This window comes from Heptranchias perlo, chromosome 30 (assembly GCF_035084215.1).
Source record: "Heptranchias perlo isolate sHepPer1 chromosome 30, sHepPer1.hap1, whole genome shotgun sequence".
Classification (NCBI taxonomy): domain Eukaryota; kingdom Metazoa; phylum Chordata; class Chondrichthyes; order Hexanchiformes; family Hexanchidae; genus Heptranchias; species Heptranchias perlo.
In genome coordinates this window covers 24,330,837-24,445,693 of record NC_090354.1, presented here as the reverse complement: position 1 = coordinate 24,445,693, position 114,857 = coordinate 24,330,837, and the positions used below count along the sequence as shown (strand labels likewise).

General features: G+C 41.5%; 3 protein-coding genes across 3 annotated transcripts; all 3 read right to left on the bottom strand.

The window, feature by feature from the left end:
- Nucleotides 1-34,215: 34,215 nt before the first annotated feature.
- Nucleotides 34,216-50,880, bottom strand: rdm1 (RAD52 motif containing 1). Its single transcript, XM_067969062.1, has 7 exons — nt 50,701-50,880; nt 50,387-50,566; nt 48,572-48,703; nt 45,243-45,405; nt 40,395-40,493; nt 37,322-37,407; nt 34,216-35,026 (listed from the first exon to the last, which is right to left on the bottom strand). The coding sequence occupies exons 1-7, from the start codon at nt 50,821-50,823 to the stop codon at nt 34,925-34,927; spliced, it is 885 nt and encodes a 294-aa protein (XP_067825163.1). The 5' UTR covers nt 50,824-50,880; the 3' UTR covers nt 34,216-34,924.
- Nucleotides 50,881-57,462: 6,582 nt separating this feature from the next.
- gh1 (growth hormone 1) lies at nt 57,463-61,359 on the bottom strand. Its single transcript, XM_067969245.1, has 5 exons — nt 61,350-61,359; nt 60,541-60,704; nt 60,297-60,413; nt 59,649-59,789; nt 57,463-57,706 (listed from the first exon to the last, which is right to left on the bottom strand). The coding sequence occupies exons 1-5, from the start codon at nt 61,357-61,359 to the stop codon at nt 57,506-57,508; spliced, it is 633 nt and encodes a 210-aa protein (XP_067825346.1). The 3' UTR covers nt 57,463-57,505.
- Nucleotides 61,360-80,993: 19,634 nt separating this feature from the next.
- LOC137300168 (B-cell antigen receptor complex-associated protein beta chain-like) lies at nt 80,994-110,592 on the bottom strand. Its single transcript, XM_067969244.1, has 5 exons — nt 110,401-110,592; nt 99,037-99,351; nt 88,699-88,817; nt 86,630-86,683; nt 80,994-82,526 (listed from the first exon to the last, which is right to left on the bottom strand). The coding sequence occupies exons 1-5, from the start codon at nt 110,468-110,470 to the stop codon at nt 82,431-82,433; spliced, it is 654 nt and encodes a 217-aa protein (XP_067825345.1). The 5' UTR covers nt 110,471-110,592; the 3' UTR covers nt 80,994-82,430.
- Between the last annotated feature and the right edge of the window lie 4,265 nt (nt 110,593-114,857).

The window sequence follows — 114,857 nt, the reverse complement described above, 5'->3', positions numbered from 1 at the left end:
TCAATGCCAATACTCTGACCGCTGCCACTTTTACAGGGGTCTATTGCTGGGTGGCCAAAGCTCCTGGCTGTTTCAGGCGGTAGGCCCCATTAAATATGAAAATCGGGGTCCTATGACATACATAAGATCCTGATTGCCATTTCCAGATAGAACTGGTCGAAGCGTGCACCGAGAAGGCTCTTTTCGAATCGGAGTTAGTGCGTACTATTGAGGTAGAATAAGGGGTGTTTTATTCTGCATCTAAACTGTAGTATGCATGACCTGGATACCAACAGTGCGCCAATGCGGACAACACTGCTAGCTCTCATTTTAATGAGCACAAAAATTCACCCAAATAAATTTTACAAAAATATATTCTGTAAATTATAATAACCATTTTAGGAAAATTGTGATTGTTTCAATAGACCCAATGATTCATAATGAAGACTCAATGGCCCCCTGCCTGAGTCAAAGGCAAATAAACAAAACGATTTTCTAGAACTGTGTTGGACTATTATTCTCCTAGAATCACAATGACTCCATAACAATTTTAATACTGCACTAGATTATTGGATATTTCCAAACTAATACTAGAACTCACAGAGTCTCCAGGAAAGGTAGCGCTTGAAATGTATACCCTGCAATTTTCGTGATGACATTTCCAGAAAGATTCCTATGTTGAAATAACAACAAACTGTTCAATAACACTGCCCCTGAAAGTCCAAAAGTGCCCCTTAACAGTCGGTGTAGAATCATTATATAATTCTGTGACGAAGTTCCTGTGAGTTATTACTTTCATTCAAAGCTACGGCCATAGCAAGAGTATGTACACCAACCTTTGATCCAACTTTCAAAAGTTCTAGATTGAGGAGCTATTTTTTCCCATTGGAATGGACCAGCAAGCAAAAGCCTGATAATGGTAACTACATATTTATGACATCATACACAATGGTATTGCAAATTGTGTCATACATTGCATCTTGTGGAGCTACCTGCACCAATACAATGAATAATGGCTGCCTCAACGATTTATAGGTCAGTTCCTGTATTAAGGACTTTTGTCTCACATTTCTGGTGTGAGGTACAGGAAGGAGAGGATACATGCTAAAAGTAACAATCAGTCACTGGAAAAAAACCAATAAAAACTGTGAAGCTGATTACCACAGAAGATAGCTGAATGAGTGTATGGAGTAAGGGCTAATGTTGGGTAAGAATGCAGCTCATTCACCACTGAGATCTTGGTATAAATCCAGCACAGACTGGATGAAAGCCTCTTCTCTCTCCTATAAATTTGAATAGTTCAGTTCCAAATTATAAACCAAATTTTCAGCAGACTACTTCCTAATATAAATCTGCCCAAATTCTGCAGTATTGGCACAATATCCCTTCAAGAGCTTGAATGGATAGCAGGTGTAGGATATGGGATTATTCTACAACTGCAGTGAAGAATGGAATCATGTTCTGAGGTTGGAATTGAAGCATATTGGCATCCAATCTCTGGCATAGGAATTCTTGAAGCTGAATATTGAGGAGAAAATGTTTAATTCCTTTAGAAAATGTACACATTTATTTTACAAAGGCAGTTGGTTTCTGTATCTCAAATATTATTCACACAATTAGCAAAATAGCAAGTTTGAAATAAGCAATTGTAAACGATTTGTTTAAAAGAGCCAACTGCTGTACTTACAATTTTTTTACTAAGATGAGCCCTTCAAATGAATTCTTCTGCAGTGTGTCAAGTTGATTTCCATGCAGGTCTCTAAAACAGTTTGTTCAATAATTAGAAGATCAATTTATCTGTTAAAAATCTAATTATTCATTTTCTGAGAAGGATGATTTTTAAAAAACTATACAGGGTGGTAATTCCTGTGGTTGCTATGTGCAGCAAGTTAGAACTGCATTCATGAAGATCTCCTCTATTCTGCATTTTTAGCAAAATCATAAACATGATTTCTCTAAAAATACTAAACTGAGGAGATTTTCAAGATCATACTTATGGCATTGCTACACATAGTGACAATTCTGTTCGATTATGAATAAATTTAGGCGCTCAAATGACGTTTGATGAAAACACTCAAGCTAAACTGAGGCTCTATCTAAGGCAAGTTAAAACATCTGCATGGATCTTTTAAAAGGCCACTCAACAAACAATAGTGTGTCATTTTCCGACTGTATGCTTCCAGGCAGCCTCACCTACCTAGAGCACATATCAAGAATTAAGGCGTGCGATGCACATAATTTCCATTTCATTATTTTAAAATCGTTGGGAAATCACATGTCGTATGTGCTTGAGCTTCTGATATACGCTCCCTGCAGTTAGGGCTCCCCGGGAGAGCTTCAAGTCAGGAAATTACTTGCTAAATATTTTCATTACAAACAATATCCTTGCATTACATAAGTGACTTTAGTATTGTACAATATCTAGAAATGGCTTCAGATCTGGTTATCATCCACCTTGCAACAGTCATACATTCCAATGAGAATTTTTAAAAAATTCTTTGTTGATTTTCTCCTTCTGAAGGCTGTGAATCTTTGCTAGCATATGGTTCAATGGATGCTGAGTATCCTCTGGTACCTCACTCAAGTGGCCATTAATATGTGAGCCTTGACGGTGGTTGATGGCAGGCTATTCACCATGAGTGCATAACAGACATCCTTCATCCCATTTTAATCTGTTGTCCACACATGCACTATCACTACAATTTCCCCATCCTAACCTAGATGTTCATATGCCACAAAGCATTCTGATTGCTCAGATTTGTCACTTACTAAAAAAACACTAACCGCAGAACTGTTTTCCCACCATCTCTATTTTTGTCTTTGCTACAACTCGGCCAATGAACAACCTGCAACCACTAGAAAAGCAACCATTAAAATCGTTCAAAATTTTAATAATTAAAAGACTTGCATAAAATATATCTATAACATATTAAAATCTTACGTCTGTGTGCATTACCATTATAAATTCCTGTATCCATATTTATAATGCAAACTGCCTATGTAAACTTGTCTTGCCAGTGGTAATGCTGTTAACCCCTCGGTGTTGCATTTCCCGCTCTGTATTGCAGAGAAACTTCTCCAAATATCTCTGCTTCTGAGCTTCCCAAATTGCCTTAGGCTTTGCTATTTAACTATAAATAATATCAAATCAAAGAATTATATAAAAGGATAGAATGTATGACTTTAAAATGGGGACTGAATTATGCCTGCACACCCTGGCTGAATTATACTGCACCCTGTGAATCTGCTTCACCTTAAGGCCACACTTAGTCTTCACTCCCTGTGTACAATGCCACAGGAGATCGACAAGTCACATATTAAATCTGTTGGTGGCACATTAAACCTGTTCACATATAGTTGAAAAAAAAACAGGCGTCGTTCATTTCTAATTGGCTCAAATAAACAACTTAAACATACCGATTTGCTAAATTATAGATCAGCAAAGATTCCACCAAAATTCATAAAAACCAATCCCTTCAGATGTGTCAATTTTAATCAATTTATAAGATAATAAACTGACAGTGTCAAAAAAACTTAGCATAAAATCAGCAAGTTCTTTTAAAAATCCATTCAAAGGACATATTGCTTCCTCACCCATTCCATTACATACTGCCAACAATTAAATTTATAACATAATAAACATTTTTTAAAAATCAGAAAAATTAACTAAGCTTGCCCATAAAATTAGCCATTGTGCATTAGAAATGCCTTGAAGAAGGTTCATGGAACAAACATGCCTCTCTCTGGGTCCAGATGCTTGAGTTTAGCTTCATTCCCAACATTTTTACACTTTGCAATGGGGAAAAAACACCAGATTTTTTAAATGATTGACAGCAAGACTGACCATTCAATGAGTATGCTATGACTTTCTATTGGTGAGCCTACACTCAAACCATGTTTAAATTTAGCATAAATTTGTAGCTTTTGACCCAAAATATGACCTAGAATCAGAGATCGGCGGAAGTATCCCTCATAACATAATGCTCAGAGTCTGGCTCACAAATATAGCAGCACATGCCGTGACATCTTGGTAAAGAATCAAATACAGCATAATTATAATACAGTGTATTAAACTACAAAAAATACAACACATTCAGCACAATAAATTGTAAAAATAACATAATACAAACAATGCATTAAATAATAATTCAAACTAAATTATGTTAACTATATACAGTACATTGTCTCACCTATAAATGTTCGTCCTCACAACACCAGCTCTCCAGTTTCTCGCAGATTCGCGCCCACTACTCATTCCAGCGCCAGGCTCTGTCCACTTGTCTCTTCCAGCACTAGGTCCTAGGTTTCATTCTCCTCAGACCCCAGCTCTGATCTTTTTGTTCCCTTCTAGGTTCTAAGCCCCACCTCCCATGCACTGCAAGCTTGAATCTCTCATTTCCTCCCCGCCCTCAGTTACTTTCATGCATGATATTGGAACTCCCAGATGGTTTACCCCACCTTGCCCCACTATTCACCTTCAACCTAATAAATGTTGGCTGCAATCGTGCCAGTTTAAGCAGAACTGCTGTGTTCCCAAAGCAGCTAACTATCTGTCTAGGTAGTATGTTTAAATATCCCTTCCTCAGCTGCAGTAATTGAGGTTAAGCAATAATCCAACAAACTGCAGAGCACAAGCCCGTGAGAAGATGCCACTGCTCCAGTTGGTTGCAAATGGGCAACATCTTTGCCCACACATTTTTTCCTCCAATTCCTTCATCAATTCACAGTATCTGTTACGCACAAATGCTGTAATTACTTTATATAACTTAGTACTACATTGTTCAAAAGAGGATGCATGGATATGAATACAATAAAAGACTTACAAGGTTTCTGTCCATCTGTAGGGTAACCAATTACTTTCTTGGACAGTAGTGATACCATTTTCACCCAATTCCCTTAGGGAAAAAAAATCATAAAAATGTTAAACTGTCACTGAAACATTTATCAGAACCGCGGTTCAATACATACTAATGTAACTACTGATTCTGGATGTTATGCTTGCTCCAAGAATGTCTGTGTAATGGCCACTCTTTGCCAATAAGTTTACCAAAATTTTGTCCAGTGTTATTTGTAATTTAGCATATCCTCAGAAAAGAAAATCAATGTTTTGCATGGGGAAAAATAAAATAGCAGTGACAAATATGACACATAATAAGCATTATAGACAGGCAACACAATGCTTACACAGTTTAAACTGGTTCCATTATTATGAAATTATTGCATGGTTAAATAACAAGAAAGAAAACTTTGCCAGTTGAATTTTAGAATCAGTGATGATTTTAATTAGAACTTATCTGCAGGGAGTAAAGCGTTGCTGATATGCAAAACTTCCTATTAAAGGAGGATAGTATGGAGGAGAATATTCAGCAGCATACTGAACCTTGAAATTCTTGCTATTTTGGGATATTTTTATTAAATAAAGGCACATGAAACAGAGATTTAAATAGTATTTTCATCCTTTGTTCTTAGTGTAGCAGTGCAACCACGTGGTCACAATTTTAAATAAAGCCTTCGGCTCTGATGATCTTTTAAATTCTAATGTATTCTCCTGAGAATGACCCAGGCTTATGCTTTCACTTCAGTTTCTCCTAGTTGAAGTGTAACAACAATCACCTTTCTTGGGAATAGATAGTATTTGTTTGTTTTCATCCTATCCACTCTTACATTTTAACTACCAGTCTATTGCCCTTACATCTGTGCTTTCTAAAGTTGTAGAAGTTGTTGTTAACTTTCAAATTAATTGAAGGTTCTGCCTTACTCCAATGATCATCAGTAATTTTCAAAACGGCCCTTCCACTGTTGATCTGTCCTGTAGTACACACCTCGGGAACTCAGTTCTTGAATACATTGGTGATACATTTGTCATGAGCTTGACATTGCAAAATCACAACCGGGACAAGATCTGGTACTGTGTACTTCTAAACAACTTATGAAATAACAATCTTCCACCAAAATTATATTCATGGTTAACTAGTTTGCTCTTTTCTTATCAACTTCTGTATTCCTTATGATGCTCTGTTCTTTCACTCACTCTCTTCATGCTCCGCATCAGTGTCCACCTCACGCATCATCCATTCCTTTTCATTCTTCTGATGATGGTTTCATTCTACATCCAACTTCCTTTAGGTTGTAACTTCTTCAATATACACAGCCTGCATTCCTCTTACAATGGAATAATTGAATAACTAAACCTTATATTGCTCTGAACCCTTCAATGGGACAATAAAAGAATTGTACCTATCTGCAAGACATAGTGGAAAGGGTTTTCTGCTTCTGTACTCGCCAGGGTGTGATTTTCTGACCATTAAGGTCAATGGACAGAAAACTGAGCTGGCGGGCGGAAAAGTGGAAAGCCAAGACCAGTTTCTACAAATCTCTCACAAGTTCAACAAACAGCTATCAGCTCTTACCTTTGATGATTCCACTGTCAGACCTTCTTCATCTAGACCTTCTTGGCCTCATTATCTCCTCTGATCTCAAATATTTAAATGATCTCAAATGAACCCACTGCTGAAGTGCTTCCAAAAGCTGTTTCCTTTTTAATTCCTAGCATTTCCTTTCCTCTCCAAAATCTTTAGGTCGCTATAAAGCCCACGTCCATCCAAAACTTAAATACTGCTCTCATTTCTAGAGAGGCTAGACCTCTTAGGATCGCGCTGCTCACCTCCTTAGCATGAGGAAGGGGTTAGAAAAGGTACCCTAAGCAATGCCTGCTTCACTAAATCATGGTTAGTTTACCGCAGCTGACAGGATTCCTTGATAAGCGGTCAAAACAATAAGAGAATCAAACACTTAAATATAGCAGCTTGGAACGTGAGAACGCTCCAGGACACTGAGTCAACAAGCAGACCTGAAAGGAGAAGTGTGCTGATCGGTAGGGAATTAAGGCGGTATAATATCGACATCGCTGCTCTCAGTGAAATCCGTTTAGCTGAAAAAGGTCAACTGAAAGAGGTTGGTGCAGGAGACACCTTCTTCTGGATAGGGCGCTCCAAAGAGGAAAGTAGAGAAGCTGGGGTTTGCTTTGCTGTGAAATCCAACATGATATCTAAGCTTGAAGGCATTCCTAAAGGAGTCAGTGACTGCCTGATGACTATGAGACTTTCACTGTCTTACAAGACATACGCCACCACTAACAGGACTTATGCACCAACCACGATAAACTCCGATGAAAGCAAAAATGAATTCTACGAAGATCTAGAGCATGTCATCTCACAGGTTCCTAGAAAGCACAAGCTCATTATCATAGGTGACCTTAAGGCTCACATAGAAGCTGATTACCAGTCTGGGGAGACAAGACATAGGGAAATGCAACAGTAATGGAACACTGCTCCTTAGTGTGTATACAGAACATAATCGGACCATCACCAACACACTTCAGGCTTCCAAACAAATACAAAACCACATGGATGCACGCTTGTTCAAAACAATGGCACCTGATTGACTACATACTGATCTGTCAGAAGGATGTCAAAGACATTAAGATCACACAAGTCATGAGGGGAGCCAAGAGTTGGACAGACCACAGATTTAACTGAGCTAAACTTGATCTCCAGATAGCTCCGTTTTGAAGACCGCAAGGTGAAAACCCCTAACCAGATTAAATGTCGCCAAATTTAAAGCAGTAGAAGTGGAAGATGAGCTCCATAAAGCTGTGGAAGATCATTTCAGTACTGTCCACACAGCTTCTAGCAACATCAAAATGGAATGGAAAAACTTCACGGATGCTTTATACTCTGTAACCAGCAAGACCCTAGGGCCAAAAACCAGAAAACACCGACTGGTTTGATGAGAACACGGAGATCACTGAATTCCTCTGTGAAAAACATACCCGTCATCAACATTAAAGAAAGCTGCAGTGTGGATTCAGAAAAGACAGAGTTACTACTGGTATGGTCTTTACTGCCAGACAACTTCAAGAAAAGTTTTGGGAACAAAAGTTGGACCTTTACTGTGTCTTTGTTGATCTTGCAAAGGCCTTTGATTCAGTCAGCAGAGAGGACCTCTGGAAACTACTGGCCAAAGTTGGCTGTTCTGAAAAGTTTATCTGGATGATTCGCCAGTTCCATAATGGTTAGAGTCATGGAAGATGGTGAGGTTTCTAACCCCTTCCCTGTCTCCAATTGAATCAAACAGGGTTGTTGTGTTCTAGCTCCCACCTTGTTTACTACCTTGTTTGCTTCTATGCCTTCAGGAACTTGGATAAAAAAGTGTATATTTGCTTCAGGATGCATGGAAAACTATACAATCTCCACCACCTGCAGTTCAAAACTAAGACCTCTGAAGAACTTTATCGGGTACTCTTATTTCCTGGTGACTGTGTCCTTGTTGTCGACATAGAAGAGGACTTCCAAGTCATCATGGACCATGTCTCAGATGTTGTAAGAAATTTGGCCTCAATATCAGTGTAAAGAATATAGGAGTTATATACCAACCTGCCCTTGGAAAGCCTTATATGCGCCACCCAATATTACCTTCAAAGGGCACGTGCTGTCTGCAATAGACAGGTTCACCTACTGAGGAAACACTCCTAGAAGATGAAGTGAACAAGATTGTTTAAAGCCAGTAGTGCTTTTGGAAGGCTCCATGTAAGGTTGTGGGATAAGAGGAGTATTAAACTGGCAACAAAACTTAAGGTCTGCAAGGCAATTGTTATAACATCCTTACTGTATGTGTGCAATAGCAGGACTACTTACAGTTGCCACATCAGAAAACTCAATCACTTCCATCTATGTTGCCTCAGAAAGATCATAAAAATTCGACAGTGGCACTGAGGTCCTCAAAAGAGCAAATATGCCAGGCATTGAGGTATGATAGCAAAGGTGTAGCTAAGGTGGGCTAGTCACAGTCTAAATGCCTGTTACTAGACTACCCAAGGAGGTATTCTACGGTGAGCTGAAACTTGGTAAATGCTCTCATGGTCAGTTCAAAACATATAAGGATTGCCTAAAGATCAATCTAGAAAATTGTGCCATCTCAACTGACACATGGGAGCATGATATTTGTGACAGTAAAAGGTGGCAAAAGACGATTCAAGGTAGCACAACAAAGCTTGAAACAAGTTGTATCTAGGTAGCCAAAGAAAAGAGAGCCCAAAGGAAATCAAAGAAAGATCAGCCCCTTAAGTCCATCTGACATTCAACGTTCTGTGTGTGGGAAAACATTCCTCTTGAAAATTGGATTTTACAGTCATGAGAACCCACAACCTGTATTAATTGTAGATGAATCACAGGCTATCATCATCAACAAATTGATGGTCGAACTATCATCATCACCTTCCCACCTCCAGCTGCCAACCTCTCTGTTGCAACCTTTCTCGTCTATAATAATACTATTATTGTGATTGTTTCTCTGAACTTTCCTCTCTCATTCCTCCTAAGATCCAAATATCCTATATGTTGTTCATGCTCCCTGTATCCTCACTATGCCCAAATATTGACTCATCACACTGTCTCTTACTTTAAATAATTCTTTTCCAAGACCTCAACACTGTGGAGCTCTTTATCTCCCTTAGTCTTCCTATCTTTCTACAATCTACAGGCTTTAATGCCAAAGCTAGTGGTACCTAACCAACCTTTCTAAATTGTTCTCATCTTCTCACGCTATTTCAACCTCAATGCTATCCTGCAATATGAGCATCGGCCTTTCACCTAGTTTTCTTAAAAAGCTATGTTAATAAAAAATTAGCATAGCAAAAAGATGAAACAACAAATTGGAGAAAACATGTTAAGTAACAACAAAAAGTTTTTCAAATACATATACACTGTATAAAACTAAAGCATTGGTCCACTTAAAAATTATAGTTTAGAAATGTGGATAAGGACAAAGCATATTTCAGGGAGGAGCAGTCACGCTTGACTAAATTACTAGAGTTTTCATATACTATAATTTTTTTAAAATTCTGACAAGACTGCAAAGCAGAAATTAATTGTTATAATAAAGAGTCATGAAATACAGGAAAGTGTTGAATGGAAAATTGGCTCAGAAGCAAGAAATAAAGAGTAGCCATAAATGGAAACTATTCAACCCCACAATCACCATTGAAACCCTATTTCCATTTTTTGATGTCTCTGAGATGTTTGGGGTCTCTTTGGGATGCTTTTCTATGTTATGGGTGTTATATACAATGCATGTTGTTGAATTAATGACTTGGATGAGGGCATTGAAAGCATGAACAAAAATGTGCATTGATTCTAAAACCGAAGGCACAGACAATAGTGAAAAGCAAGCAACCAGATTCAGAAGAATTTGGTGCTTTTAGGAAACTAAGCGAATAGCAGACAACAACAACAACTTGCATTTATATAGCGCCTTTAATGTAGTAAAACATCTCAAAGCGCTTCATTGGAACGTTAGCAAACAAAATTTGACATCGAGCCACATAAGGGGATATTAGGACAGGTGACCAAAAGCTTGGTCAAAGAGGTAGGATTTAAGGAGCGTCTTAAGGGAGGAGAGAGAGCTAGAGAGGCAGAGATGTTTAGGGAGGGAATTCTAGAGCTTACGGCATAGGCAGCTGAAGGCGCAGCCACCAATGATGAAGCAGAATTGGAGGAGCGCAGAGATCTTGGAGGGTTGTAGGGCTGGAGGAGGTTAGAGGGATAAGGGGCGAGGCCATGGAGGGATTTGAAAACAAGGATGAAAATTTTAAAATTGAGGCTTTGCTGGACCGGGAGCCAATGTAGGTCAGTGAGCATGGGGTGATGGGTGAACCGGACTTGGTGTGAGTTAGGATACGGACGAGCAGAGTTTTGGATGAGATCAAGTTAATTAAAAACAATTAATATTGAAACAAGAAATCAAAATATGGAGTGAAGTTTTGAATGGAACACATTGCAGTGTACTGATCAAGAAGGGGCTTGCAGATTGCTGCAGAAACATTTTGAAACTACAGAATGCTTGGGGCAAAAAAGGCAATCAAGGGCTAAAAGCAGAAAACGTTGATTATACGTAGCAGGTCTATCAACATCTGAATAGAGAAAAAATGTCCAATGTTTTGGGCGCAGATCCTTTTTCAGAAATTAAGTACTGGGGCTACATTAGCAGAGAGACAGAATACAAATCAATTGAGGTGACATTTATATGATAGAACCATAGAAAAGCTACAGCACAGAAGGGGGCCATTCAGCCCATGGTGTCCACACCGGCTCGGAGAACATCCAGGTACCCATTCTAATCCTACCTTCCAGCACCCGGTCCGTAGCCCTGCAGCTTACAGCACTTTAGGTGCAGGTCCAGGTACTTTTTAAAAGAGTTGAGGGTCCCTGCCTCTACCACCAATTCGGGCAGTGAATTCCATACACCCACCACCCTCTGGGTAAAAAAGTTCTTCCTCATGTCCCCTCTAATCCTTCCACTAATCGGCTTAAATCTATGTCCTCTAGTTCTTGAACTCTCCGCTAGGGGAAACAGGTACTTCCTGCCTACTCTATCTGGGCCCCTCATAATTTTGTACACCTCAATCAAGTCTCCCCTCAGCCTCCTCTGCTCCAAGGAAAACAACCCCAGCCTATCCAATCTCTCCTCGTAGCTGCAATTTTCAAACCCTGGCAATATTCTTGTAAATCTTCTCTGCACTCTCTCCAGAGCAATTACGCCCTTCCTGTAATGTGGTGACCAGAACTGCACACAATACTCCAGCTATGGCCTTACCACATGATGTAAGGCATTGGTAGAACCCATTTCAATAGTGCTGGTCACAATACTACAGGAAGGATATCATTGCCCTTGACAGAGTACAGAATAGAATAACAAAGACGTTATCGCGACTATGGGGTCTATCTCCAAACATGCCTTTGTCACCTTCAGATTCAATTACTCCAATGCTCTCCTGGCCGGCATCCTATCCTCCACCCTCCATGTGCTTTAGCTCATTGAAACCTCAGATGCCCATATCCTGTCCAGCACCGTTTAGCACAACAAGTCCCACTCATCTGTCATACCTGTCCTCATTGACCTGCATTGGTTTCTGGTCCCCCAATGCCTCAAATTTAAGTTTCTTATCTTTGTGTTTAAGTATCTCCATGGTCGTGCCCCTCACTGCTTCTGTAACCTCCTCCAGCTCTGCAAAGCCCCTGAACTCTCCATTCCTCTGACTCTAGCCTCTAATGCATCCCCCCTTTCCTTTACCCACCATTGGTAGCTATGCCTTCAGTCAGCTAGGTCCCAATTTCTGATATTCCCTCCAGCTGTCCATTTCCTTAAATTCCAGATCTGACCAAGCTTTTGGTCAGCCCTCGTAATCTCTCCTTTGTCTTAGTATCCATTCTTTCCTCACAATGCTGTGACATACCTAGGATGTTTTACTATGTTAAAGATGCTTTATATAATTATATGCAAGTTATTGCTGTTGTTACCTTAGAAGAAAACCAAAAGAATTTGACTGAGGTGATATTTAGAAGTTTTCAAAGTTCTAGAAGTGATTGATAAAATAATTGAGACAACCTGTGCATACCAATGATAAGGTCAAAAACCAGGGGATGGAATTTATAAGAGGTAATTCAGACACAACTATTTCACATAACACATATTAGATATATGAAATAAGTTGGCAGGGAGCCAAGTAGCATAAATGTGTTTCTGGAGTAAATATGAGTAATTTGTTGAGAATGCAGGACGGTAGATCATAGTATAATAGTAGGTACAGCACAGAAGGAGCCATTCGGCCCATCGTGCCTGTGCCGGCTTTTTGAAAGAGTGATCCAATTAGTCCCACTCCCCTGCTCTTTCCCCATAGCCAGGTAAATTTTTTCCCTTCAAGTATTTATCCAATTCTCTTTTGAAAGTTACTACTGAATCTGGTTCAGGCGATGCACTCCAGATCATTACAACTCGCTGCGTAAAAAAATGTTTCATCACGTTGCCTCTGATTCTTTTGCCGATCACCTTAAATCTGTGTCCTCTGGTTACTGACCCTTCTGCCGCTGGAAACAGTTTCTCCTTATTTACTCTGTCAAAACTGTTCATGATTTTGAACACCTCTACCAAATCTCCCCTTAACCTTCTCTGTTCTAAGGAGAACAATCCCAGCTTCTCCAATCGCACCACATAACTGAAGACCCTCATCCTTGGTACCATTCTAATAAATCTCTTCTGCACCCTCTCTAAGGCCTTGACATCCTTCCTAAAGTGTGGTGCCCAGAATTGAACACAATACTCCAGCTGGGGCCTAATCAATGTTTTATAAAGGTTTACCATAACTTCCTTGCTTTTGTACTCTATGGGCCTGATTTTAGCAGGCCTGCGGGTTTCCGGCGGGTTGGGTTTCGGGTGCGTGGCCTCCACGCCCGGTGAAATTAGTGGGTTGCCCGCGCGATCGTAGCAGGCAAACCACTAATTGGAGCCACTTACCTGCTCCTCCGGGGTCCGCGCTGCTGGTCTGCGCGTCGGGCGGGATACGCATGCGCAGTACGATCTGTCAGCTGGAGGCTCTCTAGTTAAAGGGGCAGTCCTCCACTGACAGATGCTGCAACCAATGGAACAAATTACAGCATGGAGCAGCCCAGGGGGAAGGCTGCTCACAGTTTAATGATGCCTCACCCCAGGTATCATCAGATGGGGTGAGGAGGAGGGGGAGGACAGAGATCTTTAACCCGGCGGGCGGGAGGAAGCGGCCTGCCTCTGCCACCAAGAAGGCCTGGCTCGAGGTGGCAGAGGGGGTCACCTGCGCCACCAACATATCGCCCACCTGCATACAGTGCAGGAGGCGCTCCAATGACCGCAGTAGGTCAGCCACAGTGAGAACACGTAGTCTTTCCCCTACACTCCGTCTGCCACAACACTGCCCCCACCCCACATCTCCTTCGGCACCGCCAACACCACTCTGTCACATCACCCCTCATACCCACTCAAACCCCATCATCATCTTACCTGCACCTACTCACCTCGCGAGTACTCACCCCGCCACTAACACGCAACCCGATCCTCATATAATCTCATGGCTCTATCCCATACACACCCTCTTGTGCATCTCCCTCACGGCCAGCCTCACTCAACCTGCCACCACCTGTGCTGCAGCCACAGGGCATGCATCACATATGTGCAGTAGGCAGCGTAAGGCAAACGTGTCGTGAGCATGAAGGGGATGCACAAGAGTGTTTGAGGGTTTGTCATGGGTGTTACCTATATTGAATTTCAGAACAACTCACATCACACATTATATTGGCACCACCACTGCCATGTCTCCGCGAATCCTGTCTGTTTTGTGCAATAATGCCCGCTCCTGGGTATCACTATGAGGACCCACCACTGATGCCACCCATTGTGTTACTGCAGAGTAGGTGCAGGTGTATTTGCAGGGCTCTTCCGCGCAGATGACTGAGACACATCACCACTGCCCTCCACAACTTCTCCTCCGCATCCTTCCAGGGTGCGGAGGAGAAGTTGTGGAGGGCAGTGGTGACTTTGGCAGCGACAGTTAAGCAGATGGTGCTGGGACCAGCCAGGAGCAGCTCGGCATGAAAGAGGCTACAGATGTCCACGACTATATGTCGAGTGAATCTGCAGCTCCGTGTGCACTGCTGCTCAGAGAGGTCCGGGGAGCTGCGCCTCGGTCTGTAGACCCTGTGGCGAGGGTAGTGCCCTCTGCGACGCGTCTCTCTCTGCGGTAGCCCTCCCTCCTGCTGTACAGGTGGATGTGTCACAGCACTCTGTTGTGGAGCTCCACGTGTCAGAGGTGGACGGCGTGGATGGTGAGGCTGGCGATGTTGTGCGCCCTCCGAGGAAGTCATGATTGCAGCTACGGCGGCCCCCATCTGCAATATGTACATCTGAGGGGGTCCGCAAGGTAGGCACATGTCTCCGGACCCCGGGGTGAGTGTGCAGGTTGGTGACTTTGACCGTCAGGAGGGGGGTCCCAAGTGACAGAGCGGCCTCCTGCAATGGGTGAGGGTCTCCCCCCACCCCACCTGTCAAATGGACCTTTGCAGCTGCCACAGGCTGACGGCTGCAACACGTCCAGTTCAACTAGGACTGTTTCCCCCAGTGTGTGAAACAGTCCCATGTTTCTCCAAAATCACACACAGTCCCTTAATCAGGTCAGTTAATGACCTGAACAAGCAAAATAAATGCACTCAAGTGGCATCCCGCTAGCTTTAATTGCCTGCGGGATTCCCACCAGCGGGGGCTGCGCTCGCACCCCCGCACGTCATCGGGGAACCCGGAAGTGGTCGGGATCGTGGCGCGATCCGGTCCCGCACCTGGATTTCGGGATTTTCGGGGCCCCCCCGCCGAGAACGCACCCGGTAGCGGGTGCTAAAATCGGGCCCTATGCCTCTATTAATAAAGCCTAGGATCCCACATGCTTTTTTAACAGCCTTCTCAACTTGTCCTGCCACCTTCAAAGATTTGTGTATGAGCACCCCCAGGACTCTCTGTTCCTGCACCCCCTTTAAAATTGTACCATTTAATTTATATTGCCTCTCCTCATTCTCCCCACCAAGATGTACCACGTCACTCTTTTTTGCATTAAATTTAATCTGCTGTGTGTCTGCCCATTTCACCAGTCTGTCTATGCGCTCCTGAAATCTGTTACTATCCTCCACATTGTATACTACATTTCCAAGTTTCGTGTCATCTGCAAACTTTGAAATTATACCCTCTATACCCAAGTCCAGGTCATTAATATATACCAAAAAGAGCAGTGGTCCTAATACTCAACTCTGAGGAACACCACTGTATTCTTCCCTCCAGTCTGAAGCCGTTCGCCACTACTCTCTGTTTTCTGTCCTCTAGCCAATTTTGTATCCACGCTGCCACTGTCCCTTTAATCCCATGGTCTTTAATTTTGCTAACAAATCTATTATGTGGTATTTGAAAGTCCATATACACATCTCATCAACCCTCTCCATTACTTCATCACAGAGACATCTAAACCCAAAGTCAATCTGTTTAACACATATATATATATATATATATAGAATATTAGCATCAGCAGAAACAAAGCCCAACTGCCAGAATGAACATGGTTCAGTCCTGGATATGATTAACAGCAGCAATAACAGCAGAATACAACCCCTGCAGTCATGCGTGAACTCGCTGGTGTCTCAGCAGTTGAGACGAACGTGTGAATCCCTTCTCACACACACAGCAGGTGGGACTGAGATCAGCCAAAAAGGGCATCTTTGTTGGACCAAGTTTCCTTTTCCTAAAATGTTCTATGTACAGAGTTCATTATGGAGTAGCTTTTTGATGCGCTCATAACTGACAACAGCATTCATCAGGGAAGGGTGCGAAGGGAGACCCAAACTTTACAAACAAACAAACTTGTAGATCGATGAGAACAAAATCCCTGAAGTTGAAATTCACCAACAGCGGGATTTGCAATCAATGAAACGTCAGAGCTTTGTGACATTTCAAAAATGACAATGGAACAAGCACAATTCAGTTCATTAAAAATATCTTCTATAAGAAACAATGTTGGAGGGTGACCTAGTGGTGCATTCTAATGGTGTACAAACTGGTAGATTGGTAGGATGAGGTTTTATATTACCAGTTCTTCAAACAGCAAAGTCTCAGTCTCAACCAAGATGTGTTGAAAAAAGTTAAATGCAAGTTATTTTATTTAAATAGGAAGGGAAAATCATTTGATTAGACTACCATAGTGCTTTTATAAATCTCATGGTTGGTCCAGACTGTCACTGGTCCAGGCCCAGGAACAAGTAATGTGCCCATTCTTCTGGCTGGGAAATCCTGCTTTTTATTAAGTGTTTGGAGAAAGGGGGAAAAACTGTGTAATTGAAATACATTCATTTACAAATGCACAAGAGAGGAATCCAAGAAGGTCTCTAATAAATTTTTTTTTGCTTCTGGTGAGAGGATTAGTAAGTGGTACAAGGGGTCTTTAAGAAGAGAAGACAAAAATGATGCCAAAATTATTTTGAAAGTTCATTATGTGCGTAAACCTTCTGTTTACATCAAATAAATTTGGTCCCTTTCATATCTGACATGGAGTTGAGCCAAACTGTTTTTAGTTATATTGAATGCCTATATTTTTGCTATTTGTTTCTTCTTTAAGGCTACTGAATGGGCTGAAGTGGTAGTGCTAACTGTGGGTATTTTCCATAATCGCTCAGCAATTTTTTGATTGAAGTTTCGTTGTCGTAATATATATATATATATATATATATATATATATATATAAATATATAAATAAATAAAGAGAAAGAAAAAGCATAACCCTTATAACATGGCATTCATTAGACACAAATTGGTTGCATTGCTGATCCCCATTTCTAAGATACAATACTAAATTGATCTATCTCTGGAGAAGGAAAGACTGGGCGAATCCTGTCAAGTTTCAATCCCAGGACCTTTTAGCTCCAAGCCCAGCATTCAGCTATCTAAGCTATGCAACACTGATTTGTGATTAAGTCAAAATAAATAATGTTGTTTCACTAACCAAACAGGAGAAGAGTTTTAGAAAAGTACTGTGAAAAGTTACTTCTTACTTGACAAATAAGTTTTTTTTTTAAACACTTATCTAGATTAATTTCCCCTTATATAAAAAATTCTACCAGGAAGAAATCATGGAATCATACAGCACAGAAGAAAGCCATTCAGCCCATCGTGTCTGTCCAGGCTCTTTGAAGGAATTACCCAATTAGTCCCACCTCACCTGCTCTTTTCGCATAGCCCTGCAAATTTCTCCTTTTCAAGTATATATCCAATTCCCTTTTGAAAGTTACTTTGAATCTGCGTCCACCACGTTTTCAGGTAGTGCATTCCAGATCATAACAACTTGCTGCTTAAAAAAATTCTCCTCATTTGCCCCCTGGATTTTCTGTCAATTTTCTTAAATCTGTGTCATCTGGTTACCAACTCTTTTGCCAGTGGAAACAGTTTCTCCCTACCCACTCTATCAAAACCTCGTATCATTTTGAATAAATCTATCAAATCTCCCCTTAAGCTTCACTGCCCTAAGGTGAAAAATCCCAGCTTTTCAAGTGTCTCCACATAACTGAAGTTCCTTATCCCTGGTACCATTCTAGTAAATCTCCTTTGCACTCTCTCCAAGGCCTTGACATCTCCTTCCTAAAGTGTGGTGCCCAGACTTGGACACAATACTCTATCTGAATATATAATGAAATACCTTTAGTATGGAGAAGGAGCTAGTCAGTGAGATAGAGAAAAGCACAATGCAAAGGATTATATTCAGTAGACCCATTAGTACAGAATAAGATTTTTAACAAGCTGAAAATCATGTGAAGAGAGCAAAGATAACTATGAGTTTGCTATAGACCATCAGTTCAAAATAAAAAAAGACAGGTGACTGCATTAAGAGATATAGGAAATATGTGCAAACAGGTCTTACTAATGGAGAACTTCAACCAAACTAATATAAAGCAGGAATGCCCAAGCAAGCTAAAATCAGAGCTCATAAATGTAATTCATCACTGCTTTTTGCCACAATGCATTAGGGATGCCATGATCACTAACTTAAATTGCATTGCCAATGGCAAAATGGCCCAGATAGCATATTGGAAACTGAAGTCGCAGTATCCCTCGATGACAGCAACCATAACATGATTCAATTTTAAAACAAAACAAAATACTGCGGATGCTGGAAATCTGAAATAAAAACAGAAAATGCTGGAAATATTCAGAAGGTCAGGCAGCAACTGAAGAGAGAGAAACAGAGTTGACATTTCAGATCGATGATCTTTCATCAGAACTGGAAGAAGTTAGAAATTTAACAGTTTATTAGCAAGTACAGAGCTAAAGAAAGTGGGGGGGGGGGGGGTGGGGGGGGGGAAGAGGAAAGAACAAAAGGGAACGATCTGTGATAGGGTGGAGGGTAGGACTCGTTAAATGACAAAAGGGATGATGGTGCAAGGCAAAAGGGGATGGTAATAGGACAAGTAAAGAAACAAAAGATGGGTCTAGAGGAGCTGTAAATGGCAACAACAGAACCATTACCAGCACTCACTGTCCGATAAAATGGGAGCAGTGGTTATGATCTGAAGCTATTGAAATCAATGTTGAGTCTGGAAGGTTGTAAAGTGCCTAATCGAAAGATGAGATGCTGTTCCTCGAGCTTCCGTTGAGCTTCATTAGAACAGTGTAGAAGGCCAAGGATGGAGAGGTCAAAGTGGGAGTGGGATGGAGAATTAAAATGTCAAGCAACCGGAAGGTCAGGGTCACGCTTGTGGACTGAACGGAGGTGTTCAGCAAAGCGATCACCCAATCTGTGTTTGGTCTCCCCAATGTAGAGGAGACCTCATCGTGAGCAGCGAATACAGTATACTAAATTGAAATAAGTACCAGTAAATCACTGTTTCACCTGGAAGAAGTGTTTGGGGCTCTGGACGGTGGGGAGGAGGTGAAAGGGCACGTGTAGCATCTCCTGCACTTGCACGGGAAGGTGCTGTGGGAAGGGGAGCAGGTGTTGGGGGTGATGGAAGAGTGGACCAGGGTGTCGTGAAGGGAATGGTCTCTTCAGAATGCTGAAAGGGGAGGAGAAAGGAAGATGTCTTTGGTGATGGCATCTAGTTGGAAGTGGCGGAAATGGCAAAGGATGATCCGTTGAACGCGGAGGCTGGTGAACGTAAGAACATAAGAAATAGAAGCAGCAGTAGGCCATACGGCCCCTTGAGCCTGCTCCGCCATTCAATAAGATCATGGCTGATCCTCGACCTCCACTCCACTTAACTGTCCAATCCCCATATCCCATGATTCCCTTAGAGTCCAAAAATTTATGGATCGCGGTCTTGAATATACTCAATGACTGAGCACCCACAGCCCTCTGGGGTAGAGAATTCCAAAGATTCACCACCCTTTGAGTGAAGGAATTCCTCATCTCAGTACTAAATATCCGACCACTTATCTTGAGACTATATCCCCTAGTTCTAGACTCTACAGCCAGGGGAAACAGCCTCTCCACATCTACCCTGTCAAACCCTCTAAGAATTTTATATGTTTCAATTAGATCACCTCTCATTCTTCTAACCTCCAGAGAATACAGGCCTATTCTACTCAATCTCTCCACAATCCTCTCATCCCAGGAATCAATCTAGTGAACCTTCGTTGCTACTCCTCTAAGGCAAGCATATCCTTCCTTAGGTAAGGAGAACAAAACTGTACACAGTACTCCAGGTGTGGTCTCTCCAAAGCCCTGTACAATTGTAGCAAGACTTCCTTACTCTTATACTCCAACTCCCTTGCAATAAAGGTCAACACACCATTTTCCTTCCTAATTGCTTGCTATACCTGCGTGTAACTTTCTGTGTTTCGTGGACAAGGACACCCAAATCTCTCTGAACACCAACATTTAATAGTTTCTCACGATTTAAAAAATATTCTGTTTTTTTATTCTTCCTACCAAAGTGAATAACCTCACATTTCCCCACATTATACTCCATCTGCCACCTACTTGACCACTCACTTAACCTGTCTATATCCCTTTGCAGACTCTTTGCGTCCTCACAGCTTATTTTCCCACTTAGCTTTGTATCGTCAGCAAACTTGGATACATTACACTCGGTCCCTTCATCTAAGTCATTAATATAGATTGTAAATAGCTGAGGCCCAAGCAGTGATCCTTGCAGCACCCCACTAGTTACAGCCTGCCAACCTGAAAATGACCCGTTTATTTCTACTCTCTGTTTTCTGTCCTTTAACCAATCCTCTATCCATGCTAATATATTATCCCTACCCCATGAGCCCTTATCTTGTGTAATAACCTTTTGTGTGGCAATTTATCGAATGCCTTTTGAAAATCCAAATATACTACATCCACTGGTTCCCCTTTATCTACCCTGCTAGTTACATCCTCAAAAAAATAGATTTGTCAAACATGATTTCCCTTTCATAAAACCATGTTGACTCTGCCTAATCATATTATGATTTTCTAAATGCCCTGTTACCACTTCCTTAATAATGGATTCCAGTATTTTCCTGACTACTGATGTCAGGCTAACGAGCCTGCAGTTCCCTGTTTTCTCTCTCCCTCCTTTCTTGAATAGCGGTGTTACATTTGCTACCTTCCAATCCACTGGGACCATTCTAGAATCTAGGAAATTTTGGAAGATCACAACCAATGCATCCACTATCTCTGCATCCACCTCTTTTAGAACCCTAGGATGTAGCCCATCAGGTCCAGGGGATTTGTCGGCTTTTAGTCCCATTAATTTCTCCAGTAATTTTTCTTTACTAATATTAATTACTTTAAGTTCCTCATTCTCATTAGACCCTTGGTTCCCCACTTTTTGTGTCTTCTACTGTGAAGACAGATACAAAATATTTGCTTAACGTCTCTGCCATTTCCTTATTCCCCATTAGAATTTCTCCTGTCTCAGCTTCTAAGGGACCCACTTTTGCTTTCGCTACTCTCTTCCTTTTTACATACTTGTAGAAGCTCTTATAATCTGTTTTTATATTTCTTGTTAGTTTACTCTCCTATTCTATTTTCTCCCTCTTTATCAATGTTTTGGTCATCCTTTGCCGGTTTCTAAAACTCTCCCAAACCTCAGGCTTACAACTCATCTTGGCAACATTATAAGCCTCTTCTTTTAATCTAATGCTATCCTTAACTTCTTTAGTTAGCCACGGATGGATCACTTTTCCCCTGAAGTTTTTATTTGTGGGGTGGAAGGTGAGGATAAGGAGGATCCTATCGTGGTTCTGGGACAGAGGGGAAGGGGTGAGGGTAGAAGTGCGGAAAATGGGACGGACACGGTTAACTGCAGAGGAGGGGAATTCTCGGTTGAGGAAAAAGGAACACATATCGGAAGCACTAGTGTGGAAAGTGGCATTGTCAGAATAGTTGCGATGGAGACGGAGAAACTGGGAGAAGGGAATAGAGTCCTTACAGGAAGCAGGGTGGGAGAAAGTGTAATCAAGGTAGCTGTTGGAGTCAGTGGGTATATAATAAATATTGATTGACAGTCTATCCCCAGAAATAGTGATAGAGAAGTTGAGGAAGGGGAGGGAAGAGCCAGAGATGGACCATGTGAAGGCGAGGGAGGGGTGGAAATTGGAAGCAAAGTTAATGAAATTTTCCAGTTCGGGGGAAATGGCACCGATACAGTCGTCAATGTACCGGAAAAAGAGGTGAGGGAGGGGACCTCAGTAGGAATGGAACAAAGAATTTTTCACATATCCCACGAAAAGGCAGGTGTAGCTAGGACCCATACAGGTTCCCATAGCAACAACTTTTACTCGGAGGAAGTGAGTAGAGTCAAAGAAAAAATTGTTTAATGTAAGAACAAGTTCAGCCAGGTTGAGGAGGATAGTGGTGGATGGGGACTATTTGGGCCTCCATTCAAGAAGCAGAAGGCCCGCAGGTCGCCGTGCTGGGGGATAGAGGTGATGGGGGATTGGACATCCACGGTGAAAAGGGGACGGTTAAGGCCAGGAAACTGGAAACCGTTAATGTGGCAGAGGGCGTCAGAAGAATCGCAGATGTAGGTCGGAAGAGACTGGACAAGGGAAGAACAAATGGACTCGAGATAGGAAGAAATGACTTCCCTGGGGCAAGAACAGTCCAAGATGATGGGTCTACCAGGGCAGTCCTATTTGTGGATCTTGGGAAGGAGGTAGAATCGGGCTGTGTGGTGATGGGGGACTATGAGGTTGGAGGCGGTCAGGGGAAGGTCTCCTGAGGAGATGAGATTGGTGACGGTCTGGGAAACGATGGGTTGATGTTCAGCAGTTGGGTCGTGGTCCAGGGGGAAGTAGGAGAAGATGTCGTTGAGTTGGTGTTCAGCCTCCGCAAGGTAGAGGTCTGTTCGCCCAACAATAACGCCGCCCTTGTCAGCAAGTTTAATGCCAGTGTCAGGATTGGACCTGAGAGAACCACAATTGGGTCCTCCTTGTCCTCACCTTTCACCCCAGCAGCCTCCATATTCAATGGATCATCCTCTGCGTGTGCCACCACCAAATATATGTTTAACCCCCGCCCCACCCCTTCATTATTCCAAAGGGGCTGTTCTCTCTGTTCTCTCCGTAAAACCCTGGTTCACACTTCCATCACTCCCAATACCTGCTCCCCTTCCCACGGCACCTTCTCGTGCAAATGCAGATGCTAAACCTGCCCTTTCACCTCCTCCCTCCCCACCGTCCGGGGTCCCAAACACTTCTTCCAGGTGAAACAGTGAATTAGTTGTACTTCTTTCAATTCAGTATACTGTACTGGCTGCTCCCAATGCTGCCTCCTCTACACTGGGAAGACCGAACGCAGATTGGGCAATCACTTTGCTGAACACGACCATTCAGTCCGCAAGCCACCCGATCCAGATGGGAAACATCTTAGGTTGCTGAGGGAATCAAGGGTAGAGATAGGAGAAGCTCTGATCACAATCTTTCAACCCACCTTAGATATGGGAGTGGTGCCAGAGGACTGGACGATTGCAAATGTTACATCCCTGTTCAAAAAAGGGGAGGGGGATAAACGTGGTAACTACAAGCCAATCAGTCTAACGTCAGTGGTGGGAAAACTACTGGAGACCATTGTCAAGAACAAAATTAATTCTCACCTGGAGAAGCATGGGTTAATAAGGGACAGCCAGCAGAGGCAGAGAGTAGTGGTGAACAGATGTTTTTCTGAACCCTTGCCATGGGAAGGGAAGCGGGTGTTAGGGTGATAGAAGTGTGAACCAGGGTTTAGTGGAGGGAACAGTCCCATCGGTATGATAAAAGGGATGGGGAGGTGAACGTATATTTGGTGGTGGCATTGCGCTGGAGGTGGGGGAAATGGTAGAGGATTCAAATGGCAGGAAGTATGCAGTGGAGTCCCCCAGGGATCGGTATTAGGACCACTGCCTTTCTTGTTACATTTAAATGACCTAGACTTGGGTATGGGAGAATATTTCAAAGTTTGCAAATGATACAAAACTTAGCAACATAGTAAATAGTGAGGAGGACAGTAGCAGGCTTCAGGAGGACAGAGACTGGTGAAATGGGCAGACACATGGCAGATGCAATTTAATGTGGATAAGTATCAAGTGATGCATTTTGGGAGGAACAACATGGAGAGGCAGTACAATGTAAATAGTACTATTTTCAGGGGGGGGGGGTGCAAGAGGGACCTGGGGGTGGATAGTCACAAATCTTTGAAGGTGGCAGGGCAAGTTGATACAGCGATTAAGAAAGCATATGGGATACTTGGCTTTGTAAATAGGGGCATTGAATACAAAAACAAGGAAGTCATGCCAGACCTTTACAAATCAGTGGTTAGGCCTCAGCTGGATTACTGTGTACACTTCTGGGCACCACATGTTAGGAAGGATGTCAAGCCATGGATAGGTACAGAGGAGGTTTACCAGGATGATACCAGGGATGAGAGACTTCAGTTATGTGGAGAGATTGGAAAAGCTGGGATTGTTCTCTTTAGAGCAGAGAAGGTTAAGGGGAGACATGATAGAGGTTTTCACAATAATGAGGGGTTTTGATAGAGCAAATACGGAGAAACTGTTTCCTCTGGCAAGTGGGTCGGTAACCAGAGGTCAGAGATTTAAAATAATTAGGAAAAGAACTAGAGGGGAAATGAGGAAGAATTTTTTCACACAGAGGGTTGTTAAGATCTGGAACGCACTACCTGAAAGGGTGGTGGAATCAGATTCCATGGGAACTTTCAAAGGGCAATTGGACATGTACTTGAAGAGGACTAATTTTCAGGGCTATGGGGAAAAAGGTGGGGTGTGGGACTAAATTGGACAGCTCTTTCAAAGAGCCAGCACAGGCATGACAGGCTGAATGGCCTCCTTCTGTGCTGGAAGATTCTATGATTCTAAGCGTTGCCTTCATCTTCCGGTCGCTTGCCATTTTAATTCTCTGTCCGAGTCCCACTCCCACCTCTCAGTCCTCGGCCTCCTACACTGTTCCAATGAAGCTCGAGGAACAGCACCTCATCTTTCAATTAGGCACTTTACAACCTTCCAGACTCAACATTGATTTCAACAACTTCAGATCATAACCAGTGCTCCCATTTTTTACAGACAGCAGGTGCTGGTAATGGTTCTGCTGTTGCCATTTAAAGCTCCTCTAGATCCATCTTTTGTTTCTTTACTTGTCCCATTACCATCGCCTTTTGTCTTGCACCATCATCCATTTTTTCATTACAAACTAAATTGATTCCTGGAATGAGAGGGTTGTCCTACAAGGAAAGTTTCAGTAAAATGGCCCACACTCTCTGGAGTTTAGAAGAAAAAGAGGTGATCTCATTGAAACATATAAGATTCTAAGAAGGCTTGACAGGGTAGATGCTGAGAGGAAGTTTCCCTAGCTGAAGAGTCTAGAACTAGGGAACACAGTCTCAGGATAAAGAGTCGGACATTTAGGACTGAGATGAGGAGGAATTTCTTCACTCAGAGGGTGGTGAATCTTTGGAATTCTCTATCCCAGAGGGCTATGGATGCTCAGTAGTTGAGTATATTCAAGACTGGGATCGATAGACTTTTGGACTCGAAGGGAATGAAGGGATATGGGGATCGGACAGGAAAGTGGAGTTGAGGTAGAGGATCAGCCATGGTCTTGGTAAATGGCGGGGCAGACTCGAGGGGCTGTGTGGCCTACTCCTGCTGCTATTTCTTATGTTTCTTAGGTCATATAATGAGTCCTGCCCGCCATCATATCACATACTTTCCCTTTTTTCTCTCCTCCACCCCCCCCCCCCCACCATTTCCCTGGCACTGTGCTTGCTCATAAACTGTCAAATCTCTAACTTATTCCAGTTCTGATGTTAACACTGTTTCTCTCTCCACAGATGCTGCCTGACCTGCTGAGTATTTCCAGAATTTTCTGTTTTTATTACATGACTGAATTTGCCATGATCAAAGGAAAGGACTTGTATTTGTATTGATCAGGGATAAACTAAGATGTAAACCAATGCTCTTGTGCATAACTTTAAAAGGGCCAACTTCAAGGATTGAGGAAAGAGCTTAAACAAATCAACTAGGGGCAGTATTCAGTAAAATCTCAGTTGAGGACAAATGGTATACCTTTAATGGCATACTACTGAACATATACAGTAAACAAACATCAAGATCTAGCAAGTGTAGACTAAACAAAATTAACCTAAATGGATTAATAGGATAATACAAAGTGAAATAAGTAAGACAAAACAAAATATGTAGAAAGAAGGAACTTGCATTTGTATAGCACCTTTCACAACCTCAAGACATCCCAAAGTGTTTTACAGCCAATTAATTTTTGAAGTATATTTACTGTTGTAAGGTAGGGAACTGCAACAGCCAATATGCACACAGCAAAGCCTCACAAACAGCAGTGAGATAAATGACAAAATAATCTGTTTTACAAATGTTGGTTGATGGATAAATATTGGCCAGGACACCTGGAGAACTCCCTGCTCTTCTTCAAGTAGTTCCTTGAGACCTTTTACATTCACCTGAGAGCGCAGACAGTTTAACGTCTCATCTGCAAGATGGCATCTCCAACAGTGCAGCACTCCCTCAGTATTGCACTGAAATGTCAGCCTATATTATGTGCTCAAGTCTCTGGAATGGGGCTTGAACCTTCCTACTTGGAGGCACTAAGACAAGGTTGACACCCATGTAGGTGCACAGATAAAGAAAACTACGATAAAGAATATAGAAAACTGCAAAAAAAATGTAAAAGAAAATGATCAAATGAACAAAAGGGAACTAGAAATTACCATAACAGTAGAACTCAAACACAACAGTAACAAATTCTTCCAATACAACTGTTAAATGATCATCAAAGGAGAGTCGAGATCAGTTAAGGACGCGAATGGGGTTGAAAGTAGGGAAATAGTTAAAATAATAAATAATTCCTTCCTGGAAATATTCAACAGAAGGAGCACTATACCATCATAGGAATTTCTTCAACTATACTTTATGACTTTGACATCACTGGCAAGGATGGCAGGTTCAAAGCTAGTAAATCTCCAGGACAGAAGTTATGTGCCGTAGGATGTTAAGTGAGATTAGAAGGAAAAGCTGCACAGTGTTGATAATCATCATAAGGAGTAGAAATAAGTCAAAATGATAATGAATTTCACTTTTGAAAATAGATTAAGTACAATGTATTATACAATGGGGACGTATTTCTTTTATGAATGGTGTTGAATTGGCTAAGGGAAAGAGTAAATAAGATCTGATAATCGACTCAACATTTAGCATGTCTAATAATTACAGAACTGCAATCGGCAAAGCAAATAGAATGTTGAGCTATATAGTCACATCAACAACAACAACTTGCATTTATATAGCACCCTTAATGTAGTAAAACATCCCAAGGCGCTTCACAGGAGCGTTATCACACAAAATTTGACACCGAACCACATAAGGAGATGTTAATACAGGCTTAGTCAAAGAAGTAAGTTTTTAAGCAGCATCTTAAAGGAGGAGAGAAAGGTAGAGAGGCTTAGGGAGAGAATTCCAAAGCAGCAGAGTATAAGTCTGAGGTCTTCATGCTGAAGCTGAATAAAGTTCTAGTCAGGCCTCAATTTAAGCATTTAATTCTGGTTTATAAGGCACAAGGAAAACATCAAAGCCCTAGAAATTGTGCAAAGAGTTGGCAGACTAGTGTCAGAGCACTGAGCTGAGGAAATTATTGAAAAATTCAGATGCTTCTGTCTTGAAGAAAGCTAAATGAGAGAGAGCCTTAGAGAAATATACAAGATACTAAGTGTAACAGAAAATATTAATCTAGAGCATTATTTCAATTTGTTGCAGAACAAGGAGACTTTGGTACAAAGCGAAAAGAAAAACAAGACTTGTATTTATATATCATCTTTCACAACCTCAGGACGTCTCCAAGCGCTTTACAGCCAATGAAGTACTTTTGAACTGATGTAATGTTGGAAACGCAGCAGCCAATTTGCACACAGCAAGGTCCCACAAACAGCAATATGATAATGACTAGATAATCTGTTTTAGCGATGTTGGTTGAGGCATAAATGTTGGTCAGGACACCGGGGAGAACTCCCCTGCTCTTCTTCGAAATAGTGCCATGGGATCTTTTATGTCCACCTAAAAGGGCAGATAGGGTCTAGGTTAAACATCTCATCCAAAAGACGGCACATCAGACAGTGCCACACGCCCTCAGTACTCTACTGAAGCGTCAGTCTGGGTTATGTGCTCAAGTCACTGGAGTGGGACTTTAATCTACAACCATCTGACTCAGAGGCAAGAGTACTACCACCGAACCACAGCTGAAACTGTTAGAAGTCTAGGGTTGATGTCAGGAACTGTTCATATAAAGAGTGATCAATGCCTGGAATGGATTTCTCAAGATACTGTGATAGGAGGGTGTGGCTGGATGGGCCAAATGGCATGTTCTCATCTGTACTTATCTTTTTGAACAAAAGGAGTAGAAAGAAACGAAGACTTGGTGGTGGGAGGGTAAATGTGCTGAGGTTATTTTCAAGCCAGCATTTTTTTCTTTAGCTCAGGTGGAAATTAAATGAGTTTGAAAATCTCCAACAATTTTGGTCAAAATTCTTTTTGCATTTTTTCAACTACATTTCTTTATGTACTTTTATTATTTAGGTCTATATCGTTACCAAATTTCACTCCAGTGGTCAATCCACTTTTGTTATTGGTTAGCTCAAACTTGTGATTTTGCCACTAAGTTAACAGGCGACTTTTTTAAATCTAAGAAATACTCATTCCTAGCACATACCAATTACGTAAACAATAATTCTCATGAATACTGTTGCAGCATACAGTTTTCTTGTTCTGATACTTACAGAGTGTTGAATATGTATGATGACCCTCTGATGAATGGCACATTATCCAGCTGGTGCCATTTCCCAGCCCCGATGCAGGACAGCAGCCAGGACGTACACGTGCACAAAATGGGGCAGGAGGCATTTTGGGACTCACTGTTCACCATACTGGTCTGCATTAGACCAAAATAAAAATGCCCAAAAAGCAGCAGCACCACCAAGACATGGGCTACTTCCATATTTTATACCCTAATCGGTGAACCCACACCTGGGCTACCGGGCCACTTGGTGCCCGATACCCAGAAATTTGATGTCCAGAATGTAGAAGGAAGAACTTACAGCAGGATGCTTGGAATCTGATCTTAAATAACGTGCTGGGTCTGTCACCCAGTAAAGAAATCCTAAATCTTAGAGCCAAATGGGGATTTCTCTTTGTCCAGACAAAGCCACCTGTTAACTGAGGCTTGAAACGTTGGACCCAATGAGAATGCAAGCTGAAACTACAGAGCCACAAAAGGGAGGCCTTGAAGCCTAGGAAAGCGGAGGGCCTGAGTCTCGGTGAGCGAGCCCAGGCCTCCCGGTCCGTGTCTAGGAAGCTCGGCCCCTCCTTGACACCCGTGTTGATCACTCACACCGAGGCCTGGCAGGAGGATTTCAACCCCGTTGGCCCCGATGCCGCTGTTACAATGGATGCCCCGTCCCCCCCAAGGGCGCTGCTCCGATTAATTTCTATCTGGTCCATTAGTTACCAGATGGCGGTTGCTAAGCAGATCGTTCCTTCCCATTGTGACGCCTTGGCGTTGCACGTGCGTCGCGCTACGATCAATACACGTGGCCAATAATCAACGGGCCGATTCTTCCCCCCCGGTGAGGCTGAGGTGCCAAACCCCACCGTGCAGAAGAGGACAGCGGACTGGTCACAAACCAAGGATCACTGAACCTATCATGGCGTGGTCCTGGCCCGGTCATCAGGGCAAGGGCGGGGAACCTTCGTCCCCGTGCTTAACACTGCCCCTGGGAAGGGGTTCCCGCTCCCGTCTTTGGCAGCGATATGTGTCCTGCACAGCCAGAGATGCTAAACCTGCCACTCAAATGGCCGGGTTGTAACATCGTACCGGGTTGTAACATCTTATACAAGCCTATCTTTTCAAACAGAAGAGTGGAGAGCCGTAAGCTATCATGAAGTTGGACATTCAGACAAATATAGAAACTGTAGGTACATGAAGGTTTGATAAATTGTTGTGAATTACAGACTAACAAAATAAAAAAAGACTATATAGTGCAAAGAGATCCCCTTTTTGTTTACTTAACATATCAGCTCAATCCACTATTTTCTTACTTTTTGGGGAATATACTTACGTAGTGTTCTTTTCCACTTTGTTCTGTTTTGATTTCTTATACATTGAAGTTTACCTGGCAGGGCATTTTCACAGCTCAGGAGGCCAAGAATCATGCCCTACATAACATCCAATTACCTGTCTACTTGTCCATTCCTAAGCAGATGTTCATCGTCTCAGATATGGCTGAAACAAGCGCTGAGAAAGCACCAAGTTTCTCGGATATTACCTTGGAGGCCCCGGTGCAGGCAATGGACAGGAGGAGGGACATCCTCTTCCACCCACCCGGAGGCAGGAAACCCTCCAGACTTCAACTACACCGGCAGTGGGAAGAGGTCGCAGAGTTTGTAATTGCCAGGAGCCTAGCACCCAGAATACAGCCGCAATGCCGGAAGAAGCTCAATGACCTAACTAGAGTTGCCAAGGTAAGAATACTGCTCTCTTACTCTTTGTTCACACCTCCACCCTCCACCACTTACAGTCTCACTAATGACAACACTCCCTCCTCCACTTCCCTTCATTCTCATACAATCACTGCATCACACTTCACTACACCTCCTTTCACACTCACCACTATTACAGTGCTCACTTACCCACAACTCACATTTCACATACTGACTACCAGCTATTCCACCATGTCAGGCACATTATCTAAATACCTCACAAGACTCACTAGCACACTCCCTTCTTGCAGGGCAATGTCGCACACAACTCAAGACAGCAAACCCGCCTGCACACCCTCTCCCGCCTCGAAGAAAGCGTGCTGGCTATCATGGGCAGGGGGAAGAGTCAAGGCCGTGGCAACTGACAATGCTGGAGAAAATGTTGTGCAAGGTTTCTTAATATCTAATCGTCTTTGCCCCTTCTAACGTCTGTCTCACACTACACACTCTACATGACAAGCTGCAGATGCTTTCATCACCCACTTCTCTCTCTGCTCTCTCTTTACACGAAAAGCTAACTCTTGTCCCTCTTTTTCATTTCAGGTGCTGAAAATGTGAAAGCCCCTATACTAGTGGAGGAAGAGCAGGCCAGCCTTCCTGAAGATCCACCATTACTCGATCGCTGCCTCACAGGCACCGGCTCACATACCAACACCATGCAAACTTTAAGTGCTAGGATAGAGGAGGTGTCTACACGTGGTGAATAACTAAGCACAAGTGCGCAGGAGCTAGCACAGGGGGATGGAACATCACAGGTGCCAACTCGCTGAAGAGCGAGGTCACATACCAGTTCTGATGCAGAGGATTAGAACCAGAATGAGGAAATTTTTTTTCACCCAGAGGGTGGTGGAGGTCTGGAACTCACTGCCTGAGGGGCCGGTAAAGGCAGAAACCCTCAACTCATTTAAAAAAAATACCTGGATGTGCACCTGAAGAGCCGTGACCTGCAGGGCTATGGACCAAATGCGGGAAAGTGGGATTAGGCTGGGTGCCTCATTTCTCAGCCGGCGTGGACACAATGGGCCGAATGGTCTCCTGTGCTGTAAACTTTCTAGGATTCTATTCTAGGATTCAGATGCTAACTTAGAGGGCTCAGGCTCATGGGCATATACCAGGAAATGCTATGTGCACTGGGCAGGTTGCCAGCAAGCTTGTGCACAATGTCGCAGAGCATGGAGAAGTCCAGCTCCAACTTGTCTGAAGGCATCCCGCAGAGCGTGGAGACCATACTATCCAACATGGACTGAGTGGTCAGCTCCATTAACACGACGGTGGCACTCACCATCACAGAGCCTCAGCTGTCAGCTTCCATGGCAGCACAGACTGCTGCCATGAAAGCTCAGACAGCTGCCAGCTTGGCTCTGGGAATCAATGTTGACATGGGTCTCCAAAGCGTCACAGCAGTTCTGCACTCTATTCTTGCGGAGCTGTGGGTGTGGTGAGGCGATGTCCCAGAAGAGTCGCCTTTGCTCCATGGGAGTGGCATCTGCTGTCTTCTCTCAGGATGACAGCATGCCTGCTCCCCTGCCACCCACACCACCGATGCCCGTTAGTGCCACATAACCAGACTGCTCCGGCCCACACAGAAGCTCAGCAGCATTCCACCTCCCACCCTGTAGCCACCAGGGAAACGCCACATAGAAATACTAGGACAGGGAAAGGAGCGCAAGAAAGCCACTGAGGCCTATTCTTAATTATTTCTGTTAACCATGAGAGAGACATAATTGAGTTGATTGATAAATTTGTTTTTTGTTCTAGACTTAGTGTTCATCATTATCTATGTAGTGAAGTGAGGGTAAGACCCATAAGTCTGGTCTGAAGGCAATTGGATGGTGGTAGTAAAGATAGCAGTAAGAATTGTGGGACTGTTGTCTTGGGGATGGGAGGGCTGATTTAAGTGAAGCACTCCTCGCTGAGCTGGTCTCAGAGCTCTAGGAGCTAGGGGCAATGGTAGTTGCTCCATCTCCTCCCCATCCGCCTGCACTTGTTACTGCTCAGGTGGTGTTCAAGGCTCATCTCGCATGATGGTGAAGTTGTGGAGTATGCAGCAGATGACCACAAATTGGGATACGAGCTCAGGAGTGTACTGCAAAGCTCCTCCGGAACAGTCCAGGCAATAGAAGCGTTGTTTGAGTACGCCAATTGTTTGCTCGTTGATGTTTGTTGTGGCAGCATAATGCTCATTGTAGGCCTGCTCTGCAACTTTGTCAGGAACCCTTGCACAAGTCATGAGCCACATCCGGAGCCCTTGTCACTCAATAGCCGGGCTGTAACTTGCCAGCTTGGCTGAAATAAAGGCAGCACAGAGGACTGGCGAAGGATAGCGGCACACACCTGCATGCTGCACTGCCTGTGGTCACAAACCAACTGTACATTGACGGAGTAAAATTGCAATACATTGATAAAGATACCAGGCTGCTGAAAGGGAGCACACAAGGCAACGTGTTTACAGTCTATAGCGCCTTGGACTCTGAGGAAGCCTGCCATACAGGTGAAGCCCAAGGTTCTCTCGTTCTTCCCATAGAGAAGATGTAGGAAGACTAGCCATGACTGTAGCCAACAACAGTACAATACCAGCAAAATCTTATTTTTAGCAAAGTGAATTTTCCAGAAAGTGATAAAACACACCAAAAATACCCAAATGTTAAATAGCAGCCCGAAATGAGAAACCAGCAACTAACCTGTAAGTACTGCATGATCCCTGTGCACATTCAGCACTGAGTGTAAAACGCTTGGGCATTCCAATATTGAAAACTGTCCTGCAAGAAGCGCAGGACACCAATTCCAATAATATTCCTCCCTTTACATACTCCCGACATGCGCTCCTGCCACCTTCACCAATATGGCAGGCAGCACAATTCTGGCTAGAAACGTGCGCGCACTTCTTGCCTGCCATATTGGCACCTTAGGCCACTTAGAACCTGAAAAACAGGTGCTGCACAGCTGAATTTCTGGGCCCAAGTCTTTCTTGAGGTTTTATTGTACTTTTACAGTCCAAATGAAATATCCTGCCTGCATCTACATAATCCATTTCTGGTTCATGTCTCAGAGTATAAGTTCAGCAACTCTCTTTTCATAACTCACAGCTCAAAGATCCCAGAATCATCCTTATCACTCTTCTATGCACTCTTTCCAATACAATATCTTATTGAAGGTATACTACCCAAAACTGCAGTTTTCCAAATGTTTTAACTTTATAGATCATTATGCCACAGTACATACTGTGCCACAGTACATACTGTGGATATAAATGCTATATATACACATCTGTATTGAACGGAGAAACTTTAAAATCATACCTGCACCAAGCACAGAGTTAACATATTAAACCACTTCTATTGTAGAATTGCCTGATCCAAATCCCTCAATACAATCCAAACATAAAAAATTCCTGCAAAGTTAATGTACTCCAATTTGAAATCTAAGTAGAGTGCCAGATTGCTAGCCACATTATACTTTCATGGTTTCTACATTTTTTCAAAATGAAAGCCAAAGATTTGTAAATGGCCAATTTTAGCTAGGCTTCCTAGAATTCTGAGACATATTTCTTAGCAACAAGAACATTTATCAGAAATTATATTTAAGCAATAGGTCCAAATTAAGACATTAACCAATCCAGTACAGTACAAAAGTCAGCAACTGAAGCATTAAAGCTTTTGAAAATAAATTTGCAGTGCACTCAGTATTTTCGGAGTCTTAATTCTTCAAGGTTTTGGGATGCTCTATGAATATGGCAAACATGAGAGAGTAGTTAATGAATTGTAAATAAAACACATTGAAAATGTAATTGAAGTGAGACCCACAAACTAAGGATATTAGCAACTTGTTTATTTAGGCTTGGATAATTGACAGCTGTAGAAAAATTCAGAACAATGTTAACTCAAAGTTTGATGCCTTTTAAAAAGTCATATAAAACTAAGTTTCAATGCCTTGTTACAGTAAAACACCAACTAGAATAAGCTTCATTATTTCATCATAAAACTGTTTGCAAAGTTGCTGACAAAGTTACTTTCTGGGAATTTCACAAGAAGCTAATTTCCTATAACAGTTTGCTCTAAAAACTCAGTTTTGGAGCTATGAAACTGCTTATCAGGAAAGTCCGAGCTCCAGCAGAGCAGATGCTTGCTGCAGTGTGAAGTTAGTCAATATTTCTGTGGGGCCACGCTAAATTTTATTTCTAAATCTCCAGGAGATACAAAATGACACCTATACACAATCACCACTTGCAAACACACTGCTGTGGCAAAAGCCTTTAAAAACAGTAGCATATTCCAGCAACCCTATATCAGTTACCTGGCCATTTATTGCTGTATGCTTTGTAGAATGAATGTATTTAGTGCTACAATTCCAAAGGTAAGTTGCCAGATCAAGTAAAGAGAATCAGTGTTTCAAGTTTTCAAAAGCAATTTTCTATTTCAGATCACTTTCTATTTACACATCAACATTAACATGACACTGATTCCAGAGTGTCACTAGAATGCACATCTCCAATGCCCGAGTACATGGGGCATTTTGTTTCTTCACGTTTCAATTCCTTCTATAGTCTCTGTATTAAAACAGAGATCAGAAAGAATTTCTTCCTCTCCCTCATGTTCAAACTGACTCCATGACATGTCATTTATCTGTGATAAAAAAACAATTCCAAAGTTTTATCCAAGGTTACTACTAAGCACAAGAATTAGTTGTAAACAGAGAAATTATGCACAAGAATTCAATTGTAATGGTTCGATCAGAATGAAGAGACTCAATGATTATAAAGCAAAAAAAAAGAAGGAAGTATTTAATCCATCAAGCTAGTCCTCTCACCCCACAGGCCATATACAATCAATCATAGGCCCTAGACAGCCTACTTAATCTCCAGAAGAAAATTCTTTGCTGCCTCCCAAAGGCAAATCATGCAAAACTTCAGAATACCTATTAAACCCTTTGCCCTACATCTTAAATCATCTTTTCCAAGACAATTCCAAGGTCCCAGCAATTCAGGAACCATCATGTTTGACATAGGATTCTATCATCTCTTATCTTCACAAATCCTTATCTTTAAATGTAAAATTTCAAAACTGAGATTGGGAGGGTTCAGAGGAGTAATTAGGATGATTTTGTGACTTAAGTCTCTTAATAGCAGAGCCATACAAAAGTTGTTTTCATTGGAGAAAAGGAGAATATGATCCAGGAGTTTAACATGCTGAGAGGAATAGCTAATCTAAATGCAAGCAGATCGGATAAAATGTTCACATTAAACAATGATGGGACAAAGTGTACAAAGGCTGAAAAGAACTGCTCAGTAAACTGATATTTACCCCCCCAACAAAATAAAAGCATAATGTTGATAGTGTTTAAACACTTTATAACCCTTGGACAAGACTGAAGGTTAGATGAATTTTGTCCCTTCCCTCCCCCTGACCTCATGGTGTAACACCTAAGATAGATTTCCAGTTTATCATTAACAGCTTGCATTTATATGGTACGTTTAATGAACCCTCCCAAATATATTGTTGAAGAACGCTCAAAACTGCACATAATTCAACAGCAGCCACTGACACCGGGCATCCACTTAAGTAGGACGACCCCCCAGGAACATTTTTCCCTCAAAACATTGCTATGGAACCCAGACCGCTGGTTTGGCAGAATAGTCTATAGAAATATCCTCATTTAGGTGGGGCACACAGACACGGAGAGTATTTTTGACCAGTTTTCTCATGTTCGTTGCAGGTCTGGCGGCAGTTATGGGCAGGAAGCCATGCACCAACAAATCAGCTGTTGCAGCGCAAGTTCTCAGGAATGTGTCCCGTTGAAAGTCACAGCTCTCTGTGACCCAATTCATATACCAATTTGAATAGCTGATCAGCCAGCTCACAGCTCCCCCACATCCATCCACAAACCTGCAAGGGAAGCATTTTGGGCTGTCTGAAGGACCAATCTATCACAGATCATTTAACAGAAGTCCATGTACTGAACTAATAGACTTCTGTTAGGTAAAATGATCGATTAGTTGGACAAAATTTGTTTCACCCTACCCCTCCCACGATGTTTACATACATATGATTAGTATAGTCTAATTGTAGTCAAGTGGCCTCAAGATACACTTAGAATATATTTACATTGGTCAATAATTGAATGCATCCAGTAAATCACATCCAAATCATTTTTCCACCTTCTTTGATATCGCTTCAAAGTGTATACATTTCATATTTCCTGGTCCAATGTGCAAGGTGGTACATTTATATCTATATTAAAATCCATCTGCCACTCATGAGCCCATCTGTTTACCCGGGTCTACATCACCTTTATGGCATTAATTCAATTTTTAAAAAAACTAAGGGGGAAAAAAAGATAGGAACCAAGCAAATCTACACATGGTACCTCTTATTTTCATTTCAAATTTCTCAATCAAGATTGTTATTAGGTACTGTGAACATTTCATGCATAGTTTTTTTACGTATTCAATTATACTTTTATATACTAAACAAGTCTGTTTTAAATAGGGATCATGTATTGAATTGCTTACCCATGAATGGATTGTAGCTGGTAAAGTATACGGTGATGGGAGAATTCATTTACAAGAAACATTTATTCAGGCATATATATCCATCATACATTCTAAAACATTTGTAGAATAAGAGCACAATACAATATGCATTAAGGCTATAATCCAAATCATTGTCCGAGACATCAAACTTGGAAATTTAGTGGTTTTACAGTCATTAAACGCTGTATATTTTATTTTTTTTTGTGAATGAGTTTTCCCATTGGAGTTTAATGTTCAATTCCCTCCATCCCAACCCAGCTTTTATGGGGAAATTTGGTTCTTTGAATTTGCATCATATGACAGAGAGATACACTTTATTGCACTAGATACATTTGGATAAAAGGAACATCTTTTCCAACTCCCATATTGATCTGCCCAGTGGTTGTACCTGCAGTTGTGTTTGAAGTTCCTCCTCTGTGAAATAGTCAGTTTCATCCTGTTCTAAGCTCCATTGCACTGACACCTTCCCATTCCCTACAAGAAACAAAGGGGGAGAGGGAAATCAGTCCTCACCCCTACAGCTGCTCGCAAATTATAAACAGCATCTCAAACATAGGATTCATCGAACTTTTAAATTTGAATTGTCAATAAAGTGCATCCTGTCTGATATGGATATACAAAGAGCAAGAACCTTCCAAGATGAACTTAAGAAAATAAAGGACAGATAAAAACTAGTCCATTGAGCCTATCCCATACAGACATGGGTGTGTGAAGGTTGCACGATCACCCTCATTTCTCCTCACCAAAGTCATGCAATCGGCAAAAAGGAAAAAAATCAGGCCAATTTAGGAAAAGTATGGGAAATTCCTCTCACCGCCCAAAGGCAATCAAACATGCTCTAGGAGACCACAGTGATTGGTGTCACTAGCCCACAAATTCCCACCTTCCTTCTACAGCTTGAGATGCTCTTCACTTATAGGAACTTGTCAAGTTCGCTTTTAAACGCTTGCAGCGAATCTGCACTAACCACACATGGTGGTGACTTGAGAGATCGACGCCACTCTGCAAAAAGTACTTCCTAGCGTCTAACTTAACTATGCTTTCATAACTTGTATTGATATGCCCTAGTCCTCCTCCGCTTATCTAGATCAAATAATTTATCCATGGGGACCGAATCTAATCTCATTATTTTAAAGACGCCAATCTTACCCCCTCAAAATCTACACTTTTCCAAAGTAAAAAGCCCCAGTATTTGTTGCAAACTCATTAGAAAGAAAGAGCTTGCATTTAAATAGCACCTTTCATGTCCTCAAGAAACCTTGGTGTTTCTTTTGAAGTATAGTCATTTAGGAAAACAGCAACAATAGCAATGCTTTTCAATTGTATGTGAATTACATCAAAGACATTCAACATGTATTTGGCATTACATGAAATCGGAGGAATTGTAGCCTTCATGCCATCTACATAAGTCACTGCACTCCAGAAGTAATTAATTGTGTGAAGCACTTTAAGACATTTCAACGACACAAGATGCTGTAAAAATGCAAGTATTTCTTCCTTTCTATTCTATTTATTCGGAGACCCTTCAGTGATCAGAGGTTACACTTCAAGCTGCTCAGATACACTCAAGAAACCTTAAGTTCATACAGTGAATGAGAATTGTGATTGTAGGAACATTTCCAGTTCTAACAACAGTATATTAAAAATGGTCTTACAAGTTGTGCAGAAAACTTAAAACTGGGTACTAAGGGGAAAAAAAGGGGGATCTTTGATAAATAAATGAGTTAATCATCTACAAAATCAGGACTGATGCACCACACTGATTCTATGGAAGCAACAATTCTGTAGATAAAAGTCCCAGTGCTCAGAGATAGGTGCTAACCATAATGTTCTCATTTGAAACTACTAGATTTTTTTTTAAAAAGTCCTTCAACACAGATCTTTCCTGGATGCTAGGTTCTGATGAAAAAGAGGGGTTCCCGGGCAAGTTACAATCTTGATTTTTTTTCCTAGTTCACAAGAAATCAACTAATTGCATTGTGTATTACTTCTCTGAAAGGCTTGTTCAAGCTCTTGCATGAGAGCTACTGGTCTGCACGTGCAGCTCAGACACCTGGACAGACCACAAGGGGAGAACCTTGTGTTGTCAACATTTGCCTGCCCTCTAAAAGCATAACAACTTTCAGTAGCATTTCAATGGCTGCAAGAAAAAAGCACCCTTAATGTGAATTACTGCACATCATGCAAAGGTTTAGAATGACACCAAACTCATTGTTCTGGAAAAAAACACATTTGTAGAAATAGGACCTGCTTCTTTCCTATCCCCAGGGCATCAAGGTAATACATTTTCCAGTACATTATGTTCTGAGCCAATGTCTTGAAAGTTTGTGCAGGAGACTCAAAAAAGAGTATATCCTGAACATGTCCATAATATAGGTATTGTAATCAATAACCTGTTGAAAGGAGAATGCATTGAGTGCCTTGGTCTTGGAGATCCAGATCACTAACCCCATCATGTTAGGTAGCAAATTAACCTTTTTTTTTTAAACACAAAGGCGATTCTGCAATGGTATTTCCAGTATACATAACCAGTTGCTTTGAAAAAGCTTTCAGTCGTCCCTGATGCCAGCATGTAAGCTTTGCCTTGAATACCAGGTCAGAAACGGCCTTCATGAATTGAGTCATTTTTAGCACTGGAGCTAGAGACGAGCAATTTCTACTAATTTGCGGAGGAAGAGGATGGAGGCAAAAAGGAGTAACTGGAAAGACTGATCCAAATGAGACTGCTGAAAATTTGCTTTACTGATGTTAGAGCCTGTGCAAATCTGGTTCCCAAGCATGTGAATTGCAACAGTTCCCCAATGGCTCAGCCGGTTGAGACAGAAAGGTGCTAGGCTAGATGCAGGGTCTTTACTGATCTCACCAAGGATGCTACGTGACCTCAGTGTCTTGGATTAAGGAAGGGAAAATCCTGATCAGTATCCAGCAAGCCTTGGCAGAAATGCATGTATGGGCGTTGGGTTCAATTGTGGTGTCCTCTGGAGTTGAAAAGACTGCTAGGACTCGCTTTCTAGGCTCACAAGTGAAGAATGGACACTTAGGTACTGTCTGGTACCACCCCCCGTGAAACTATACTCTTAACAGGAGGTCGGGTGAAGAAAAAGAGGGGAAAAATAAAAAGCCCTACGGTTACATTTCTGTACTCAAAGTGCACCTCCTTCTATCAATCCTAAAGCTTTAAGTAATGCCCCACAGCAAGCTCAGTGATGAAGTCATCCATGCTGATACTGTATAGAAAGCTGCCCTCGAGTAGCCATGTCTGATTCTTGCCCTTACAGAATTGCTGTTTCAAAGTCATCCTCTCCTCAGAGTTGCTAGAATTTTCACCATTCAGCATTTCTCCTGTTCTGAGGGGTACCAGTCAGTAGGCTTCATTGACATTTTGAATAAAATCTGTTCTGTAGTGGGATACTAATGTTTCTCCTAAAAAGCTAAAAATTTGGGATGGATTACAACTTTACCCAGGACAACAAGGAGGATCTTCTGGAACGCATCCGATAAAGCTTTCTGTGTTGCAGACTTTTGAGCTCTTCCGAGTTTCAAGGCATAATTCAGTGGATCTACAACAGAATAAGAGATTTTCATTGGTTGATCAGATTTTATCAAAAGTAATATTTTGTTGCAAACACATTAGAAAGAAAGAGCTTGCATTTAAATAGCACCTTTCATGTCCTCAAGAAACCTTGGTGTTTCTTTTGAAGTATAGTCATTTAGGAAAACAGCAACAACTTGCATTCAGTAAGATCCCATAGACAGCAAATGAGACAAGTAACTTATTAATCTGTTTATATAGTGTTGGTTGAGGAAGAACTCCCTACTCTTCTTCGAATAGTACCTGATGTAAGGCTACAGATGAATGATAGAAACAGAGATCGAAATCATATATACTGCAAAGTGTTTCAGAAAACATTCCTGAACAATGCCACAGAGATGTAATTAGTTTGTTCTAAAGTCAGATGCTTTAGAGAACATCAATAAGTCTATGGCATTCTGCTATATTTTTCTTTAAGTGGTATTACTAATTTGGGTGATGCAGTATCTTTTACGCCCATTTGACCAGGCCAACGGAGCAGCAGGTGAAAGTCTCATCCGAAAAATGGCACCTCTGACAGTACTGCACTTAAGTGACAGCTAGATTATGCGCTCAGGCTCTCAATAGGGCTTGTCCCCATGATCTTCTGACTCAGACGTGAGATTACTACTGCTGAGCCAAATGACAGGATTAGTCTGGCACTGCTTACTTGAACTGCAGTCTTGGTCAGTTGCACCTTAAATTTAGAAAAATCAGACAAAGCACCAGACCGATCAAGAATCTATAGATGCACAAGTGATAGTGACAGAGAGCTTCATATTGTGTATAATATTATCCAATTTAGTTATCTGATTGAAGAGCCTTCCAATATGATTAAGCTTTCTGTTGTTCCCTCATTGATCCTTGGGATGTAGTAAGTTGGATCCATTATACCCAAATCCTGCATCACCCAAATTAGTAATACCACTTAAAGAAAAATATAGCAGAGTGCCATATTATTGATGTCCTCTAAAGCATCTGACTTCAGAACAAACTAGTTACATTTCTGTGGCATTGTTCAGGAATGTTTTCTGAAACACTTTGCAGTATATATGATTTCGATCTCTGTTTCTATTATTCATCTGTAGCCTTACATCAGTGATGCATTTGCTCAAAGCTTGGGGCAGGGTACAGTCAACATCTGATACACAGCAAGAACAATGGAATGGGAAATGAATCGGGTTACTGTAATGGTGATTCCTTTGTCACAGATAGCCCAAATCATGCTGTGCACCATATACAAGATCCACTCAATATAGCTTATGCTTCATCTTTTGCTCTGTACTTCTAGTGCTCGTTGATTGGTGTCTATAGTGTAATTTCTGAAGTCATTTTTCTGACTGCATGACTAAACCAATCACCTTGTACCCAAAACAAAATTAACTGATACAGCCATCTTGAGACTTTCCTGCATCCTGGCCACAGCTGAAATTAAACAGGTAGATAAAACATACCTGTTTCGTTACTGTATTTATGAATGAAGATGGTTAAATTAATAAATTGGATTTTTAAATGAACATCCCCACCCATCCAGCTACTGCTGTTCCCCTTAGCACCAGACCTGGAATCATTCCATACGACCCATTTTTACACCCTGCCTGTTCCAGGGTCAACTCTACACTACTGTTTCCCTTTCCTTGCATTTGATCATTTCAATCTTCTCTATTGTGCCCTTCATTCATTCATTCACTCGCTCGCTTTGCTTTTCTACTTAACCTTTCTTTTTCTATTTCCTGCTTTACCATTCTTATTTTACTCCTCCCAACTGTCTGTTTTATGCCACTATATTTCTCAGAGGTTTGCCAGTCATGTCGCCTGGGCATCATTCATCCCTCTGACGATGTTGACATCCAGGGTCTTGGCTAGATATGGTGCCAACACGCAACAGGCTCATCATGTTATTGACTTCAGAGATACTTTCAATTAAAGACCTCCTGCTTATTGCGAGATTATGTTATTGAGGGCCGCCAGACTGGGAGAGCAAGAACTCCATTATTGAGGGGATTGGAGCATTAGGGCAGGTATGGAAGCAGGGAGAGAAGGAAGAAAAAGGAAAGTGCAATGTAAGGCTAAATCTGGGGACTGCGTCAATGCCGAACTTTGGGGGTCAGCAATTGAGCTGCGTGTACGATTCAAGGCACAAAGTTAATCAGGAAGTGGACACCATTAAGATTGGGATCACTTAGTTTAATTGACAATAACAACTAATGGAATTGTTACCAGGAACAATGGCAGGGGGGATTTCAATCACTTGACTAAACAGCTTGCTACAAATGAACCATAATTTTTTTTTGAATATAAAGTCTTGACCAGAACCCATGACAGGTGGATGTACTTCAGCTGGCCTCTAGTATACAGAATTTAGATTTAAAGACCATTTTTATATTTCCCTACAGTTAAAAAAAACTTGCTATTCTAAATTTCCAGTAGAGTTTTAAATTGGAAAAACTTAATTATACATTATCACCTGTAAATATGGTAACTCTTAAGCTACCATATTTCAAACAGTGTAAAGGAATGACTGCTTGGTGATTGTCAGTCTAACATAGGCACCATTTCCATTTCACTGCCCAAGACCCCAATCTTTTTCTATTCCCCACCTACACTTTCATATCCATTTATCTCCCATTCGCCAACTTGTTAGAACCTTAAAGCCAATGCCAGGATTGAGTGCCACAGATGGACCAGGAATGGAGCAACTGTACAGAAAGCAGCATGGGAATCAGACAGACTGAGAATTCTGGGAGATTTTGCACCAGGATGAGAGTGTGAGGACAGAAAAATGGTAGATTTCCCAAATCACAGGTGCATGGACAGGTAAAGGCAGTAATATAAAGCTTACCACTTCAACGAGGCTATTTTTTTGTCCATTTATTTTCCAAAGTTAGTGACTCAGACTCGGGCAACTTGTTACTACCTTACCAAAAGCAGCCCCTCTATGAATAAGCTCAGCAGGCAACTGGACTATTGAGGCAATGCAGCTAAGCTCAATCATTGCTCACCAGATGCCCCATACATGCACTTCCAACAATAGGGTGGGGCATCACTATCTAATGATCAGGATTACAACCCCTTGTTCATATCATCCACCTCCCTCCAGCCTGGAAGTGCTGAGGCCAATTGTAACATGCCAAGCATGGTACAGGCCAAGATTACTCAACTCAGATTGAGCCTTTATATTAGAATCTTACAGCACAGAAGGCGGCCATTCGGCCTATCATGCCTGTGCTAGCTGCTTGAAAAAGCTTTCCAATTAGTCCCATTCACTTGCTCTTTCCCCACAGCCCTACAATTTTTTCTTTTACAAGTATATATTCAATTCACTTTTGAAAGTTATCGAATCTGCTTCCTCCACTCTTTCAGGCAGTGCATTCCAGATCATAACACGCTGCGTAAAAACACTTCTCCTCATTTCCCCCTTGGTTGTTTTGCTAATGATCTAAAATCTGTCATAGAATCATAGAAAGGTTACAGCACGGAAGGCGGCCATTCGGCCCATCGAGTCAGCGCCGGCTCTATGTACGAGCAATCCAGCTAGGCCCACTGTCCCGCCCTATCCCCGTAGTATGGCACATTTTTTTGTTTCAAGTATTTAGCTAAGTACTCTGCTTATTGACCCTGCTGCCAGTGGAAACAGTTTCTCACTATCAAAACCTTCATAATTTTGATCACCTCTTAAATCTCCCTGTAACCTTCTCTGCTCTAAAGTGAACCCCAGCTTCCTCAGTCTCTTCTCATAACTGAAGTCCCTTATCCCTGATACCATTCTAGTAAATCTCCTCTGCATCCTCTCCAAGGAAGGCCTTCATATCCTTCCTATAGTGTGGTGCCCAGAATTAGCATGGTCTTCATTTTTCTAATTACTTTAATGTTTTTTTTATTGTCTGATGTAAATACCTCAGCCATCTAACAATCTCCTGTTTTTCCTTTAAACAGATTACAGGTCATTCCACAGATACTTCCTCTTATGTTTTTCCCCTCCCCTTTGTTCTGATTCTATTAAAATCCTTGTTCCTTTCTAGTTTCTGTATTCAGTGGTGAACAAGGATTGTGCGCCTAAAACATTGACTTGTCGGTTCTCTCAACAGATACTGGCTGACCTGTGTTTTGCCACATTTCCTACTTGTGCTTCAAATTGAGCCCATATTGGTTATATACTTTATGTTCACACTGTATTGGCTACATTAGGTGCCTATGTGTTATAAATGATTTGTACCCGATGATTAGTTGCAAACAGTTTTTATTTTTTCTGAGTAAGTCAATTCTACTCAAAAATATATACAATGAAGTGGCAACTAAATCATAACTTAATAATTGTATCAATTCAGGTGCCAGGTGCCAGGCAGCACTCTTGACTTCGAGTCAGGAGGTTATGAGTTCAGACCTTACTCCAGAGCACAAATTAAGGCAGACACTCCAGTAGAGTACTTAGGCAGTGCTGCATTGCTGAAGTTGCCGTCCTTCGGGTGAGATACCAAGGCAAGACTCTGCCTGCCTGTTCAGGTGGATGTTAAAGATTCATGGTACTATAGAAGGGCACAAAGTTTTCTTGCTGCCCTGGCCAATACTGCTCCCTCAAACAACACCACCAAAAAACAGATTCATTGCAGTTTATAGGATCTTGGCTGCAGCATGTGCCTACATTAAAAGTAATTCAGCTAAAGCATTTTGAGAGATATTATAAAGCACTATAAAACAAATCTTTCTTTCTAATTCAAAGTTCTAATTTATTACTTACCTGTTGCATCTTGGTCAAATTCCTCAGAAACCCCAATACCTCTGCAACACATGACGCTCTTTATGAATTTTACTTCCATAATGCAAAGATATTTTATATTCTCTCTCTCTGGCTGTACCATTTCCTGTGTATTTTCTTCACCTCCATCCGAAATATTCTGGAGCTGTATATTAAAAACAGAAGCTGCAATTAAAACAGCGAATTGAGAACTATAACACATTTACACTATGGAAAATGATTATACATATTTAGATGCTGGTTATACTTCTCAGATGTTGGAATGCTAAAAAAACAATGGATCAACATATCTTCTTCTATAATCAAGTCTCAACTAATCTTATGGTAGACTTACCACTCAGCTCTCAGCACATACTACAATTTGCACAAGAATTGTTGCTGGACAACATTTATAACTACAAACAGCATCAGATGCTTATCTTATACTCATGTACTAACATGGAGTGAATGCACATGCTGTACACAACATTTTGGGACTAAGAGCAATCTCCATATCACAACTATGATGGCTTACACTACTATCTACGGCATCTTTACTGGTAAAATTATAAACAAGTCGTAGCTCTTGCAAGTGTCCTTTACTGTGAAATTAGCAAGTGTGGAACAACCTGTCCCAAAGGCACTAACTGGGGCCATTTTCTTTCATCGATATTCCAAAGTTTGTACTTCATGTCATGCTAATGGCCAAGGAAAAATAGCCAGGTTGGTCTCTAGCTGCCGACTGCCCCCGTGAGGGGTGGAAGGGTGAAAGTCCCTTTTTCTATCCCTCACTAAAAAAACCTTAATTCAGACCTTGTTTACTTCCACTGCTTGCAGCTGCATCAGTACAAGTAGTTCCTCATTCTGCAACATCAGCTGCTGTGGACAGTTTGTGTCTAATCTGGTGACAGATTACCATTCATGCGATCAGTACCTACATTATAAGCAAACTAAGGAACAGCAAGATGACAGCTTAAAGCATCTTACATATATAAGAGAGATGCCCAAATGCTTTACACCGATGAATAATGAGTTGGCACTGAAAAGGAGGAAGGGAGGGAGTTAGGATAGGGTGAAAGCATAGTCAAAGAGGAGGGTCTTTAAGAGGCTTATTAAGGCACGGATGAGTGTAGAAACGCATACGTACCAGAGCAGGGAGTTCCAGAGGGCAGTACATAATGACTGAAGGAGCAGCTGTCAGTGGTGGCAGGAGTAGGGAAGTAATCTGGTGTCGGAGCAGCAGAAGGGACACACAGAAATATGGCTGGAGGAGATTGCGAAAATAAGGAGGCAAGGCCTTGGGGAGATTTAAAATGAAGGTGAGATTTTGAAGTTGATGCTGCGGGCCACAGAAAGCCAGTGGAGCCTAGCAAAGACCGGATAATGGGTGTAGAGCACAGTCTGGGTGAGGACACAAGCTACAGCATTCTGGATTGGCTGGCTTATAGATAATGGAGACAGGATAATAGCAAGAGAAATCTAGCCTTGAGGAGATAAAGGTGTGGACTGGGGTTTCAGTAGCAGAGCGGGAAATGTAGAAGCGGAGGGAAGCGCTTCAAACGTGAGAAAAAGCAATGCTAATGACTGATGAGGGAGGGGGTGGGGGAGAAGAGAAATGGAGCTCAGTATGCCAAGGTTCCACACCTCTGGGCTCAACTTGAGGTAGCAACCGGTGAGGTGAATGAAAGAGAGGCCAGAGGCATGTAGATGGTTGTGGTAGCTTTGATCTTTATCTACTTTAAGCTGGAGGAAATGACAACTCATCCAGATCTTACTGTTGAATAGGCAGGTGAATACTGTGGCAACAGCCATGAGGTCATTGGAGAAAGGGGTGGGCGTTAAATATTGTCAGCATACATGTAGAAAATGACTTCGTTTTTCAGCAAAAAACAAATGAAGCAGAGGGGCCCCAAGACAGAGCTCCTATGGCACATCACACATGACCAAGCCAGCATGGGATGAAATGCCATTCAAGGTAATGTAATGCCAATGATGCAATAGGTAAGAATGGAAGCAGGAGCGAGCAATTCCACAGAGCTGGACTGTGGAGGAGATTTTTGAGAAAAGGAGAGTGGTCAGTACTATCAAGTATAGTAGAGAGGTCATGAAGGATAAAAAGAAACAGTGAGCCACAATTAATCACACAGGATGTTATTGGTGACTTTGATCAGCATGGCATTGCTGCTCTGGGTAGGACAGAAGCCTGACTGGAGGGTGTTGAACAATGGAAGTGCAATTGGGAGGCAACAGTGCATTCCAGGACTTTAGAAAGAAAGGATAGGTTGTAGAACGAGTAATAGTTGGACAGGGTAGAGGGGTTGAGGAGAGCAGTTAGATCCGAAATTACAGAAGAGATATTGGGTGTTAAGATGGGAGGGGCTGGAAGGAGGATGAGGAAAAGGCAACCAAGCAGTTGCCCTCAATTTTAGACACAAAGACATGCAGGAGCTTCTCAGAGTTGTTGTCTAAATTGAGGATGGAGGATGCTGTATGACAGATGACCCAAGGAGACAGTTTGTTGTGGGAGAGAGAAATTTACAGTTGTTTTGTTCTCCAGGGTGACTTCACATTGTAGGAGGACTTGGTCATGAAAAGGGGGCAACAGTAGAGCATAAATTATATTTGGAAATTTATAGCCAAGTTGGACAATCACCAGGTATGCTCGAGCTCGAAGCCTTTGGATTTGTCAGGGAGATTGTTGTTTTATAAGGGGAAGCAATGGGTATGGGAAACTGTCCAGAAACTGGTGGGAACAAGAGTGCGAAGCAGGAGGTTATGAAGATCAAAAAAAAGTGCCAAGTCATCCCCAGTAGTGGGCCTGGGATTGATGAGGTTGAAGTGTGAGTAAATCAGGAGGTAGCTTTTTCCAGGTGCAAGATGAAAATGGAAGGTTTTGAAGCATACATAAGAGGGGGGGAGAGAGAGAGAGAGAGAGAGAGAGAGAGACCAGGTAGTGATCAGAGAGACTCCTGCTCAGAGATCTCTAGGAAAGTGTGACGCTAAGATCAACGGGGTATGTGGGCGACAGTAATTGATGTGGACGGTAGATGGAGGAGGTGAGGAGAGCAATGGTGATTTGTAAAGTATTGCAGTAGAAGTTTACTACATATCAAAAGAGGACCGCCCAGTTAGTTTCAGTATTCATATTCTATCCCAGCTATCCACTTACAAACTCATCTAACAGATGGGATTTTTCCCACCTTGTGATTTCCCAGTGAGTAAAGATCTGCAGTGGACTTTTTCCTACTTACATATTAAATTATGAATTGTTCTAAGTGCAAACTGGCATGTTACACTGCATTGTTCAGAATTCCTATTTTTTTTTTGCTTACTGCAATTATGTGACTGGACCATCCATTGAAACCAAGGTAGTAATTAGCCAATTCCTGGCATTTGATGCTGTTTAGAGCAATTTGATGCTCTTGGAATACTTTCACAGACCGTTGCGTTGTGCACATTCGAACCTATACAAAAATTAAACAAACTGTAAATTACAATTCATCCTTATAAGTATATAAATAATTTGCCAAGCATTACATTTGGATAAGATTCTGGAAAATAATCTGAAATATTAAGTGAGCTAGAGACTTCAGAAGGGAAAACAGGGTCTAAAGTTGTCCCACACTATAGAGCCATGAGTGCAGCTGTTCAGAATATACATATAATCTGTATTACAGAAGTAGATGACATGGGAAACTTGGCTGGACATGCAAAACAGCACCACCTAATGTCTCAAAAGCAAAATACTGTAGATACTGAAGATACAAAATAAACAAAGAAAATGCTGGAGAAGCTCAGCAAGTCAGGCAGCATCTGTGGAGAAAGAAACAAGTGTTAATGTTTCAGATCATTGGATTCAGTTCCACAGAAGACTAACGAGAGAACACAACAGATAAACACATTGTTGGCCTTTATTTCATCAGCTGATCAGTTGTCATGTATATATTGGCTGACAACATGTAATAATTTGCAGTTCAGAGTGTAATATTATTATATGACTATCCCAATAAAATTAGTAAGAACATTAAATCAGAACATATTGGAATTTTACAATGTTTTTGTCTATCCAAATATTTCTGAATATAAAAAGCCATTACAAAAATTACTGGACTAGTGAATTGCCATTAATGTATTTATTGTCTTGAGGTTTAAGATATGAATTGAGGAAAATGTCTTGCTTGGATCAGTAATATAATGGCAATCCTCAGTATTAGCTTGCATTGTCCCAGCATCTGGATGCCTTTTACAGGTATATGGAATGCTTGATGGCATTGGGAAGAAGAACTTGTCCTACCACAAAATGTCTTCCCCTCTCCCTGCTGGAAGGAAAGAATGGACAGCCACTGCTAGGGGATCTTTCTCTTAAAAAGCAGCATTGTTTCTCATCGCTCTTCCACCAAGAGAAAGATTTAGGGAATGTTATTGGTAGGAAGGGCTCTCCCTACTTCCCTTTTAATATGTAACTGATTTATTATCTATAGACAAAGCATAAAAATTTAAAGCACTTTTACATTTAAGTTGGTATCACCAGGAAAGCAGTGCTCAAAGGCCTGCAATGACTGTACATGAGTCTTCCTGCCACAGTGGCAAATCAAACCTTGTTGGAGGCAGCTTTTAAACACAGCCCCATCAAAATAATTATGCAGGATGCTGAGATTGCTACATAGGAAGTGCTTAGCAGAAATATTAAAAGTAATACCAAATAGATATACATTTTCATACATGTATCTTTCAAAATTGTTGAATTCATGCAAGTAAGGATGGCAGTGATGAACTGGCCAAACTCTTTTACAAAACTGCAAAATGATTTGTACATTTATAGATTTGAGCTTTAATTCCAGGTGAATTTCAGACCTGCCACTGAAAACTGGGGTTGTAAATAGATAATGCAGAATGGTAGTTACTTTTATGTTTTTTAGTTTAATAAGTGAAATGACGGCTACAAAATAGTGGAATCAGGCTAAATGTAAGCTTGTGGGTCCTACAAAAAGCCATTGGGAGTATGGAGGTATCCTGCTTTATTCTGGAGAATGAAGTGGAAAGTGGAACCTGGAACCTTAGGGTGGTTGAATCTTGAGACCTGTGGTGTTCAAAGTTAATGAGGACGTGATCCCGATAAAATCCCAGTCATTTCAATTACTGCTCACCTTTAAAGGAATCTCTTGAAACAAACACTGGTTATTTGTACCATTCTGGGCCCTGCTGGCATTCACCGCTGAATAAAATTTGACAATGGCATAATAACCTGGCTTGGCTACAGCAGCGTTCCTGCACACCCGCACAAAGTAGAGGAGTCCAAACTCAGAAAAAACTTTGAAAATGCAGTCCTATGAACACAGAAAAGTTCACTTGTAATTCTTGAGAAGAGTGTTCTTCCCCCCCTCCCTCCCCCGGCTCTTCGCTCTCCCTCCCGCAGTGGCTCCCACTCCACTCCACTCAACTCAACCCCCCGGGTACTCACATAAATTTCTGCTTCAGATTCTCTGGGAAGAATGTTACAGACAAAAAGGGTTTTGCTATTTCCGGTGGGGACTTTAAAATCCACAACTTCAGCCTGAAGCGGACTCGTGCCGTTGGCGGCCATGAACTCCCGGGCTCGCGCCGCCTTAACGGCCAACACAGAGCGCCTGTCACTCAGTCCTGTTGCCATGGTGAACGCTGATCCCGGATTGGGCAAAGGCTAAGCTCCGCCCTCTCATGGTTCCGCCTCCTGATAGGCTAATCACCCTGTGACAGCAGTGATGAAACTTCATTCATACATTCAGTTCACTTTTTTTTATTCGTTCATGGGACGTGGGCTTCGCTGGCGAGGCCGGCATTTATTGCCCACCTCTAATTGCCCTTGAGAAGGTGGTGGTGAGCCGCCTTCTTGAACCGCTGCAGTCCGTGTGGTGAAGGTTCTCCCGCAGTGCTGTTAGGAAGGGAGGTCCAGGATTTTGACCCAGCGACGATGAAGGAACGGCGATATATTTCCAAGTCGGGATGGTGTGTGACTTGGAGGGGGACGTGCAGGTGGTGTTGTTCCCATGTGCCTGCTGCTCTTGTCCTTCCAGGCGGTAGAGGTCGCGGGTGTGGGAGGTGCTGTCTGCGAGCGAGCGCCGCGTTTAGTGTGAGTGTTTCATCCTGTGTTTAATGCAGCGCCAAAGGGATTTTATAACTAACACTTTATAATATTTAGCAAATTTATAATTATCAGTTATATAATTTTAGCATTGTCCCTTTAGATACTCCTAAAGATATTCAAGCTACTAGTCGTGTCCTCCTGCCACTGCTCGCAGTCAGTCGAAGATTTTATGAGAATAATGATGTTGCTTCAAGCTATGTTATCAGGGACAGTGATTTATCAGCTTTGGGGGCGGCTGTAGGGTCTGAGAGCACTGGGAAGGTAGTCCAGGATCTAACAGTACTGGATTATTCACTCTCCCTTCCCCCAAAAGGCTGTGGATGCTGGGTCAATTAAAATGTTACGGGTATCAAGAGATATGGAGTTGAGGTACAGATCTAAGTGAATGGCGAAACAGGCTCGGGAGGCTGAATGGCCTACTCCTGTTAGGGTCTCAGAGCAGAGCTGGATTAAGGGCCCCAAGAACTTTTGGGGCCCTTCCACATCACCCGCTCAACACCTCCCTGATTCATTAAAACACAAAGATGTCGTAAAAGTCGTAAATAAATGGACCAATGGAATGTTTACGTACTGCATTAAGAATAAAACAAATCATATCACAATATATTAGGCTTAGATGAAACCAATCCAGCAGTTGAGTACGAATTTTCTGAGTTATGGTGAGTTCTACTGGGAGTCCCGTATTTTCTGGGCATGGGCCCCATAGGTCTGTGCATTGATCAGCCACTGCCTCAGACTCCAGCAGTACTTTGAGGGGCTGGAGTTTAGGTGCACGGCAAATCTGGGGATTTGTGAACACGGGAGGGGAGATCTTGAGATCCACAGGGACTGGGGAGAGGGTCCAATAACATTGGGGTGATGGTCTGACAGTGTTAAGGTGACTGGGATTTGGCAATGTTGGGGGGCAGAGTCTGGCAACCTTGAGGAGAGGGGAGTTGAGGAGAATGGGCTCTAATTGCCATTGGCCCCTTTTGAGGCACCAAGCACACCCCTATCCAACCCTCCTGTTCCTTCCCTTCCCCATCTGTGGCTCCTTCAGCCATCTGGTACCCTACCATTGCTTTCCCCCATTGTTAACTGGTTCCTGCATGAAAATTCCTGTCGTAAAGCACATTGCCCTATTAGTTCATTTTGCCAACTTAAATAATTTTTCATAAATACAAATTACCATGGAATACAGAGATTATCTCAAAAAACTCAAAGATTTAGCCAGTTTTTATACAAAAATATGCTCTTTCCGCTCCAAAAACGGTTGAGTGTTTTTATTTTTTATTGAGTTTGTGCCAAACAAACAGGTGATTGTAAAAAAACAAAATACTGCAGATGCTGGAAATCTGAAACTGAAACTGAAACAGAAAATGCTGGAAATACACAGCAAGTCCGGCAGCATCTGTGGAGCGGACAGACAAGATGCTGCCTGACCTGCTGAACATTTCCAGCATTTTCAGTTTTGTTTCAAAGAGAGGAGGAGCTTGTTGTGATTGACATCGACAGCAACCAATCAAGTGGCCCAATAATTGAAAATAATCTTCCAGCTAGATTGGAAAAATCGACTTAGATAAGACTCAACATTTCCACTGAGAAAAATAACTTAGTTTGCACTAAATTGTTATAAATTCCAAATATCAGCCTTGGCTCTCTGATAGCACTCGTACCTCTGAATCAGAGATTGTTAGCTCAAACCCCACTTCAGAGACTTGAGCACATGATCTACACTGACACTTCAGTCGAGTATTCAGGGAGTGTTGCACTATTGACTATTGTAGGTGCCATCTTTCAGATGATATGTTAAAGTGAGACCCTCTCAGATGGATGAAAAGATCTTATGGCACGATTTGAACAGCAGGTGAGTTGTCCTGGCCAATATATATCCCTCAATCAACTGCAATAAAACAGATTATCTGGTCATTAATCTCATTGCTGTTTGTGGGACCTTGCTGTGTGCAGATTGGCTGCAGTGTTTTCCTACAAGCCAACAATGACTACACTTCAAAAGTATTTAATTAGCTGTTAAGCGCTTTGGGATGTCCTGAGGTTATGAAAGGCGCTATATAAATGCAAATTCTTTCTTTCCGTCAATAAAAATATCCAGTTAAAGCCTAGGATCTTGAGACAGGCCTTGAAGTAAAAACTTTAATGAAGACATTAAAAGATACAAAAGATATTTCAGTGGGTAAATTTAGTGACATTATTGTGAAATATGTAATTTTTTTTCATGTTTAAAACCTTATTTTGGACATGGAAATTTCAGTTATTGAAAAGAAATGGCAGGTGAAAATCTTTTCAGAAAGCAATTTAAGTGATTCTTTCGGTTCACGATCTACTTTCTTTTATTAATAGTAGGTTCTCCTGACTGATCATTCAGGATTGGTTGGTTTCATAAGCTCTTAGTACTTTCTCATTGCCATTTTTCTAGCTACTTTCCTCACTTTTCATTTATATGCTCTCTACCTCTTCATTTCTGATTTGCTGCTGCTTTATGTTGAGCCTATCAACAAAGTGTGACACTGAAAGTGTGATGTGAAAATGTGATGACATTACTGGAGGTGTGACAAACTGGAAGTGATTCAGCTGTGTGAACAATATGTATGATATCACAGTGCCATAAAATGCCTGATGCATTCAGTATACTGAATCATTGACTCTTACAACACAGAAGGAGGCCATTCGGCCCATTGTGCCTGTGCCAGCTCTTTGAAAGAGCTTTCTAATGAGTCGCACTCCCCTACTCTTTCTCCATAGCCCTGTAATTTTCACCCCTTCAAGCATTTATCTGATTCCCTTTTGGAAGTTACTATTGAATCTGCTTCCACCAACCTTTCAGGCAGTGCATTAGAGATCATAATAACTCACGGCATGAAACAAATTCTCCTCGTCTTACCTCTGGCTCTTTTGCCAATTACCTTAAATCTGTGTCCTCTGTTTACTAACCCTTCTGCCAGTAGAAACAGTATCTCCTTATTTACTCTATCAAAACCCTTCATGATTTTGAACACCTCTATTAAATCTCCCCTTAACCTTCTCTGCTCAAGTATCTATTGGTTGAATTGAGAAATAGGAAAGGATCTAAGACTATAGTGGGAGTTGTGTATAGGACCCTTGACAGCAGCTCTGAAGTGCTAGATTGTATAAATGCAGAGATTAGACAAGCGTATAACAAAGGCATAGTGGTATTAATGGGGGACTTTAACCTTCACATAGATTGGGAAAAGCAGACTAACAACTGTCAGAAAGGTAGTGAATTTCTTGAGTGTGTCCGGGATAGTTTTCTACAGCAGTAGAGGCAACAAGGGGGCAAGCCATACCAGATTTAGTAATGAATAATGAACCAGATTTAGTTAACGTCTTAACTGTGCGTGAGCATCTATCCAATAGTGATCATAACATGATCGAGTTCAAGGTAATGTTTGAAAGGGAAAAAAGTGAATCAGCTGCTAAGATTCTAGACTTGGGTAAGGCCGACTTCAATGGGATGAGACAGAGACTGTCCACAGTAAACTGGGCAAATCTGTTAATTGATAAAATGACTGATGATCAGTGGGAAATGTTTAAAGAAACATTTAACGTGATACAGAACCGGTTTATACCCCTGAGGGGCAAGAGCTCTACTTGCCAAAAAAACCAGCCATGGACAACTAAAGAGTTAAGGGACAGTATAAGACATAAGGAAAGGGCATACAAAAAGGCAAAAAATGGCACTGATCCTGGCGAATGTGAAAGATACAAAGATCAACAAAGGGTCACAAAACAGATAGTAAGAGCTTCAAAAAGAGAGTATGAAAAGAAACTTACAAGAGATATCAAAACCAGTACGAAGAACTTTTACAGTTATATTAGGAAAAAGAGGGTGGTCAGGAGCTGTGTTGGCCCCTTAAAAACTGAAAGTGGGGATATTGTCATTGACAATGGGGAAATGGCGGACATGTTGAATAATTACTTTGTGTCAGTATTTACAGTAGAAAAAGAGGATAGCATGCCGGAAATCCCAAGAAAACTAATATTGAATCGGGGATAGGGACGCATAAAATTAACATAAGTAAAACAACAGTAATGAAGAAAGTAATAGCACTATTACCAGGACCAGATGGTTTCCATCCCAGGGTTTTAAAGGAAGTAGGTAAGCACATTGCAGATGCCCTAACTATAATCTTTCAAAGTTCTCTAGATTCAGGAACTGTCCCTCTAGATTGGAAAATTGCATGAAAGGAGAGAGAGGGAAACCAGGGAATTATAGACCATTAAGCCTAACATCTGTTGTGGGGAAAATGCTGGAGTCTATAATTAAGGATAGGGTGACTGAACACCTCGAAAATTTTCAGTTAATCAGAGAGAGCCAGCATGGATTTGTGAAAGGTAGGTCGCGCCTGACAAACCTGATTGAATTTTTTGAAGAGGTGACTAAAGTAGCGGACAGGGGAATGTCAATGGATGTTATTTATATGGACTTCCAGAAGGCATTTGATAAAGTCCCACATAAGAGACTGTTAGCTAAGATAGAAGCCCATGGAATCGAGGGAAAAGTACGGACTTGGTTCAGAAGTTGGCTGAGCGAAAGGCGACAGAGAGTAGGGATAATGGGTAAGTATTCACATTGGCAGGATGTGACGAGTGGAGTCCCGCAGGGATCTGTCTTGGGGCCTCAATTGTTCACAATATTTATTAACGACTTAGATGAAGGCATAGAAAGTCTTATAACTAAGTTTGCCGATGACACAAAGATTGATGGTATTGTAAGCAGTGTAGATGAAAACATAAAATTACAAAGGGATATTGATAGATTAGGTGAATGGGCAAAACTGTGGCAAATGGAATTCAATGTAGGCAAATGTAAGGTCATCCACTTTGGACCAAAAAAAGATAGAACAGGGTACTTTCTAAATGGTAAAAAGTTAAAAACAGTGGATGTCCAAAAGGACTTAGGGGTTCAGGTACATAGATCATTGAAGTGTCATGAACAGGCGCAGAAAATAATCAATAAGGCTAATGGAATGCTGGCCTTTATATCTAGAGGACTAGAGTACAAGGGAGCAGAAGATATGCTGCAGCTATACAAAACCCTGGTTAGACCACACTTGGAGTACTGTGAGCAGTTCTGGGCACCGCACCTTTGGAAGGACATATTGGCCTTGGAGGGACTGCAGCGTAGGTTTACTAGAATGATACCCAGACTTCAAAGGTTAAGTTACGAGGAGAGATTACATGAATTGGGGTTGTATTCTCTCGAGTTTAGAAGGTTAAGGGGTAATCTGCTCGAAGTTTATAAGATATTAAGGGGACAGATAGGGTGGATAGAGAGAAACTATTTCCGCTGGTTGGGGATTCTAGGGGGCACAGTCTAAAAATTAGAGCCAGACCTTTCAGGAATGAGATTAAAAACACTTCTACACACAAAGGGTGGTAGAAGTTTGGGACTCTCTTCCACTCACCTGACAAAGGAGGAAAGCTCCGAAAGCTTGTGATTTAAAATAAAACTGTTGGACTATAACCTGGTGTTGTGCAAGTCCTTACATTTGTCCACCCCAGTCCATCACCGACATCTCCACATCAGGTTTAAGAGAGGATTTGGTGAACTAGAATATTCCATTTGAAAATAGAAAATGTAATGAATGATGGTCTTCTGAGGTTGGGGGGTCAGAGAAAATTGTTTGGGCAATGTAGAAGGAGCTTTATTCTGCTTCTAGCCATGCTATAACTGACCTGCAAGTTCTTGAAGCTGATACTGAGTGCCCAAAATGGAAAGTGTTCCATTCTTGAGCATGTTCATCCTTCACATTGATGAGAGGAAAATTCTCAAAAAAGTGAAAAAAAACAGAGGCTTAATGGCAATTCAATGAAATACTTTATTGAAAAATGCAAGATTATAAATATTTGCTGTGATTTACCGATGACTTTCGTATGTCAATCACAATTGCAGAAAAATATACACCTACAGAAAAATATTTTCCTCAACTATTTTCTACAACTAAGCACTGTTAAATTTCAGAGATCTAGCAGTGTTATAACTTATATAACCATTTAGACATATAGAATTTCTTATTGGCGTTGGATTTTTTTGAAAAGAATCAATTTTAAGACAGATTCTGTGTAACATTTTGAGTGTCTTTATCGAGTTTTCCTCACTCCTTTTGTCTATATCCTTACACTACACAGTACAGTTACTCTCTGCAAAACGTTTGCAATTCATAACTTTCAGGTAGGTTTCAACTTTGTGCATATCCTTCTTAAAACAAGCCAGGAGACCATAGTTTTTCATCAAAGCTTCATCACTTAAGTTTCCATCGAACCTGTCATAGGAAAATTTCAGCCAGGCAAAACCTTGCGAAGAACCCCCATCTTCCAGAGCCTGGGAAGTGATAGAACAATTAAAGTTTAATAAAAGTTCCACATAGGGAGCATTTTTCAGAGACTCATTGAACATATGTAATAGATTCTGTGTAGATTTCCACGTTAAATATGTTCTGGCTGTGCTATTGTAACATGTCGTAAAACAAAAGCTGGCTGGTTACATCATGCAGTGCAATATTACTTCAATTCATGTTATGCCATATCATTCAAATCAAATCATAGGATTCAATCATGAAGACATCCATGTTTTCTGCCATGTTACCCATTTCTAGTAAATAATACTAAAAAATGGACCAAAACCACCATATGAACTCCACTTGCATATATTATGACAATAGCACAAGGAGTGTTGGTCAAGAATATTATGAATCCTGGAGGTTCAGATGAAAGCTTAAGTTTTGCAATTCTGGTTTATGATATTAACTGATTTTTTAACATGTAATAACCTCTAGCCTACCTGTTAAGTTATACGTGTAAAAAGCTAATGTATTAATGAATAAGAAAATGGCTCGATGGAACATATAAATTCATTTATTTGTCCTTGAGTCTGGGTATCCTTGGAAACTAGCCCTAGGATTAAGCCATGTTTGTATAAAAACATAAGAAATATTAGAAAGGGAAAAAAACTATTCAGCTCATTGTGTTCATTCCTTGCACAGCTTTGATTGTGGATTCTATCCATCTCATTTAATTTTCTAAGGAAAGGTACTTCAAAATGTCATCTCTTGTATTCTATTTTGCTTTATTTTCTCTTCTTCAGTCTTTCCCTATTTTAACTTTAAATTAGATTATTTCTAACTAATATTTTATACTTTTTGTTACCTTATTTCTTACTTTTTATGTTTAAATGCTATACTTATCTTTTTTTCCACGTCTCTAGTGACCCATATGGTCAAATTTTGTTCTCTGGTTGCAAACTGAATTCAAAGGCTAGTTCGCCAGCCATTGAGGCTTGTGGCATTGCAGTTGAACATTACATCATTAAAGCAACCCATCAAATGCATGGTAGTTTTTCAGACAGAGTCGGCATCACCAAAATGCACCCTTGTTGATAATATCTGAATGGTTAAAATCCATCTGCCATTCCTTATTCCAAGTAATTGATCTAGAACCCTTTGAATGCTGTTAACTTCTTTTATATTCGTCATCTGACCAAAGAAAGAAAGTAAGAACTTATATTTATACAGTTCTTTATCCCATCCTCAGGACATGGCAAAAACACTTCACCTACAATGAATTAATTTGGAAGTGCAGTCAGTGTTGTTATGTGGGTACAGTTTAGAGTCATCAGCAATGTTTATATTAGTAAAAGTGACCTCCTCCATAACATTTATGAATAGTGCAAACAGCAGAAAACTCAAAAGAGAATATTCCAGAACTCCACTCGTCACTGCCCCAGTCAAACTGCCTTCCTGTTTATTATTGCATTTTACATTCTGTTGTTGGATCAGTTTTCAGTCTAATGAGCTATTTTGAATAATTTAATGAGATTTAATCTTTTTATAAGCCTCATTTGTGGAACTGCATCAAATAATTTCTTAAAATCTACATAAAGTACATACATTTGGTTATCCTGTTCAACTAATTTAGTTACACCCCGAAATGCCAGTAGATTAGCGAGGCAGTACCTGTTCCTTTTTAAATTCATATTGACATCAGTGATAGCATCTCGTAAAATACTCTGGAGCATTTCCCCCACTGTCGATATTACGTTGACTCTTTCACCAAATGAACTGACTTTACAAAAAATAAATTATGCAGTTTAGCAGTTCCAAAACTGTTACTGTGAAACTTACATCAAACGAACGTAAGGAAAATGAACGCTGTAAACAAGGTCTGTACAGCACGTGTTAAAATTTCGTAATACTGCACATTACCTGTTGCGAAACTTTAACACATGTTATTACTATAGTGGCACTCGTGGTATTGTGTGCGCCTACCTTCATCAGAGCATAGATGCCTTCTTCCAGGTCCCGCAATTTGTCATAGACTCTGTCAGAGGTTCTGAAAGCCCTACTGTCCTGAATGGGATTGAGCCACGACTGAATGAGAAGCAGCGAGTACAGTAGCAGCTCCTTATCCTATGAAAGGAGAGAACAACACGAATATAATGACTTCCAGTTAAAGTACCGATGTCTGTTTTCACTTTGAAATGTACTATAACTTGAACGTGCAAGAATCCAGTGAACAATCTAAATATTCATTCCAGTTTACTCCATCACCACCTGGATCCTTGGCTGTTTGTGGGGTGGTTAAATAATGGCTTTAACTGTACGCACTGATAGTTAGAATCACTATTTGCGGGTTCAAGTTGGATTTAGTCCCCAGTTTCTGTTGAATCATAAATATAGCTGAGGTCAGGTTTCACTACTAACTTGTGTTCGTTTTGGCCTGGAGTTAATGCGAAAGCTAATCCGACGAGAAGAGACAAAGCTTTGATTATTGAGATATTTAGTTAGATAATGTGTTTAGTATCGGGGACGTTTACTGTAGATCTTTATATTAGTGACAGAAACCATTAGCTAAATGTGTAGTGTTAAAAGTGAAGCTGGATTTAGGTTTGGATATTTTTGTGTGCTGTTTATTACCGATCGTTGCTGGGCATCCTCCTTGCCAGTAGGTGCTGGGATGGTTTCAGACTGGCAGAAAGCAGAGGGTGAACTCTTGTGAGAATGGCGCTGCTCTTCGGGGATATATTTTCGTTCCTGTTGGAGTATTTTTTTAAACAAACACACACAAATTAGACGCATGTTACTGCTGGGTTCTATAACAAACCAATTGCTCAAGCTTATTTTGTTTCCTAATAACTTGCGTTTAGGGTTCGCTACGTACGAAATCCTTGCAGGTTTCTGCGGCGACGAGGTGCAGGTGCTGTGCCCTGTGCACAGCCTTGGCGAAAAGAGCAGACAGAGGCAGCAAAGGGTACGCTTCCAGATCTCTGGGACACTGCATGGAAACCAACACCAGAGCCAAAACAACGGAACACAGTGACAAACCTAGCGGGGTGAAAAACAGTAAACTGAAAATAAATTTGAATAAACATTGGGGAGAGAGGTCAAAAAAGTTAGGCAAAGTTAAACAAATGGGAAGAGGCGAGGCAAGGCAAATTGCACATTACACTTTAAAAGGATTGCCCCGGTGAGTCGGGCTAGTTTACATCAACAAAAATCAAAAAGGAAGAGTTTTGTATCTGACTCTCGGGAGGGAGTCATAACAATTCCAACTCACTGCGAACTTCAGAAGAGTTTAGAGCTGTTCTATTTTGGCACAGAGCGAGTTATTGAACAAAGACAACGCCAGTCCTGTAAACCTAAAATAATGGACAGTTTGGGAATAACTTCCAGCACATTTTTAGATTAAAGGGAACGCACATCATTGATGAATGCCGTGATGCCTGCTAGTTCGAATGAAGATGATAAGGAACGAAGACAACTCTTGGCGGAATTTTCGGAAAACTAAACAATAGAATTTAGACTGACTGGAATGGCAACAAACAATTAACACACTAAGTGGAGCTTGGCAAGGACAATAGGAAAGAAAGACATAGAGGATTAGCGAAATTCAACCAAAACTTTCAAATAAAAAGGTTTAACTACCAATAAAGCAGACATCCCAACAAAACATAAACCAGGAGATATTACCTGAAGCCATCCTGTTATTGTCACTGTAAATGAAGCACAAGGTGCACGAAACTATAGGAAAACGAACTAGTTCGCAGGATTGTAACATTGCCTTCGACCCAACGATTATATATATGTTAGAAATTCATGCATAAATTTAAGCCTTCTTGTTAATGGTGTAATATTAATTACATTTAAAGGGGGGGAACAAAATGTTTTGAATTTAGTGTTGTTGAACACTTTTTTTATTATGGAAAATTGAATCATTCGTCTCCCAAACAAGTTCTTGGAAACGCGACCCCAAATTTGTTTGTGTGATCAGGACATTGTCCTCTCCCACCCACTAAATAATCGGATAACATTGCGCTTTGGCTCTTGTAACCTGAACCGGTGACAGGAAAAAAAACACGAAACGGCATGTTTTTATTAAGTGTTTTGATAAACAGTATGACCAGTGTTTCAACTGTGTTTCATCTTGACCTGGTAAAAAAAAACCTCACACTCAGATCGGTAAACACGTTGGGTGCATACATTTCACAGGGTGAGGAATGAATAGATTATAGAGGCATCGCCACTGAGCTGAGCTGGGGTTGTGTTTATGTAGTTTCAGCAACATGTTGCCACTTTGACATTTCTAAACAGCATTAATCGCCTACACATGTACTTAACAGTCAGAAATCGGTGCACAAGAGGCGCCCTTTTTACCTCTCGGTCACCTCCACCTCCTCTCCATGAAGATTTTAAAATGCAAACACTTAGTGGAGTTTTTGCACAAATAATATTGCTCTATCTCTTACAGCCATTGGATGATGCACGCTCTGTGTCAAATCTACCAATGGGCCAGAAATCACTCCTGGAGTAAGGGAGGAGCTCAACAGCGCCCTCAGGTTTTAGTGGTGAATTGAAGGAGACAGTTCCCGCGTTTGCACATGCGCAGTGAAACACAAAAATCGTGAACTTGCTCCTAGTGGTTGGCCAGCGATATGACAGCTTCGAATTAAAGGTAATTTCCACCATCCGCCCGACGAAGGAGGAAGCCTCCGAAAGCTTGTGGAATTTAATTTAAAATAAATTTGTTGGACTATAACTTGGTGTTGTAAAAATTGTTTACAATTGTCAACCCCAGTCCATCACCGGCATCTCCACATCATCGAATTAAAGGGACATCGCACGCTTCAATCAGAGGAATCATTGAAAAAGCGTCAACTGGCTTATCTGCCCAGCTGGAAAGTAACTAATTACGCCACCAAAGAGGCATGCTTAAAAATACCAACTCAAAACTAAGTTTTAAAAGAGCGGTTAGTCTTAATGACTTCCAAAGAATTAAAAATTAACTTTTAAAAATGTGGAGTCTCATATTACTCCTTATTTTAATAGTTTTTGGTCTTAAAAAAATATAAAAATTTTACATTTTTTTCATAAAATGCCAAAGAAATAATTGAATTAAATTAAAGAGACAGAAGGGAAAAGTTTACTAGTGAGTAAAAGAAAAATGCCAACTCTTTTATAATATAAAATGCACAAATAATGAATTAAGTGGTTGTTATTGTCACATCATTTAGGAGGCGGGATGCAGAGGGAGATCAAAATCTATCATTTCCTAATAAAGTCATGTTTCTGGCTGCATTACAATTAGTAGTTTAAATGTCAAAGATTAACATGACCTTTACATTGTGCAGATGTAATGCACGGATGGACATTGAGTAACATTTTCTCTGGTTAACTCATTAGTTTGGGAGAATGATGGGTGTGCATGAGGGATGACCACCCGACTGGCAGAATGGGAAGAAATCAGAAAAAAAAGGGGGGGAAACGAGAGCAAGAACAAGGGGTGATGATTAAATAAATAATAAATATTAAGGAGTACAGAGAAATAGAATTGATCCAAATGGAGATTTAAACATGGGAGATTGATAAACAGGGAAATAGATTTTAAAAGTGAATTGATTCAGGGGAGGAAGGAAGAAGGAATAAACTTCAATTTATATGGTGTTATATGACATCCTCAAGTTGTCCCAACGCACTTCATATCCAATGAATTACTTTAACTGTAGTCACTGTTATCATGTAGGTGAATGTGACAATCAGTTTGCATACAACAAGGTCCCACAAAACAGCAGATGAGAAAGGCAAAGACCAACATGGGAAGATATACTGAGGCAGAGAAAATGATGAATCAGAACTGACAAAGGTAAGCTGGAATAGACAGACAAATAAGGAAGGAGAGAAATACAATAGTAAAATGCAGAGATTAAGGGATGGAGTTGGACCGATGCTAGAGACTTTATTATTGAAAATCTATTATGAAAGGCCAAGACCCATAGTGAAGGAAACCAGCAAGGTTGAAAAGGGTAAAAGCGATAAGAGACAATTCAAGAAGTTGTGACAGGCACCAACTTGGGTAAAACAAAACTGAAGTTCACAGTATTTGCCCATCTGCCTGATTCCCATTGCTTTGCTTGCCCCTCTTGCCTGCCCAATTCCTAATATTGTGCCTGCCTTTCCCAGTTATCTCCCTGATTCCTGATATGATGACAACAAACCTGTACCAATTTGCAGGGCTATGGGGAAAAGGCAGGTGAGTGTGACTAATTGGATAGCTCTTTCAAAGAGCTGGCTCAGGCACGATGGGCTGAATGGTCTCCTTCTGTGCTGTATCGTTCTATGATTCTATGAATTGCTTTTGCCTCAGTCTGGACTGACTCATTGCTGTGACTTGCCAACCAGCAGCCCAGCTGTCTTTTGCAGCCGGTTAAATAAGCTGATTCAAACTTGCCAAGCTTTTGGGGAGCTGTTGTGTCCGATGAGCATATTTCCTGGAGCATGAAAAATTTGAATTGGCTCCAAAGGACAAGCAGACTGCAGCCAGCATGTTATGGCAATAAGTTAACAAGACACTCCAAATATTAATGCTTTATTAACAAATATTAATATTAGTTGCTCCACCTAAGTTGGCGTTTATGTAAGTGATGCCAAATTTGGGATTTAAAAGCCTGTAAATTGTAGGAGGAAAGATAAGAAGCTCAACAGTTCTGTGAATCTGGTATAGAGCAAGATAGAATAGCAGTCAGACACCAAAGGGTTGATAAATGATTTAAAAATAAATTTTTGCTTGGTCAAATGGCTTTCAAGATACTTCACAAGGTTTGGAACCACAGCTTATGTTCAAAGATGCAATTGTAACACACACCCTGAAATCACACTATAGGATGCAAATACTTAAGATCTGATTTTAAGTCCTGGAGGGAGTGCATGGCATTCCTGCATGGGAGGCCCAGCAGCTTTTAATTGCGGCTAGGGTGAAGGAAAGCATGGGGCAACAGAGTCCCGGACATTCCTTATGGGGCCAAGAGATCCACACCTGCTCCTCCAGGCCCCACTAAGGAAATTTTTTAAAACTTACTTCAGCAGGCCTCACTGGCTTCCAGACAGGTTCTTCTGGTGTGGGTTGGATGCAGATGGCACCCCATTCAGGAGCGGGTTGAAATGTCTTTGGGGTCCCATGTATTTTCCCTCTCCTTTAGGTCACCTGCAGCATTCCTCAGCCAAAATGACTTGGCAACTCATCTGTACCCAAGACTCAGCTGACTTTGCTCTGGATTTGCTGATAGGTGTTTGAAAACATCATAGGGTAATCTGCATATCACTTTACCAATGCTTTCTCCGAGTATTGCTTCGCCTCCACTCACCAGTGGTACTCAGGAACCCATTGTTGGTGCATTATTTCTCAGGTGAACTTACATAGAATTTAAGGCACAGAAACAGGTGATTCGGCCCACACGGTCAATGCCAGTCTTTATGCTCCACACGAGCCTCCTCCCATCCTACTTCATTTAACGCTATCAGCATATCCTTCCAATTCTTTCTCCCTCATGTACTTATCTAACTTCCCCTTAAATGCATCCAAGCTATTCGCCTCAACTACTCTATGTGGTAGCAAGTTCCACATTCTAACCACTCGCTGGATAAAGACTTTTGGTATAAAACAACTAAAGCTTCCAATGTACATTCTTTGGTATTTGTGCCTGTGCATGTTTGCGCAGGGCCTCATGTCTATGTTTAGTAGTTCCGTGGATCTACCACCAAAACTCAACTGAACTATTTCAGGTTATTCAATTTTCACAAACATATGGTGAGCTTTTGTGTAAATGTGTGGGTGGGTATGTTTGAGAGAGTAGGGTCGATTATAGCTTCAGGCGGACAGCGGGCAGGCGGTGGGTGGAGCGTGCTCGCCAGTGTGAGGGCCGAGTCATTTTGAGGCCCAAGCCGCATTTTTTGTTCATTTTTATTCATTCACGGGATGTGAGCATTGCTGGCAAGGCCAGCATTTATTGCCCATCCCTAATTGCCCTTGAGAAGGTGGTGGTGATCCACCTTCTTGAACCGCTGCAGTCTGTGTGATTAAGGTTCTCCCACAGTGCTGTTAGGTAGGGATTTCCAGGATTTTGACCCAGCGACGATGAAGGAACAGCGATATATTTCCAAGTCGGGATGGTGTGTGACTTGGAGGGGAACTTGCAGGTGGTGTTGTTTCCATGTGCCTGCTGCCTTTGTCCTTCTAGGTGGTAGAGGACGCAAGTTTTGGAGGTGCTGTCGAAAAAGCCTTGGCGAGTTGCTGCAGTGCATCCTGTAGATGGTACACACTGCAGCCACAGTGCGTCGGTGGGGAAGGGAGTGAATGTTTAGGGTGGTGGATGGGGTGCCAATCAAGCGGGCTGCTTTGTCCTGGATGGTGTCAAGCTTCTTGAGTGTTGTTGGAGCTGCATTCATCCGGGCAAGTGGAGAGTATTCCATCACATTCCTGACTTGTGTCTTGTAGATGGTGGAAAGGCTTTGGGAAGTCAGGAGGTGAGTCACTCGCCGCAGAATATCCAGCCTCTGACGTGCTCTTGTAACCACAGTATTTATGTGGCTGGTGCAGTTAAGTTTCTAGTCAATTGTGACCCCCAGGATGTTGATGGTGGGGATTCGGCGATGATAATGCCGTTGAATATCAAAGGGAGGTGGTTAGACTCTCTCTTGAAGGAGATGGTCATTGCCTAGCAATTGTCAGGCACGAATGTTAATCGCCACTTATCAGCCCAAGCCTGGATGTTGTCCAGGTCTTGCTGCATGCGGGCACGGAGTGCTTCATTATCTGAGGGTTTACATGCTGCCGGCAACTACGGGTGACCCGCTGCACCTCACCGGTTATGGGGTTGTGGGACATCGGCCAGCTCCCATGCTGAGCCGGCTGACAGTTAAAGCCTTGTTTGTGGGGGGGTACAGGCAATGCATGGAGTGCTCTTTAAAGTGTAAGCAGCAGGCTGCAGTTTTTTTGTAGGCCCAGGAGGAGCACTTTGAGCTCACCATCTGGTACAAATGGACAGAGCATGCACTGCCCATTTGCACCTCAACTTTGCAATTGGGGTTCTATATACATCATAGGACCCCAATCTGCATATTAGAGGTGGTCTCCCGCATGAAACAGACGAGCGCTCCGGAAGCCCATCTCAGGACCCTATTCAAGATGACAACAGCCAGAGCGCCAGCGTAAACAGGGATGTAACAACGGCATCCCCTTGTGAGCTAGGTCAGATATTCATGCTTTTTGCACGTGTATTTCTTCAACCTCTGCAAAAGTGAACCAAGGGAACACTTGTTGAGATGAGATTTGATATGAATCATTAAGCTGCTTTATTTTCCGTAAGGGGAACATAAAGAACAACAGTTATGATTAGATTCACTTATTTCCATCAAAGCAACTTTTCTTTGCAATTACTCTGGGCTAATTCCTGATTTTTATAGCTGAAATTTGCTTTTTTCCAGGCAAATGCTTTCCAGGCAAATACTTTTAACTTTGATTGTTCCCTTTCCTTTTGCATTTTAATTATGTAATAGGTGCTGTTTCCTGGATGTTCTCCCACCCTTACTTCACTTACTTTCCCCAGAAGTAGATTTCCTAGAACTGGATCCAGCACTGCCTCCTTCCTGGTTGATCTAGAAAGCAGTCCTGGACACGTTCTGTAGTAAAACTACTTCATTTCCCCCCCCTATTTCCTGACCAATTCTAAAGCGGAAAAAAATGTTTATTACTGTTTATATAGAGCCAAAATCATAACATTAAATTGCCCATGCATTGTTTGGCTCAATCTGCCAGCTGGATTAATATCATAACTATTGGGACCCTAAAATATATCTTCTGTGCATGTGAAATAGTGAAATTTCACTGTGTGTGAAAAATGCATTCACTGATTTCTGTTGAGGTTTATTGTGGTTTGTTATTGACTCATGGCTTAGAAAAACGGCTAACAGTATTATAAGATGAGGGTATTATTGCAGACATGAGGTCATATGTAGTCTGATGAACAGTTTATCAATTATAGCTGGAATATGGCCATTAATTTTTGTTACATCATTCACTTGAAATTTATTTTCTAAATGGGCTACATTCTGCTGCTAAAATTACAGACTGAAATCTATTGGACACTGAAACCAGTTAGCAAGTGATTGTGAAAAATGCTCTTTCGTACTTTTTTAACCAACTCCATTTAACGTTTCAGTCTGAATTGACAACAGCTTTAAATATGTGTTACTGCGTGGACAGCTGGTATGTGTGGGTGAATCTGCATAATTGTTGCCGAGAGAACTGTGTGAAGGTGCCTTTCTACATGCGAATGAAACACAACAGGGACAGGAAGGAGCTGTACCACTGGGACGGGCTCCACCTGAACCAGAATGGGACCAGAGTCCGAGCAAAACAATGAATAGGGTTGTGGAAAAGACTTTAAACTAGTAAGACGAGGAGAGGGATCTGGTGAAAATAACATAAGCCTGAAGATAAAAACAATAGGAGATGAGAGTAAAGGTCAGACCATGATAATGAATAACGGCAACATAAAAGGTCAGCGAACAGATCCAGTTCTAGAACATAAATATAAAATGACTGTTAAAAATAAAGTGAGTGGAATAATTAATAAAAACAAATTAAATTGCCTGTACAGCAATGTGCACAGCATCCGAAACAAAATGGAGGAACTGGAGGCAATAATTCGTAGCAAGGAGCCAAATGTAGTAAGGATAACTGAAACATGGCTACATAAAGAACAGGCAATTAAGTATTGCAGGATATAATGTATTTAGAAAGAATAGGGAAAGAAGAATGGTGGAGTAAGGACCCTTCTAGGGACATAACTAACATTAAGATAGAAACAAATCCATATGGATTGAGATATAGGATAAGAAGGGATCGATCACACTAATAGGGGTATTCTAAAGATCACCTAATAGTGGAAGGGACATGGAGGAAGAAATATGTAAGCAGATCTATGAAATAAGTAAAAGAAATAGAGTAATAATCATGGGAGATTTCAACTACCCCCAAATAAACTGGCAAGAGATAGGGAAAGCAGAAAAAGGAATGGAGTTTTTACAGTGTGTTCAGGACCCCTTTCTTACCCAGTATGTAAGAAGCCCAATAAGAGAGGAATCACTGCTGGATCTAGTAATGGGAAATGAACCAGAGCCAATAATACAAGTAGGCAATAGCGATCATAACATAATAAGATTTAAAATAATGAGTGAGAAAGACGTAAGTAAGACAAAGACCAAAGTAGTAGATTGAAAAAATCTAATTTTGAGGGGATGAGAATGGAACTAGGGAAAGGTAAACTGGAAAGAAATATTGACAGACAAAGAGATAGAACAGCAGTGGGAAATATTTAAAACGGTGATCAATAGTGTTCAGGAGAAATATGTTTCGCTAAAAAAACAAGAACAAACTAGCCAATAATGAAACATCATGGATGAATAAAGAGTTAAGGGTAAAATTGAAACTAAAGAAAAAGGCATACACTAAGTACATAGACAATAAAGGAGAGGATGATTAAGGGAATACAAAGAGGTTAAGAAAGAAGTAAAATAAAACAATTAGGAAAGCAAAGAGAAACTACGAAATTAAATTATCAAGGAATATAAAAAGTAATAGTAAAGTATCTACAGAAAGAAAAATCAGGATAGGGATAGGACCACTAAGGGATGCATAAGATAAACTCACAGGGAACTATAGATCAGTTAGCTTCATGTTGGTGGTAGGAATGATAATGGAATCTTTATTCAAAGATGTAATAGAAAAATATCTAGAAACCGAAAATATAATAGAATCATAGAAGTTTACAACATGGAAACAGGCCCTTTGGCCCAACATGTCCATGTTGCCCAGTTTATACCACTAAGCTAGTCCCAATTGCCTGCACTTGGCCCATATCCCTCTATACCCATCTTACCCATGTAACTGTCCAAATACTTTTTAAAAGACAAAATTGTACCCGCCTCTACTACTGCCTCTGGCAGCTCGTTCCAGACACTCACCACCCTTTGAGTGAAAAAATTGCCCCTCTGGACCCTTTTGTATCTCTCCCCTCTCACCTTAAATCTATGCCCCCTCGTTATAGACTCCCCTACCTTTGGGAAAAGATTTTGACTATCTACCTTATCTATGCCCCTCATTATTTTATAGACTTCTATAAGATCACCCCTAAACCTCCTACTCTCCAGGGAAAAAAGTCTCAGTCGATCCAACCTCTCCCTATAAGTCAAACCATCAAGTCCCGGTAGCATCCTAGTAAATCTTTTCTGCACTCTTTCTAGTTTAATAATATCCTTTCTATAATAGGGTGACCAGAACTGTACACAGTATTCCAAGTGTGGCCTTACTAATGTCTTGTACAACTTCAACAAGACATCCCAACTCCTGTATTCAATGTTCTGACCAATGAAACCAAGCATGCCGAATGCCTTCTTCACCACCCTATCCACCTGTGACTCCACTTTCAAGGAGCTATGAACCTGTACTCCTAGATCTCTTTGTTCTATAACTCTCCCCAACGCCCTACCATTAACGGAGTAGGTCCTGGCCCGATTCAATCTACCAAAATGCATCACCTCACATTTATCTAAATTAAACTCCATCTGCCATTCATCGGCCCACTGGCCCAATTTATCAAGATCCCGTTGCAATCCTAGATAACCTTCTTCACTGTCCACAATGCCACCAATCTTGGTGTCATCTGCAAACTTACTAACCATGCCTCCTAAATTCTCATCCAAATCATCAATATAAATAACAAATAACAGCGGACCCAGCTCCGATCCCTGAGGCACACTGCTGGTCACAGGCCTACAGTTTGAAAAACAACCCTCTACGACCACCCTCTTCTGTCATCAATCCAATTTTGTATCCAATTGGCTACCTCACCTTGGATCCTGTGAGATTTACCTTATGTAACAACCTACCATCTATCTTCTTGGTTACCCCTTCAAAAAACTCAATCAAATTCGTGAGACATGATTTTCCTCTCACAAAACCATGCTGACTGTTCCTGATCAGTCTCTGCCTCTCCTAATAAAGAGTAGTCGGCATGGATTTCAAAAGGGAAGGTCATGCTTGACCAACCTTATCGAATTCTTTGCAGAAGTAACTGAAAGTATAGGCAAGGGTAATGCAGTAGATGTAATATATTTGGATTTTCAAAAGGCCTTCGATAAGGTACAGCATGGTAGACTCATGACTAAGGTCAGAGAATGTGAAGTCAGGGGACAAGCAGCAGAATGGATAGCAAGCTGGCTAGAAAACAGGTAATGGAGAGAAGGGGTTAAGGGTAGTTATTCAGACTGGAGAAAGGTGGGAAGTGGCATTCCACAAGGATCGGTGCTGGGACCAATGTTGTTCACCGTTTACATAAACGATTTGGACTTGGGAATCAGAAGTACAATTTCAAAATTTGCGGCTGACACCAAATTGGGGTGTAGAGTTAATACCGTGGAAGACTACAACAAAATATAAGATGACATTAATAAATTTGCAGAATAGGTGTATAATTGGCAAATGAATTTCAATATAGATGTGTGAGGTGGTGCATTTTGGTAGGAAGAATGAGGAGGCCACACACTCCTTGTAAAATAAGAGTCTAAATGGGGTAGAGGAGCAAAGGGATCTCAGGGTACAAATAAACAAATCACTAAAAATAGTGATGCAGGAAGAAAAAAACAAGCACTGTGGTTCATTTCTAGAGGGATAGAATTGGAAAGCAGAGAAGTTATGTTAAACTTATATAGAACCTTGATTAGACCACACTTGGAGTAAAGTGAACAGATCTGGTCTCCATATTATAAAAAGAATATAGAGGCATTGAAGAAGGTGCAAAAAAGATTTACTAGGATGATACCAGAACTGAGAGGTTATACCTATCAGGAAAGATTGAATAGGCTGGGGCTCTTTTCGCTAGAAAAGAGTGATCTGATAGAGGCCTTTAAGATTATGTAAGGGTTTGATAGGGTAGTCGTAGAGAAGATGTTTCCACTTGTGGGGCAGACCAAAACTAGGGGCCAAAAATATAAGATAGTCACTAATAAATCCAATAGGGAATTCAGGAGAAACTTCTTTACCCAGAGCATGGTTAAAATATGGAACTCGCTACCACAAGGTGTAGTTGAAGCAACTAGCATATATGCATTTAAGGGGAAGCTAGATAAACACAAGGAGGAGAAAGGAATAGAAAGTTATGCTGACAGGGTTAGAGGAAGAGGGATGGGAGGAGATTTGCGTGGAGCATAAACATTGGACCGACTAGCCTGTTTCTGTGCTGTACATTCTATGTAATTCTATGTAATATACAGCCCGATGAGTTCAAATGAACATTAAACATATCCAGAAACAGTACACATGAGTGCAGAACTGGGATATTCAACATAAGAATTGAGGGCTGAATATGTGATAATTTGATGGAACATTTGAACTTTGATAATTTCATTTGGCCAATGAGGCATCTTTTAGGTATTCCCCAAATCCTCGCCCAAGCCTATTATAAAAGGAACCAGTAAAGAAAGAAAAGAAATAGCTCCATTTAGTGAAATACTTAAGGTACGGAAATCTCTCATGCTCGTTGTACACATTGAGATTGCTACATTAAAGTGAAATAGATCTTTTTCCATTAAAGTGTAATATAACCACAATAACAACTTGCATTTATGTTACACCTTTAATATATAAAAACGTTTCAAAGGCACTTCACAAAGGCAAACAAAAATGAATGCTGGGCCAAAGATGGAGATATTGAGAGGAATGAGCAAATGCTTGGTCATAGGTGGGTTTTAAGGAAGGACTTAAAAGTAGAGGGAGGTGGAGAGGTTTTGGGCGGGAATTCCACAACATGGGGCCTAGATGGCTGAAGGCACCACCAACAATGATGGGGTGAAGTGAGGGGGAATGCAGAAGAATCCAGAGTGGGGGGTTGGGGTTTTAGGGCTGGGGGAGGTTACAAGGATAGAGTGGGGTGGGGCCATGAAGGGATTTGAGCACAAGGATGAGAATTTTAAATTCTCATTTAAAGACACTGGGGAGTAATTTTAACCCCCAACAATGGGTGGGAGATGGTTGGTTGGGGGGGGGGGGGGGGGTGGGGGGAGTTAAATTGCGAAAAATGTGAAACCCACCTCCAAATCGCCGTGAACACGCCTACTTCCGGTTTTACCGTGGCTGGATGGGAGGCAGTGATTATAATATTTAAATGAGACTGTGTTCCTCAGATTTTGGCAGTCATTTAAATTTAATGCTGACCGGCCCTGGTTTCCTAGGGCTCGGGAAACCCGGCAGCTGAAGGGAGGTGGGAGCTGCCAGCTCCAGCAGGTAAGTGCTTTTTCAGCACTCCTTGTGGGCCAGAAGGAGCAGGGCTGCTTCCCCCCAGCACCCCCAAGCAAACCTACCGTGATCTTCCAAGCTCCCCACGATCTGCCAAACCCCCCCCCCCACAATGCGATGTCTCCCCCAGCGACATCTCCCACGCGATCTCTCCCCCCAGTGTTATCTCCCCCGCGTGATGTCTCCTCCCCCCCACAGCGATGTCTCCCCCACCCCCGCGATCTCTCCCTCCCTCCTCGTTGCCGCGCTCCAGGACACCCGATCTTCTTGCTTGCCGGGGACCGCCCCAGCTGCAGCCTTCTACCGCTGGCGTTCCTGCCTGGCAGCCGGCCTGCCTTCAATCTGGCCAATGGCTGGGCAGGAAATGGAGTAAAAAAATTCTAATGAGGTCCTGCCATTAAATTCGGCAGGACCTTCGCCTTCCCAGTATTTACGGGTTTCCCAGCCGCTGACACACGCTCCCGCCTTCCTGTAATATCGGCGCCCAGGAGTCAATGTATGTCAGCAAGGACTGGGAAGATAGCTGAGCGGGACTTGGTGCAGGATAGGATGTGAGCTGCACAGGTTTGGATGAGCTGAAGTTTATCGAGGATGAAAAATGGGGGGCCAGCCAAGAGATCATTAAAGTAGTTGAGTCTGGATGTGACAAAGGCATGAATGAGGGTTTCAGCATGGAGGTGGAAGTAGGTGGTCTTCATGATGGCAATGATGTGGGTCAGAAGCTTAGCTTGGTGTCGAAAAGGACCGCTGAGATTGCAAGCAATCTAATTCAGCTTGAGACAGTTTCTGGGGAGGGGGATGGCATCAGTGATGAGGGTGAGAGTTTGTGGTGGGGGCTGAAGGTGATGGCTTCAGTCTTCCCGATATTTAACTGGAGGAAACTTCAGGTCATCCAAGACTGCATATCAGATAAGCAGTCTGACAACACAGAGGCAGTGGATGGGTTGAGAGAATTGGTGAAGAGGTAGAGCTGGGGGTTATCTGTGTACATGTGGAAGCTGACTCCATGTTGGTGGATGATATCACCAAGAGGCAGCATGTGGATGAGGAACAGGAGGAGGCCAAGGACAGATCACTGGAGGACCCTTGAGTTAAAGGTGCGGGCTGAGAAGAGAAGCCATTGTTGCTGATGCTCTGGCTTTGATTGGTTCGGTAAGAGTGGAACCAAGCGAAGACTGTTCCACTGAGTTGGACAACAGAGGAAAGATGTTAAAGGAGGATGTTGTGGTTGGCCTTGTCAAAGTCTGCAGAGAGGTCGAGGATGATGAGGAGCGATAATGCACCACGGTCACAGTCACAGAAAATGTATTTTGTGACTTTTGTCAGAGTCGTTTCAGTGCTGTTGCATCTATTTTTTATTTGTCTTGGATCTTATACAAGTTTCAGTAAATAGTACTGTATGTTTGTCCCCTAAAATATCAAAAAAGATGCATTTTGGCCCCTATGTTTTGAAGAAAAAGAAAATACATTTATAAAGCGCCTTATCACATCTCTAAAAAATGTCTCAAAGTATTTCACACACAATGAATTACTCTGAAGTACAGTAATTGTTATGTACTACACCACCATTGTAGATTGGTTTTGCAATTTACAGCTCAGAAAATCAAATTAATTTTCCTTTTTTTTATTTGTCATTTAATCCCAAACAGAATTCAAAAACAGCACTCACGATTATTTTCATCACAATTCTGACCATTGCATATAACTTTATAAAGAAACACCCCAAACACAGCAAGATTTACAAATATCATTACAGCAAACAGAACTATTCAAATAAAGGCACATATTAACAGCAAACAACTGTGGAGCTTTAAACACAAAAGATATTCAGAAGAAACTGTAAAGTGAATTATTGGCTTGTATACAATCTTGTCTATACAATTCCTTGATGTTAAAATACAGCACTAATTATTGCAAAACACAGATGAGCCTTGCTAGTGAAAACTTTGGTAATGAGAACTACCTGATATAAAGGGCTTCATCAGATGTTCCCGAACTATTTCCTATACAAGGCAACAGAGATCAAACCTTGTTAATACAATGAAACCCTCAACTAGGAGAAAGAACTTTTAGCTTTTTTCACACCATGATTTGTCCATGTGACCTCAACCCCTTTAAGTATATTTCCTTCCAGACAACGTCAAGTATACTGTGCATTGTTTTATAGGATGGGGGAAGTGGCCAAAGTAGAGCTGTAAGGTTGCAGGTAAATTGACTTTGGAATGTTGCATTTGATTCTATTTTGTGGTTATGTTCATTTCTGCCTCGAAACAAAGAAAGAACTTGTATTTATATAGCACCTTTCACGACTTCACGTCATTTTAAAGCACTTCTCAGGCAATGAAATACTTTTCAAGTGAAGTCACTGTTGTTTTGTAGGCAAATGGAGGAGCCAAATTGTGCATAGCAAGGTCCCACAAACAGCAATGAGATAAATGACCAGTTAATCCGTTTTGGTGGTGGTGTCGATGGCTGAGGTATAAATGTTGGCCAGCACAACTCCCCTGCTCTTTAAACAGTTCCATGGGATCTTTTATGTTCACTTGAATAGGCAGACAGGACCTCAGTTTAACATCTTCATTAGAAAGAGAACATCTCTTTCAGTATTGCACTGAAGTGTCAGCCTAGATTTATGTGGTCAACTCTGGGAATGGGGCTTGAACCCATAACCTTCTGAATCAGAGGCAAGAGTGCTACTACTGAGCCAGCCTTGACAGGTAGTGATTTTTCTAGGTCACTGCCATCTCATCTTCTACTTATTTTAACTGTTGCTTCCATTTACCCAAAGGAGGCCAGCAGCAAATGGAAAATCTAAATCTAGTGGCACTCCTGCCATCAGAAGGAGGAAAGCACACCAAAGACTTCTGCTAAAGATGAACGAACAAAGCAGCTGCCAATAAGCCAACTTACAAAGCAAAGGTACTTCAGTGGTCTAGGTCATGTGCTCAGCATACAAGACTTGAGAATACCATACCAAACACTGAAATAGAAAAAGGAACCATGGGCAACCAAGAATACCCTAGGAAAGCACTGTATAGAAGGACTTCCTAGAAGCTGCAATCACCTGGGAAGAGGTTGAGCAGTCAAAAGCAGGGTGGAATGGAAGTATTGGTCTATAGGCCTAGGGCATTATAGGAGCCACTGACAGACACTATAGAAATAGTTTCATATCAGCTCTTTGATATTTGCGAGCTGTTGTCACAAGCAGGGGAAATGTGACAACAGCTCGCAAGTATCAAATTCCATTCTAATGAAGGGCCGACACTCAAAACATTAACTTGTCTGTTCTCTCCACAGATACTGCCTGGCAATGTTTCCAGCATTTTCTGTTTTTGTTTCAGATTTGGCCACCAATTTTATTGGGCAAGTATATAAATTGGTATAATAGAAACATTTTAAAACTTGAAAGTGTGACTACATCTGGATTTTTAGAAATGTCAGTAATTGTTTTAGCAACTAGCTTCACCCCATACCAAAAGAATCAGTGGTGTGGAAAAGATCCAAAAGTCACATGCTTTTTTCAATACCTAAACAGGTCATTATGCTATAATAAAGGCTTAAATCTGTTAAAACATTGGTTAAATTAAGATACGTTTATAGTAACTTATCATTTCATGTTAGCATGTTTCTAGGATTGTTAGTGTACCCTAGATGGCCACCCTAGATAATAAGAACCTGATAGTAAGAGTTTGGAATGGACCTGATAAGTTCTCACTAACAAGGTCCATCTGTGTGTTCAATCTATGCAATTGTTCTACCAAGCAAATATCACTTCAGCTACTTTAGAAATGCAATTGGAGATACCTACTGCTATTTTAATAGTGTATTTTTAAGATGTTCTGTGTTATAGAACTGAGATACAGCACGTGAAAAGTTCCCTAGTTTGGGAGACACGGTTAAGAGATTACCAACAGAATACAGGTCCATCTGGCCTTTTACAAAGCACTAATCTACCCATGGGAGGGCAAATTGTCAAGAGACAACTTAATCCAAATTTTTATCCAAACTATAAGTACCACCAGACAATCGCTATAACACCCATCTTGGGAGTCAGACACAACGTGCATTATAGAGAGAGAACTTCTTTAACAAGATTAACAAATGGGTGAAGATGAAAAATCTATTAGAAAATGGAGTGGACTTGAGTAATTTACTATTACAAATCGGGTGCAGAGTGGTCCTTCAAAGGCACTTAGCTGCAGTTGTGCTGCTTTTCCTACTGTCCTATTGCAACATATAGTTGGCCTGGGACTGGGACGTTTGCCTTAATAACCAAGACAAAGCCAGGGTGAGATTGAATGGCTCCGCACAGTGATATCTGAGCCAGGATAGTACATTTTCAGAAGCTGCAGAGCATGTGAAAAATAAGATCGAAATTTTTTTAAGTCACTATGCTTAAACTGAATACTTTGAATTTTATGCAGTGCTGTATATTATAAGCAGAACTTTTATTCCAGATACTGGAATAGAAGTCCTGCTTATAAACATACACCACCAGTATCTACTATTGGATGCAACGATTGCTGTATACAGATGAGCACTGGAATGAGGATGTACTTTTAACCAATCTGTAACCTATTGGCTCTTGAGAAGTTTCACCTCCCTCACTGGATAATTCCAGCTAATAATCCCTGACAGAATATACTGATGGCAGGATAGTGACATCGATATCTTTCAACCTGCAACGGCTGAAAGGGTGGAATTCAGGTCATCGCTTGGGACAAGGGCATAGTTCTTGCAGAGCGAGGCAAATCAGCTACTATTACAGGCTTGGGAATTTTGCGTGTTGCTTAAGTTTTTCTCAGCAGCACTGCTTAATGTCAGGGCATCCTAATTAAATCAGGACAATTGAGAGGTATGGTGATAACTAAGAATTATATTATATTAATAAAAAGCTTGAGGCAAAAACATGAACTTGTCTGTTCTCTCCACAGATGCTGACTGACCTGCTGTGTGTTTCCAGCATTTTTAGTTTTTGTTAATGATTTTATATTGTCCACTCAATAAGTAAAGGTCGGTCCTCATTTGCTACGAGTGATAGAGTTAATCTTTTGGAGCAAAGTGCACGTCAACCAGTAAAACAGATTCACTTTTCATGACGCTTTCGGTATTTTGATAAGTAAACACTTTGATTACTGAGGACATTCTTATTATCATAGAATCATAGAGCACAGAAGGAGGCCATTTGGCCCATCGTGCCTGTTCCTGCGGGATCTTTTGAAAAGGACAGGGATGTTGAGGAAACATTTCAGTTCTTGTCGTAATTTAAATAAAAAAAACTTTAGGATTAAACAATTTAAACATTAACATCAAAATAAATAGATTGCAGCATTAGAATCCATTGTGTTTTTTTATTTAGTTAAAAAGCTTAATAAATGTAACTTTTTTTACCTTTGAATAGCTTGACTGGCTGCTTGGTCTACTTGTTGCTTTCTCTTGTTTCTCAATGATTAATTTTTTCTTCATCTGTTAATTGGGTATTTTTTCTGCTGGTTTCTGCCTCCATGTTTGGTGCTGTGATGAGTATATACTGAAGGGTTATTGTGGTATTTGTAACTTTAGCCAATCAGAATGCACTGTCATTATAGCGCAGTTTTCTGAGTGGTCACTTTTCCTGACTGACGCATAAGGGGCATTAAATAGCAGTCAAGTGGTACATGTGGTGGGTTATGAATGGGCTGCACTATCTTTCTTTATAATATATAATTCTAAACATTGAGTAATATAAATTCCTTGATCCATATAATATAATCATTCTTGTTTTTGCTAAATCCATCATGATATTTTATCAATTTTATTTTTTAGGAAGGTAATTAAGGGAAAACTTATTTTTAAATCAAAATATCTTTGATTTTTTACCTCTCTCAGGAATCAGCGTTACTAGAAGGTGGGTGGATAATGTGCACATTTTCACCATTGACTGGATGGGGTTTATTTGGTGGGCTTCATGGTCCTTTCTTGCCTTTGCATGTTATTTGATTGATGGTTGCTAACTGATATCCCATGATAATGGGTATGAATGGACACGTTAAACTAGGCCAGGCAATCTTGTTGTCTGTGGAGCAGAGACATGATCCTCTATGACCTAGCTAACTCAACCCAATAACATAATAATTTCCCATAAAATGGCAAGTGGATTGCTTGACACAAAACATTGGACATTTAAAAATGTCATCTACATTTTTATTTGTATCAAATATTGCCTGATAGCTGGAGAATGAAATAGTTTTTCACTTTTTTCTTCCAGTGTCAGCATCACAAGTATTGTGAAGTTCTCTACTCTGCTTCATCAATGTGCCTAAACTCTAACTTCAGACAAGCACTCTCTAAAGCAATGACATGAATTTTCCACTTTCTGAGTGACACGGTCAATCTGTGCTGAATTATGAGCAGTTCTGTGCTGCAGCCCAATAACAAATGGATTGAGAGCTGCCTCAACCTATTTCCAATATAACCTTTACAGTCAGCCGAAAAAAGAAACTTTCTTCCCACTATTCTAGGCCCTAACTTGATCGCAGCTTGCAGAGGTACCGATTACCCAATTCTGCTAACATGTCCTGTTATTTACACTTAGGATGGCAGAGGAATTGAAGGGAGCTTTAAATATGCTTTCTGATGGGTCTTAGAGTTCCTGTTTAAACATTCTCAAGTAAATTAGTACACAGAAACATGTTGGTCAGACATTCCTTGCACAGAAAACAAACTCAACATAATTCCGTCCTGATTACATATGTGGATAAACTGCAAGGTTATTTAATATTAAAGACTGCTTTGGTTCCCCTGCCAAAAAAAAGTTCCCAATGAGAGCACTTTTTCACTTTAAAGGAATACCCCAGACTCTTAACATACTTCTATTTAATGGACAGAATGCACTCGCCAATAATTAATTCCTAATTCATTTTGGTCTCACTTCATCTTTACACATAGATAAAACATGGCTCGAAGAAAGCCAAATGTTTTCCACTTACTGAGAGAAGCCATTGGAGCGTTTGCTACCAGATCATGATGAAACAGTGCCTCCTATTGGCTGAAATTACATGGAAGTCAAAGGAGTTAGGCACATTTTTGTACTATTTTCTCTTTCACCAGTTTACAGGATAGCCATTAATACAGAGCAAACTCCTCTGTTTCTGTTTAGTTGCTTGTGAAAACCTGTTTCTATAAAATCTCCAAATTAAAAAGTCCTGCATTGGCATTTATTTTGTCCCTGTACATTTTAGCCAGCAGCAACAAGCAGTGTGACATCATCATGTGGTGACAAAAGTCCATCAATTACCTCACAGGAAGTGAAAAACATTGACTTTAGCTTGCTTTTTTCCTGGTTGGTGAAATTATAAAGATAAACTTGGACTTGGAAATCAATGTTAGAAGAGGGTTCTCCATGTTAAATGGAAGCTGTTAATCTTTCTAGTTGTGGAACTCTTTTTCATCTATCATTCAAGGAACAAGACAAAGGCAACATCATTCAAACAGAAATTATGAAAGAAATTGACAAAGTTGATTCAAGCAAATTGTTTGCTGTGGCGAAGAGTTGAAATTCCAGAGGACAAAAATTAAAAATTAGGAAATTAGGAATAAGAAATGAAGTCAGGTAGAACTTTTTCTCATCCAAGGTTTAATAGAGTTGTGCAATGAGTTACCAGAGGGAACCATTCAGGCGGATGGTGTAAGTAGCTTTAAGAGAAAATTACATGTGTTTTTGGAGAGTCAAGGTTTTGGGGAACATATGGTGAAAAGGTGGATTGATCTCTGAAAAAGGGACAGGCTTGTTGGGCACAATGATCTTTTCCTTTTCCTAAAGATTATCATTATTTTCAATTGCAATGCAAAAAAATAAAATATGTGCTGGCCTCATCTCCAAGGTGCTGTGTGAGACGGGTGAATGATGTGTGAAGTTGTACCATCGACTGGATGATCTTGTCTCAGCCATTTTGTGTATTCCTAAGGTTTGTGTAAGTTCTGTCACAAAGAAAAACTAACACAGGAAATTATCTTTAATCACTTATAATTAGGATACAACTGCCCTTTCATGAACAAATTTCAAAAGCACCTAAATTATCAGGGATACCAAGCATGGATTAGTCCAACAAACTCTGTAAATTTACACTTTTCCCAGAAATTCTACAGCAGAGAGATGCCTAAAATGGAATTTACTGCAAGTCTAAACAAATACTATATTTGCAATTGAACACATTATTGGTAATAAAGCAATGCTCTCCCTCAGTAATTTGTACAATAATATATACATGGTGCAATATTCCCCTGTAATATCTGTTGAAATAAATCTCAATATCATTGCTGGTTAAAGTCAAATAGTACTTTTGATGAAATCATTTGATTTGTTCAGTAAAACTTGATATCTGTCTGTCATGATACGAGCTGGTGGCAAAAATTAAAAAGCTCCACAAATTACCAGAAAAGAAACAGAACTGCCCCCTGCAGCCCGAAACTCCACCTGTGTCTAGTGTAAAGTATAACACAGGTTACAGTGTGTTTGGAGTGTGGTTTGTCAATGTCATCTCATCTTGGGGTTGAGATGACATTGACAAACCACTCAAGTGTCACTTACAGTTTATGGTGTCACCTCAACCCTTGAAGGCCTTATAACATGCCCAGCCCATGTGCTATACTGTATCAGGGCAAGCAACTTAATTTTCTCCAATTTTGGATCTCTGAAGTAAGATGACTATTGTTCCTTATTACCAACAGTCTCCTCCACTGTGCACATCAACTCACCTTGATGTAATGAAGGACCTGGCATTTAGCACACAGAATAAGAATAATCAGGAGATGGATTTTCAGCTGGTGTAATATCCTTCATTATTTTGGGATATCTGTGCATGAATCACAAACAAACTCTGCATATATCAATAATTTTCCTGACTATCCATTATTCTATATATAACATATGCAGTTAGTTTACACATCTGTATTAATAAAATATATCAATTCTTATATTCCTCCATTAAATTGTGCAGATTATTTTTCTATAAATTGGCAATTTGCGCCTTCAACATTTTACATCTACACTCTTTAAAAATGGCCTGTTTCCCTGTGCAGTCAATTAAGCCTAATATGAAGCCTCCTATTGTTGAAGAATAGAGGCAAGCAAAACAACTCACTTGTGCATGTTTCATTAAACAATGGATGGGCAGGAAATGACCTACAGAAGTGCTTGATGTCCCTCCCTGCTTTGGAGCTTGTATATGAATTTGTGGTTGTGTCATACATTTACATCCTGGCTCAGAGACAACTGGGAACCACATACACTTCTGTAATCCATCCCGTGATCATTTTCGACTTGTTTTTTCTTTCCTATGTCATTAATATCATTTTCAATATGTTGTTATCTCTATTGTAATATTGTTCAAGGGAACATCATTATGGGTCCATGATTAAGGTGAACAATGATGTGATTGTGGAATTTATTCGTTAGGCTGCTCGCCAACTGTCCATTTAGCTTCAGCTGGTCTCACGTTGCCGATGTCTTCATACATGGCTGTCTGCATAACTTCCAAACCCTAAATTGAAACAAAAAGGTTTTTTTTTAAAATGGCTGCTTTCTACAAAAACAACTAACAATACTCTTACATAAACTGCTTTGGTAAAACTCCAAACTATACTATAATGTTTCCTGCAACTTAAATAGATTCAGTAATAACACACTGCCTTCTTACATAGGGGTCAATTTAAGTCCACATAGATGGGATCAAAATGTTTCTTGTTCTACTAATTGCTAAGGGTTGTAACTATGTCAATTAAGTTTGGACAGTCTCAATACCATTCCCAGGCATCACTTCACTACCTATAATGCAACGAGTCTTCCAACACCAGGTTATAGTCCAACAGTTTTATTTGAAATCACAAGCTTTCGGAGGCTTCCTCCTTCGACGAAGGGTACGGTAGCATAGTGGTTATGTTACTGGGCTAGTAATCCAGAGGCCTGGACTAAAATCCAGAGTCATGAGTTCAAATCCCACCACGGCAGCTGGCGAATTTAAATTCAATTAATTAAATAAAAATCTGGAATTAAAATACTAGTATCAGTAATAATGGCCATGAAACTACCGGATTGTTGTAAAAACCCATCTGGTTCACTAATGTCCTTTAGGGAAGGAAACCTGCTGTCCTTACCTGGTCTGGCCTATATGTGACTCCAGACCCACAGCAATGTGGTTGATTCTTAATTGCCCTCTGAAATGGCCTAGCAAGCCACTCAGTTGTAAAAAATCTCGCTACAAAAAGTCATAATAAGAACCGTCACCACATGGACTTGCAGCAATTCAAGAAGGCGGCTCACCACCACCTTCTCAAGGGCAATTAGGGATGGGCAATAAATGCTGGCCTCGCCAGCGACGCCCACATCCCGTGAACGATCTTTAAAAAAAAGATCGAGGGGGGAGATTGGAGAGGGACATCAGAGACGGAGACATCAGGGGTTGGGAGGGACATTGGAGGGAGACATCGGACATCGGAGCAGGGTGGAAAGGTAGGTTGATTTTGTTTTTTTAACTTTGTGCAACGCTTTTTTATTTAATTTTTTGCCTGATCCAGGTGTGAATCGGAAGCCGTGGCAAAGCCGCGCAGGTAAGTTTAAAGTCGTTTTAACTCTCTACTATGTCAGAAATAAAGTACCTTAAGTACCTCAATGAGGTACATTTGGTTCTTTAACTATCATCCCGCCGGTTTTAATTGCTGGCGGGACTTCCGGATTCGGGAAGTGGGCGTGCACACAGGTGCGTCTGTGGGGAACTCGGAAGTCGGCGAGTTGGAGCCGGCTTCCAAACCCGCTTGGGATTTTCACTATTTTCGCAGCCCCCCCGCCCCCAACACACCTGCAGTTTGATTTTAAAATTGAGCCTTTGATGTCACGCACTGTGACAGCCAAGTTTAAATGTGTTTTAACCATCATTTTTGACACTGATTATAATGCTGGATCCCCAGTTGGATGCTCTCACTGAGGAGTGGAGCTCGCAAAGAGCACTGGTCAGGAAATTGTTAGCCGACAGCGCCTGATTTGCCATCCATTCATTTGAATGGACAGAAAATCAGGGCTCCAGGCCTACCATTTCCTGATTAGTGCACCCTGTGAGTGCCAATCCTCACTGGGAAATCAGCCCTTATATTTACAGAGTTCATGCCCACTGGCAATACTGTCCATCTTGTGTGATGTAATTCACACTGCAGGATTAACAATTATGACATAACATCTGCAGGTTTATTGAGAAAACTTAAACAGTTGATATGGAGGAAATTCAAGGGACAGTACAAATTATAACAAGATGTTCGCAGATATTCATACTAAGTTGGAGGATATGCTGTTTTATAAGGACAGGTGTAATATACCCTGTAATGCTCAATGGATTATTCTGTTACTGAGGTGATATTTGGGTTCGTTTTAACCCCCTACGACAGGTGGGGCGAATGGACAACCAGCCTCCAACCTACCCGCTTCCGGTTTTAATGGAGGCAGTTTGGAGGCGGGCGACCAACCTGCTCTCAGGAGGCGGGTTGGTCACTAAAATATTTTAAGAAGGCTGCACCTCCATTTTAACTTCACTTCTATTTTTAACACCTGCAGGCCAGGTTTCCTGGGCCTCGGGAAACCTTACAGCTGAAACGAGGCGTGAAGGTCCAGATCCATCAGGTAAGTGCCTTTATGGCACTACTTGTGGGCCAGGAGGAGCAGGAGTGATTCCCCGTGGCCCACCAAGCTTCCCTGTTTAGCCCATGCGATCTAAAGCTTGAAGACCCCGAACACTCCCTGACCCCGGCGATAAGACCCCTGAAGGCCCTGAACATTCTCCGACCCTCGCGATCAGATCCCAGAAGATCCCGAACGCTCCCCGACCACTGCGATCAGATCCCTGAAGACCCCGAACACTCCCCCACCCCGCAATCGGATCCCTGAAGATCCTGAACACTCCCTAACCTCCGCGATCGGACCCCCGAAGACCCCGAACCCGACCCCTGCGATCAGACCCCTGAAGACTCTGAACACTCCCCGACTCCTGCGATCAGATCCCCGAAGATCCCAAACATTCCCCGAACCCCACGATCAGACCCCCAAAGATCCCGAACACTCCCCAGCCCCCACGATCGGACCCCTGAAGATCCCGAACACTCCCCAGCCCCCGCGATCAGACCCCTGAAGATCCTGATCACACCCCGAATCCCACGATCAGTCACCCAAAGATCCCGAACACTCCCCAGCCCCCGCGATCAGACCCCTGAAGATCCCAAACACTCCCTGAACCCTGTGATCAGACCCCCTGAAGATCCCAAACACTCCCTGACCCCCGCGATCGGACCCCCAAAGGTGGACTCCACTGCATCCCTCCCTCCTCGACTTTTCCATGACTCACCACAGCCTCCCCATGTGTGAGCAGACATATTATAAACGCAATTGAGGGAAGCACAGACTCCAATATGTTAATGAACCTGTGAAATATGGACGATGTCAAGGGGTCAACTCCAAGGTGGGTGGCAGTCCCATAAGGCTGGGGATGCACCCCAATCAAAGGGGGAGGGAGGAAAAAACCTGGGCCTCAGTGTCAGTAGGGTTTTAATCACAGCCAAATCTAGCCCTTGCCTCATTTGATTCTACATGATCACACCGAGGAATCAACCTGAGGTCTCTGTATCCAAGGAGTGAGTGTCTCAGGTTAGTGCTGTGTAGTGCTGGTGGAAGGTGCAAGTTGCACCAGTTTTGCTCACTGAGCCACCAATCTCACTTTCAATACTGGTTAGGAGAGTTAGGGGAATGAGTGTGTTAGTGCTGTGTAGTGCTGGCAGGTGGTGTGAGTTGCAGCACTTTTGTATTTATTCTCTTCTTGTGACCTGGAAGTAGAAGTATAATAAGAACATAAGAAATAAGAGCAGGAGTATGCCATATGGCCCCTCGAGCCTGCTTCGCCATTCAATAAGATTATGGCTGATCTTCTACCTCAACTCCACTTTCCTGCCCTATCCTCATATCCCTTGATTCCCTTAGAGTATAATTAGACATGCAATGCTCTAACATTGCAGTAATGTATTTAAATTTTGAAATAACCTCATTATCTAACTCAGTATTGGGAATCCAGATGTGGCTAATTGCATTTCAGGAAATAAAAAATGAGCAATAGGCACCGTCACTGAGCATGTGATCTCAATACTCCTATTCGCATGGCATATGTATGTGTACTTTAACCTTTTTGTGTGTTTGCTGGTAAAATGATAAAATGAAAAGCAGAGTGTGCATGTGTTTGTTGATTATTGTGAGTTTTTTACTTCCTTAATTACTGAATGATCGTGGATGTTTGTTAAGTAAATATACACATGTTAAATACATTTAATTGCATTTTGTGAGTGTATGGAAGGTGTTGACTATTAAAATTAGTGCATGTGGCTAAAATGGTGTCGCCAAAGCCACCTGTGGCTAGTCAGTAATTTCAATTGGACGATACTGATCTAACCAAACTATTTCTACATCATCTATGCTGTGTGAAACTGGCACAACAGCACCAAAAAAAGTTAAAAATACCTTCAATGGCACAAACATCTTTCACAACATTTGGTTCAAGAGAACATACATTTCTGCCAGTGTAACATTTGTTTGAAAATTGCCCCCTTTGCTTCATACCTCATACATGTGATATGTTTCTCCTTCATCATCAGTCTTTTTTGTCCTATTGTTCTGTGAAGAATAAAGATGATTATGTTCACAACTCCTCTTTCTTTGTCCTTAACAAATATTAGCACTCATACTGAAACAAAGAGCCCATGGGTTGAATTTGAACAGCAAACACTTCTTGTGTCAACTATATGGAGCGTTTAAAATAGATTGACATTCATATGCTAAAATCATTGGTTACTTGAATACTTTATTTCACACTATTGATGAAATACCAGCTGCAAGGAGCTGAGATGCTATACATCGCTAAACTTGTGAAATCATTGCTTAAAATGTTTTCCTGCTAACTCTATAATAATGACTATGGTAAACATCACAAGATGAGTGTCCTCCAGTATTATTCAAATATAGGTGCACATGTGGGGCATTAGCAACAGGTTTCTGTGGGAGCAGCCCAAATACTATTGACGTAAAAATAAACCGTCTCTATAATTTTCATATGTTAAAAAAAAATACAATATATCGGATTATGTGGCACCATGGATTGACAGATCGTCCTTTCAATTGAATTTTGGGGCTAAGTTCACTCCAGTGTAATGGGATGAAAGTCTTCTCACTCTGCTGGTTGCAAAAGCTCTAAGTCTAAGTTTGGATGTCAGTCAAGTTCCTAGTGAGCGGTAACCTTGGCTGTTTTTTCTCCTCAGTACTCCCAGTGTACTGAGATATTGCTCCTGCTACTGAAATCAGCTGACTCAGCACAAATTCCTGCTTTGTATGGCAGACAATGGGGTAGAAATTGGTCTTGGCAGCGCCAAATAGGCAATATTGCACCTATATTTGAATAATACTGGAGGACACTCATCTTGTGATGTTTACCACAATCATTATTACAGAGTTAGCAGGAAAACATTTTAAGCCACGATTTCACAAGTTTAGCGATGTACACATCTCAGCCTGATAGTCAGCTTGATTGAAGTCGATGGAACTGATTATCAGGTGGGGAGTATAATGGGCGGCCAATTCGATATCACCCAAAGCCAATTTCTACCCCATGTATTTACTCAGCGCCAGGCCATTGGGGCACTGAAACAAAACATTTCTGAACCACACTACTGAAGATTCAGCTGGTCAAGAAAGTAAGGAGCTGATCTCACCCAGGGTAGCAGTAGGGGCACAATAACTGGCCTCAGTGCTCACGGGTCAGGGAAGGGGAAATCAGTCAGAGTTATCACTCCTGATTGCTCGCCAGTAATGTCCTGCTGGAAATGCACTGGATTGGGCTAAATTACACTTGAGCAACCAGCCGACACTCGCTGTCAAGGCTCTCACATGAAGAATGGTCACTTAGATGAGACACCGAGAGGGCAACCAATGCTGTGGAACCATACCCCAGCAAGGAATTAATGCTTTCAGGAGAGGAGGAGGGGAGAAAGTAGGAAAACGGTGGGAAAAAATTTAAATAATTAAGAAAATTTTGTGATCAAGATTTGTTTTAAGTATCTTGAGTAGATCTCAGCAGGGTCACTCTTCAAGCCTTGGTCTTAAAGGCAAAGGGGTAGATCTTGATTTTGTGCGATAGTGTAAAATGGGTAATAGTCAGCCCGTTTTACATCACTCCATTCACTTCAGTGGAAATAAAAATCAGGAGAGTTGTAAAATGGACTGCCGCCTCGCTATCCCCATTTTACATTATCACACAAAGTCAAGATCTACCCCAGAAGTCACCTCCAACCCCCAAACTATATTGTCTGGTATTGTTGCACGTAATGGGGTAGATTTTCATCTTTGCTTCCTGGGCATTATGCATTTCCTGGGCTGGGAGTAGAGAGGAAAATTAGCAGGGAGGATCAGAGCTCGTTTGGTTTCCCATCCATTGAAATTGGTGGAAGGAAAATCCAATGAGTTCTGTAAGGGCATGCGATCCTCCCTACAAGATGTTCTTTTCTGCGCTCTGCCCAGGCAATGCTTAACACCCAGGTAGTAAAGACAAAAATCTACCTCGGCGATCCGTGCTGTGCTCAATATTTGTAGAAGGTGATATGTTAAATAGTTGTGAGGGTGAATTGCTGCCTACTTACTTTGTTAAAAACCAGCATTCCTGGCAAAGTGAGACACAGGATCAGCAGAATAGCCTGAATTAAAATCAACATGTCCTTCAGCGTGTGCTTGGCTTTTAGCTTTTTTATATCGATGGATCCTGAAGGGGAAAACATCAAACAGTGTTTTACAAAAGAGAACAGCATTGCAGTCTAACTCTGGCATGTTGCGAGTAGAGTTACCAACTCTGGTTGGACTGCATTCATCACATGACTTTCCGTCGCCAACCGCCTTCCCCCCACACTCCCGCCATTGGTTGCCCGATACATCAATCAGTCAATAATGGTGGCTACAATACCCACATTGCTCTGCGCTACAGAAAACGCTCACCAAGGCTGCATTGCACCCTGGGTTTGTTGTGAGTGTGGCTGGAACGAAACAAGAGAAGAAACTATCCTTATTATTTATCTCCTGGGTTGCTCGCAGGAGTGTTCAGGAGATTAATCTTAAATTCTAGGAGACTCCGGGACAATTCGGGAGGGTTGGCAGCCCTAGTTGCGAGTGTATCTTACTGCAGCATTTACATACTCACTTTCAAACTACAGTGAGTTCCTGTTATATAGCACGGTAAATGGTGACATCATAGTGACATACATCAAAAGATAGAGGCAGTAGCTGTCGGATATTGCTGGAGTAGAATTTTTCTCAATCTTCCGCTGTAACTTTAGCGGATGATCTTTGCAAATCATGCAGAAATTACGTAAACGTTTACACCATTTTCCTAGGGTTTCCGCCAAAGTTGTGGTGGGCGATCAGGAGAGCCCTTGTGAAAAATGTAGGGCTCACATCTGATTCCAGGCTCATCCCACCAAAAAATGCATATTTCAATCAAATAGTATAAAATACATTAAAAAATTCATGCATAAGCCCCAGTACACGTTTACCCAAACAGGAAATTGATGCTAAGCCTCGCCCAACCCCCTTTACAGAGTTTTAGATTCTCCAAATTCTTAAATGTGTCTGGCCTACTATCACAAGTAGTAGTTGAGGCAATTAGCATAGATGCATTTAAGGGGACACTAGATAAATACATGAAGGAGAAAGGAATCGAAGGTTATGTTGTTATGGTGAGATGAAGTAGGGAGGGAGGAGGCTCGTGTGGAGCATAAACACTGGCATAGACCAGTTGGGCCAAATGTTCTGTTTCTGTGCTGCACATTCTATGTAATTCTATGTAACTACACTGCTCAAAAAATATTTGAGTTTCACCTAGATGCACAAGAATGGGAACCACCGACTACATCTATTCTCTAGTTACTTCCTCTTATCTCACAAAGACAAAAGCTGAATAAACCTGAAATGGTGATGTCAGTATGCTGCTGATATCTGTAGAATTGACAGACACACCTTTGCATGTAAGATGATTTTGATACATGTAAAACAACTGAAAACAGGAAAATAAATTTGAAATAGCTCAAAACATTTTTGAATAAAAGTGGGCTGTATTATTGGAATGCAGTTTTGCTAGAAAATGATTTTTTTTAAGTAATGTGCAAATATCCACAAAAGTTTAAATTCTACTATTATTGTATGAGTTAAATATCTGCATGTTCTCAGACTTTATATGCTGTTTTTATCAATTATCTTCATCCCCACAATCCCATGGCTACCTTTGTGAATCCTATCCTCACCATGCCACTTTCCACCAAGAGTAACTGTGTTGTGATCAGCAGCAGGAAAGCTGGCTGATTTGTCCTGTAAGACTATGGCAGCATCTTTACCATTACCATGGCTGAGATTAATGAACTCAGAACAGACCAAGGATCAAACATGGGGACTTCCTGGTTCATGTGGGAAGTACAGTTACACGCTGAGCAATAAGGGAAGCCTTATTTTTGCTTCTGTTTGTGGAATTCTATGTCACAGAGTATTTTTTTAACAAATAACTATTGTCAAGTATCAGCTTGACTCAGAGGTTGGACTCTCACCTCTGAGTCAAAAGGTCATGCGTTCCATGCACTATTGAGGAAATACTGCATCGTTGGAGGTGCTGTCTTTTGGATGAGATATTAAACTGAGGCACAGTCTGCCTACCCAGGTGTATGTATTTAGAGCAGGGGAGGTGTCCTGGCCGATATTTATTCCTGTGCAAAAGTTGACTGCCGCATCTGCCTACATAACAGTAACAACATTTTAAAGTAATTTACTGGCTGTGAATGCTTTGGGACATCGTAGGGATGTGAAATGTGCTTTATAAATGCAAGTTATTTCTTTCTTAATGTGAACAGATGCAATGGACTTACATGATTATTATGCAGTTATTATCTGTAATATAGGATGGTGCAGTATCATTTTACGATCTGTTGTATTTAGACTTTTCAAGAGTCATGTTTATATTTTCCCAGTTTAACCTTTGCATTTATGGAAAATCCTGCCTGTAACTGTAGCTTCACTGCCTGCTGTGTATGCTGCTGTTGTCAGTTCTGTTTACACCTTTAGCTCAGTCACTAAATGTTCTGTTTCCATATTCATTAACTTATGTTACTAAACCTTACTAGTGTTTCTCTTTGCAATGATCTCTGCAGTACAGATGTGATTACTGCCTTACTACACTCACCAGTCCTGTCTATTCTAAATCTGCCAAACCCTCAATTATTGGAGGTCTAGGAACAAAATCATGTTAGATTTCTGTACCATTAACATTGTCTTCCTGATAAAGTTGTTTTCTAAGTCTCTTGTTAATAGATGAAGAAGTCAATTACTGTTACTACTCCCAGGGACTACTGCCAGGTTTCACTTGGCAGCCAGGGAAAGAAATTTAGCCAGGAATACATGCTCCCGCCCACAGATATTTGCATTTGCAGCAGCGGTCCTGGCAGGCGTAGGGGGAGGGAAATATAGATCAAGTGGTAAGGCCTCACTGCCCAAGTTTTGCTCCCTTTTCCAATTTTGGGTGGGAAAGTGGAGGAAAATCCAGCCCAATATGTCTTCAAGTCTCACATTATAAAATTGGTAATCACATTTGTCCTATTTTATGCTCCATTAACTTCAAATGCTAACACAATTAGACAATACCTACATGAAATAAACACTATGAGTACTCCAGGATAAAGACCCTACAAAAGACATATGCTTATTTATTTGTGTAAGTACATCCTTTCGTTCTAATTAATTCTAAGGATGTGGGCATCACTGGCATGGCCGGCATTTATTGCCCATTCTTAATTGCCCTGTTGTAAACAATTTTACAACACCAAGTTATAGTCCAGCAATTTTATTTTAAATTCACAAGCTTTCGGAGGCTTCCTCCTTCCTCAGGTGAACGTTTGTTGGAAATGAAATCCTCGAAATGAAATCGCATTTATAATTCACAGAACAATGCTTGGTGATTACAGACAGTTTTTTCAACTGCCCGTTGCCAAGGCAATCAGTGTGCAGACAGACAGGTGTTACCTGCAAGGTCTCCGAATATACAAATCACCAAAAAAAAGCAACAAACAAAAAAAAAACAGAGATAGAGAGGTAGAAACATAGAAAAGACAGCAACTGACCCGTTATATTAAAAACAGATAACATTTGTTCGCTGGTGGGGTAACGTGTAGCGTGACATGAACCCAAGATCCCGGTTGAGGCCGTCCTCATGGGTGCGGAACTTGGCTATCAATTTCTGCTCGACGATTTTGCGTTGTCGTGTGTCTCGAAGGCCGCCTTGGAGTACGCTTACCTGAAGGTCGGTGGCTGAATGTCCTTGACTGCTGAAGTGTTCCCCGACTGGGAGGGAACCCTCCTGTCTGGCGATTGTTGCGCGGTGTCCGTTCATCCGTTGTCGCAGCGTCTGCATGGTCTCGCCAATGTACCATGCTCTGGGGCATCCTTTCCTGCAACGTATGAGGTAGACAACGTTGGCCGAGTCACAGGAGTATGAACCATGCACCTGGTGGGTGGTGTCCTCTCGTGTGATGGTGGTATCTGTGTCGATGATCTGGCATGTCTTGCAGAGATTACCGTGGCAGGGTTGTGTGGTGTCGTGGACGCTGTTCTCTTGAAAGCTAGGTAATTTGCTGCGAACGATGGTCTGTTTGAGGTTGGGTTACCTAGCTTTCAAGAGAACAGCGTCCACGACACCACACAACCCTGCCACGGTAACCTCTGCAAGACATGCCAGATCATCGACACAGATACCACCATCACACGAGAGGACACCACCCACCAGGTGCATGGTTCATACTCCTGTGACTCGGCCAACGTTGTCTACCTCATACGTTGCAGGAAAGGATGCCCCAGAGCATGGTACATTGGCGAGACCATGCAGACGCTGCGACAACGGATGAACGGACACCGTGCAACAATCGTCAGACAGGAGGGTTCTCTCCCAGTCGGGGAACACTTCAGCAGTCAAGGACATTCAGCCACTGACCTTCGGGTAAGCGTACTCCAAGGCGGCCTTCGAGACACACGACAACGCAAAATCGTCGAGCAGAAATTGATAGCCAAGTTCCGCACCCATGAGGACGGCCTCAACCGGGATCTTGGGTTCATGTCACGCTACATGTTACCCCACCAGTGAACAAATGTTATATGTTTTTAATATAACGGGTCAGTTGCTGTCTTTTCTATGTTTCTACCTCTCTATCTCTGGTTTTTTTTTGTTTGTTGTTTTTTTTTTAGTGATTTGTATATTCGGAGACCTTGCAGGTAACACCTGTCTGTCTGCACACTGATTGCCTTGGCAACGGGCAGTTGAAAAAACTGTCTGTAATCACCAAGCATTGTTCTGTGAATTATAAATGCGATTTCATTTCGAGGATTTCATTTCCAACAAACGTTCACCTGAGGAAGGAGGAAGCCTCCGAAAGCTTGTGAATTTAAAATAAAATTGCTGGACTATAACTTGGTGTTGTAAAATTGTTTACAATTGTCAACCCCAGTCCATCACCGGCATCTCCACATAATTGCCCTGTGACAGTGGTGGTGGGCCTTCTTCTTGAACCACTGATAATGGTTTGATACAACTGACCGGCTTGCTAGGGCACTTCAGAGGGCAGTTATGAGCCAACCATGTTGATATGGGACTGGACTTGAGCATCGGCCAGACTGGATAAGGACAGCAGGTTTCCTTCCCTATAGGACATTAGTGAACCAGTTGGGTTTTTACCACAATCCAATAACTTGATGATCACTTTTACTGATACCAGCTTCTTATTTCGAGACTCCTAAAACTGAATTCAAATTCTCAAACTGCCAAGGTGGGACCCGAACTCACGTTCTCTAGATTATTAGCCCTTGCCTCTGCATTACTAGTCCATTCTCAATGCACTACTCCCTTAACTTGGGGCTATATTTTAATCTGTTCACTAATTTTAAAGGCAAAGCAGGCATGAGTATAAAGCATGATCCCCACTTTGTACTCACATCTACTTTTTTGATAAAATTAGTGAACAGAAGAAAATATAGACCTAGGTAGGGATGAGAGAGCCAAATCAAACTCTCCTAAATCGAGAAAGGAAGTAACTCAGGCAATACAAGCCATTCAAAGAAGTAAAACACTGGGCCCATACAGATTTCCTATGACATACTAAAAGAGGCCCCAGAGCAGTCTTCCTTGCTGCATGAAGTACTGTAGACTCAATTGCTAATGACACATTCCCAGCACATGGGAAAACACAACCACATCAGTAATCAAAGATCCACTGCAGTGTACCTCCTACAGGCCAGTCCTCAGCTACACTGTGACTCCAAAATTCTTACTAAAACACTCACATTATGCTTAAGTAACTCAGGTTCAGACTGCAGGTGGCAGTCAGTAGACAATGCCCACAACCTCCCTAACATTCTCCATTACACGCACTCAAGACAAGACCCAACCTTTGTATTATCTTGTGATGTTGAGACGACATTTGTTTGGATTGACTGGAGCTTTCTCAAGAATGTGTTGTACCACGCAGTGGGCGGTCTAACCAGTGGTCTTCAAAGCTGATGGCCACTCCACAAAATAGCCCCAAACCTCTTTTTCTTTTATTTTGGCTCCACAAAAATACTGCAGGCCGCTGACTCGCTTCACCTCTGGGATTGGCTCCCCTCCCCCACCCCCCCACAAGGCCCTCCCACAACTGTGGAGCTGCAGCAGAGACCTGACCTGCATCTCGCCAGCTGCATTCAAATGAGGCCTGAACTGGAAATTGGTTCAGGCCTCCTGACACCGGATTCAGGCAGCCAACCTGGCCACTCTGACAATGTCATGTCTATTTTGGGTGGTAGTTGAAAATGGCCCCCAAACTGTCCTACAGTGCACAGCACTGACAGGACAAAACTATAATTAATCAGAAAATTAATGTAAAACAAGTGAAATATTTGTAAATTTGGCAAATAGCTGACAGCTCAGTTTTCATTCTGTTGATTTCAATCATATCAGTAAGCACACAGTGAAAGACTGAGATATCGGCGTAGATTTTCAACTTGCTAACTGGGCGTAAAGCTGGTGTTGTGAATCAGCCGCCCGTAGAGAAACCGCCCAACTTGAAATTGGTGGAAATGAAAATCAGACGGTTTCTATGACAACTCCAGCTTTACGCCCAAGCAGCAAGGTGAAAATCTACCCTATCTACTCCAGATTTCCTTCTCAGCTGAGTAGCAGTGTACATGGGTAAGTGATATTGAAGCAACATGTTTGAATTGGATTTGCTAATGTATTTGATTAGTTAGAAGGTTGGTGATAAAACACTATGAAATGGCAGAAGTTGCACAATATGATGGAGCTGCGGTTGTGTTGAATTCACTTCGTTTACACTGTGGGATGGATTCAGAGATTAGCACCAGGACTGTAACAATTCCACATGTACAAGATTTGCTTCTGCACGACTTCTTTTTATTGACTCAGTACATGTACCAGTTAGAATTGACTTCATCTATAATTGCTTTCAAATGTTTTTATTTCAACTTTTCAGCATTTATAATTTTAATTCTTATCTTTAGAATGGAGTCAAACTGGCTGTTTCTCGGACGAATGTAATTTCTGATGGTAACTATGGTGATGAACTTTGAGAGAACATTAGCAGCAGGAGAAAGACGTCACACTAGTTGTGATCTTGGTGGCAAACTCCATCTTCAGGCAATGCTTTATAGAAGGAAATATCAGGTCAACTAGAAACTTTGTTTGAATTTTTAAATAATTTCTCTCCCCATACATTAGTCTGTGCAGCTTGTCATCTTCTCTGCCCTTTTCTCTCTCGCTGTCTCTGCTTCTGTAGCTAATACCATGTATTAAAAGCATGTGATGATTTTTTGTCTGAGATGTTGGCTTACGTCATAGGACAGCATTGATACCATTATCAACAATGTGTCGTTTCTGCAACACAGCATCATGCTTGGTATTTGCTCCATTCAAATTGTCTTACTTGACTGTATATATAATGGAACCTGCAGGCACAGATTGGACTATGTGCATTGTTCAGATGGTGCACAGCATGATGTATGAGTGGCCTGCACCATGGCTGTAGTTTAATAAAAACATTATTTTCTTGTATCTCAGTGAATTGAAATCAATTGAAAATCAGGCAGGTTGGCAATCCTCTCCGCTAGATCATTGCCCAGGTGGCAAAGGTGAAAATTACATAGAATTACATAGAAAAGCCATTCGGCCCAGCTGGTCTGTGCTGGTGTTTATATTCCACACAAGTCTCCTCCCACCCTATTTTACTTCATCCTGTCAGCATATCCTTCTATTCCTTTCTTCCTCATGTACTTATCTAGCTTCCTCTTAAATGCATCTATGCTATTCGCCTCAACTATTCTATGTGGTAGCAAGTTTTACATTCCAACCACTCTCTGGGTAAAGAAGTTTCTCCTGAATTCCTTATTGGATTTATTAGTGACTATCTTATATTTATGATCCCTAGTTTTGAACTCTGCCACAAGTCGAAACATCTTCTCTACGTCTACCCTATCAAAGCCCTTAATAATTTTAAAGACCTTTATTAGGTCATCCCTCAGGCTTTTCTTTTCTAAAGCCTGTTCAGTCTTTCATAAGAACATAAGAAATAGGAGTTCTAATCCCTCAGTTCTGGTATCATCCTTGTAAATCTTTTTTGCACCTTCTCCACTGCCTCTATATCCTATGGAGACCTGAACTGTGCACAGTACTTTAAGTGTGGTCTAACAAAGGTTCTGTACAAGTTTAACATTAATTCTCTGCTTTTCAATTCTATTCCTCTAGAAATGAACCCCTATTTGCATTTTATATGGCCTTGTTAACCTGCGTTGCTACTTTTATTGATTTTTGAATCTATACCACTCGATCTCTTTTCTCCTCTACCCCATTTATATTCTTATTTCCTAAGGAGTAGGTGGCCTCCTTATTCCTCTTATCAAAATGCACCATCTCACACATCTACATTGAAATTAATTTGCCATTTACACACCTATTCTGTAAGTTTATTAACGTCTTCTTGTATTTTGTCGCAGTCTTCTTTAGTATTAACATTAACCCCCAATTTGGTGTCAAAATGACCCTCATAATGTTTAAATAAATATTCCCCTTCATACATACACCACAAACTGCAGATACTACCATATCTTGTTGTTGTGGTTTAGGCATTGTCCATTAAAGAAGCAACAGAAGTAAGAACAGCTCTTTCCAAGTCTCTAGCCGCACAAAATTCAAAAAGGACAAACTAGTGAGTAAGAAATTCTAAGTGCAAATAAAACCCCATTGACTGGGCTTCATGGATTACCAGGGTTTGGAGGCCGCAAATGTTCATAAGTTATACTTTGGACACTCCAAAGTTAAAATGTTGTTTACCCTTCATTCACATCAGAGATGCTGGGGTAACCCCATGGCTCTTATCTTGCTGTGAATGTGAATTCCAGCAAGGGAGTGAAAGGTAGGTAGTGAGCAGGTGTCAGGGCATGGCGAGAGCAAGTGGCAAGCAATGAAGCAGACTACAGGTAAGGAATGGCAGACCTGCCCAGACAACCCCATCAGCCAAGCTGTCAATTTTTGACACACATGTTTTCCAAAATATTGGGGATGAAATTCAACTTTGGTGGGGGTGCTAAATAGGCAATCGTCCACTCGTTATACACCCCACCTGATTTTGCACCCTTGATGTTGAATTTCATGCCCAGAAAGTTACTATGGACATTATATCCTAGAATATAAGGCACAAGTCAGGAGTGTGATGGAATACTCTCCACTTGCCTGGATGAATGCAGCTCCAACAACACTCAAGAAGCTCGACACCATCCAGGACAAGGCACCCCATCCACCACCCTAAACATTCACTCCCTTCACAACCGGCGCACTGTGGCTGCAGTGTGTACCATCCACAGGATGCACTGCAGCAACTCACCAAGGCTTCTTCGACAGGACCTCCCAAACCCGCCACCTCTACCACTTAGAAGGACAAGGGCAGCAGGCACATGGGAGCAACATCACCTGCACGTTCCCCTCCAAGTCACACACCATCCCGACTTGGAAATATATCGCCGTTCCTTCATCATCACTGTGTCAAAATCCTGGAACTCTCTTCCTAACAGCACTGTGGGAGAACCTTCACCACACAGACTACAGCGGTGCAAGAAGGCAGCTCACCACCACCTTCTCAAGGGCAATCAGGGATGGGCAATAAATGCTGGCCTTGGCAGCAACGCCCACATCCCATGAATGAATAAAAAAAAAGGTAGAAGAACTTAAATGTTTAGGAACAGAAAAAGGCCATAACAAACCCAACCTTTTTATTGGAGATCGACCTGATTTACATATCTTCTCATTATATTCATCAATCCCTTTTTTTCTCCCAAAATGCATTCAATCACCCCTTGAACCTAATTATATTGTTTGCTTCAATGGCCTACCCTAGAAACTTGTCCCTTAACCCCATTACTCTGGGTGAAACAGTTTTGTCTGACTTCTCTTCTTTCTCCTACCTTTCTCATTTCAATTTCATTTCAAATTTGTATTTGAACCCTTCACCGTAGTGAATAATTTGCCTGGATTGATTTTGTCAGTAACCCTGTCATTTTTCGCTCTAACCTTCCTACATTGTCTACATCATGTACAAGCTTTGCATGCACAATGTAAATATTGAGTGGTTAAGTAGGTGATATAGAATCTCCAGTATTCTATATACGAGAGTTTGATTAGGGGGTAAGCAGGAATTACTATCTACACTGAGAAACAACTTACATAAGAAGTATGCTGGCAAAATAATGCTATTTGTAAAAAAAAGGCTATATTTTCTAAATATAAAAAAGTCTTGTTAAAAATGCATTCAGGTTATTTGTCATATGATGTTAAACAAAAAACGTGCAGTTCAGTGATTTGTATTTTGACATTTTTTACACAGCATGAAAATATCTCTATAGGTTGTTGTTTTACTTACTCGTTATCACATTAACTTCTGCCCCACACTTGTGCGTCGAACTGTTCTTGAAATAAAAGCTGCAGTAGTAAATTCCAGAATGGAATTTGTTTGCTTTTTCAATTCTAAGCCAAGATTGTATCCCATAGTCGAGGATTATTATTCCATTCTCAGATTTTAATTCAGTGGACTTTTCTCCTATTTTATGCCACTTGATACTAATGGTCGAGTCATTAGGTGGGTTTTCACAGATACAGTGCAATTGTACCCTATTTCCTTTCGTCACAGATCGATAAGGCGCAGTGTAATTCATTTTCAACTCCTGACATAATACACCTGTAATTAAAACAGACAAAGTATTATTTTTTTTAAAAGTGCCCTATGTTCTGTCACCCTATCATGAAGGAGGTGATAAGCGGGGATACAATTGCATAGACATGAGCAGACTCTAGCACCTTGCCGAGCTCGCTCTTATCTAACTGTGGGCCCAGATAATTAATGTTGTCACGGGGAGATCACAATTGATCCTGTCATCACTCATTGTTCATAAATGCATACTTTCCAACAGGGTGAACAGGATTGCAATCAGCACCGGGAACCCTGGCTTATTTTTCTCGGTCCCAATATATGCCTTTTCCAAAATAACCAAGAAGGAGACTTTGGGTTGCTCCAGTATCATCAAACAAAAAAACAACCAAAAGTGTCCCTTTCTTAGAGGGCCACATCAAATAAAGAACTAAACCATTAAAAATAACAACAAAGGAAACATATAAACTTAAATAAAAATATTATTTCCAGTGTCCAGCATACACTCCAGTCCTTGCAGTGCCCATCGGCTCGTGGAAGACTTCCCAATATTTGGCACTGAAGCCAGTTGTAGCACTCGAATTACTGCAATCAGCTAACTCACCTCAGACCAGGAATCAAACCTAGGACCATCTGATTCGTATAGCTTAATACCACAGCAGGGTAAATCAAAGGGGAGAATTTTAACCCTTCCCACGAAAGGGGGTTTTAATCAGCAAATTTGCGAAACCTGATCCCAACCCGCCGCAAACGCATCTGCTTCTGGCTTAATCTGGCATAATCGCGGTGGGTTTGGGGGCATCCGAGTAACTTGCTCTGGGGAGGCAGATCCGTGATTATAATATGTAAATGAGGCTCCGTTCCTGATATTTTGGCATCCATTTGAATTTAACGCTGGCCGACCAGGTTTCCCAGGGCTCAGGAAACCCAGCAGCTAAATGGAGGCGAAAGTAGCCGGATCCATCAGATAAGTACTTTTTAGAGCACTGCTTGTGGGCCAGGAAGAGCAGGTGTGCTTCCTCCCAGCCCCTCAAGCAAATCTTCTGCCGCGATTGGCTGCCCCACTCCCCCCTCCCCGGCCTCCAAACCCACAATGTCATAGATGAATGAGATCTCATGATGACACAAGCAATGCCAGGCTAAACAGTGCTCAGTTTGGCACTAAGATTCAAAATGAAATAAACTTTAGTCTTCCAGGACTGTTGTCCTCTTCAGAAAGAGTGTCCAAAGGATTGAGATTTTTAAAAAGATTGGAGTGATTCTTTTAATGAAATTTGACAATTTCTGGGCAATTTTACATTTTCAAAATCAATCAGTGATTGTTGTACATTCAGAACCGCCCACTATACAATTGGAATCAAAATGTACTTTCTAAATTGCAAATTATCTAGATGAAATAGTTCTAGGATTTCAAAGGTTTCCCCGCCTTTAAACATAGAAACATAGAAAATAGGAGCAGGAGCAGGCCATTCGGCCCTTTGAGCCTGCTCCACCATTCAATATGATCATGGCTGATCCTCTATCTTAATACCATATTCCCGCTCTCTCCCCATACCCCTTGATGCCTTTGTGTCTAAAAATCTATCCAGCTCCTTCTTAAATATATTCAGTGACTTGGCCTCCACAGCCTTCTGTGGTAGAGAATTCCATAGGTTCACCGCCCTCTGAGTGAAGAAATGTCTCCTTATCTCAGTCCTAAATGTCCTACCCTGTATCCTGAGACTGTGACCCTTCATTCTGGACCCCCCCAGCCAGGGGAAACATCCTCCCTGCATCCAGTCTGTCTAGCCCTGTCAGAATTTTATATATTTCAATGAGATCCCCTGTCATCTTCTAAACTCCAGTGAATACAGGCCGAGTTAACCCGATCTCTCCTCATACGACAGTCCTGCAATCCGAGGAATCAGTCTGGTGAACCTTTGCTGTACTCCCTCTATGGCAAGTATATCCTTTCTGAGGTAAGGAGACCAAAACTGCACACAATACTCCAGGTGTGGTCTCACCAAGGCCCTGTATAACTGCAGTAAGACATCCTTGCTCCTGTACTCAAATCTTCTTGCAATGAAGGCCAACATACCATTTGCCTTCCTAACTGCTTGCTGCACCTGCATGTTTGCTTTCAGTGACTGGTGTACAAGGACACTTAGGTCCCTTTGTACATCAACATTTCCCAATCTATCATCATTTAAATAATACTCTGCCTTTCTGTTTTTCCTTCCGAAGTGGATAACTTCACATTTATCCACATTAAACTGCATCTGCCATGTATTTGCCCACTCACTCAACTTGTCTAAATCGCCTTGAAGCTTCTTTGCATCCTCCTCACAACTCATGATCCCACCTAGTTTTGTGTCGTCAGCAAACTTGGAAATATTGCATTTGGTTCCCTCATCCAAATCATTGGAATATATTCTGAATAGCTGGGGCCCGAGCACTGATCCCTGCGGTACCCCACTAGTCACTGCCTACCACCCCGAAAAAGACCCATTTATTCCTACTCTCTGTTTCCTGTCTGTTAACCAATTTTCAATCCATGCCAGTATATTACTCCCAATCCCATGTGCTTTAGTTTTGCACACTAACCTCTTATGTGGGACTTTACCAAAGGCCTTCTGAAAGTCCAAATAAACCACATCTACTGGTTCTCCCTTATCTATTCTACCAGTTACACGCTCAAAAAACTCCAGTAGGTTTGTCAAACATGATTTCCCTTTCTTAAATCCATGTTGACTTTGTCTAATCCTGTTGATATTTTCTAAGTGTCCTGTTATCACATCCTTTATAATAGACTCTCGCATTTTCCCTACTACTGATGTTAGGCTAATCGGTCTGTAGTTCCCTGTTTTCTCTCTCCCTCCTTTTTTAAATAGTGGGGTTACAGTTGCCACCCTCCAATCCACAGGAACTGTTCCATAATCTATAGAATTTTGGAAGATGGCAACCAATGTATCCATTATTTCCATGGCTACCTCTTTTAGTACTCTGGAATGTAGATTATCACGCCCTGGTGATTTATTGGCTTTCAGTCACATTAATTTCTCCAGCACTATTTTTTTTACTAATACTAATTTCTCATTAGTGCCTTGGTTCCCTAGCATTTCTGGGAAGTTATTTGTGTCCTTTTCCGTGAAGACAGAACCAAAGTATTTGTTTAATTGCTCTGCCATTTCCTTGTTCCCCATTATAAATTCTCCCATTTCTGACAGTAAGGGACCTACATTTGTCTTCATTAATCTTTTTCTTTTTACATACTTGTAGAAGCTTTATGTTCCTTGCAAGTTTACTCTCATACTCTATTTTTCCCCTCTTAATCAATCTTTTGGTCCTTTTTTGCTGAATTTTAAACTGCTCCCAATCCTCAGGCTTGCTACTTTTTCTGGCAACTTTATGTGACTCCTCTTTGGATCTAATACTATCCTTAATTCTTTTTATTAGTCATGGTTGGGTCGTTTTTCCTTTCATGTTTTTGCGTCAGAAAGGAATGTATAATTGTTGCAATTCATGCATTTGTTCCTTAAATGTTAGCCATGGCCTATCTACCATCATGCCTTTTTATGAATCTTCCCATCTATCATAGCCCCTAACTCACTCCTCATAGCTTCGTAATTTCCTTTGTTTAGATTTAGGACCCTAGTTTCAGATTGGACGACTTCACTTTCCATCTTAATGAAGAATTCTATCATGTTATGGTCACTCTTCCCTAAAGGACACCTAATTAACCCCTTCTCATTGCACAATACCCAACCTAGGATAGACTTTTCCCTGGTTGGCTCCTCAACGTACTGGTCTAAAAAACCATCTCGTACACACTCCAGGAATACATCCTCCATGGTATTATTGCTAATTTGGTTTGGCCAGTCTATATGTAGATTAAAGTCACCCATGATTACTGTAGTACCCTTGTTACATGCATCTCTAATTTCCTGTTTGATGCCGTCCCCTACATTACCACTACTGTTTGGAGGCCTATAGACAACTCCAACCAGTCTTTTCTGCCCCTTGGTGCTTCATAACTCCACCCAGACTGATTCTACATCTTGATTTTCTGAGCCAATATCCTTTCTCACTATTGCTCTGATTTCATCCTTTATTAACAACGCCACCTCACCTCCTTTTGCTTTTTGCCTGTCCTTCCTAAAAATTGAATACCCTTGGATATTCAGCTCCTAGCCTTGGTCACCCTGCAGCCATGTCGCCATAATCGCAATTATAATCATATCCGTTTACATCTATTTGCACTGTTAATTCGTCTACCTTATTATGAATGCTTCGTGCATTCAGATACAGCGCCTTTAGATCTGTCATTTTAACATTTTTTGACATCTTAACATTTTTTGTACTATTGCCCTATTTGTCTTATTACCATTTTTCTTACCCGGACCCTATTTGTTAGTGCACTCTTTTGTTTGTATGCTCTGTCCCTTCCTGACACAATCTGGTTATCCTTACCCCAATCATTTTCCTGCACTGCTTCTTAGTCTTTTCTCTTTAGCATTCTAGATTTCTCTCCACCGGGACCCTCCCCCACCACCCCCCCACTTCCACTTGGACACTCCCCCCCCTCCCTTACTTAGTTTAAAGCTCTATCTACCTCCCTAGTTATTCGATTCGCTAGAACTCTGGTCCCAGCATGGTTCAGGTGTAGTCTGTCCCAACTGAACAGCTCTCTCTTTCCCCAGTACTGGTGCCAATGCCCCACAAATCAAACCCACTTCTCCCACACCAATCTTTGAGCCACACATTCATCGCCCTGATCCTATTGGCCCTATGCCAATTTGCTCGTGCCTCAGGTAATAATCAAGAGATTATTACCTTTGTGGTTCTGCTTTTTAATTTAGTCCCTAGCTGCTTAAACTCTCTCAACAGAACCTTTTTCTTAGTCCTACCTATGTCGTTGGTACCTACGTGGACCACGACAACTGGATCCTCCCCCTCCCACTCCAAGTTCTTCTCCAGCCCGGAGAAGATGTCCTTAACCCTGGGACTGGGTAGGCTACATAGCCTTCGGGACACATGCTCCTGGCTGCAGAGAACAGTGTCTATCCCTCTAACTATACTGTCGCCTACAACAACCACCTTCCTTTTTACTCCCCCCACTTGAGCAGCTTCCTGTACCACGGTGCCATGGTCAGTTTGCTCGTTCTCTCCGCAGTCCCCGCACTTGTTCACAAGGGTTGCAAGAACCTCAAATCTATTGGACAAGCTCAGGGAATGAGGCTCCTGCAATACTACCTCCTGGATCCCCGTACCTGCCTCACTCTCTGTCACACCCTCCTGTCCCTGACCACGTGTCAATTCTAAAGTATTTAATCTAAGGGGTGTGGCCTCCTCCTGGAGCAAAAGGTCCAGGTAGCATTCTCCCTCCCTGATGTCTCACAATGTCCGCAGCTCGGACTCCAGCTCCTCAACTTGGAACCGAAGTTCCTCGAGCCGCAGACACTTACTGCAGATGTCGTGGCCCTGGACAAAAATGTCCACAAGGAACCCTTTCTGCCCATATACTATGAACAGGCTGTGAAAGCAAGCTGACAAACTGCTCCCAAAGGCTTCGTCAATGCTACTCTGAAATTGTCCATTAGGAACTCAGCAATCATCCAATTTTTCTTCCCATTCTGTGGAAAACTTCCTGGTCTTCACTTGACTCTCCCATCCCTAGCCCCAACCTTGATGGCACAGCTAAGATTGGGAATTCACTGCGTGAGGAATTGTGGATGTGAACCTATGCAATGTCACTCTGCAGGCATTGTATTGGCCCACAGAATGATCTCTATTTATTAGATTTATATTTTGCTCCCATCTCTATGACAAGGAGCAATAACCTATCCATGTTGCAGTTTTCAGTGTGAGAGAAAAAAATCAGAAAAGAGATTAACTTTGTCATCTTTCATTCAATTCCTAGTAATCTGTGATAAAAATGTCTGGAGTCCTTTTGTTGCATAGTTCTGTTATATGATGTAAGGGACCTAAAGGATGAGGGCAGAAAAGATGGCTTTGGAAAGTGTGTGTATGGGAATAGGGGAGAAAGCAGCAGAGAAAAGAAATGCATTTTTATTTGTCAAAGAAAAATTGGATTAAATTGGATTTCCCTGATGAAAATCCCCAAATGCTTGGTGCAATACACTTCTTCCATTAACCTTTGGGGGCAATGATCACTGCTCATAGTAGGCTGTATACTTTTTAACAGCTGCACGTTGGCTCATGCATTTCATTATTTATGTTATTGTGACACTGCTGCAGCTACTCAAACCTTTTAAAAGCAGTTCTCCATCTTCTATTGCTGGGTATTAGTTGGGGGAACGGTGATTGTCTTCTTACTAAATATTTCTATCTGCTGGGTCTGGAGGAGGTAAATCAGGATTAGAAAAGGAAAGCAATACAGGCTGGCCCAGGTATTGAAGATGATTACAACCTAATGCCTGACCCAACCTTGTCCTGTCATGGTCCATTGTTGTGGAACATGTGAAGAAGAGGAGAAGGTGGCCGAACCAGTGGCAGAAGAGGGCCCTGGCAATTGGCCACCTAATGTGAGTCTGTGATCATGCAGCAAGTGGGTTCCTTGTGTTGGCTGTGTGCTTAGCGCTTGTTTCATTGTCCACAGGCCAAACACATTAGTATGGCAGTGACAGAACGCAGTCCTATACCATGGGTATGCCTGCCCACTTAGAAAGTAGGTGAAAAGTTGCTAGAGTGCTGTACGTTCTCCCTCTGTGATGATCCACCAAGCTCCCAGTGAAGTAATGTTAAAATGCATTGTAAGACAACATTGTAAAATTAAGCTAAATGTGAGCACACTTACTTTGGCAAGATGTCATAGAGCAGCAAAGATCTTTCTCAATTGCTCCCAGGATTTGGCCTCAGGTGAGACAGTGTTCATTCTTTATTCTAACTTCATCCAAGCTGCTCTTCAAAGGGGTGGGGAACCACAGATATCAGGAAATGTTCTATCTTTCTGTGCATTAGTGCTCAGTGCCACACCATTGTAGCAGTATAATAAATTCTATATTATATAACATACTAGCTCATCTCCCACCATGTTGCTCATGGGCCAAAGAATGGAACCTGCGAGTGAGCAGGAATGTAGGGAGTAGGGCACAACGTGAATGGCGGACAAGGGCTGAGACTCATCAGGGAGCTGGACATCTGGGGAGCACGTGATCAAAGGCAAGGGGAGCAAGGGACAGGTTTTATGAAGGTACGTTATGACTTGCTTTTGTTTCCTATGTTTGTTGGGCTGTAAGTGGGGAGCTCTCATGGGAACTGAAAGAGTTTTTTTAAATCCAATTTTCTGATTGGTTCAATGTTTCTACTGAAAAAAACCAACTGTTCAGAAAGGAGGGGTACTTCTTAATTTCCCCCCAACAATGTACCTTAATTCCAACCTCAAAAGACCATCTTTCCTGCGTCAGTACGCTATTACCCTTTCTCACACTGTCTATCCTTTATGCCAATTCAGGTTTGCAACTGGATTTCACTTGGAGCTCAAATTGAAATTGGTAATTTGGTGCCACCTTCTGGATGGTTTTGTACTGTGGATCCATGCCCGTTGGGAATCGGTTCTGCACTGCCCACTTCATTTTGGCCCTCTCCAGTCAGCTGAGACAGCAGACTTTCAACCCATTGGCTGAGCAAGCTTTGAACCCTTGTCCCAGAAGCAAAAAGATTTTGAGTTACAAGTCTGATGACAGGAGCACTTTAAAAGTTGTGGTATACTCAGATATCTGCAACACTTGCTTCCTCTTTCGGTGTAAATGGACAGGAATCACTGTTTATTGAACTGTGGTAAAATAAAAGCAGCAACTCATATCGCTTCTAACATAGGTTAAAAAGCTGCAGGGAAGAATTTACAGCTTCCAGCAATATCAACTATGCAAAGCAGTATTTGCATCAAAACCTTTTTTTTTGCTGCAGCCTTATTTTGGTTGCGATAATTGTAACTTCCTCTCCTTGTAAATGCTTTTCATAACATTGCGCTGACAGAAAAATAATGCTGAATGTGGACATAGAAAATGTTAGGCTTCTACAACTATTGGAAATTTGATCAAGTTTGTACCATTCAGATTAGTGTCATACCCCTTTTTAAAAAATAAAGTTGCTCTTCAGATACCCAACACTGTTTTCCATATCCTGATGTAGATTTTCCACCATCATAGTGATATGTTGCGGAGGTTGGAGTAGTAGCCTGAGTTCTGTATTTAAATATACGTATTTAATGACATTTTAACATCTGAGTGACATAGTGGAGCAGTGGCCGGATAGGAACATATGAACAGGAGTAGGCCATTCGGCCCCTGGAGCCCGTTCTGCCATTTAATTGGATCATGGCTGATCTGTACCTCAACTCCATTTACCCACCTTAGCTCCATATCTCTTGATACCCTTACCTAATAAAAATCTATCGATCTCATTCTTGAAAGTTTCAATTGTCCCAGCATCCACAGCCTTTTGGGAGAGATAATTACAAATTTCTACTACCTTTGTGTGAAAAAGTGCTTCTTGATTTCCTTCCTAAATGGTCCAGCTCTAATTTTAAATTTACATCCCCTCGTTTTTGATTCCCCAATCAGAGAAAATAGATTTTTTTGTATCAACCCTATTGAATCCTTTTATCATTTTAAACACCTCAATCAGATCACCCCTCAATCTTCTATAGCCATGGGAATACTAGCCAAGTTTATGCAACTTGTTCTCATAATTTAACTCTCTAAGCTCTGGTATCATTCTGAGCCCTGGTGGTCTCACAACAAAATATATATTGGCTGCATTGAGCATGTGACTATATTTCCTAACAGCCTTTCTGTTTAGGTGGTTTAGGACAGTGAGCGGCAAGTATAAGTTTGCTCCATGGCAGTTCCAAATATGACTTTGAGAATCTATGAGAAGGCTTGTGTCTGCATTATTGGGATTACCATTTTAAATTCATGAATACCTCAGTTTCAGGGCATACCAAACCAAGACGAAACTCTTTGTCCCCCCACCCCACAACAAATTCCCTCGTCCTTACAGTTACTTAAGAAAGGCAGGATGAACTATTTAAAAATTCATTCTCGGAATGTGGGCATCACTGGCAAGGCTGACATTTATTGCCCTTCTCTAGTTGTCCTGAGAAGAGCCTTCTTCTTGAACTGGTGGTAGTGTTGAGTGGCTTGCTAGGCCACCTCAGAGGGCAATTGAGAGTCGACCGTACCATCATGTGACTAGAGTCACATATAGGCCAGACAGTTAAGGACGTCAGATTTCCTCCCCTAAAGGACATTAGTGAACCATTTGGGTTTTATATAACAATCCGACTGCTTCATGCTCACTTTTACTTTTTTTTATTTCCAAGATTTTTTAAAACTTAATTCAAATTCTCAAACTGTCATAGTGGGATTTGAACTCAGGTTCTACTGGATTAGTTAGTTCAGGCCTCAGGATTGATAGTTCAGTAACATAACCACTACACTACTGTAACGTACCATGCACAGTATGTAGTTTGTTATTAATTTATGCTAAGTACACAAAAAAAAAGAATTTCAAAGGTATCGCCTTGCCACAAAATATCTTCTTGATTCTGATCCTAATTCCTATTTGAGTGAAAGTGATTGTCAGTCCTTTTCTCTTTCCCCTATATGTCAATTTTATAAAGCTGAAAATCTGTTTGGTGCAGGAATGATATGCCATCTACAAAGAAAAGGAGTATGATATTGTTTATGTACGCAGGCCTCTTTTATATCCCAGGTATTTTTTTTATGAGATTAAATTTCAACTTGAAATTTTGACTGTTTAATGCTTTGGGCCAGTCTCATAACTCAAACAGTAGAAAACTGGACTTCATTCAGAGACCGAAATTCAAACCCAAGCATTGAAATCCATTCAGGCTTAGCTGCACTTTTCATGTTACGAGTGCTAGTTCTTGGCTGGGCTGCTAGCTGGAGCGTCTTGTGTTGATGTTGTACTTTGGCAGAGGGAGAGGGAAAATTGACAAGAGGATTTGTCTTGTTCTAAAAAGATCGCTTTCTCGTTCATCAATTGTTGGTGACCCCTGAATGAGCTCAGAGCCTGAAAACCAGATCATCCCACACTTGCTACCAATAGAAGGAAATTTGGAAGAGATGAGGCTAAGCGTGGAGAAATAAGAGAGAAGAATTAAAGTAAAAGTCCTTTGACCTCATCAGGGAACTAGCTTCCAGGGCAGGGATTTTCTTGTATGAAACAGTCCTGACATGAACAAACAATCGCAAGTGAATTCCACACTTCAACAGAAACCCCAGTGTAGCAAACACTGAAACAATTAACACCTCTGCTGTTAAAACACATTTTCATGGACACAAATTGATTTTAAGCGTGCAGTGAAATGATAATCTCATACTGTAAAGCTGCAGAAATGGGCACAGAAGGAGTGCAGTTTGCTTATCTAACTATGTGTTACTGTTTTCTATACATCTTTAGGTGTCATCTTACATTTCTGGGCTGCTTGCTAATAACTATACCTGAAGGGGCATTGCACAAAGCCAAGAAAATCATCTAACATTCTAGAAACAAACCACTGATAGGTTGTTCCCCACTAACAGAGGTAGCACCACGCCCCAATAATAAAAAATAAAGGAAACTAGAAAAGCTGGAAATCTGAAATTTGTTAAAACACTAAAAATGCTGGAAATATACAATAGGCCAACCAGAGAAAAAAGAAAAATGTATTTTCTTTTTACAGGTGCTAGCTGGCCTGCAGCGTATTTCCTGTTAATATTTTAGGACAACATTACATTATATAGCCAAGAAACTCAGCAAACGCACAGCTCCAACTTGCAAAATTCATTCTCAAGCCAAACACTCAACATTGTGCAATATCACCTTTCATGAGTTTATAGGAACACAGCTTAAGTCATAGCACAGTGTTCCTTAGGAAACTGTAGATTCCTACTTTTGTTCATGCATGCAAAGCCTTTGATATAATTCTATAAATATATGTAGGTTAGACTGAAAAAGATTTGCATTATACAATGCCTTCTCACATCTCAGAATAATCCCAAAGTGCGTCACATACAATGAATAACTTTGAAATGAGGTGACATGTAGTAAAATACAGAAAGAGATACTTACCAGTTGCAATGGTGAGTATAAAGAGCAAAACGCTTGGTACTGGACATGATTTCCCAGCATAGAAAGCCATTATATAATCAGAGCAATAATTGCAATGAGAGATTCTTCTGGCTGCAGATGTTCAAACTATAGCACCGGTTATCTTAACCAAGTTATCTTAATCAAGCAACTTCAACCCTGTCCATTGCAACCTCATCTCCTATTGGTGAGATGCAATGAATACTGTTGAATGTTATTGTGCGATTTCCTCTGTAATTAATTTTAGCTGCAACAGGAAGAACACAGTCCCCAGTGACATTAGCTACACAACAGGATGATCAGTACGTACAGATTTTTTAGGTCAATTAATATTTTTTGTGCTAGCTATTAATGAAACTTTAAAAGCAATGTTCAAAATTTTTGGAACCAAGTTTCAAACTTTCTAAGCTCAATTTCTAAAATTAAAAATATTTAATGTCAAACTCTACTAGAATATATTGCAAGCAAAAGTTGTGTTTTTTTACTTCTGTTTTTATTTCTAGATTGATGAAGAGTGTATGCATGTATCAATGCTACACTCAAAAGCAAACAGGCACAATGGCTTTTAGATTGAAGGCTCCTGAATAAAGGCATAAGCAAAGGCAACTAAGATAACCTTATAGAGTGTGTGGTTGCATAGTGGTTATGTTACTGGACTAATAATCTGAGAATATGAGTTCAAATCCCACCTCGGCAGCTGGGGAATTTAAGTTCAGTTAATTAAATAAAATCCTGAATAAAAAGCTAGTATCAGTAATGGTGATCATGACACTACTGGATTGTCATAAACAGCCATCAGGTTCACTAATGCCCTTTAGGGAAGGAAGCCTGCCGTCCTTACCCAGTCTGGCCTATATGTGACTCCAGACCCACAGCAACGTGGCTGACTCTTAACTACCCTCTGAAATGGCCAAGCTCAGTTGTACGATCCTACTACAAAAAGACACAATAAGAATAAAACCAGACAGACCACCAGACATGACAAAGGCAAACCAAGCCCAGTCGACCTTGCAAAGTCCTCCTTACTAACATCTCGGGGACTTGTGCCAAAATGGGAGAGCTGTCCCATAGACTAGTCAAGCAACAGCCTGACATAGCCATACTCACAGAATCATACCTTTCAGCCAATGTCCCAAACTCTTCCACCACCATCCCTGTGTATGCCCTGACCCACGAGAGGTGGCGGCACAATGGTATACAGTCAGGAGGGAGTCCTCAACATTGACTCCGGACCCCATGAAAACTCATAGCATCAGGTCAAATATGGTCAAGGAAACCTCCTGCTGATTATCACCTATGGTCCTCCCTCAGCTGATGAATCAGTACTCCTCCATGTTGAACACCACTTGGAGGAAGCACTGAGGATAGCAAGGGCACAGAATGTACTCTGGGTGGGGGACTTCAATGTCCATCACCAAGATTGGCTTAGTAGCACCACTGCTGGCTGAGTCCTGAAGGATATAACTGCCAGACTGGGTCTGCGGTAGGTGGTGAGAGAACCAACATGAGGGAAAAACCTACTTGACCTCGTCCTCACCAATCAACCTGTCACAGATGCATCTGTCGTTGACAGTATTGGTAGGAGTGACCACCGCACAGTCCTTGTGGAGACAAAGTCCCTTCTTCACACTGAGGATACCGTCCATCATGTTGTGTGGCACTACCACCGTACTAAATGGGATAGATTCAGAACAGATCTAGCAGCTCAAAACTGGGCATCTATGAGGCACTGTGGGCCATCAGTAACAGCAGAATTGTATTCCAGCACAATCTGTGACCTCATGGCCTGGCATATCCCTCACTCTACAATTACCAACAAGCTAGGGGATCAACCCTGATTCGATGAGGAGTGTAGAAGACCATGCCAGGAGCAAGCACCAGCTGTACCTAAAAATAAGGTGCCAACCTGGTGAAGGTACAACACAGGACTACATGCATGCTAAAGAGCGGAAGCAGCATGCTATAGACAGAGCTAAGCGATCCCACAACCAATGGATCAGATCAAAGCTCTGCAGACCTGCCACATCCAGTCGTGAATGGTGGTGAACAATTAAACAACTAACAAGAGGAGGAGGCTCTGTGAGTGTCCCCATCCTCACTGCTGGCAGAGTCCAGCACGTGAGTGCAAAAGACAAGGCTAAAGCGTTTGCAACCATTTTCAGCCAGAAGTGCCGAGTGAATGATCCATCTCGGCCTCCTGCCGATATCCCCACCATCACAGAAGCCAGTCTTCAGTCAATTCGATTCACTCCACATGATTTCAAGGAACAGCTGAGTGCACTGGATACAGCAAAGGCTATGGGCCCCGACAACATCCCGGCTGTAGTGCTGAAGACTTGTGCTCCAGAACTAACCGCACCTTTAGCCAAGCTGTTCCAGTACAGCTACAACACTGGCATCTACCCGACAATGTGGAAAATTGCCCAGGTATGTCCTGTCCACAAAAAGCAGGACAAATCCAATCCGGCCAATTACCGCCCCATCAGTCTACTCTCAATCATCAGCAAAGTGATGGACGGTGTCGTCGACAGTGCTATTAAGCGGAACTTACTCACCAATAACCTGCTCACCGATGCTCAGTTTGGGTTTCGCCAGGACCACTCGGCTCCAGACCTCATTACAGCCTTGGTCCAAACATGGACAAAAGAGCTGAATTCCAGAGGTGAGGTGAGAGTGACTGCCCTTGACATCAAGGCAGCATTTGACCGAGTGTGACCGAGTAAAATTGAAGTCAATGGGAATCAGGGGGGAAAGCTCTCCAGTGGCTGGAGTCTAACCTAGCACAAAGGAGGATGGTAGTGGTTGTTGGAGGCCAATCATCTCAGCCCCAGGACATTGCTGCAGGCGTTCCTCAGGGCAGTGTCCTAGGCCCAACCATCTTCAAAACTGAAAGTCTGGTCAAGAAGGTAAGTGTTTTAGGAAGCATTTGAAGGAGGAGAGAGGTAGCAAGGCAGGTGATTTAGGTAAAGATGAGGACACGGATTTTGAATTCAATGTATTGAGGGATGGGGAGCCAGTGAAGGTTGGTGAGGACAGAAGTGCTGGGGAAGCAGGACTTGGTGTAGGAGAGGATGGATTACATAGAATGTACAGCACAGAAACAAGTAATTCAGCTCAACAGGTTTATGCCGATGTTTATGCTCCACATGAGCCTCCTCCCTCCTTACTTCGTCTAACCCTATCAGCATATCATTCTATTTCCTTTCTCCCTCATGTGTTTATCTAGCTTCCCCTTAAATGCATCTAGGAACATAGGAACATAGGAATAGCAGTAGACCATTCAGCCGCTCGTGCCTGCTCTGCCATTTGATAAGATCATGGCTGTTCAGTGATCTAACTCCATATACCTGCCTTTGGCCCATATCCCTTAATACCTTTGGTATGCTACTCCTTGTGGTAGCGAGTTCCACATTCTAACCACACTCTGGGTAAAGAAGTTTCTCCTGAATTCCCTATTGGATTTATTAGTGTGACTATCTTATATTTATGGTCCCTAATTCTGGTCTCCCCCACAGGTGGAAACATCATCTCCACCTCTACCCTATTAAACCCTTTCGTAATCGTAAAGATCTCAATCAGGTCATCCCTCAGCCTTCTCTTTTCTAGAGAAAAGTGTCCCAGCCTGCTCAATCTTTCCTGCTAGATATAATCTCTCAGTTCTGGTATCAATAAATTTTTATCTTTATCAATAAATTTTCTTCAGATAGCCCACTTTTGACAGTGATCAGCTTGAACCTTGAGGGCAGTGGAGTTTTGAGCAAATTGCAATTTATCCAGGGTGGAACTCGGGAGACCAGCAAGAAGATCATTGAGGTTAGAAAGATATAGGAAGTTTATATAACGCTTCCCATGGCCTCAGGATATCCCGAAGCACTTAGTAGTTGAACCAATAATGGCAGCTTCTGGTGCTTTGTGCACCTGTTGTGCTTTGAGCTGACCTTGCATGGTCCTGGTGCACAGCACTTAACACACTGGGTGCATGTGGAATGAAGGGGTGGGTTACCCAGTGCCTAATAATGTATCTTAACAGCATTTGACTACAAGATTGGTGGAGCATCACAGAAAGAAAATGCACAGCACTTTGTCATTTACTTTCCAATGTACAGACATGTTCACATTTGAGCAAGGTAATGTGTACTGCTCCCATGATTGCCCTGTGGCCCACTAAATGTGGCAAGTACCAAGCACATTTCCAACATAAAAATACCTGCATGCTGCATGTTCAGACTCTTGTAAGGTAGTTATTGAGCTGGAGCTTGAATACATATATTCTCTCATCTTCTTCATTCCAACATATGTCTATTTGCAGGAGAAGGTCACACAGAACAGACTCACCTCATTTAAGACCATTGACTCCTTAAGAAAAGAGGACGTTGGAGATTTTGGTAATGGAGGCAACAGAGGGAATGAGGAGGGTGAGATTGGAGGCTTATGCAAAT

Bases quoted from the DNA above. Each gene is read 5' to 3' on its own strand.
- rdm1 (XM_067969062.1), bottom strand. From the start codon at position 50,823: ATGGCCGCCAACGGCACGAGTCCGCTTCAGGCTGAAGTTGTGGATTTT. The intron at 50,567-50,700 runs GTGAGTACCCGG...CTGTGTTCATAG, and splicing joins AATCTGAAGCAGAAATTTAT to GACTGCATTTTCAAAGTTTT. The intron at 35,027-37,321 runs GTACAACCACTG...TTTTTATCACAG, and splicing joins AACTTCAAACACAACTGCAG to ATAAATGACATGTCATGGAG.
- LOC137300168 (XM_067969244.1), bottom strand. From the start codon at position 110,470: ATGGCTTTCTATGCTGGGAAATCATGTCCAGTACCAAGCGTTTTGCTC. The intron at 86,684-88,698 runs GTAAGTAGGCAG...TATTCTTCACAG, and splicing joins GAATGCTGGTTTTTAACAAA to AACAATAGGACAAAAAAGAC. The intron at 82,527-86,629 runs GTATGAAGCAAA...GTTTCAATTTAG, and splicing joins AAACATATCACATGTATGAG to GGTTTGGAAGTTATGCAGAC.
- gh1 (XM_067969245.1), bottom strand. The intron at 60,414-60,540 runs GTACGTAGCGAA...ATACTCCAACAG, and splicing joins CAGAAACCTGCAAGGATTTC to GAACGAAAATATATCCCCGA. The intron at 59,790-60,296 runs GTAATAAACAGC...CTCCTTTCATAG, and splicing joins AGGATGCCCAGCAACGATCG to GATAAGGAGCTGCTACTGTA.